A 124,662-nucleotide genomic window follows, 5' to 3' on the forward strand; every position below is an offset into this window, starting at 1 on the left:
CTTTTGAAAAATATCCTCACTTTTGAAAAATATCCTCACTTTTTGAAAAATATCCTCACTTTTGAAAAATATCCTCACTTTTGAAAAATATCCTCACTTTTGAAAAATATCCTCTTTTTGAAAAATATCCTCACTTTTGAAAAATATCCTCACTTTTGAAAAATATCCTCACTTTTGAAAAAAAAATATCCTCACTTTTGAAAAATATCCTCACTTTTGAAAAATATCCTCACTTTTGAAAAATATCCTCACTTTTGAAAAATATCCTCACTTTTGAAAAATATCCTCACTTTTGAAAAATATCCTCACTTTTGAAAAATATCCTCACTTTTGAAAAATATCCTCACTTTTGAAAAATATCCTCACTTTTGAAAAATATCCTCACTTTTGAAAAATATCCTCACTTTTGAAAAATATCCTCACTTTTGAAAAATATCCTCACTTTTGAAAAATATCCTCACTTTTGAAAAATATCCTCACTTTTGAAAAATATCCTCACTTTTGAAAAATATCCAATTTTGAAAAATACTTTTGAAAAATATCCTCACTTTTTGAAAAATATCCTCACTTTTGAAAAATATCCTCACTTTTGAAAAATATCCTCACTTTTGAAAAATATCCTCACTTTTGAAAAATATCCTCACTTTTGAAAAATATCCTCACTTTTGAAAAATATCCTCACTTTTGAAAAATATCCTCACTTTTGAAAAATATCCTCACTTTTGAAAAATATCCTCACTTTTGAAAAATATCCTCACTTTTGAAAAATATCCTCACTTTTGAAAAATATCCTCACTTTTGAAAAAATATCACTTTTGAAAAATTTGAAAAATATCCTCACTTTTGAAAAATATCCTCACTTTTGAAAAATATCCTCACTTTTGAAAAATATCCTCACTTTTGAAAAATATCCTTTTCACTTTTGAAAAATATCCTCACTTTTGAAAAATATCCTCACTTTTGAAAAATATCCTCACTTTTGAAAAATATCCTCACTTTTGAAAAAATATCCTTTTGAAAAACTTTTGAAAAATATCCTCACTTTTGAAAAATATCACTTTTGAAAAAACTTTTGAAAAATATCCTTTTGAAAAATATCCTCACTTTTGAAAAATATCCTCACTTTTGAAAAATATCCTCACTTTTGAAAAATATCCTCACTTTTGAAAAATATCCTCACTTTTGAAAAATATCCTCACTTTTGAAAAATATCCTCACTTTTGAAAAATATCCTCACTTTTGAAAAATATCCTCACTTTTGAAAAATATCCTCACTTTTGAAAAAATATCCTCACTTTTGAAAAATATCCTCACTTTTGAAAAATATCCTCACTTTTGAAAAATATCCTCACTTTTGAAAAATATCCTCACTTTTGAAAAATATCCTCACTTTTTTGAAAAATATCCTCACTTTTTTGAAAAATATCCTCACTTTTGAAAAATATCCTCACTTTTGAAAAATATCCTCACTTTTGAAAAATATCCTCACTTTTGAAAAATATCCTCACTTTTGAAAAATATCCTCACTTTTGAAAAATATCCTCACTTTTGAAAAATATCCTCACTTTTGAAAAATATATCACTTTTGAAAAATATCCTCACTTTTGAAAAATATCCTCACTTTTGAAAAATATCCTCACTTTTGAAAAAATATCCTCACTTTTGAAAAAATCCTACTTTTGAAAAATATCCTCACTTTTGAAAAATATCCTCACTTTTGAAAAATATCCTCACTTTTTGAAAAATATCCTCACTTTTGAAAAATATCCTCACTTTTGAAAAATATCCTCACTTTTGAAAAATATCTCACTTTTTTGAAAAATATCCTCACTTTTGAAAAATATCCTCACTTTTGAAAAATATCCTCACTTTTTGAAAAATATCCTCACTTTTGAAAAATATCCTCACTTTTTAAAAATATCCTCACTTTTGAAAAATATCCTCACTTTTGAAAAATATCCTCACTTTTGAAAAATATCCTCTTTTTGAAAAATATCCTCACTTTTGAAAAATATCCTCACTTTTTGAAAAAATATCCTCACTTTTGAAAAATATCCTCACTTTTGAAAAATATCCTCACTTTTGAAAAATATCTCAATTTTGAAAAATATATTCACTTTTGAAAAATATCCTCACTTTGGTAAAATATCCTTACTTTTGAAAAATATCTCACTTTTCAAAAAATATCCTCACTTTAAAAATATACAATTTTGAAAAATATCCTCACTTTAAAAAATATTCACTTTGAAAAATATCCTACTTTTTAAAAATATCCTCACTTTTTTGAAAAATATCCTCACTTTTGAAAAATATCCTAAATTTTTAAAAATATCCTCACTTTTGAAAAATATCCTCAAAAAAAAATATCACTTTTCACTACACTTTTTTGAAAAATATCCTCACTTTTGAAAAAAATATCCTCACTTTTTAAAAAATATCCTCACTTTTTGAAAAATATCCTCACTTGAAAAAAATCCTCACTTTTGAAAAATATCCTCACTTTTTGAAAAATATCCTCACTTTTGAAAAATATCACTTTTGAAAAATATACTCTTTTGAAAAATATCCTCACTTTTGAAAAATATCCTCACTTTTGAAAAATATCCTCACTTTTTGAAAAATACCTTACTTTTGAAAAATATCAACTTTTGAAAAAATACCTTACTTTTGAAAAATATCCTAACTTTTGAAAAATATCCTCAATTTTGAAAAATATCCTCACTTTTGAAAAATCCTCACTTTTTTTGAAAAATATCCTCACTTTTGAAAAATATCCTCACTTTTGAAAAATATCCTCACTTTTGAAAAATATCCTCACTTTTGAAAAATATCCTCACTTTTGAAAAATATCCTCACTTTTTGAAAAATATCCTCACTTTTGAAAAATATCCTCACTTTTGAAAAATATCCTCACTTTTGAAAAATATCCTCACTTTTTTGAAAAATATCCTCACTTTTGAAAAACTTTTGAAAAATATCCTCACTTTTGAAAAATATCCTCACTTTTGAAAAATATCCTCACTTTTGAAAAAAATATCCTCACTTTTGAAAAATATCCTCACTTTTGAAAAATATCCTCACTTTTGAAAAAATATATTTTGAAAAATTTTGAAAAATATCCTCACTTTTGAAAAATATCCTCACTTTTGAAAAATATCCTCACTTTTGAAAAATATCCTCACTTTTGAAAAATATCCTCAATTTTGAAAAATATCTTCACTTTTGAAAAATATCCTCACTTTTGAAAAATATCCTCACTTTGTAAAATATCCTTACTTTTGAAAAATATCCTCACTTTTGAAAAATATCCTCACTTTTGAAAAATATCCTCACTTTTGAAAAATATCCTCACTTTTGAAAAATATCCTCACTTTTGAAAAATATCACTTTTTGAAAAATATCCTCACTTTTGAAAAATATCCTCACTTTTGAAAAATATCCTCACTTTTGAAAAATATCCTTACTTTTGAAAAATATCCTCACTTTTGAAAAAAATATCCTTACTTTTGAAAAATATCCTCACTTTTGAAAAATATGAAAAATATCACTTTTGAAAAATATCCTCACTTTTGAAAAATATCCTCACTTTTGAAAAATATCCTCACTTTTGAAAAATATCCTCACTTTTGAAAAATATCCTCACTTTTGAAAAATATCCTCACTTTTGAAAAATATCCTCACTTTTGAAAAATACTTTTGAAAAATATCCTCAACTTTTGAAAAATATCACTTTTGAAAAATATCCTCACTTTTGAAAAATATCCTCACTTTTGAAAAATATCCTCACTTTTGAAAAATATCCTAACTTTTGAAAAATATCCTCACTTTTGAAAAATATCACTTTTGAAAAATATCCTCAACTTTTTAAAATATCTCACTTTTGAAAAATATCCTCAACTTTTGAAAAAAAACTTTTGAAAAATATACTTTTGAAAAATATCCTCACTTTTGAAAAATATCCTCACTTTTGAAAAATATCCTCACTTTTGAAAAATATCCTCGCTTTTGAAAAATATCCTCACTTTTGAAAAATATCCTCACTTTTGAAAAAATATCCTTTTGAAAAATCACTTTTGAAAAATATCCTCACTTTTGAAAAATATCCTCACTTTTGAAAAAATATCTAACTTTTGAAAAATATCCTCAACTTTTGAAAAATATCCTTCACTTTTGAAAAAAATATCCTCACTTTTGAAAAATATCCTCACTTTTGAAAAATATCCTCACTTTTGAAAAATATCCTCACTTTTGAAAAATATCGTAAATTTTGAAAAATATCCTCTTTTGAAAAAAATACCTTACTTTTGAAAAATATCCTCACTTTTGAAAAATATCGTCAATTTTGAAAAATATCACTTTTGAAAAATATCCTCACTTTTGAAAAATATCCTCACTTTTGAAAAATATCCTCACTTTTGAAAAATATCCTCACTTTTTAGTAAAATATTTACAATTTTGAAAAATCTCACTTTTGAAAAATATCACTTTTGAAAAATACTTTTGAAAAATATCCTCACTTTTGAAAAATATCCTTTTCACTTTTGAAAAATATGAAAAATCACTTTTGAAAAATATCCTCAATTTTGAAAAATATCCTCACTTTTGAAAAATATCCTCACTTTTGAAAAATATCCTCACTTTTGAAAAATATCCTAACTTTTGAAAAATATCCTAACTTTTGAAAAATATCCTCACTTTTGAAAAATATCCTAACTTTTGAAAAATATCCTCACTTTTGAAAAATATCCTCACTTTTGAAAAATATCCTCAACTTTTGAAAAATAAACTTTTTTTGAAAAATATCCTCACTTTTGAAAAATATCCTCACTTTTGAAAAATATCCTCACTTTTGAAAAATATCCTCACTTTTGAAAAATATCCTCACTTTTGAAAAATATCCTCACTTTTGAAAAATATCCTCACTTTTGAAAAATATCCTCACTTTTGAAAAATATCCTCACTTTTGAAAAATATCCTCACTTTGTTAAAATACCTTACTTTTGAAAAATATCTTCACTTTTGAAAAATATCGTCAATTTCCAAAAATATCACTTTTGAAAAATATCCTCTTTTGAAAAATATTTGAAAAATATCCTCACTTTTTTGAAAAATATCCTCACTTTTGAAAAATATCCTCACTTTTGAAAAATATCCTCACTTTTGAAAAATATCCTCACTTTTTGAAAAATACCTTACTTTTGAAAAATATCCCAACTTTTGAAAAAAATATCTTCACTTTTGAAAAATATCACTTTTGAAAAAAAACTTTTGAAAAACAACTTTTGAAAAATATCCTCAACTTTTGAAAAATATCCTCACTTTTGAAAAATATCCTCACTTTTGAAAAATATCCTCACTTTTTTGAAAAATATCACTTTTGAAAAATATCCTCACTTTTGAAAAAATATCCAACTTTTGAAAAATATCCTCACTTTTGTAAAATATGCTAACTTTTGAAAAATATCCTCACTTTTGAAAAATATCCTCACTTTTGAAAAATATCTCATCCACACACTTTTGAAAAATATCCTCACTTTAGTAAAATATTTACAATTTTGAAAAATATCCTAACTTTTGAAAAATATCCTCACTTTGTTAAAATACCTTACTTTTGAAAAATATCCTAACTTTTGAAAAATACCTTACTTTTGAAAAATATCCTAACCTTTGAAAATACTTTCATCACTTTTGGATGCATTTACAGCTTTTCTGCTGCAAAAAGACGTTTCAGCCTTAAAATACCCCAAAAGTGTCTTTTCTGACAGGAAACCATACTTTACATGAGTTTCTTCAAGTAAGGGCCTCTGGACTCATAATAACAAGTTTCCTTGTGATTTCATGAAAACATGATACTTTCATCACTTTTGGATGCATTTACAGCTTTTCTGCTGCAAAAAGACGTTTCAGCCTTAAAATACCCCAAAAGTGTCTTTTCTGACAGGAAACCATACTTTTACATGAGTTTCTACAAGTAAGGGCCCCTGGACTCATAATAACAAGTTTCCTTGTGATTTCATGAAAACATGATACTTTCATCACTTTTAGATGCATTTACAGCTTTTCTGCTGCAAAAAGACGTTTCAGCCTTAAAATACCCCAAAAGTGTCTTTTCTGACAGGAAACCATACTTTACATGAGTTTCTACAAGTAAGGGCCCCTGGACTCATAATAACAAGTTTCCTTGTGATTTCATGAAAACATGATACTTTCATCACTTTTGGATGCATTTATAGCTTTTCTGCTGCAAAAAGACATTTCAGCCTTAAAATACCCCAAAAGTGTATTTTCTGACAGGAAACCATACCAAAGTGTATTTTCTGACAGGAAACCATACTTTACATGAGTTTCTACAAGTAAGGGCCCCTGGACTCATAATAACAAGTTTCCTTGTGATTTCAAGAAAACATGATACTTTCATCACTTTTAGATGCTTTAGGAAAGGCTTTTGAGGGGACTTTGTTACTTGTTAAGAGAAATAATACTGACCTAACTTTTCTATAACAATCCATGTGGACCTACTGTGGAGAAGGAGCAAACCATGTGACTGCTTCACTCTGAATGTGGTTCTATGTTGTGCTTAAATCATTAAGTGGTGATATGGAGGCACATTGGAGGCACACTGTTAAACCAAACTTAAATGAATTTGGGAGAAACGTTAGAATGTTAGTTAAATTAGATTTTTTTTGTGCACTGAATTATATAATATCTTCATTCATTTAGTCCTAAAGCACTGATATTTTCTGTAGCACACAAATAATTGTCACTTTGTAGAAGACCCACTTGAGAATGACTGTTTGAGTGTTTGAGTGTCTGTGAAGGGGAAAAATGAAAATAGTAGATGTCATTTGGAGTGCTGCTTGACCAAACTGAACTTTTGTACTAATAGATGGTTTGTGTCTGAATTGTACATTCTATTCTTGGAGTCTATTTAAATAAACAAGTGTGTAAAATATATTTTAATGAGTGTTTAACGGTATCCGCATCAGTATGGAATTCGAGGAAATGACCAGAACATTAGCGCGACTAAAGGTAATGAGGATGTTGGCATTTGATTATCTGTCTGCCTGCTTATTGGTTGACAACTTGAGTGGTGCCATTCGTTTAACGTGCTGCAGTCAGATTAAAGAGAGACGAGAAGTAAATTTGGGGATTGCCGGCAGATGAGGATGTCTCACCATGTTGCATGAGGAAATATGTATGCATGTTGAGCACATACAGGTGTTGCACATTTATACTTTTAATTTGACCTTTTGGGATTTTATCACAGCACAGGATTTTTAAATTGTTAAACTGCTTTCTTATAGTGTCAGTCTTCTTCTGAAACTAAATTATAAGTATAGTTTATAACAAACATACACTTTGCACCTGAGAATGTAATCACCTAAATGTATTTTTTAATACATTACACTTTTGAACACATTAAGATTCAAACATCTTGCCATTTGTCAGTGAGCTTATATGTATATCATACAAGTCAATAAAATATTGTTAGCGTCTCTCAAGCTTGTTAGAAATTCTATCAGCATACATATATATATGTATTCATACAAACTTCATTAAAATACCTTTTTTCAGCTTTGTGCTGAAAACGATAAAAGTTTCAAGGCTTATAGCTCTGGGGTTTTAAATCTGCCAATGAATACAATATCTATCTCTAGTGAATGTTGTGTGAGTTGCCAAAATGATCTAAATAGCACCTCAAGCTTGTGATTAAAAATAAATGGGGGGAAAAAACGATTTTTCATAACAAATAAGTACCCAAAATGCTGCCACACTCTTTTATGAAAGTTTTTGTTGCCTCCTGAGTCTCATTTGGCTTGAGAGGCCAGATTTTGTGTTCCTGCCTTGCATTGGAAGGTTTCTTAAAACAATAAATTGTAATAATAGGCATAAGTTCATATTATGCAGTATCTGCAGAGATTTTGCTAAATGTGCTTTTCAGGCAAAATCCTGAGACGAGGTCAATTCCACCCCCAAAAAAAACTTGAGGAAGAGAGAATGTTACAGCTTTCTCCAATCACATAGTAATTCCCACTGTAATAACCATACACTTCTGTAGTTGTAGTCCATGTTGACGTGGAAAAAATTCGGACAAATTTGAACAAATTATGGAGTTTAATGACAATATTAAAAAAAAGGTTTTGCACATTGATTATTGTGACGCTTCCTTTTTCCATATGACATCTACAAACTGTACCTTGATTATAGGTAATTGCGCTGTAATAGACCTGTAATTTTCTGGAGCTGTCATCATCTATATAATGTGTGAAGAGACAATCAAAACCTGTTCTTTTTAAATCAAAATATCATGAAGAGAAAAATGATGTTAATGACTATGTGTCACTCAGTGGTGGTTTTCAAAGGCCTTCTTATTTTAGCTTAGTGTTATATTCAATCAAGGAATATAATAATAATTATATATTTTCAAGTAAATGGATATAATTTACGGAATCATGATAATTTCAGTGTTAATGTCCTGTCTGTATACACCTTTTTACTTGCAAAAGGCAATGAATTAAAAATCTGCATTTAAGCTGGATGAGCTGGCTTTGCCCTGCGCGCTCAGCAGGCTGCCTTGGCCATGAGGAGATCAACGTGACAGTCGGCAGCGCCTCATGACAACAAACCCACTGCACACACTCCACGCACAGGTACACGTGGTTCTCCCGCCGTGACCGCACCTGTTTATACCGGAGCCCACCTGCCTGCTGCAGGCAACGACCAATAGAATCCACTGCTTTGAGGATCCACCGGTTGTGTATCCTCAATTATTCTTATTATGTTCTGCATGAATAGAGTATAACTTTAAATCAATGAAATGTTGAGTGTAAAACTATATAAAAAAAAAAAAAAAAAAAAAAAAACGATGCATCACAAAGCACCCAGTAATAAATTAATGAAATGCACTGGATGACATAATTATCCTGCAGGACATTAATGGTATACTACTATAGTATTTAAAATGTGTTACTGTATGTTTTTATTGGTAGTGGGCATATACCCACTCGACTCTCGTGCCAAGGCCTGTTGCCATCTGCAAAGCACGTTCCCTGTGCCATGGCGCTCACAGCCTTGTTTCAATACACTTCAGCATGGTGGTACACGAGACGGGCCATGCGCCGCCCTCCGCGCTGACGTCCGCCGCCGTCCGCCCACTGAGGCTCCTTATCGGCAGAAAGTGGGCCGTCCCCCCGCCGAGGATACAGCGCCGTTTAACACGTGAGCCTCATGTGACAGAGGTAGGTCAGGCGGAGCGGAGAGTCAGAGGGTTTATTTAACTCGTCGCTCTGTCCTCCCCCACTTTCCCAAACGCGCCACCAACAGGGTTGCCTTCCTTCTGCGGCAGGACCACGGCGTTGAAAATCGCTGGGACTAACTTGAAACTATTTTCACACGCAAAAAAAATAAGATTCACACCAATACGACTATTTGCCTTATTTGAAAACCTTTCTTGTGGCATTGCATTTAACTAACTGCTTTTTTTTCTTTTTTTTTTTTCTTCAACTTTTTTCATCACGCGTAAATAAATGCGTTTTTATTTGTAACTTGTGGTAAAAAATACTCTGTGATTGGAGTGAAAAGAATGGAGCGAATCCCAAGCGCGCAACCACCTCCCCTGTCCAAACACCAGGCTGATCTGTCGGACGTGCAGGGGTAAGTTATACTTTGAAAAAAAAAGAAAAAATGCTTTCCTCAAACGCACTTAATATTCTATTCATATGCTGTACATTACTCTTAACCAAACCATTACCTCATACTTAACTATCCTCTCTTTGTGTTTCATTAGGATGGATTTCCCAATGTATGTTTATAAACCCAGACGAGGAATGAGGAGAGGAGAGCAAGGTCCGTTATTATTTTGCTTATTGCCAACTTGTTTCGTTATAATGACATCATGTAATTAAAAGCTGGGAACTACAAATAAGGAATTCGTCTAGCAGTAGTCATGTAGTACCATAAATGGTTGACCTAATTTCTGCTATGACATAACTCCTGGAATCCTCCCCATCTGATCATAAAGAGCCATATCTGTGTGTTTTTGGATCAAATGAATTTAACCAACATTGCTGTCTATTCCTGCAGGAAACCTACAAGCTGCCTCACAGACTTATTGAGAAGAAAAGGCGTGACCGGATAAACGAGTGTATCGCTCAGTTGAAAGATTTATTACCAGAGCACCTGAAACTCACGGTAAATTCATGCCGTGGCTGGGAGGGAAATTGGGATTCACTGTGTTGAGTGGCATGCACCATCGAGTGGCTGTTCAGTGGTATTACATCCTCTGTGCTGAGTGCGTCAGCAGTCAGTCAATGACAGCGCACACTAAGAGGACCTGTCTTCTGTCATGTCCCTTTGTTTAAACTGATGATTAAAAAAATGTAATTTAATTCCATAGACAAAAACAAGAACTTGCAATAAAATTAATACTCCAGACTGCATATTATTTATTTAAAAGTGTATGATCCCATATCAAATTGATTATTTCTAATTGATTCTTTTTTTTCCTTTATGGCTGTTGTGATCCTGTGAACATGAGCAGTAAAGTGCAGTTTTTTGTGTGTTACATAAGAGTTGGGGATGTGCTGACTGTGTGTGTCTTTCCCACAGACTCTGGGCCATCTGGAGAAGGCTGTGGTTTTAGAGCTTACACTCAAGCACGTGAAAGCCCTCACCTCTCTTCTGGAGCAGCAGCAGCAGAAGATGCTCGCTCTGCAGAACGGCATGCAAATTGGTGAGCTGCAGATCACTCACACACGCGTGCTGCACACACAAGTATGCACATGCAGCAGGATGGTGTGTTGGACAGCGGGCAAATTAGCAAGATGAATACACAATGAGGGGATTATGCAGATCAAATAAGTGACTTTAAAGTGTATTTCAAACTGCAACATTTCTGACTGTGTGGTTTCTTGTTGTCTTTACAGATCAGCCTGCTGTCAACCAGGAGAAGTCAGAGGAGATGTTTCGCTCTGGCTTCCACATTTGTGCCAAGGAGATGCTTCAGTATCTTGGCAATCATGAAACTAATGGAGATTTCACACCATCCCATATGATCAATCACCTTCACAAGTTAGCCGCAGAGGTGCTGCAAAGTCCGGTCCGACCCCGCACTCCTCTTAGCCCTCAAGCTGAAGAAATCCCTGCCTACCACCAGCACCAACCTCACAAGGAGAAGCCCACCAGCTTACCCCCTAAATCCAGCGAGGGCTACGGGAGGAACTGTGTACCCGTCATCCAGCGTGCGCACGCTCCGACGAGCAGTGAGCAGAGTGGCAGTGATACGGATACAGACAGCGGCTATGGGGGAGAGCTGGAGAAGACTGAATCTGGGGCGCAACAGGGACGTCCAGATTACTACAGTCAGGAGAGCCATCTGAAGCGAGCGCTCGCCGAAAGACAGAGCTCCGGCATCAAACAGGAGGAAGACGAGCCGCGCCACAAACGCCCCCGGGTGGAGTCGTCAGAGGACGAGCTGCTCTCAGGTGGAGAATCATCAACATCGTCGTCCTCATGCGGTTACGCCAGTTACATGAGCGTGTCCCCCAACCATCCAACTCCTCCACACCCCCTCTGCATGCCTTTCTACCTCATTCCACCCTCTGCTGCGGCCTACCTGCCGATGCTGGAGAAATGCTGGTACCCCGGGGCTGTGCCCATGCTCTATCCTGGCATGGGAGGCTCTGCACCCACCATGTCCAGCGAAAGACTGCCTGCACCTCAGCTGGTGTTGTCTCCCAGGGAGGCTCTCCGGCCCCAGTCATATCTCAGACCCCCATGGACTCCCCTGCCCTCCTTCAAGCATTAAAGCAGGTACCACCCCTCAACCAGGAAACCAAAGACTGAGAGAGCAGGGGCGAAGAGGTGATCCCGATCTAGTACCCAGGAGTAGAGACAGTAGTAGAAATGAAAACATGACCCATCCTCATTCCCGTTCTCTGTCCTTTAGCCGGGAGGTCAAACTGCAAACTGGAGGACTTGTAGAAATGATCAAGAGGAGATGGAGAAGAGGGCAACATCCGTCCACACTCTGAGGATGCAAATCTCTGGCTGAATGTTAAATGCTCAGTGGTATTACTCAGTGCAAATGTATAATACAAACCGGACCTGCCCTGCATACACACCAACACATACACCTGGTTGAATGTAAAGAAAGAAACATTTTAGATGCTGCTCTTAATGTTTAAAACGCAGATGACACTGATGCGTCTTGTAGCTGCAATAGAGACACGCCATCTTTGTACTTTAGAAAGTGTTGCACCAAATGTTAGGGGTAATTTTTTCATCCAAAGTTTGTTGCCTACGTCCTTTAGATCCCCATTACGCTCATCACTGAGGATTCCCTTCGAACCAGACACTATGCTGACTGGCACCATAAGATACAAGGGTTTCCTCAAGTGTGTACAGACAACAGTAAAGGTACACCCAATGCACGGATGAAAGAATGGGCCACCACATGACCACACTGAATGAGAAGTCTTGTTTTTCATTGATAAACAGACAGTTCAGATGGATTTCCTGTAATTATTGTTCATAGCCTTCTTGTACATTTCTATTTTTGATACCTGTTCTCACACTCTGTCCATGCGGAGCGATAGAAGCTGCGCAGAGTGCGGACAATTGTACGTTGTGTACTCAGAAAACTGTGTGCATACTGTAGCACTGTGCTGGACCTGGTCTGCATACTAGACATCTGTTTCTGCTCAAGTCAAACCTGGTGTTTGTTCTTGCTGTTGCCTTTTACTTGTGAAAAGCTGATAAATCTCAGATGTTTATTCTCTGTACTACGTATGAATACTGGAGTCAAAGGAGGGAGGAGGAGAGAAGTTGAATGTACAAGTTTTACCAGAAGACTAGTTTTCTACAGAAAGAGGTACTTGAGATTTTATATTTTGGGACCTACATGAAAGATGTTTGATGTACATATTTTGTCTATAAATGTTGGTATACATTATATAAGTGTATTAATAAAGTATTTTTTTTCTGTTGCCTGGCTCTCCTGCTGGTTAACCGTCTGTGCCTACTAATACAACAACAAGTAAATACATGAGTGTAAACAGTTTCAGTTAAGCTCCTGACGCAATAATCAGGATCCATCTGCTTTATGTCAACAGCCTTGACCAGGAGACATTTTCTTTTGTTTTTTTTTAATTGGCTTCATGTTTGAATATGAAATACTATATCCCAGAATTGCGAGATCTCTTTCTCTATTTACTCTATTCACCACACTATAAATGCACAAATTCCAACAAATACTACACACCACAACATGTGTAGTATTGTGCAATCACATTTTTTTAGCTATGTGATTGCACTTACAATCAACAAAGTTTATCTCAAGCTGCAGATTTCTCAATATTTCTACACAGGCCCAATGTATCTATGTCCATGTTCAGCACCACAAACTCTTCAATCTGATATTTTTTTTTCCCACTATCATTTATTTGACATAGGAGTGTTGGTTTGTTCCTACAAACTGAAGTGAAAGCACACTAAATGTCATTTGTTCCTTCTAAAGCTGTAGTAAACACTTTATTTCAGCCAGTTTATATAATTTATTTGCTATAATTTAATAATAATTTTAATACTCATTTCATGCATTAAGATGCATAACCACAACATCTCTGGTTTTGTTTCACGTCATATCTGTCTCCCCTTCTCATTGTTTCCTGTCTGTTTATATTTATGTCAATCATAAAATATAATAATATATCCTACGGTTTGCCAACTTCAGTAATTTATTTTTAGTCATGGGGCTTAGTAAAAACACCCAGACTTATTTAAGTATTACATTTTTTTTTGACAATTATTTACATTTCTTTGGTAAAATATGTGGCAGGTGAATCTGTATTGGTGTCTAAGTTATTCAGGAGATGTTTGTTGACTTGATGTTTTAAAAGAGGCTGAAAGACCAAATACACCAGGTGGTGCTGAAGATGTGTCAACATCTGGATAAGAACTGACAGCTCTTTCCTTTTAACTCCCTCTCCTTGACAGGTTTTGGCATAAACATGCAGTTAGATCATTGAGCCTTTGTTGCCACCTGCTGGCCATTTAAAATACCTCTATTCTGTTAACATAAAACTGATTATTTATCTGTAGAAGATGGAACCAGTGGTCATTTCGTAATATTATTTTCCGCACAGTCCCCTTGGAACATCTGCCACACTCGAGACACTTGAATATAATAACTATTTTTTTTTGTTTGTTTTAATACAAATAAACTTCAACACAGTATTGATTGGTGTTACATTCATAACATAATTGTAAAACATATAGATATATTTAGATTCCAGCCAAACTAAAACATAATTCAAATCTACTACTGAAATATATGGTATGTATGATATTAAACTCCTGATATGAGAATGTAAAAGTATTCATATTTACCTTGATGTTGTAAATTTAAAGCCCCTATGTGGATGATAGAAAATGTCTCACTCCTGCCACTCACCATGATTGTCTCAAGTTTTCTTCAAACAAAATCTGATGTAATCAGAATAATTAAAATGTTACTACTATCACAATATGTTGTGACTGTAATATATAATGTGTAATGAGTTGTTAATTAGGCTCAAGCCCATTTAACACTCAATACCACTGATTTTTATGTTCCCCTGTGCACTCTCCTTTAAATTTGGCCATGCTTTGCCTTCGAGAGCAGAGGAATAACTGATGCCTTGGGACACTGGGGTGAGAGGACAAATTTGGATTACGACAGGCAGTGGTCCCCACCACAATGTTTGGTTGCAAGCTAAGGACCTCCAGGGTAGGAAGGGGACCCCGGAGTGAAGGAAAGACCCGGTTAGGAGTTCTGTGTAGGGGCTCAAAAGCTGTCTGGGGAAAGAAGGATCTGGAGATGTGTGATCCATGGCCTGGGTCGGCCTGAGATTTGCTGTGAGGAGGGCTGAGGGAAAAGGAAAAGCTCCGTGGAACCAGAGTTACTCCGTTGGCACCAAAACTCAAACCCAAACGTTGTGCTTTCCTCTGAGGTTCAGTGTGTACCACCAAAGGTTGTTCACATGCCAGACTGCGACAGGACCTGTTAACACAGGAAGTATTCTTGACATCTGTTTTCCCCTCGGGTTCGCTCTTAGGAGATGTTGATGTCAGCTGTCTCTTTATCTTTCCAGCAGCTAGGTTCTCCTTGCCTGAGTGGCGAAAAGCAGAGACTGCGTTGGACCTCTGACCTGATGGTTTTTGTGATGTTTCAACCTTTTCTGACAACGACTGGTCCAAAGGGGACTGGATGGCGAGAGTTGGGTTAGAAATAACAGTTTGTCTATGAAGTAAAGGTCTGGATCGCCTTATGGGGGCTCCTTCCACCAGCAGGTTCACTCCCACATACTGAGGAACTTCAACTGCAGCCTGGGAGGGTGATAAAGTAAGACACAAATAAGTGCATTTTGTGTAATTACCCTGGAAATAAACACCTATTGCCTCTAGGCATGTTGTGTAAATATATTCCAACCTGTTTGAAGATTAGCTGGAAGCCTCCTGTGTAAGCACTAGGATCAGTCCGTCTGTCCAGCACAACCCTCAGTGTGTCCAGCTGCACAGCAGGGCAGAGGCGAGAGGTCACAGCGGTGGAGCAGGCCATAGTTGGACTGGCGTTGATCTCCAGAAGCCAAGGCCTCAGATCTCTGCCCAGCATAAAGTCAGCTCCGTAGAGCTCAAAGCTGGCCTTGCGGGGCTCGACCAGGTCTTGGGCTGTCTGCAGGGCGCGCACCACTGCCTGCTGCATGCCGGTGACCACCACTGACTCCCACTCCGCCCCACGGCCCTGCCGCTGCAGATAAGCCCTAAACTGAGAGCAGGACCACATATTGTCCTCAGGCACTCCTGGATGTCGCTCACGGGACGGCTGAAAGTGCTTCTGGATGGAGTTGTTGCAAAGATGGACTGAACTGAGGAAAATAACAAAGGAGGTTACACCATGAAGGTACATGTAATTCGAGCTTTGAATGACATGAGTTAAATTTGTCTACTTGAAGTTTATAATCAATCCCTACATGAATCACTTTATTTTTATTTATATCTTTTTTCTGACCCACTGTCTGACCTGTCCAGAGTTTTTGTTGAATATGGCTGAGTGGAGAACCGCAGGTAGCACTCTCTGTAGAACCAGACGGTCAGAGGGTTCCAGTCGGTGACGAGGAACCACTGACGGAGGTCAAACTTGGTGCCATGGACCAACAGAGGACGTTCAAGGTATTTCTGAACCACCCACTTACTCTCTTTAGACAGGGCTCTGTCACTGTCCACAAGTTCCAAAATCTCCTCCAGGCGATTCATACACATAATACCTGCGTGGTTGAGGTGACATGGAAAAGGACAAAGAAACCAAAACTGGCTTTAACAAATGAAAACTGCATTAAACTAAGAGGACATGGTGTTTATGATGACCTTTTCAACAAATAGCAGGCTGAAGGCTATAAGACAAACTGTAGGCATAATCATTTTAGTTTCCTAAATTGAATGTAGAAAAACGAAGCAATAGTGACATTTCTATGTCACAGTTCATGTTGCAATCATAATATTTACAACAGAAATTGTTCTTTTCAATATTGCTTTCAGTATTGTGTGCAGAGAAAGTAAAAGATTGATATATAAGATGATCATGTAACAATTTTTTCTGAAACCTCACCTCGTCCTCTCGACTTTGCACCTGGTTTGATGATCCAGATGTTATTTAGTCCATCGGTATCCAGCTGAGGGCAAGCTTCTTGCAGTCTGATTAAAGTGGCCTGGCAGCGCTCCACAAACACACTGCTACCGCTGATCAATGCACCTTCACTACACACAAACATTAGACTCACAGATTGAGTTTATTAATGTGCAGATTCACTAAATCTTACTATCATGTTTTACTCCAGAAAGTAATTATGTACACATATACACACTGTTTATCACAGTGGAAAAGATAAAAGAAATTACCAAACTTGAATATAAAAAACGCTTAGTTTCTGAGTGGTGTGTTCATGGACATTATTGTCCAGTACAACACACAAGGGAGATGGAGGAGCTACTCACTGTTGGAAATAAATGGCGGACTGTGAAGCAACAAACCCCACCGAGCATTTCAGGAGAAAAGGAATGGCAGCCTTATATTTGATTATTTAGATTAGATTTAAAATAGGCACTAATGCTCTAACGGTGTAGTCAGTTTTCATACGTGTGTATACAGATCTATATCAATTTCCTGTATAAAAACAGTCAAAATAGTGCACTATAAATATTAGCATACCGTATTGTGTTATTTCTATGGTATTTGTATATATAGTGGTGGGGAACTGGAACATACTGTATCATTCCAGTAAAGTAAACTTTAATGGAGACTGTAAACCTAACTGACTCTATATTTAGCCCAACCTGACTCCTAACATGAACTACAGATAGTGTTATATAAAGTCATATACATATGAACTGTATGTATGATAATATATAAACATATCTAAACCTCATCTAATAAGAAATTCTTCAATATACATTTAGGGTGAGTTTTACTTTTTTTTAATTACCTTTTTTCATTTGATAAGCTGACTTTGGCTGTCAGTACTGCAGATACATTTAAAGATAAACCTAAGAAGGATAATTCTAGCTAACCAAAGAAGCACCCAGAAAACATACTCACTGCACAACCATGTAGTAGTCTTGCAGAAACTCTGCCCACTGCTGTTCCTCCACTGAGGGTGGTGTTTTTACAGTAACATCAATGTCACCGTGCTCTAAAACATTGAGAAACTCTTGACACACGTGCAAAGCCATGTCGATCATTCCTGGACCAACAAATCGATACTCCACATTATCCAACTCTGTGGAGAAAAACAAGATTGATGTCATAGAATCATGGCCAGGTCACATCTGTTTTAGGGCTTTTTGTTCCTCACCCTCTGCTCCATCTTTCCTCCATCTACTTGACTCAACCACATGCTGCAGCAGGCTGGTGCATGCTGTCTTCCTGAAATCCTCTTCATTGCCATAGAAAACAGAACGAGATCTCAAGGAAGAGAGAAAGGGCAAGTAGTTTTGTTGATTATGTATCAAGAATAAAACTAAGACAGCTGTTGTGACAAGTCCACTTGTTATTTTGTGCATTATCTTTGCATCTTTGACAGAGTAAAACTTTGGATAAGTATTATAGAGACATAAAGCAGACCTATAAATGCATGCTTTTCATCCTCTGCCCCAAGCCTGTAGCACCTTGGGAAGAAGGTGTCAGGATCTGCTGTATCAAACCACTGAAGGTTACGCAGGTTCACACAGAGCCCCACCTGAAAGAAACCGAAATATGTACATACTGTAGGAGATAGAGAGTACTAGCTGACCTATGGCCGAAGCTAATGCCTGTATTTTTGCCAGTCAATCATTAGAAACTCTTTAGGGTTGAGACCTTGGTAGTAAATGTCCAAGAATTTGCATAGTGGTTGGTCATTTGGTCATTACGTAGGGAGCGACAGTCTATGTAATCCCGACGTGTTGTCCAGTGGAAATATGTTGTTTCATTTCGAACCAGGCGAGACTAGAAAAGTTGGAGAAAGTTAAGTTGACTGAGCTCGAATTCACAGTATGATGAAAATAGACACATAGAAATGAAGTTATGCGATAAAAACAGTAATAGCACATTGGATTGCTTCCAGACTGTGCAAGATGTCAGTGTCTTGTTGATTCATTAAATTGTTATCTTACCATGAGGTCATACATGTCATCAAGGTTCTCCTCTTTCTCGCCTTCGTCCACTCTCTCTGGAAAGAGATAAGGAAAGAGTGTGTGTGTGTGTGTGTGTGTGTGTGTGTGTGTGTGTGTGTGTGTGTGTGTGTGTGTGTGTGTGTGTGTGTGTGTGTGTGTGTGTGTGTGCGTGCACGCAGGCTCACATGTGTAGAGGGGTGTGTTCAGAGGGTAGGGGTCTTTGTTATAGGTTGGTGTCTGTAATGTATCAGGTGCAGGGGTATCCATGTTTCCATGTAAACTAGTGCTCCAATTACATATATATATATATATATATATATATATATATATGCTAGCCCCTTCTGCCCCTTCTGCACTTTTAGCTCTGACTAATTGGAGAGTATATCTGATCTTTTGCACAAAATTTAAATGAATGAGCTGACAAAATATGATTGACTGCACATCCAGTCTTGTCTCAGTATCCCAATCACTTTTAGACAGACATTATCTCTTTGAGACTGGTGAGATTTCAGTAGATTAATTGCATTAACACTGCCTCTTGTTTTCGCATAGATGTCTAATATGGTAGCTGTAATTGACTTTGTCGTCCATTGTCTCACCAGTAACATCAACACTGACATCACCATCATCGCCATCATCCTCCTCGTTGCCATGGCAATGAGTTGCTCTCTGGGCAGGGTGGGGCAAACGACGTTCCACCCACCCTCTGGCCCATAAGGCAGCACGGATCACAGGGTAAGGTCCCTGCACTGAAAACACCTTCCTCAGCTGAGAATGAGTAGAAGAGAGACAGAAAGAGTCACATGAAAATGTGATTCTCTCACAGTGACGTCTAGCTTGTAGATATAATCACCTTGACTGCTTTCGCCACCAGCGTTTTAGCTGTTTTTAGCCTGTCAGGCTTGATCGCTGGCAGGCTTGGCACACAGCGACGTATCCTCCCCTCCACTGGAGCCACTGGAGATTGTAACACTGAGACAAACTGCATGGTCAAATGTCAGAATACATGCATGTATTTAAATAAGCAGATCTCTATTCACTTACCTGGCATTTGCTGCTTGTTACTGTTATATAGATCTCTCTTCAGCTGATCAGCCGACAGTTTTCAGTTCTGACAGATAGAGAGATAGATAGATAGATAGATAGATAGATAGATAGATAGATAGATAGATAGATAGATAGATAGATAGATAGATAGATAGATAGATAGATAGATAGATCTACGAATGTATTCTCCCCATTTACACATAAACCTCTTCACTGTCAGACGTGGTCCCCTGCTGTTGAGGAATAAACAGATAAAACATTATACATAAAACTGTATGCTTTGTTGCACCTACTTTTCCTCTGTGGCTACTGAAGAAGGATGTAAATTGGGTCAAGCAGGCATCTAAATCTGGACAGAGCTGACTGAGGCTGTCATAGCTTATCATTGACATACCCATGCGCAAAACGGCGCGCGCTGTCACAGATTGCGTGCACAACATCTTAAAAAAGCATGTTTAGACCAGGAAACACATCAACAGCAGCTTTAGGTTGCGGACCAGATCTCTGTACGACGTCTATGACAGCTGACAGACATAAACACTCCGCCTAAAATACATATCAAACAAAAGCAGCCTAGATTTGACCCTGAATATATAATATATAATAATATATAATAATATATATAGTATAATCCAAACCTACTGTTGTCAGCTCCCCAGAGACCCGACCACTCGCTCGGCCCTGCTTCCTTCATGCCCCCACAGACCGTTCCCATAACAACCGTGCATGCTCCCACTGAATGTTTATAGTTGCCACAACAACCGTAGCCAGGAGAAACAGGACGCAGGGTGATGGAAAGGTCGACCTACCTTTTACCTTCGAGCGTTTGACATTGTTCTCATATTGTTTTGATCAATAGAGTTCATGCTGAGGCCAATGTGGATGTTTGTTTGCTTCCTTATCAATACAAGCGACAATCAGCAGAGGTTTAAGAAAAAACTATCTGGCCTGCATCTTAAATAATAAGCCGAGATGGATTTATATTTTGCGTAATGCTTTAACTACCCATTAGGTGGCATCCAAGGCTTTCTGGTAGGTTATGTAGTTGTGTGTTATTAGATCAATAATGTCGCTTATCTCTCTTTCATTTTATGTGCTCACAGCTCACTTTGCATTCATTACTATACTGAAAACTATATCCTTATTCCAATATAATAAAATATAATATAATATAATGTAATGTAATGTAATGTAATGTAATGTTATAAAATATAATATAATATAATATAATATAATATAATATAATTCTGATTTAATAGTAACATAAACCTCTGAATTGTTTAATACCCTTATTTAATATAAATTTGAAGTATATATTTGCCGCTTATGTTCCTCTACTTTAAACTTTTAAATCTAGTAAATGTTTGATTGCAAGAATGTTACATGTCATGGAGTATTGTTGGATTGTGGGATTCCCACTTACTCATTTAAAGAATCTAAGCATTTCTTCCAGCACTTCTTCTCAAAAATCAAAAGGATCAAAGTAAAGAAAATAAAAATAGGCCAAAGATAAAGTTTTGTCAGCATGGTTCTAATGATTCTGATAGCGGATGATAGTGACAATGGTCATATCCAGCACATACTAGGAGCTGAACTGTGAGAAGCGGCTAAACTCCTCTATAAGGTATAGTAGTCTTGGTTATATTGTGTTGTAGCAGCGGCGCGTTGCAGCCCGCTGTGCGCCTCTGCGCTCTGATTGGCTGATGCTGCAGCGATGCTCTCTGCATCCTGCTGCCACAGCCAGGACAGGAGGGAGGGGAGCTGGAAGAGCTGCCGGGAAATCATCATAACACGGGGAGGGAAAAATTACGCTTTTCATCGATTTCCTCGTCAGTAAGAGATGTTTACACTCACAATGTCCGCGAAAACAGACGCATCTGCTGTTACCAACTCGTGAGTGCTTCTTCAAAAGGTCCTAAGACAACGCTGAGAGGCCGATCGCCCCCTGAACAAGTCTCACCTGTACACTTCTTGAACACTGAGCAGGTTAACCCAAAGACCATGAGCACGCCCGTCAACGACCCCGAGAGCATCCTGAGCTACCAGGTAAAGTGCCCTTTAAATGTCTAATTCATGGAGCGGTGCTTTGGCACAGACTAGCCTGTACTCAAGCTCCAGCAACGGAAGCCCTCAGTTTGAAATTCTCCAATAGAAATTCAGAATTGTTCATGTTTCAGGAACTATTTAATGACAGAAAGTATCCCATCGGTTGTCTTTGCCACTGTTTTATTTTCCTCATGCATGTCCTAGAATGCGGTGTTTTAAATGTATCAGCGTTTTGCACATTTTATGTACAAACGGACTCACGTTCTCCCAAAGATACTAAGTTGTATCAGGTTTCCTATCCTGCAGAATGATGCTGTGTGAGGAGGATGTTGTTGATTCTGATATTTTGGGATGCTGACACGTGCAGTATATCCGGGGAGCGTATGACATTGCGATGAACTGAGTAATTTTTGACTGTTCCTGAAGCACACATAAATATGTTCCAGCCAGCGCGATTGCAGCAGATTATTGATTAGATACCGATGCAGTTCACATTAAAATGTCAACTGCCCGTCCTGAAGTCGCTTATGTGAGAGGAATAACAGGAACAGGACAGTTTGCTGGATTTTCAGAAGGCTCTTTGCTTAAACGGCGTGTTATTTTCTTAGTTACCCTCAAATGACCTTGACGCCATCCTTACACCGTACAATGCTGCTCATCTTCTAGTTTCAAACATGTGCGTGATCAGCCAATCCTGGCTGCAGGGGGAGGAAAGCCTGTGGTTGAGTGAGGTTTGAAGGTGAACATGGGATCATCTTTAATGTCTTGTTGATGTGTCATCCATTATCACATTTGATGAGTTGTAGGGAAAGGTGAGAGCAGTGGACAAATGAACCAGTGAGCACACCATGCTGTTCATTCTGACATGCAGTATTGTTTGTAGCTTGATTTTAACATGCATGCAGTATCCCAGCTTCATGCCATCATGGTGATTTATAATAACATCCGGTCTGAGGTTAGGAGACAGATGGAGGAGGACCAGAGGTGAGCTGGGAAGTCTCTTATATGATTGGACAGCTGTCAGACAGGGAGGGGAAATTGCCTGGGAAGCTCACTCTTCAAACATAAGGGTTAAGCCAGTTTACTGTCACTACAGGAAACCGGTAAGTTTGCCTCTCCACTACTTCCATGACAGTCTGGTCAGTCAGCATGGACTGGGATATCTGCCATTCTCCCCATCTTAAGACATTTGAATGTTTGCCAAAGCACTGCTGAGGTGTAATGGGAAAGGTAATCCGATCACTCGCTTGAGTAAAAACAGCAATATGAAGATATATAAATACTCAGCCTAGAAGCGAAGGTTCTGTGTTCAAAAATCCACTTAAGGTGCCGATGCAGAAGGGCACTATCCAGATTGTTAAATTATCTATGTGTAGATTTGTAAGCAGCAAGTTGCGGCCTTGATGTTACTGGGGATACAGGTGGCCCTTAGCTTTCGTAAGAACAGGACAACATTAGCGATTCTTCTGAAGATTATATAATTAGATCAATCATTTGCTCTATAAAATGTCAGTAATTACTGACAAATAGCCTACACAAACTCCTAAAGCTGAAGGTGAGTTCTTTAAATTCCTTGTTTTGTCTGACCAACTGTCCAAAATATATTGTTGGTTATTTAAACATGTATTCTAAAGAAGTGCAGTTATAAAACTGCACAAATTGCCATGTGGTCTTATATATGTGCCTCATTCCTTTGATAAAATCGGACATTTTGAGTGCAGAAAAATGTTTTTTACAAGCACAAAGATTATATTTGGTACGAAAATCTATGTTGAGCTCAATATGGTTGTTACAGTGTTTCCTTTATCCACATATGTGTTTATCATTGTGCACTTATGTAGATCACACGTTGTAATGTGACTCAATAAAGTATCAGTACCTCTGCTTTGCTTTTATGTTGTTAAGTAAATACTGTGATTAGTTTTAAACTCTGGTGTTAAGATCTAGATCTGCAGGATAAAGGTTACATGAACATGTCCAAGGTGCAGTGGCTTAGGGTACTTATGACGGGCCCTGGAGCAAGTTAATATGAAAGGCCCAAGTGCATGCTAGTTACTAGTTATGAAGGACACACTGTTGGCTGCCGACTGTTTTCAAAGCAGCAAAGGAATCTCAGTTAGACCTGGCTACCTTTTACTTGAGTTATTTTCTCTCGTCTTTTCTGACTGGCTCTTTAATGTTCCAAAAGCATGACTGCTAGCTTGGCATGAAGATGGACTCAGCTTGTCAGTCTTCACAGATTAAACTAGCCACCATATATTGTATCGTCTATGATTAAATAGAGACTTCATATTGGAAAACATCAGCATACATATTACCCATTAATCATTATTGCAGTGTTTATGTGTGCTTATGACAGTCAACATTACACTTTGGATGTAATTATTCTGTAACTGTTGAACACTGTTCACTGAATCACTGACACCCCTCACTATGTGATTATCTGACTAACACTGTATTTTCTCAAGTACAGGTACACAGTTACATTCAGAACAGCCTCTTCATTTTCAGTTTGAATTGTATTCATGCACCACAGAGGAGCACTGTATTGATAGATGACAACTTCTTCAGAATCACCACTGATTCTCAGTATTTTTATAAGGAGATGCTTCGTAATCAATGAGTAATACAAACAACAAAAGCATGCACAGAGACACAATCACATACCATACTACAATGCTACGACTAAGCAATGCTGTACTATAATGAGCCAAACTAAACCAGTGTTGAGAGCACAGAATCAAAGATGTGAGGCAAAATACTACAGTTTTTCATGGTGTCTCTATCAGCCCTGATACTGTAAGAATGTGACTCTTGTTCCAGTTTTCTAATAATTTATGGCACTCCACATCATAAATTTGTCCCCCCAACACGAGATTGTTTTCAATCCTTTTACAGTAGCTACCTGGCATTCCTCCCAAACTTTAATTTTAATCAGTTTGAAGTCCGTTTTGTGAGATTGATCCATAGTGACCTATCTGATGAATTATTGTGTATTTTAAAGAGCAACAATGTAGTTTTGTACAGAGAGTCCATATAATGTAATCAGTCTGAGATTTCCATCTTTGTCCAAAAAATAAGTAAGTAAAGTTGCAAATTCTTTTTTAGTATTCAATACTCCACATGATGTTTGAAACTGTTAAAGTAATGCGACATATGCCCAAAGCCACCATTTAATGGGCTTTGTTTAGTTTGCTAAGAGTGGAAAATCCACACAAACAGTTCAACTGATATGAGTGAACATCAGTCTTCAAACAGCAGGTCCAGTTGCATTTCACATGAGTATTTTAGGTATCATATGACCAGAGAATCATCCAGACACATGCAGTTCAGATAATTTTATTTTTGATTGAGAATATTCTTTAACAATTTATGGTCTCAATTTGATAACATATTTTGGAAAGTGTAACCCTAAAATCTGTTTTAATTACATTGTACCCACAAAACCCACTAAGGCTGCAGTCTTCTGTCTGTAAAGAAAACAATTAGAGAGCGAGGGCTGTGGAGAGGCAGAACTGTATGTGTGGCATTGAAAAAGGTGTGTATGACTCATGCTACCCGTGGGCTGAAGCAGTCAAAACAACCGCCCCTTTCATCCTATCTCCTGCAGCTCTCTCCTCTCCTGTCTCACTGTTTCACCAGTACCTCTTCCTTTCATCCATTCATGTTAGGCGCCTCTTCTGAGTGAAGCACCGTCACATGTGTCTCTACAGCAGATTAGGTGCAATGCCATGAAGGGGCATCGGTAGCCTGGGGCTTTGACAGCGTCGACGATGCCTCTCAGACGTGAAGCCTAGTCTGGTCTGGAAGTGACAGGCCCAGTTGTCTGAGTCAGGATCTGTGTCCCTGCTGTCAGTTCAGAGTGTTTCTGGGATGGGAGGTGAGAGGGGGGAGTGTCCAAAGAAGGGGGAGGGGGGTAGCCTTAGGACAGAAACAGAAACAAATGTTCAACAAGTGCTTTGTTAGAGGGAAAGAGATAATTGTAACAGTCAGTTGAGTCAGAAGTGACAGACATCTCGATTGACTCTAAAGCCCACACTGTACTGCTGAGTCATGATGAACTTTTATTTCTCTAAAGTACCATTCACTGTCTTAAAGTGCTTAACTGCTGATGTAGTTATTACATTCATACAGAGGGAAAAATCTCCCTTGATAAACATGCTCTGACAACAATGCTATGTGATCACACAAGAACAATTCCTGCTTCTTTCTTGGCCAAACTAAACGATGTCGGTCATGTTTGTTTTCCCGCTGAATTTCAAACGTCTTCATAGCAGCCCTCTGAAGCTCCTCTCACAGCTCCCTCACAGTCCTGATAGAGTGAAAGGACATTTTGGCGCACCACATTGATTGACCCTCTCAGTCCGGAGACTGGGACTCAAATCATTGCTGCTCTATTTGTTCAGGGTGATGACCAGTTCAATTGGTTTCACTGTAATGCACTTTGACATTATCTTCTGATTTTGCCTGAAATTGTCGCCAAAAAAAACACAACTTGTTTTATCTCAGAGATTTTTTTAAATGCAAGAATTACAGAAGAGCTTGAACTGCATACTGACAACACAGTCATGATGGGTTTTCTGGACAGCAGAGTCTCTCAGAGAAGCTATGTTTAATTAAAAAAAATGTTTTGGTCATAAAACAGTAGTCTGAGAATGTATGATGATTTATCTTAACTTACAGTTTACATAGCAAACAAATGAATCCTGTGTGGGTCCACAGTCACTTTCTGCATCAATTGGAGGTTTATCAGCATCAAAAGTAGAACACTGTGTGCGACTGAAGTATCTTATTCTGCTCTGGGAATCTAACGTCTTTCTGGGACAATCTGCCCTGGCAGAAAATTAATCTTGTTTTTGTTCAGTTGTCAAATGTAGGCGAGTGATAGCATCTCTCTATTTTTGGCTTTTACATGACACTAGATTGGGGTGCCTAAAGTCATCGTGCATTCATAGAAGGATTAGTTTGTGTTACATTATCATCAATAACAAAAATATATATATATATATATATATATATATATATATATATATATATATATATATATATATATTATATAAACTATAGACACAACATTTGAAGGATAGGGTCAATGATAGGTAAGTTGAAGAAATAGGTGCCCATATAAACATTTAAGTTGTTTTTGCTTGCTGTAGCCTTATCATTCCTCCTGTTCTTACCAGCCATTAAAGAACCATTCCTAACATGCTTTCAATGGAAGTGACGTGGGACAAAATACTTGTTTTGTGCTATATACATTCCAAAGTGTATCTAAAGCTTTAATGAGGCTTCAGCAGTCTGATTTAGACAAATCAAATGTCAAAGCTTCTTTTAAGCACGAAATTCCCTTGTTTCTCCAATGCAGCTAAAAAGCAAATGCTATCTGTGGAAACACAAAGAGTGATGTCATACTGAAAAGACTTTGGACGATACCAACTTGTTTTGAAGCCAAATATTTTTTTTACACGAAAGGAGCACTATGAATTTTGTCCTCCATCACATACATTAAAAGAGCATAAGAAATTGATATTTTAATGCCCATTCAAACAGGAGGAATTAGTTCAGTAAGGGAAAAACTGTTTCTATACGGGCAACTGACTATTATTTTACGACACTCTTGAAAATTTGAGCCCTATCCTTTAATAACATCACTGTGGAACAATCCACAGAGCCCCCAAACCCAAGGAGCAAACTGAATATTACGTGGCCACGTAATGTGCCACTTTACCAGAACTTAACTGAGGAAAAATATTAAAGAGTTGGAACACAGTGCTCTTAAGCTGTGATGTTTCTTTTTTTCCTTTTGTAAATTCACATGTCAGTATCCTCAGGTCATTTGATTTGGCACTATAATGTGCTTCTTTTCTCATATCAAACCAAAAGGCCGCTCAAGTTTGCATTTCCCATGGGTGGTTACCACTGTAATGCATGTAAAGGACGCAAACTCAAGGACAGGCAGCCATTTTGGGGCTAGAGTTGTGCCTCTATGGTGCAGTGGCAGTAATCTGTGTGGATAATTATTTTTGAGTCATAAACCCTTCCAAGCACTGTGACTGATCCAAAGCTTGGGGACAAGAGTGGAGCAAAAAGGAACGGTTGCCAGGTGCTAGAAACAGGCAGCAAATCACAAATTATGTGCCCTGTCGGTGGATAATCACGCACACGTGCATGCTTTGAGGGTCACAGATGTGCTCACCAACAGAGATAGGGCAAACTTAACTGTGAATGCCATGTGAGCTTTTAATTAGCTGAAGAACATAATGGGACACAAGGGAGGTGAGGTATGAATGACAGGGGAACCATTAACCTGTAGAAAAACACATACCTGCATGCATATGCCATTAAGAAGAAGGTGAACTGTGACTAGGGGCAGTGAGTCGTATTGTGTTATGGAAAGCTTAGTTAGGAGAAGGAACATCATATCCACGGCATTGATATACAGTAGTGTAATCTGATGTCGGGCACAAAAGATGACCTAGAAAAGGTTCTGTTATGTCATTTTCTGGAGAAAAAAATTCCACCCACTCCATAGTTAATGTGTAATTGAATGAGGAGATGATTTTCCTCTTTTTTCTGTTTGTGCGTGTGTGTGTACCATATGGATCCAAACTAATTGATGATCTGATTATCTACATGCTTTCTGGGACAAAGAGCTTTTAGAGTCTCTCTCTCTCTCTCATCCATTCTCTCTTGTTGTGTGTCTGTATGTTTGGTAAAGCTCCGGTTCTAATGGACCCAACTGCCTCCAGCCTGAGCCCAAACCCACTGCATAGCAGCCATAATTTACCAGCCACAGCTGCACTGACTGATAACATTATCTGTGTGTGTGTGTGTGTGTGTGTGTGTGTGTGTGTGTGTGTGTGTGTGTGTGTGTGTGTGTGTGTGTGTGTGTGTGTGTGTGTGTGTGTGTGTGTGTGTGTGTGTGTGAATCAGGATTACGTGTGAGAGAGAGAGAGAGAGAGAGAGAGAGAGAGATTCACCCAATGGCGGTTTGCATGCACAGCATTGGGGTTTTTTTCAAGGAGTTATGATGAATCTTTTTAGAGGCATCCCTTGTGGTGATGAACCTGCAAACAGTCATCCCTTGAATCTGCAGCTCTCTTGACTTTACGGAGCTTTATAGCATGTTTCAGCTCATTGTTTAGCAACTTTACTGGAATGGTTCATACTTATCACTGTCGTTTACGTCCGTAGCAGGCAGCTGTTTTCAGAAGGGAAGTTTTAAAAACCCACTATACACTACCTGCTCTGCACCAAATGACAAACAAGACACGGTAAAGGATTAGATAGTGAACTAGTGGAGCATTTAGCAGCTAAAGAGCCAGATAATGCGCTACAGAGTTCATGGAGACCGAACCAGTTCGTACAGTTTTTTTAAGTTTGTCGTTTTATAAGAATGAAAGAAAAGCAAAAGTACTCAACCCGGCAGAGTGAATGTTGATTATTATTACTTTCAAAGACTAGTGCAATGCTTGGCCCGTGGTGTTGTTGCTACAAGCTACTTTACACTCGACACTGTGCTTCCTGCCATGACATATTTGCATTTGTATATACAAATTCAAAAGCCTTTTTTTCTGTCACCGCATTACCATCCCTTGCATAATCATAATTATAAAACCATGGGTCACATTCAGTGTTTGGCCCAAGCATGACTTCTTAATTAAGTGGCCTTGTTCTTTACAAGGACAGAATTGTCTCTGGATTAAGAAGTGCTCAGTCATGGAAAGAAAAAGAAATCCCACAACATTGATATGGTTAAAAAAGGAGGCAGGAAGGCAGCACCAGGCCACACACATCTGTGAATTAAGTGTATGTCTTGGGATCCCAAAGCTGTTTTAAACTGTTGTGTGAACTATAAGTGACCGTCTGCACTGATATTAAAGCACTTGGTGTAAAACAAATTTAAACGTCAGAGGAAGCTTTTTGCCTCTGAATTCTTGCTTTTAATCAGGTATGACATATATCTGTCTGTACTGCATGTTAATTAGTTTTTCTTATCACAACCTTGTGTTAATATGCTTAGCTGTTCTGTTTTAGAAGCCAGGAGAGGTTAAAATAATGAGACAGAAGATAAAAAAACAGCTTAGGGACTTTAGTGTGCGTGTAAATACAGTCTAAAATCGAACACACACACACACACACACACACACACACACACACACACACACACACACACACACACACACACACACACACACACACACACACACACACACACACACACAGCACCATCCCAATTTATCACATTTCATAACTGCAGGCGGAAACCCACGAGTCAAAAGTGGGATTTTTTTGTCAATAAACTGTGCGTGGTGTTTTATCAGCCAAACCCCAGGAGAAGTAAGAAAAATCACCGCTCTCTCTTGCTCCATATACACACTTACAGTTATACACACACTCATACATACACAGGGTACTTTAGTGCAAATTTAGTTGGATGCCCCGTAAAAAAAATTGAATAAAAAGACCAATCACTCTAGTTAACAGGACATATGGTTTTACATTTCTCATAAGCCAAACCATTATGCTTTTTCACCAGAATAAATGAAGATGCTGCTAGAAACAGACCAATACATTTTCATTTCCACTCCACTAATGCAAGCTCTCCGGTCTCGCCAAAAGCACTTCAGGAAAACAAATTGTAATTATTTTTGCCTCTCTCGCCATCGTGTAGCAGCACGAGATGCTGTGTTTGTCGCTCCCGGATATTGGACTGACCAATTACAGTAAAAGACTCCATGACGAAGACTGTAGATCTGCAGTGTTTGCCCCTCAGTTTTCACCCTGAAAGGGAGACCAATTGCAACGATAGTCAATATTTACACATTTATCTTTCAATGGACACCAAAGCACAGACACATGTATAGTTATAAATGTATATTTTGCATGCACAACTGTGAGCGAACTATGAGTTTCATTTTGAACATTAACAATCGTATGTAGCTACCCCTCTTCTGTGACATTTATCTCTCTCATTCTCTGTCATTATAAATATTTCATTTCCAAATTGATTCTTTTTTTTTTCAAGGACGTCAACACTCTGCATGGTAAATCAATTTTTGAAGAGTGGGTGTCTGTTTTGCCAAATGGCAGATATTTCCATCTTCTGTAACTAATTCTGCCTTCACCGCCCTCACACACTCTTGGAAACACATCCAGTTCATACAGATCATGTGTTCAGAGTGGGCGGAAGCATGTATTATGTAGAGCTGCATTTATATACACAGTGTGCCTCTGTGTGTGTCCCCATCAATCATTTGCATTTATTTATAAATGTTTGCTATTGATTCTAACAACTGAAGCCAGCTTTTACACACTATGCTCACATAATTTATGTATGTATGTCACCCATCCTATCTGTCACAAAGGTTAGGCCAGAAAACAAAGAGTTGGTTGAACAAATTTATACTTTGGTGCAGTGGTACACACTTTCCGTCTTTAACAGCATGTGGGAGGTTACACATATTTTAATTGAAAGGTTTACTCTTTACTATTTCTTGTGCTAGAGGGATGAAGAGAGATCCTGAAAACAGAGATGCTGCAGCCGCACATAACTCCAGAGCCACAGTAGAAGTTCCTACAGCACTCTGCCGTCATTATCATAGGACCGATACATGACCATGGATGACACTCACCACTGCAAACACCACTTTTTTGAAAATGCCTTGTCGCTTGGAAAGTAAATCACAGCGACATCCTGCGGAAGTCTCCCCAGAGCAGCAACCCCGATGGATGTGGCTCTCTGCTAATTTGATTTGATTTGATTTGTTTCCTCCCCGATATTAGAGCCTAGCACATTTTCCAACTGACTCATGCCCTGTTTAACTCTGGCATGTGTGTGTGCCTATTCAGATGCGTGTGTGTGAGCCGCCTGTCTGTCCTTCTCTGGGTGTCTGTGCCAGACGGTCTGAGAATAGACTGTCTGGAATTTGATGCGCATTGTTGAAAAGCTGTTGCCAGTTTGGCCAATAAATGGCTCTGTTACTGTGTGAGTAGTTCTCTTCTCTATATAATGACCTTTTCACAGTCTGAACAATATGGATGCTGGAGACAAAGGCCATTGTAAAGACACTTGTTATCCACACTGAATATCACTAAAAAGTACAGTTACATTATTCCTACATGTGTCTCTGTGTGTCTCCATCAGAGGCAAGATGAGGAGGTGGTGGTGGACCAGGGAGGGACCAGCTCAGTAAAGAACATCCATTATGAGAAGGAGGAACTAGAAGGTGAGTAACATGCAGTTGAAAACAGTGTACACTGTTTTTTCTAACAGTGCACTGTCCATTAAGTGCTCCTTGTGCCCACTGTGTTACCAACAACGTTCACACCTGTAGTGTAGAAAGAAACTTCATAATTACACTGCCGGTCAGTTCAAACTTCAACCATCAATCACATTTTATGAGCTCAATAGATGTTTTTGCATGCAAAACTTTCATGATCATTGCCACAAGAATATGTATTCTGTGTGTGTGCGTGTGTGTGTGTGTGTGTGTGTGTGTGTGTGTGTGTGTGTGTGTGTGTGTGTGTGTGTGTGTGTGTGTGTGTGTGTGTGTGTGTGTGTGTGTGTGAGTGCTTTGTGGTGTGTGTATGTGCGGTTGTGTGCACCTGTCTGTCTGTCTATGACTAATCTGGTATACTGCTGGACCCATCATTCTAAAAAATGTTTGCTCATTTATAACTGTATATCCTCAAGTACCTCTTGTGGTTGCAGTGATTCACAGTTTTTAAAAACATGTTTTATTGACTGTTTTATACTTTCATTCACTGCTGATTTCTCATGTCTCTTAACCGGTGGGTATTTCTTCCCAAACCGTCGTACCAGGAACGATAATGTGTTCACCATGGCTTAGCAAATGACAAATTCAACCAACCACTGACCACAACAGAGCGTGTATTCTCATATCAGCAAGAGGACAGCTAGTTAGCTGCCACTGGGCAGTATTACCAGTTGTTTTTTGGGACCGATTTTTGTCATTTCATTTTGCTAATCTAATGGGTTGCCTCCGCAGAACGCTTGCAGTCCTTACGGGGGGCGAGCAATAGTGGTTTATATTAAAGTAATCAAACATTAAAACAGTTGTCGTTGCAGACACACCTGGGGAGGATCTGCTCTCTACTGAGTGCACTTTTCCAGTTTGTAAGAAGTAGTATTCCACTTTGAAAATGTAGTGGAGCAGTAGTAGGTATCTTAAAAAACATATACATATTAAAGAAATTACCTATATTTCAAAGTGGCTTTCCTTGTAACACCCAGAATTATAATTTTCATGCATTAACAAAAACACACTCCTTGTATCCATTTTATTCATAACAAACCATTTTGATTAACTGTCTGATTATTTCAACAGTCCATTTTTTTTAGTTTAGAATTCTTTGATATTTAAATAAAATGCCATTATAGTCAGTGTCATGTGCATCCTGTCTCTTGTTGCCACAGCATGTTGCATTCAACACTGAAAGCCCTGAGGATAATTACAGATGGCAGAGGTTGAGACTAGAGTCGGACAGGAAGCAGAGTGTTGTTCCCTGATTCTCCCTGTGGGGCTTTGGGCAAACACCTCCCACTCAGTTTAATGGCTTTCACTTTTAGAGAGACCACAGTGCACCTTAATCAACTCTGTTTTCCACCATTAGCAGTTGTAATGTCTCGAATACAGGAAGATGCTAGTTGTTTCCTAGGCTAATTAGGATTTTTATTTTATTTTGTCTCATCAGAAAGCCTCAGATAACTTGCCAATACTTTCATTCTGAGACTTCTTTAAGTAGATTTACATATACACAGTTCAGGAAGACATCAAACAGCTCAAATGTTTACATATTTATGTGACAATAAATCATGACACTAAGTATCTGTGTAAAACTCTTACTCAGTGTTAAGAGTAAAATCACTTCTTGCCTCTTTTTCAGGCCACAGGGCTCTGTTTGTGGGGGTTCGGATGCCCAGGCAGAGTCATCGTCACCACAAGCCTCACGGCTCTCGCCACCGCAAGAGAGACAGAAGGGCAGGAAGCATCGCAACTCAGCAAAGCGAGGAAAGTGAGACGGCTACTTCCAGTCATGGTAAACCACACAAAAACCTCTTTTAAGGCAACTGTTTTTCTTACAGTGTCTTTTATTTTTCAAATCCAATGTTTTTTAGATGCATCCTGTGATTTATCAGTCAGAGAAAGAAAAGGAAAATTACAAACGTATTTTACACACACATATAGCCCCCCAGGCTGAAATTGACAAACCCACTAATTAGCTACCAAAGAGCAGGGACTAGTCAGCATGTTGCGTGTGGGTGTGCATGTGCTTAGTCAGATTTGTGTGTGTTTGTATGTGTATGTGGGTGTGTCTTTGTGTGTGTGTGTGTGTGTGCGTGCTTGTGTGGACCCAGTAGTCATTTAAAAGGCGTGTCATGACAAAGTAAGCAGTGTAGTGTGTGTTTGTGAAAGTCTTTTGGGAACCACTGTTCACCTTTCGTTCCTCCGTCACATCATCTTGCTTCATCAGACACACCATCCCAGCGCGTCCAGTTCATTCTGGGCACAGAGGAGGATGCTGAACATGTGTCCCACGAGCTGTTCACTGAGCTGGATGAGATCTGTGTGAAGGATGGCAAGGATGCTGAGTGGAAGGAAACAGCCAGGTCAGGATTTCCCCTGGGAGCTATTGCAACAATGCTTGGCAATAAAGCTTCTGACAGCCCAGCAGCTCTACAGCTGTATTGTTACGAAGAGAGATGTGAACAAGCGGTAGTTAAATCAAAACTTACTGGATCATTTTTTGGTCCGTTTACTCAAAGTGAAAAGCACCAAAGAGAGAAGCAAAACACTGTTTAGATCTCATTCATGGTGGTCATATGCTTTATCTCCGTTTTACATGCTAATAGCAAACCTTTCCCTCATATTGTGTGGATATTTATGTCAAAAGCATCTTTCCTGGGAGGGAATGGTGAAACCACAATGTAGCATGATGTTTGATCTGGGCCTGTATTGATAAAACCTCTAATAAATACGCTTAAAATACTCTAAAGACCCAACAGTGGAGTAAAATGTTCTTAAAACACATTCATTTGTTTCACTCCTACTCACAGTGAAGTCTAGTAGTAACATTTTAAGAGCAACAAGTTATTAATCATGCATGAGAAGCCAGTGACAAGGATTTGTGCAACTATGTTTCAAAAAGTTAATTCTATTTTTATAAAAAAAAATAGCATTCAAATCTTGCAGACATGGCTTTTGTAAGTACTCCCAGCTGTTAAGCCACCAGTTTGTGGAAACCTCCTGTGACGAGCAATGAGTGCTCGGGCAGATTACACAAAAGCATCCAGGTCACGGGCCAGTCATTATATTGGGCCGAATGAAATGATTGTCCGGGCTTATTACAGTCTAGCGACAGCCACAGATTTGTTCTCTTTTTTCTCAGAGCATTTCTTTAAATGATTGCTGTCAGGATATAAGGAAAATGTCAAAAATGTTTTTGAAGAAGATTGCCAAACCTACCTTTAAGAAACCTCTTGAGCTCTCTTGAATTAAAGAGCATATTTAGGTTGTAAGAAATTTGAAATTGGAAGAAAAACGTAATAACGCATCACATTAACTCCTACTTTTACATTTCTCGACTGTCTTTACTCTGCAGGTGGCTGAAGTTTGAAGAAGATGTGGAGGATGGAGGGGAGAGGTGGAGCAAGCCCTATGTCGCAACTCTTTCCCTCCACAGCCTGTTTGAGCTCCGCAGCTGCATCATCAATGGCAGCGTGTTGCTTGACATGCACGCTGACAGCATCGAAGAGATTGCAGGTGACAATTTTTCTTACTGACTTGCATTCATTTCTCAGTACCAGAGCGCTATCTATTCTAGAGAAAAAGGAAAGCGCTGTCTGAACAATTTTTCATTAGGACATTGCAAGAAAGTTTTTATCAATGGTGTAAGCGACTGGCTCAGCTTCTTCAATCGATGATTTCACAATTTATTTTCCTGTCTTTCTCTTTCCTGCTCTCTAAAGTCACTTCTTGCTCCTGTCCTTGAGCAAATATTACATTCATTGATATAAAACAGGCTCCATGCCTGAGCTAAGATGCTCGCTGGAAGTCTTCTACAAATCGATTTATCCTCCTAACTAAGGGAGGAGACATATCTACAGGCCTGCAGGGAGCTTCATCATCGTGCCAAAGGCCGAAATTAAACGCACAAACAGACACACAGACTCAACTATCAATAATAGAAAAGCCTATATTACTGTCTTGAGATGTACACATAAACAAGCACAACACTGTGTAGCGTCATTCCATACTTGCAGTTCACCAGTGTCTGTAAAGGCTCAGTTAATGTCATTAAGCTGCATGCTTTCTCTGTGGTTGTGCTTTCCTAAATATAGCAACTGAACTTCTGTTGAACCTGATTTGCATTGAAATCTACAGTTACATAAAGCTGCTGTCTGCACAGCTCAAGCTCATTTACATCAAGTATGCAATTAACTACATAACTGTAATTTGCATGCAGTAACAGGATTGGATAGGCACTGTTCATGTAAGTGAATGACCAAAGTTTTAAAAACTGACATTTGAATAAATGAGTCATATACAGATGCGAACATTCACCACACACACACACACACACACACACACACACACACACACACACACACACACACACACACACACACACACACACACACACACACACACACACACACACACACACACAAAACTAAACAAATGCACAAAGGACAAGTGCAAATGGTTTAGCACTCTAAGCTGAAGACTTCTGCAATTCAATTTTATGTTTCACATTATTGTCCATCCGCCAACAGATGCACTTGTACTCTACATGTAAATACACACATACAAAAGATCACATGGTTCAAGGCTCCCCATCAGTCAGTAATATGACCTCATGCTCATATTATGACTGATTTATGACTGATTTACCTTGTTGCCTGCAATCATTCCTCCTCTCCAGCTCTTCAGCGCTCTTTTCACTTCCCTCTCTTGTTCATGTGACTCCTGCCAGCAGCACCTGGACTCAACTAGAGTAGGAGAGATGGTAGACAAGATAGAGACAAAAAAGATACTTATTTCTTTACCTCTTAGATTTTGGAAGTGTAATGAAAGAGCTGGAAAATGTAAAAGAAAAAATGCTTGAAGTTGCATAAAATGCGTATGCCAGGTATTATTGAAAGTATCTCATAATCGTTTGAGTAACTGATGGCCACCGGTTAAGTGATACACCAGGAGGCAGATCTGATGATGGTGTCTTAAATTAGAGGGAAAGTGATCCGTCCAGTGTGCTTGGAGGCTTCGTTAGATGTACCGTTTGTTGTTAATTGATTTAATTTCAGGCGGTTCTCTTGTCACCGTCCTTATTACAATTTCTGATTATACTGGCGCTGAGCGTCACACATTATCGCTGATCATGAAGCGTGCTCAGAATTAATGCTGGCACTGCAGCATGTGTGTGTGTGTCTGTGTCAGGCAGACACTTTGATTGACTGTGGAGGAGGGAAGGAAAGAAGCAAGGAAGGATCCAGAGCTGACTAAGCAAGACAGTATGAAATAGTAAAGACTGGGAGAGGGAGGAGAGCAGAAGGGGTGAGAGGGATAAAGAGATGGTGATTGTTCTCTGCAGGCCCACATGACCTGATATGTTGGCCACTTCCAACATGCTGATCTGATCAGAACTGTGCCTTTAAATGTTGACAGATTATTATATTTTAACGAAAGGAAATTAAAAGGGAAAATGAAAAAAGCCAATATGTCATAGTTCAAGGAAGGCTTCAGACATTCTTAACTAGGTTTATAACAAGGTTTTTATTTTTTATCATAAATGGAGTGAAGTTCTGGTCAAAATAGTACAGTTTGGACCCAGTGATTTGTTTTATTGGGTAACTTTACTAAAACCAAGTTTAGAAATAGCCATGCAATGAACCTCACAGAAATCTTGCTGGCCATTGCTAAAAAATATATTGCTTTAAAATGGATTTCAGATGTCGCCCGCTCAATATGAATGTGGCTCTCTGAAATTTATATTTGTATACCTTTAGAGAAAATTTGTAAGAGTAAAGAGTAAAACATTTTGAAGATATGGCAACACTTTTTGGATTATATTAAAAAATCTCCCATCGCACAAAATTGGTTGTGTCTCTTTTTAATCTTGTATTAGGGATGTGCTTGAATACTTTCTCCTTGGTACGAGATGCTGCCACTGTGTCTCCTAATGCTTTGTTTAGCCATATCATTTATTGTCATTGTGGTTTAATTGATTTGAATATTGAGTTCTTTGTTTGCTGTCTTGTTGACTTTGTACTGTTATTTATCATTTAAAGGCTATGTGCCATGTGTCATTGTGTTTGCCCTTGAAAAAGCGAAATAAAATATTCAAAATAACAAAATAATATAAATATAAATATACTGTACAAATAAAAACTGTCTATTGCCATTTCAATTGAGTCTAGTCTAGAGTCTAGAGTCTGATTTCACTAACGTGTTTCTTTGTTCGTGTGTTGCAGACATGGTGCTGGACCACCAGGAGGCGTCCCATGAACTGGACGACAGTGTGAGATTAAAGGTGCGTGAGGCTCTGCTGAAGAGACACCACCACCAGAGCGACAAGAAGAAGAACCTGATGCCCATGGTGCGCTCCATCGCTGAGGGAACCCGCAAACAGTCAGAAACCCATCTGATAGGTGGGTGACATAAATTTAGTTTTCCCAGATCATTTCTTGGTATGACTCATATGTAGAAATCTGCTTTCATGGATTTAAACAATAATTACATTTGTACATCTAGCTACAGAAACAGAATATTTTGAGTTGACTTATCAAAACTTTAGTCAGAGACAGATCTGCTTGATATAATAGTTACATAAGATTTATTTATCAGAATGATGGATGGAGAAAATTTAGTAGGGAATAAAAGTGGACATAAGGAGACTAAAAGCAACAAGACCAAGTAATAGACAGATACATAGAAAAGCATGATCTCTAAACAGTGACATTTAATGCGTTCAGGGACTGACTGCCAAAACCTGTTCCCGAACAAATGGGCGATATATTGGCAGCTAAGCATTACTGCCCTTCTTTTCACTTTGCATTTGGCAGGCCAATGGATATTTGTACTAACTCTGATTTTCTCTCTCTCTCTCTCTCTCTCTCTCTCTCTCTCTCTCTCTCTCTCTCTCTCTCTCTCTCTCTCTCTCTCTCTCTCTCTCTCAAACACACATGCACACTTGTATGCACATACACACACCCTTACTTTCTAGCAGGGTCAGCCACATCTCCCCTGCCTCCGCCATCTACAGAACCCGCCAAGAATGGTGGCGCACAAGAAGGCACTCAAGTGGACCTCAGCAAAGTAAATAAGCAGGCACTCATTAACATGCTGCAGTTTATTCTGTGCACACAGTTTACAATTATTGGTAGATATATCTATAAGACCACAATAGAACATGAGTAAAGAAAAGATAAACACTTCGGACAACAGCAGTAAATTATGCTTTTGCTTGTATATTAGCTCTATACATGTGTTGTAGCACACTGCTATCTATAGTCAATGTTTGGTGCACTGTGCTGTCAACAACTAGGTCACATAGTGCCCCCTAGTTAACCATAGGATAACTACATCTGTTCAAAGTGCATCCCACAGCAGCAGCCCATCATTGCAAGACTGTTAAGTACAGCCACAAAGGGCAAAGATAAAAGCTTCCACTTAGCCATTCATTTCCACAGGGATTTTAGTGCACACTGTACAGTTTAATACCCCAAGCACTGAAATATAAGCTAGGTTTTCTAGCATTAGGCTGCACCTGTGGTGGGACAGCTTTATGTGCATTGAAGACATTTCTATTTGCATTGTTAGTCCAGAAGTTACAGGATGCAATAGTCTCAATGTACCACTGGTATAAATTATTTTTTGTATTTATAACTGATGTTAACTTCTGATTTGTCTCTCCAGGTGGACATGCACTTTATGAAGAAGATCCCAGAGGGTGCAGAGGCCTCCAATGTATTGGTGGGAGAACTGGACTTCCTGGAGAGGCCCATTGTGGCCTTTGTCCGCCTCTCCCCGGCTGTGCTGCTCACCGGACTCACTGAGGTCCCCATACCTACCAGGTAGACGGCCACAATGATCCAGTCATAGGATCAAATGTCAATTCAGTAATCCGGGAACGCTTGATATACTCTTAATCATCTGCTGACAAATATCAGGTTCCTCTTCATTCTCCTCGGCCAAGATGGAAAGGCTCAGCAATACCACGAAATCGGACGCTCCATGGCGACCATCATGACAGATGAAGTAAGAAAGCTCTGCCAAGTGAAATTTAACTTCAGAAACTCTCACAGAACAAATACAATCCCAACATCTGTATTGCAATGGCAGGAAGTTAAGTTTCCCCTCCCCTCACTTTTGTCTGGACCAGATCTTCCATGATGTTGCCTACAAGGCAAAGGACAGAAGTGACCTGCTGGCTGGGATAGATGAGTTTCTAGACCAGGTGACGGTCCTACCACCAGGAGAGTGGGACCCCTCCATCCGCATTGAGCCCCCAAAGAGTGTCCCCTCCCAGGTACACAGCTATGATGACATAGAGATTTACTCTTCAGGTTTGAATTTTAGCAAAACTTAGATGCAACCAAAAGTGGGTTTATAAATATGTAAATGTTGAGCTATTTTGAATTTGTTCCTGGACTGTGATTGGGTGCCTGCAGGAGAAGAGAAAGATGCCAGGAGTTCCTAATGGCACAGCCTCTCAGGTAGAGGAAGAACTGCATGCTGAGCACCACGGACCAGAGCTACAGAGAACTGGAAGGTGAGCTGGTAACCTGCAGGTTGATTACACAGGCTTGTTGCTTCAGTAATGGCTTGTATAATACAAGGTTAATATATTAGCCAAATTCAGGTTTTAAAAAAAGAAGTTATATCCCCACAAATGGTAAATATCAGGATATGCTGTCTTAAAAACGGTCGTGGAGAACATGGAATAAGCACCTGTTTTGTTTTCTGAAGGGACATGTGTAAGCCTGGGAGTGAGTTAGCACTCTCCACCATGTTTGTCAGTTGCTGTGGCCAACACATCTAAACTTGGAGCTGACGTGTGACAAAAAAGTGACAACCCAAGTGTGATAGCCTAAAAGAAAAAACATGCACCAAAACACTCTTCCTTTAAATCTTAAAGATCCCTGAAAATCTTGTTTTTACACCTTGATGCAGTGATATAGAAGTGTACTCTAGGATACTTGGGTGTGTTGGCTTGATATTATATATCTACATACCTATTTCTTCTTCTGCGCCTCTCTTCTTTTGTTGTGTGCTGTGATCAGGTTGTTTGGTGGTCTGATACTGGACATCAAGAGGAAAGCTCCGTTCTATCTGAGTGACTTTAAGGACGGTCTGAGCCTCCAGTGTGTGGCCTCCTTCCTCTTTCTCTACTGTGCCTGCATGTCTCCTGTCATCACCTTTGGAGGACTGCTGGGGGAGGCAACAGAGGGACGCATCGTAAGGGCACAAACACACTCAGACACAGTAACATACTGCAGTGTGATTGGTAGATTATGAATACAGTATGGACAGTGTACATGTTACTACATATGAATCATACACTCTGTGTGTTGTAGAGTGCCATAGAGTCCTTACTTGGTGCGTCTATGACTGGAGTAGCCTACTCTGTGTTTGCTGGTCAGCCTCTCACCATTCTGGGCAGCACGGGTCCTGTGCTGGTTTTTGAGAAAATCCTCTTCAAGTTCTGCAAGTACGTATTACAACAACCTGTCTGTGACATTTTTATCATCATCACCGCAGTCGTTGGTTAACTGATAATGTATTCCTCTCATCTGTACTCCTTTCACATCAGGGACTACGAGCTGTCCTATCTGTCGCTGAGGACTTGCATCGGCCTGTGGACGGCCGTGCTGTGTTTGATACTGGTTGCCACTGATGCGAGCTCTCTGGTGTGCTACATCACTCGGTTCACAGAGGAGGCCTTTGCCGCCCTAATCTGCCTCATCTTCATCTACGAAGCCTTGGAGAAGCTCTTCCACCTGGGAGAAGTCTACCCCTTCAATGCCAATAGCGATCTAGACAAACTCACACTGGCGTAGTGAGTAACAAAATTTCCACTCTGCTGGCTCATCTGGAAGATTTTTATATTTTTCATTGCTTGTTGTTCTTCTCTAAGAATATGTAGCTGTCGTTCTCTCTACAAGCATCTCTTCACATTGTGGCTTCACCTTTGATGTCTGCACTTTTCTGCTCTCCTCTACAAGCCTTCAGATCACATCTGTTCCCTTCACACATGGCCTAATTTTAGTGATAAAAGGATGCAAGCCTGTTTTTTTCTCCTGTGTTGTGCTGTGTATTCTCTGTAGCTGTAGGTGTTCAGAGCCTGATAACCCCAGTAATAAAACCTTAGAACTGTGGAGTGCGAGAAACATCACAGCAGCTGCTGTGCCCTGGACCAACCTTACTGTCAAGGTAACGTAACTATGAGGGAACACACACACATGATCGCACACACTGCTTTTGCCCCGACGTGTTTACTTTTGTTAACATTCAACTAACCCACTTACCTTCCCACGGGCAGCTAGCCTCTCTTAAGGACCTTTGCAAACACTGACAAGGACATTTAATTGATAAGCCTTTCCCTGCCGTGTGTATAACTGAGAACACCAAGGGCTGGTTTTGTTTCTTCAGTATTGTATTCTTTCAGCTTTTTTCTGTCAGATAATGTAGATAAAACTGCCTTTTTAATCTATTTTTACTTTAGTCAACCAAATCAAATTTGTTCTAATATAATTGATTTGTGAATCTCTACAGGAGTGTATCGGTCTGCAGGGCCACTTTGTTGGGACTGCATGTGGCCAACATGGCCCCTACACTCCAGATGTTCTCTTCTGGTCCACCATCTTGTTTTTCTCGACTTTCTTGATGTCTGCGTTCCTGAAAGAATTCAAGACAAGCCGTTATTTCCCCACCAAGGTAATCAACTTATATGAAAGCCTGATAAGCAAAGGTGTCACCAGGCATCCACAAACCTGACATGCCACATCAGTAACCACCGATCTCTGTGTGTTGTTATCTCTCTTGCCCAGGTGCGATCTATGATCAGTGACTTTGCAGTATTCCTCACTATTGCCATCATGGTTCTGCTTGATTATGTCATTGGAGTGCCCTCCCAGAAGTTGAAGGTGCCCAGCAAATTCCAGGTAAAGAGGAATAAATGATTATAACATGGACCTTGATATAAACGCCATATGTTTATGGTGGAATCATGGCCTCTCTCCTCTCTATTGTGCTCTTCCAGCCTACCAGAGACGACCGAGGTTGGTTGATTAATCCAATAGGACGTAACCCATGGTGGACAGTCCTGGCTGCAACTATTCCTGCTCTTCTCTGCACCATCCTCATCTTCATGGACCAACAGATAACTGCCGTCATCATCAACCGCAAAGAGCACAAATTGGTGGTAAGACAAAATACACCTGCCATGCACTGTCGCTTCAAACTGCTGAGCTGCAGACTGTTATACTTGTACCTATCTGACCTTCTCTCTGGTTTGCAGAAGGGCTGTGGGTACCACCTGGACCTGCTCATGGTCGGGGTGATGCTGGCGGTGTGCTCCATAATGGGCTTGCCGTGGTTCGTAGCAGCCACGGTGCTGTCCATATCTCACGTCAACAGCCTGAAGCTGGAGTCAGAGAGCTCGGCTCCAGGAGAGCAGCCTCGCTTCCTGGGCATCAGAGAGCAGAGGCTCACTGGCCTGGTCATCTTCTTGCTCATGGGCTGTTCTGTCTTCATGACTGGAGCTCTGCAGGTTGGTCACACATGCAATGCAACAATGCTGCTCCCCTCTGGCTGGGATATTTTTGATAATGTTTGTCACCAAAGCTCATTGATGCATGTTTTTTTTTATTTCCAGTTCATTCCTATGCCAGTGCTGTATGGCGTTTTCCTGTACATGGGAGTCTCTTCATTAAAAGGCATACAGGTAACGTGAAATGTTGCACAGGAACATCATCCCTAATGGTAAAGATGATTTACAATATAGCCACTGTAGTACAATTAGAAAATGTTTTGACTTTGGCACCCTCTAACTAAGTGTCAACGAAAGTGTCTATTTTTTAAAGTTCGGAACAATTGTGAATAATTTGCAAGATGCAATAAACAGATTTGTGTTCAACTTTTACTTTATTCATACTTATGCTTTATCCATGAGTCACTCAAATACAAAATGTCCGAGGTTATTCTTCTTCTTTCTCCATCTTATTAATGTGACTGTCTCTGCGATGCCCTTTCCTGATCTAATTAATTACGTTCCAATTCAGTGAGGCCTGAGAGTTAATTGTCACACTAATCCAAATAAATTTGTCACTTATAATCACTTTCTTCCTTTTACCATATTCACCACCTGTCTCCCTTCTCTGCTCTCATTAATTCTTCTTTCTCCTTTTCCCTCACTGTCTTTAACTCCTCCACCACCTGCGGCCACTTCTCAGTTCTTTGACCGTCTTAAGTTGTTCGGCATGCCGGCGAAGCACCAGCCAGACTTCATCTACCTGCGTCACGTCCCCTTGAGGAAGGTGCACCTGTTCACTCTGACACAGCTCACCTGTCTGCTGCTGCTCTGGTTCATTAAGACCTCACCTGCCGCCATCGTCTTCCCAATGATGGTGAGCTGGCAACCACCATCCTCCCCCCTATGTCTCTCTCTCCAAATGTCTTCAATTTAAAAAACAAAAAACAAAACTTTTTTTCCCCCTGTTCCTGAAGGTGCTGGCTCTAGTTTTTGTCCGCAAACTGCTGGACTGGTGTTTCTCCGATCGAGAGCTAAGTTATCTGGATGACTTAATGCCTGAGTGGAAGAAAAAAAACCTTGATGATGCCACCAAATCAATAGAAGAGGTAGTCGGAATGGAATCTTGAAATACGCAGATGAAAATAAATAAACAAGCATGTATTGACTGCACTTTTGTGCAATTGATGTGTCTTGTAGGAATCACAAATTATGCTCAGTACAAAGACGGAAGACACAACTGCTGTTCAGATTCCCATGGAGAGCAGCAAGCCCGTTCACACCCCCAAAGCACATGACCCCAGGTGAGCACACACACATGCACCCCAACATGCACTCAAATGGAAAGGATGGCCATCAGATGATCGGAGTGGTATGATTATGAGAGAAATGCTTCCCATTCCTGTCCATCTATATGCACCCTTGTCTTGTTTGGTGTGGTGATCTGCTTTCAATCGCACCATGTGAATACTAACACACTGAGACCTCTCCCTAACCCCCAACTTACTCCCAACACTCTTCTTTCTGCTCCCACCCTCCTTTTCCTCTCAATGCTCCTCAGGTGTGACCCCTCTGATATTAATATATCTGATGAAATGTCTAAAACCACCGTGTGGAAATCCCTCAACTCCAATCAAAAGGACACTTGTCCTGTAGCTACTAAGAAGGCAAGGCCATACCTCTTTATCCTCAGCCCGTTATCTGGAAATATTCCCGCTGCACATTAATGTCCCTCACTTCTTTTGTGCTTTGCTATTGTTGCAGGGATTTGTAAGGGCAGCCAAATTGTGCTGTGTTAATTCTGGGCTTGTGTGTTTTTCTCTGCAGGTTTGAAGGGATTGCGTTCATAGACGAGTAAAGGATATCTGCAGTATTGACACACTGGTGCTCTGGGCCACAGGACGCTGCGATTTGGCTGCTTTGACCGTCAGCCACTTCAGTGCTTAGAAAAATGAAGGTCTTTCTACCAGCTAACCGCAACACATAATACTGTCCGCAAGCATACAGACAAAAAGAGGGTAGTACACGCACATAGATTGACATACACATTCACTTTTATCTTTGCGAGGACTAGAAATATTTTTTTAAGCGTATTTATCTGAAATAAAAATAAAAAATTTCAACTCTGATCCTTTGGCTATAAACTAGCCGACCCTCGGCAGCATTAATCTTATTTTGACCAATTAACCAGTTAAGAAAACCCTGGACTCAACCATCATCTTCTATTTAAAGCTTCTATTAAACCAGTCAGGGAAGAAAGCCCTTAGTGGCCTGAACACTGCCTTTGGCTTCCCATCTTAGTTGTGAGGTTGAAGAATGATATTGAGGATGGAATTTAAAAGCATTTTCTTCTTGGTAGTTTTACTGAGATACAGGGACATTTTCTGCTTTACACCTGAAAGCCATGCATGTACTCAAAACACAGTTCCATGTAACAAATCTCAAATAGCCTCACAACACAGTTTAGACAGTCAGTAATTCAGTGTCACTGCTCTGTCTCCAAATATTTCGTCCAAAAACGTCTGTATGGTTCGTTTTTAACTCATGAGACACAGCTGATGTTTTTCTATAAATATCAACTTTACACCCCAACATCAGTGAAGTAGCCCACAATTAATTATCTGGTAGGATGGATGTTTCATCTAATACTAGAACTGGCCATAAACTAAACTCTAGCACAGATATTAACCAGGAATATGCCCAGTTGCCATTCGATAAGATATACCTATCTAAAACCAATGCATTGTAATATAGCAGTTCAAAAATAAATCCACCTTAATAAAGGTTCAAATGTGCTGTTTAAAAAAAAGGTGTGATTTTGGATGTAGTTTGTTGAGCTGTTGAATTGTAGTGTGTTATAATGACAGATGTTTCTATTATATTGTCCACACTATTTAAATGAATGAATGGAGAATAACAAGCTGTAAAGCTTCGTAGAGCTAGGGAAACTGCAGAGTTGGATGATCACTTTAAGTGACCCCATTTAAATAGAACTAGTCATGTGATCCACTGTTAATTATTAAAATATCAGAAATTTGGTCCTCAAAAATATTTTTTTTTAAAACACATAACACACATAACAACAGCATAGACCTCTGAACTCCCCTTTTTCCTCTTTCATCAGAAACAACACCCAGGTTTCATAGGCCACTGTACACTTAAAGCTAGGGTGGGCGAAAACAGCCGTTGAGATTCCGTCGCGTGCTCTCTGGCCTCTCCCTGCCACGCTACCTGCTGTAGCTCCTCCCACCGAACGTCAGTTATGCGCGTTCATGTGAATTCAGTTACATTGATAGGAAGACGAAACACGCAGGGACGCACCAACGTCGTTGCCAAGGTGACCGGACAGTCCCACAGCCAATAAGAACGGAGAATCGGAGCCTCGCTCTGATTGGTCAAAGTGTACATGAGCGGTGGCAATTTTTGGGTGCGGCCCACAGAGGCAGGGGAGAGCAAAGTTATGAGCAGATATTCTCAGAGCACTTCACCTACATATAGCTGACTGGCTATTAGGACAGTTTTGCCAAATATTACAGTAAAGAAATTAATTAATTAATACCCACCCTAGCTTTAACTAGACTTCATGATGGAGACAAAATGCTCCTTTAATCAAACCAGGTTATTTTTATTAATCTTAGTACGTTTATCAGTCATCATTCCTTAAATCCTGTGTCTTTTTATTTAACGTGCCATGAGTGTGATCTTTTTGATATATGATGATATGGTTGATTATTTGGTAGATTTTAAAAATACATTGCAGGTTCAGTAAAACATAGACAAATCCGCTTTTGGAGCATAAAACTTTGTGTCAGTTTTGTGTGATGATGTAAACTGAAAACTGTAAATGTTAGAAGACCCACTTCAGTGGAAGCAACGGCATCAATGATGTGTATTTTTAAGATGTAATCTTTTTCCCTTTTTGGACGTTTGTCTTTCAACTAATGGTTGTTCTACTGAATATTTGTCATGTGTAAGTACTGTGTCTTATTTCTTTACCTCAGACTAGTTAATGAATGCTCCTGCAAGGCACTTTGGATGATGTCAGTTCAGGGGAAACCAGAGCAGATAAATGGTGTGTGTGTGTGTGTGTGTGTGTGTGTGTGTGTGTGTGTGTGTGTGTGTGTGTGTGTGTGTGTGTGTGTGTGTGTGTGTGTGTGTGTGTGTGTGTGTGTGTGTGTGTGTGAGAGAGACAGAGAGAGACAGAGAGAGACAGAGAAAGTGTGTGTCCCGTTGAGTATCAGGAAAGGGTGGCTGCAGGACTTTCTTTTAAGCAATAATTTACCCGAAATCCATCCCAAATTGACTTTAGCACTACTCTTTTGAATTAGTTTTTATTTTTTTATTTTTGTGCCAGTGCAACATTTTTTATCGATCCCATATGGAATAGAGGTTTGGGAAAGTTTGATATTTGCAGCCTAGAACACTTTACATGTGCCAAAAAAAATAATCTTACACTCAGTTAAAATTATATACTGTATATGTTTCATTCATTATATTAATCCCCTAGTTAGTTTGGATAAACAAATGTAATGTGCTTCGCCTCATTTTTATTTATTAGAGTCAAAATACCAGAGAGCCAAAGGAAGCAGAGAGACTATGTTGTGAAAGAATGACCTTCACTTATATTTAATCTGTAGTTGCACTTTCTGTAGATAACAAATTTGTGATATATTTATTTTGAAAAAGTTTATTAAGCAATTCAATTATTTTACAATCATGTATTACATTTAATCATTTTTAGATATCAAATTAAAATGTGTTCTCTTTAATTTTTTTATAAACTGTAATAAGAGAGATGAGCTAAGAGAAAGGCTGAATAATGCAGCACATGAATAATATACTATTATTAAAATACCTTCAAAGGTTATTTCAAAGAGAGCAAAGAGCTCTGAAGGGAGACATCAGGAGTTTGTCTATATTGAACCATGAATGTCACATTCTTTCCACGATGGAGGACCTAGAGAGCCTTGAAACTGCTAATAAAACGATTATTGATTGCTTCCCAATTGGAAATGAAAAGGAACGGACTAATAGTTAGTATTATTTTTTTAGTTCAATCATTTTATGCCTTTATTTTTGATAGCAAGATGACAGGAAATGAGGAAGAGAGAGAGGATGACATGTAACAAAGGTCCTGGGCTGGACTCCCCATTCATTTGAAGATGGATCTTTACTATAAGGTTAGAATATAAATTAATTAATATACTTAAAGTAATTAATTTAAAATGTTTGATCCATTATTGATGGATTAACGTATTGATGTTTAAAATAAATAAACTCCTTTACTTACCATCCAGTTAAATACCAATCAATGAGTTGTTTTATTACCATTTTCACAGCTTCGTCATCCATAGTACACATCATTTCTATTCAAGTGACTTAAAAGTGCAGTAATCTGTCTCTGTAACATCACATGCAGTAATACCTACTCCAAGACGCTTATGAAAGTTTTGTACATTGTGTTTGCTGTCATGTACCTCTGCTTTGACTTTTGAATGTGTATACTCTTTGTGTGTCCAAGGACCCATTACTAAACTATCAAATGGCATGACTAAATATTATTCATTGTGTAAATAAATATATTCTAGATCATATGAGTAAGTTCAAACTAATAATGTGTAAATTGAGAAAAGACTGGACCAAATTATGGGAACACTTTTAAACATCCAATTACAGGAAAAGAGATTTCACAAAAGAACTTAATTGTTCAGCCATTGTTAAAATAATTTAATGAGCATCATGTGTCTTAAACTTGATTTTCAAATCATTAATGTATACGTGAATGTATGGTCAACATACAGTTACAGATACTGTAGGTTTCTGCATATATATGTGACCAAGAGAGTCATACATTTCAATGGATGTAAGTATAAATATACGTGCAGTTTGTGTGCGCCTGTCATAACCACTTCCTGTTTTTTACCTTTGATCACCTTACTTTTGACCAAAAAGAGAACTTTAAAAGCCATTAATGAGGCACGGGCTGTTGAGAAAACTTCATCATCACTGTGTCCGATTTTGTATAATTTCTTTGTCGCACAGCAAGAAACTGTTCACTGTTTGAAGCTGTGTACTTCTGATGATATTAGACAAAACTTGTGTCTGTTTAAGGAGAAAGTCAGGGTGACAGAAGAAAAAAAGGATAAAAGAGAGAGCGATGTTAGAAAGCGGGAGGCTTTCGGGAGAAGAGCACCTGTACTGCAGTAACCTTAATCTTATAGTCTTGGAGCCATAAAAGGAGCAATGCCTTGTTTCTTCAACCACTGAATGATCAGTCTTGAGCAAAATAATTCTACATGTTTTATATGTATATGTAATTGAATTTTCATTATGAAAAATGGAAAATAAATAATTACAGTTGAACTTAAAATAACTCTTGTTTTACTTATTGCACCATGTCTTTTTGGGTAATTAATTTGATTAGACAGTACGAGATTTGTTAACATGTTCAAGTTTTAATGTATATTGAATGACTTGGTCCACTAGGTGTCAGCAGAGTCATAATTATTTAAAGTAAATTATAACTATGAGGACCTTGTCCTCCTAACAGGAATTAAAATGCAAGACTATTACATAATTTTCAGAAAGACAAATGCTGGTCCCAGCCCCGGATCCTGGGTGGTACCCACATGAGATGTCTAAACCTCCTTCCTCTCTCTTTTACCTTACTGCCAATCTCCTTGAGCTGTTTCCATTTTCATTGGACTCTCCCCTCCCTCCCTGTGCCCCACCCCTCCCCCGTCATTTATCCTGAGGTGAGAACACAGTGTGCACATCTGGAGGTGATTCTGACTGCAAAGGACTAGCCTGTGGGAAGGGTAGGAGGTTAAAGATGCACTGCACCTTGAATGTATATATCTATGTGTGCATGTGTGCCTTGAGGGTGTCATGTGATCCTGACTCCCAAACGCTCCTGATTACAAACAGCTGGCGGGCTGTGGCCTCGACCAATCAGACGATCTATTGGCTATGACATCAGGTGGAAGGAGGGAGGTGGATAGGATATTTTAGCAGATTTTTACCTCTAAATTGAATCAGCAACAACAGGCTGAGCCATTAAGCTGTGTTAAATCACTCACATAGTATTTGAATGTTACCAGTTGGAAAAGATACACATCATATTTCCAGACTTTGTACTCTCAGCTTGTCTGATTGTGTATTGCATTGATTATTATCATGTGGGTCCAGCATCATTATGGCTCTTGGCCAACACAGGGCCAATCAGATGAAGAGGGACCCTGGCCTTACTGTCTCTGTTCTAAGACTTAAGCATTCAAAAAAATCCTTTGTACTCATGTGAAGGTCCTGTGGTTTTTGTGAAAGAGAGCTGAAGAGCCAACTTGAGCTGGAATGCAGATCGGAATGCATGTTTTTTTCTGCAGGTCTGTCACAAAATGCTTAATGAATAACAGTTATTGGTGGTATGATGGTAAAAAAAGATTTATTTAATGTAGAGTCTGAGCTGATTCAAGACTATGTGCAGCCTGTGCAGTAGGAGTTCTTCAAAGCAGGAAAAGCACAGGTTTGTAAGCAATCATATGAACGATATCCTCTGTTGGGTTTGCCACTGAGCCATGGAGGTGTATGATATGTCATGAAGTTTTTTTTAAATGTCATGGTATAGTATGCCAGAAAAAGCACAGAAAAAGTAAATTAATCGTATGCCCTAAAATGTAACTAAAATGTCAAGATATAGCATTACATAAAAATACCGTAAAAATTCAATAATAAAGTTTGTCATAAAATATCAGAAAAATATCATAATATAGTATGCCATCAAATTGCCAAAATTGTTGTAATGGTATTGTACTTCATAACCGGTTGTAAAAAATGTCATAGTATAGTATGCTATAAAAATGGCTAAAATGTCATCTTAGACATGTAGTAATGTGGAACATTCCAGAAAAATGCCCCAAAAATGTAACAATAAAGAATGTCATAAAATGTTGTAAAAATTTGCATAGTAAAGCATAAAATCTGCCTAAAATCCTGTACAAAATAACTTACAAATAATGATAAATTCAATAGTAAAGTTTGCCATAAAATGCTAGAAAAAATGTAGTAGTAAAATATGATATTAAATTAGCACAAAAAAAGGCCTTGGTTTAGTATGCCATTCAATTTCCCCAAAATTTAAAAGAAATATCACAGTATAGTAGTCCATAACAATAGAATATAATTGTCATAGGATAGTATGCCATACAATTGAGAAAAAATTGCATAATGTAGTATACCATAAAATGTAGAAAACATGTCATGGTAAAGTATACATGCAGTATCCAATCAATTGGGACATATTTCTTTGTCATCACATTGCACCTTGACATTTTACCCTCTTGCTTATATATATCCACTGTACAGAGGATTGTGGTCAGAATATCAGTAAAGGCACGCTGGCTGGCCTACTGCGACCAACATCCTACTATGGGTATTAAAGTTACAACCTCTGGTCTTCTGAGCAGTCCCCTAACTACCTGAGCTACTCGAATATACCTATTATTCACAACTTAAACACACAAAATATTTTTATTATTTCTGACATTTTTTATGGCTATTTTTGGGGGGGGGGGGGGGGGGCAATCTCAAGTATGACATTTTTGATATTTTACATGAAATACTATATTCTGACAATTTCACTTTTTACATGGCATATTATACCATATAATATTAATATAATAATATTTTTATGTAAATTGCTTTTTATGACATTTTATTATTTTGACATTATTTAGGATGTTTTTATGCATTTTTATGACACACCATACTATGATGTTTTTTTAGGCATACTATATTATTAAAGAAATGCCATACTAAACCATGACAATTTATGACAATTTTATGGCATACTATACTATGATATTTCATTACATTTTTTATGCATACTATACAATGTAGTTTTTTTATGTTCATTATTTTTAAATTACATTTAAAAAAAAAAGCTTTTTTTTAATGTTTTATGACATTTTATAACATATTATACTATGACGTTCTTTAGTCATATAATATTTTTTAAAATGCCATCGTATACTAGGACATTTCATGACATTCTTCATGGCATACTATACTATGACATTTCAATGGCTTTGATATCTTGTGACTTTTTAGGGAATACTAAAGTATGACATTTGTATGTAATACCATACTATGACAGTTTTTATTACAAACTATACTATGGAATTGCATGACATTTTTATGGCTATGACTCTTTTAATGACATTTTTCAATACGTTTATTTAGGCCTTTTATTTTTATTTTGTATGGACTTTTTATGCCATTTTGATGCCATACTATACTATGACATTATATACGCATAATATATTATGAAAAATGGCCATACTACATTATGCAAGGTTTTGATAATTGTTATGACATACAATACTATTACATTTTATAGTTATTGTTAGGATTTTTTTAATGACATTTTTTGATTTACTCATGCAATTCTTTTTACGTTTTTATGATATTTGTATACAATTGTATACTATGACATACTACACTAGGACTTTTGAAGGACATTTCCATAGCATATAATACTATGAGAGCTATTAAGTTTTTATGGAATCCAAATTGTATTATATTTTATGATCTTTTTTCCATGCAATACTGTAATTTTTTCATGGAAAAATTTCTAATTACAACTTTTTGGCATACTGTACTATGGCTTTTTTTTTAAGGCATACTATATTATAAAACACTTTGACATACCATACTATAATATTATAATGCCAAAGAATTCGTAAGTGACTTTATGCAATACTATAGTATTTTATATAATCATATTTTTACGACATTTTATTACTTTTTTTTGGCATACTATACTATGACTGTATTTCAATCAATTTATTTAGCCATTTCTTAAGACATTTTATATGAAGTTTGTATGACATTTTTATGATATACTATACTATGAAATATTTTATGCATACTATGTTATACTATGTTAAAAGTGCCAAACTATGACATTTTTTTAATTAATTACTATACTATGTTGGGATAGAGGCTTCTGTGATGTAAATAGTTTTTGATCTATGTTGTCTACAGTGTTTATATTGTTCCCCTGATCACAAAGGCTTAAAAGAACACATTTTAAAAGCCGAAAATCTTGTTCCCTATTGTGTTATGTGTGGTTTCAATAATTACTGATATCCATTTTTTTCTTTTGTATTTATGGTGATTCAACCATTTATACATCCATGTGAAAATACTGTAGCATCCATATTATGATAGCCCAATTTGTCATTGAAAAAGGAAAATAACAGGATTGTGCGTTACATTTCTGAGGTTATACATGCATTATTACAAAAGGAGACAAGGCAGACCAAAAATAGTAAAAAAATAGCTTAGACCTCAAAGGGTTTTAAAACCAACATGAAATGTCTATGTATGGTGTCAGTCTTGCCTGTGATATAAATAGAGGGATGGAAGTTCAAATGGTACTTGTATCTCGTTAAATTTGTCATTTTTCTTATAAATTGTAATCATTACATAGAGAATGAATGGAGAGTATGTAAATGAGGTAACTTAAGAACTTAAAAGAATTTCAAAAATCTGTTTAAAAATATTTTACAAGCCTAAACAGTAGTAATAAAAACAGTTTCTTTTTACATTCTTTGTTTTGTATTAACAAAATTAATCATTTTATTTCTTACTTTACACATTTCTTTTAAAAAGGTGTCTGACTATGTGAAACTGACTATAAAGAGATGTGTTGTTAAAATGTTTACCAACACATTTGCTTTTTCTACTATGACCAATCAAAATGTCTTCTGTGGAAAAAGGCCTATTCCTTTTGGCATGCCTTAAAGAGTCTTTTGAAGCTATGACTTAAGAATGCTTTAACTGTAACATTTAACATATGGAGTCAACAAGGAATAAAACGATAAACAATAATTTCGGGAGTTAAGTGTTACAAGAATATAATATATTATATATGACAGTGTATGCCTCTTACAAACTCAAATACAAAATTGTTGGTCATGTGTAAGATCCAACCAAAACAATCCTGTTTTTCTTCTTTTCCTTTTCTCTGTTTCTATTTTACTTACTGAGCTGTTGTCCTCTTTTCTCACTGAACAGGGGTGACTCTCTGCTCGTCCCTCCCCTCCATCAATCTCTGTCATAAATCTGTCAAGCGGAGAGAAAGGGAACTGCTGAATACAGATTTGTCAGCAATTAATCTAACCTCTATTACTAGACTTGGATATTGTGTTCTCTATACCAGAGAACAATAAGCCACTCTAACATGGCTGCATCTGTGTGTGGTGTGCAATCCTGTGTGTGTGTGTGTGTGTGTGTGTGTGTGTGTGTGTGTGTGTGTGTGTGTGTGTGTGTGTGTGTGTGTGTGTGTGTGTGTGTGTGTGTGTGTGTGTGTGTGTGTGTGTGTGTGTGTAAGTGTGCATGCATGCAGTTAGCTTCCTTGGTTGGTGTTTCAACTGTTTTGTTAACTAAATATAACACAATGTGGCTACAAATCCTCTTTGTTCACATTTCTTTATGCTTTATTGTCATTTTTAAAGAAAATTACCCAACAATGTGTTTGTGTTGTGTGTGTGTGTGTGTGTGTGTGTGTGTGTGTGTGTGTGTGTGTGTGTGTGTGTGTGTGTGTGTGCGTGTGTGCGTGTGTGTGTGTGTGTGTGTGTGTGTGTATGTACCAATGTGCTTTTCAGCTCTGTCTTATTGATTTTCTTAAGGATGGGGATTAGAGTCAATATCATGTTTCTTGGACAAGGCAACAACAAAAACATCAGCATAACTAACAATAGTAGCATAATGTCTGTATACCTGTATCCACCTCTGTGCATGTGCAGTGATTTCTCCAGTTTCTTATAAACAGCACATGCATGAACCTTGTGAAAATAATTAAATTAACAATTCATTAATCTGTCCCTCATTATTTTGACCTTCCTACCCTGTGTGTTTTTAATAGTTTTTGAGCAACATTGGAGTTCTACGGCACAGAGGAATAACACACAGGCAATGATTGTTCAATCAATCAGGATCAATTCATTGTTAGTTTTGGTGAAATTTGTTGACCATCAGACAAATAAACAATAACATCAGATATTATCTATTATATAAGTACACGCCCAGTACTTTGCTGACAGTGCCATTGCCTGTGGGAGACAATACATACATTTCCTGTTCTTTTTCCAAAGATTTCCTCTTCCTGTTTTGCCCTCTCTCTCCCTCTCCCTCTCTCACCCTCTCTCTCCCTCTCCATGTTACTCTCTCTGACTCATAATTCACCACTCACATGATTTGGCATATGGGAATGAACATTTTCATCCAGCTATTAACTCATCAGCTATAACAGCAGTTTGGTTTTGAATCCCATTTCCTCTTCCTATACACCCAAGTACACAAACACAAAAACACACACACACACACACACTCACACAATTATCATTACTGGGACAGTTCAGTGGAGCAGTGGGTCTGTGCTCAGCTGTTTGAGACGGAATTAGAGTGGCAAACAGCTGAGCTTCTCTGGGGTGCTATCATGTGACCTATCCCACCCAAAGGGCCAAAGGGACCCACGTTTAGATTTACCATGTCCAGTTTCCAGCATAGCCGTTATGTGTATGTGTGAAAATTGCTCTCCCTGCGTGTGATATCTGTTCCAGTAGTTGAGTTGTAAGGGGAATGTCTCTCCTCTGTCTCTGCCAGTAAACTTGCTCTCCAACCTGCTGATATATTCTGTTCGCCTGTCATTAGCACACGCTCTGCCCTTTGTCCCTCTGCTTGTCTCAGTGACCTGCTTAGGGCCACATGGCTAGATGGGGAGGTGTTCCTGACGTAACAAGAGACCACATCTGGGGGCTTCACCTCTGCAGTGAATTTGTATCAAACAGCCTACCTTATCTACGATGAAAAGAAAAGCCCCCGCAGCACATTTTGGATTGTTTAGATGTATTGTTTTCTGGCCTGCAGAAAAACAGCGTGGCTTTTTTTTCAGTGTCCGTCAGCAAAGCAGGTAAGGGAGAAAGAGCTGAGCGCTGCACTAGCCATTACTCCTCACCTGATGAAAGGTCTTGTAACAAACCTCAACCTCTGATGCTTTATTGGCAAAAATGTAACTGATGGTATTCTCAGATGATAGTCTACTTATGACTTTTTCTCCATAAATCAGAAAGACTGCAAACACCAACTACTGTAAGGTTCGTGTGACAACGAGGGTGATGTTCATTAAAAGCATACATTTTTGTTAAAGCTCACTTTGTTATCATAGTCATGCAATTATGTCCAATTAAATGAAAGGAAAGTTACAGTTTGAGCTGCGTAAGACCACCTTCTGAAACACGGCTCACACATGTCAAACATGTGCCTGTGTGTGTGTGTGTGTGTGTGTGTGTGTGTGTGTGTGTGTGTGTGTGTGTGTGTGTGTGTGTGTGTGTGTGTGTGTGTGTGTGTGTGTGTGTGTGTGTGTGTGTGTGTGTGTGTAGGGCCCTCAGCAGAAGGAGTGTGTCCTTCAGGGCCTTGAGTGTTTACAGCAGAGTAACATGAGGAGTGGTCCAGCTTGTCCCGCCTACTCCATAACTCTAAATGCAGAACCACAGCTGTGTTTCTATATGTATGAGGGCCCGGGGAGCGAAATAGGGACTGAAGTCAAAGATTTAAATGAGCCCATGGAAGGAAAATGATATAAAAGCAGCGTAGAATGTCAGATATTGATAAATGTGAAGAAGGTGAAGAAATGTACCTACTTCTTAGTCAAAGGGTTGAGGCCAATGTGGAGGTCATTTACTGATGCCCATGCATATGTGCATGCTTGTGTGTGTGTGTGTGTGTAAGGGGGGATGGGGTACCACAAGAATTAGGTAATATTGACATGGTTGTTTCAACTCCACCCTCCCAACACCACTAAGATCAATGTACCAGATCAATAGAAGTCATTGACAATAACTGAACTTCTCATGTGACCAGTGAAGGAGAAAATTCACTATTTTTCAGTAGCGTGTGTCCAACATGCTCATTCATCACACTGAAGGTCTACAACATTGATGAAGCATACACACTTGCAAATGAGATCATACACAAAATGCACACATGCAGAAATGCATGCACACATACACACACACACACAGCAGGGGGGAAACAGGCTCGGCTCTGACACTGCATGATTGGTCACTTTTTCCCTCTCTCTCCCTTCCTGCTGAAATAGTTTTAACAAAAGACAGGGAGAAGGAGGAGGGGGAGGGGTGGCGTGGTTGGGGGAGGGGATGTATGTGCTGCTCTGTTGTCACTGGGCGAGGGAGAGCATGAGGGGGGGAGGGAGAAGGGAGCTGGAGGGCGAGCGAGGGAGTGTAGGAGAGAAGGATAGGGTCCCAGAAGAGAGTACAAGCCTCACACACACACACACACATACACACATATGACTCACACATACACATTTTAGCTGGCTCCCCTGTTGTACTTTAAGGAATAGTGGATTACTTCCCAAATTGAACCACTCATCAAGCAAATCCAGGCATGACCAGGTCAGTAAAAATGTACTCACTTGCTGTAAAAGATTTTGCTTTTAACTCCTTTCAGCAGTAATGACAATGTCTCTGCGGCTTCTTGCACATTCCTGTCATTCTAAATGCTTTCTATTCTCTTTTTATGTGTGATATGCCCTCTTTTATGTGCTGCTTACTCATGCAGTAGTTTGTACTTTTAATGTCAAACCAGGTTACATGTCTATGCACTATTCAATACTACAGTCATTCTTCAGTTTTTAATGTATTCTATGTTGGACATGATAGCTTTCCTTGCTCTGCAGAGAGTACAAAGTTCCTCTTCCTGTTGTGGTTTGTAGTGTTTGTGTTGAAACATGGGTGGCTTCAAAGAATTAGAAACTTGTCTCCGCTGGACGTGCGGTTTTGTGGTTGGAGGGTAAAAGCCCCCTCTCTCTGATGGGGCATTTAGCTTCAAACTCTGTCTTGATCGGTAGCTCAAACACGTGCGTGCACATAAACAGACAGAAATACTGAGGAAAGCAAAAGTGAACACATGAGAAACTCAATATCTGTTGCTTTCTGCAAGTACTTCCCAAAGTTCTTTTTACAATGAAGTCTTTTTAACAGGGATATTGCAAGCAAAACTGGGCTTTTTTATTGTTTGTACTTTATACATTTATAATTCTCTCAAAATGTCCCTATAATTGGGCTTTCAATGACTGCTACTGACATAAACATGCTCTTCTACGCTCACTGTGTCTGGTGGCTCTGACATTTGCATGTGTGTGCTCTTCAGTTGGCAGCGTGTCGGAGCTGTGTTGAACTGTGAAATGAACCATGGAGGGGTCCAAGAGGCCAGTCACTAGCCGAGCCAACCGCCGCACAACCATTAGCAGCAGGGGAAGCAGTAGTCCGGGGAGGACCCGCAGCATGCAGCTGGGCCCTCACTAGCACCAAGTGGACCTGGTCCTCTCCTCTTCACCTGGGGCCGGGGCTGCAGAATGCTCAGTCCTGTCACCCCATACAGTAAGACTAAACTACTTTTTCCTTTTTATTCTTTAATGCTTGGACTCATATGTTGTATGGCCATGTCCGATGATGGATGTGATTGGTTTGAGTATGTTTTTCTGTACAACTTCTTCTTTTGGCTCCTTTTTTTGTCCAGGACTCATCTCCTGTGTCTTAGTAGAGGGAAGCGAGGGGCTGGGGGGTCTTTGAGAAGTCATTTTGAGAAGGCAGATATGCTAATGGCTTTAACAGCTGAGTCTGCAGGCTTTGTACGGAGGAATTTCACAGAAAGTGTTCAGTCGCTGTTTTTTCAGCCCCTCCATGTAAATATAGTATAGTAACAAATGACTAAAGCGCCACTGTCTGTCAAAGAGCAGCATGAACCTAGTGAAGGAATGCAGTGCAGCAGTTTACCGTAGTCAGAGCTTTTCTTTAAGAATGAATACTACATAAAATGTTGGTTATACATATTTCTAAACCATAATAGCACTATCTGTCCTTGATATTCTGGGGACGACCTTACTGTTTCTTTATCTGGAAAATGTTTTCAATGTGTGCAACATTAGTGTGCAAAAGCAGATTAATCTCTGTGACACATCACAGTATAGGCCTCGCTTGTATATGTGCTTATCATGTGCGGTTGCTATCCAGGCTGATGAATATGCTTATATTGATTGCCTGGGCTATTGATTAGGTGAAGCTTTAACAGGATTACGACGCTAACCTGATTGGAATAATGCAACAGGAATTTACTTATAGGTTGTACTATTCTTAAAAGCTACACATACACAGAGACAAACACTGGAAAACGGAAAACTTCTCGGGAGGAGGGAGTTTTCTGAGTGGAAAGAGCTTTTAGTAACGTTCATCTGTCACATTCCTCCGGCAAAAAGACTCACAGCGTCACGTTAAATTTCTTCCCACAGAAACTTTAAATACACACAATCCTATGAGGCATTTATTTTTACAACCTCAACTACTCAAATGAAAGCTCACTGCGCACACACACACACATGCCCACACACTCTCAAACTAGTAAACATAAAATCACAATCACCCACACCCCATTATGGTCTCTGTCCATAATGATGATTAGCAGTTTTAGCCCTTTTTAGCTGCCAGTTACCAGGGTGAAACGATTCTGTGAATGAACAGATCGTTAGTAACCTGGTGTCAGCAGCTACTCATTAGTCCTGTATAGAGGGACAAATAAACATCACCCTCCATTCACACACACACGCACGCACGCACGCACGCACGCACGCACGCACACACACACACACACACACACACACACACACACACACAGACATTAGTCCTCCATAGTAATCATGACAGCTTGTTAAGCAAATTGTAGCACACCTTAGATTCTCATTAGGTGTTATAGTAAAGACCTGTACTGCTGCTGGTGGTAAAATGGAGAGAAAGAGCAAAGTGAAGGGCAGATGGAGGGGACGTAAAGAGGGACTGGTCAGCTGCAGCCTGATATATGAGTGGACACAATAAGCAAAGAGGGGCCAGGCCACCCTCTGCCACATGTGTGTGTGAGCTAAATGAGTGGGGGAAGGGAAAACTGACCACACAGGCTCGGACACACGGTCCTGTCTTTCCTACAGCACAGAGAGAAAGAGAGAGGCTCAAGAAAGGAAGACGATAGGGGGGAAAATCAGAGTAAAAGAAAAGTAAAAAAAAAATATATATATATGAGAGTAAAAGGATCATCAAAATTATTACAAGTAAATTAGTTTCACAGTAGTGCTTTGAGGTAAATATGTGTGAAGTGTCTGTTTGAGCGTCAAAAGCAGCACTCTGACTTTAATTGTTTTGTGATTTGTATTTAGAAATGTCTTGTAAGTTAGAGATGTAAAACTTGATTCAGATGTGGTACAGTAGTTGATTGGTTGATAGCCTGGTGGACCGTGCAGGCCTGGAGAAAAGGGGGAAGGGGAAGGAGGGGGGGGTTTCTCCTCAGCAGAGCCTCCTTCACACTGGCTTCAGCGTTTAGACTATGGTCACTGCTTACATAACAATCTAACCCTCATTTACTCTGTAAACAAGCAAGACGCAGAGATCTGTGTGTGTGTGTGTGTGTGTGTCATATGTGGGTGTGTAAAGTCCATTGTCCATTTCCACAGGAATCTTGACATACACCACATTCATATTCCATTTCTCATCTGATGTGATCTGTATTGATCTTACAAGCAGTGGTGTGAATTAACTCTAACTAATACAAATCGTCAATAATGTGCAAACAGCTGATAGGGTCGTTTATCAGCACTGTAAGTAAGCATGTTCTCTCCCTCCCTTCCATTAGCCTGAGAGTGGACAGTGCGTGTTGAGCGTATGGAGAGGATATGTGCTTTGTAAATAGATCTCAGGTTAGATTCCTGGCATTCCAGCAGCCTGACTCAACCGATAGATGACCAAGAGCTCCTCTGCCTGTTGGCCAGCTGGAGCTAAACACTGCACAAAAAGCACAACATAGATGTTTCCACGAGCCTGCGTGTGCATCTTATAGTGTGCATTTCCGAGTGTCTGTCCATCTTCAGGAAATGTAAGTCTTTGTTTATTGTGAGTGGAGTAAAAAGCTCTAACAGAGGACCGTTCAGCTCCAGAAGGGGGATTTTATATTTCCACTCCCCAACTAGCCAACCAGCCGGTCAGCTCACAACCCCCAAATCCCCATTCCTGTCAGCCCCTTCCCCCACACGTACTTTCATCTAATTAACCCCTAATTACTCATACTGACCATGCAGTGGACCACGAGTTAAGCTAGCCTCCACTGACACACAGTAAAAAACATCCATGACTTGCATAATTATGTTTACTTGATAGAGAAAACCATTTGATGAATTTGTTACACATCCTATCAATGACAACAAGAAGGAAATTACAAAAAGTAGAAATGGCTAGGGCACTGAGACTGGTTTTAGTGGAGGTTGTTGACAGCTCAACAGAGAGCTGGGAGAGTAAAACTCAGTCCATCTCATTATTGTGTGCATCAGGCTCCTGCTTACAAGCACTCTACTGCCTGCTTTAAATACTGGTGCACCGATGCACACATACTGCATATTTTGCTGTTTGGTGAAACCTGAAGCCATGAAGCAACTATGTCTAGGTCTTGATTAGGAGAGAGGAGGAAGAGTTTACCATGACGCTGTAGTTTTACCTCACTCCCAGCTCTGGGTAGATTAAAGGAGACTTACTTGATGGTATTGGGACGATTAATTACACACACACTTTGTGAAGGTACCTGGCAGCTACCCTGCAGCTTACATACGCCTCTGACCACATTTTTATTAAACTACATGTAGTGTCTGCAGGATTGGTCTGCTTCGGATGTTAGTATTTCCCTCTAACATTGTTATGCTTGATCCCCTCATGCCTCAACACGTTCAGTGCTCTCACCGGCCATCTCCTCTTCTGATGTAATCCTGCTCTTGTCAATAATGCTACACAAACTGGTTAATTTTCATCCAGCGGAGTCAATTTGAAATGTAAACATTCTCTTCACTATACATCTTACTGGTGTACGTGAGGAAATGAATGCGAGAGTACGTAAATATAACTACGTTTGTTTGTAGAAAAAATGCATTATTGCAAAAGTTCCTTCTGTGATACTTGTTATTCAAGCTTTGCTCATAACATAATGTACAGTATCTGTATATTTGGGGTATTGAACAGACACTTGAGACTGATTTATACATTTACATCAAAGTGGCACTTCACCTAGACTTCTGGTGTCTAAGGCGTGTGCATTGGTAAAATGATTATGCATTCTCATTCATTTGAATGAGAGAAAGATGCTCTCTCATTGCTTGTCTGAGCATAGGCCATTATACATGCAGTGTAACGCTAATATGACATAATGTTTCAATAGGTTGGAAACACAGCAGAGAACATAAATGTTTTTTGTTTCTTTACCACTGTGCCAAAATGTCAACCGTACATCATACACAGATCAATATTACAGTGACATTTGACTAAGTGGTGTCTTTAAATTCATTGTGCAAGATCACTTAACAATAGAAGTGGAACCATTTCACCAGCTCTGTAGAGCAATGAACAGTAAGAGTTTATGCAGAACAACAAAATACTTGAAGTGATGATGACACACTTTGGAACATATATAAACCGAACTGAACTGGTTTTCTGTTTCTATGGTTTTCTCATCCCTGTGAGCTTCCCCTTCCTCTTATCCAGTACCCAAATTACTGCAGGACAAAGAGGAAACACTGGTGTTGGTCAACAGTATGATAATCACAATGATTAAGGGAAGCTGTCATAGTACCAAGCCGGCTTAGTACTCATCTTTGTCTCTTGGTAAGCCAAGCATGGCCGAGAATGAAGGGGTGTTTCCAAGCCAACATGATGTGCTAGATTAGGGCTAGGAGTTCCCTCACTCATCCCTCCTAATACCTAAACCCTGCTCCCCCATATCCGTACTTTAACATAATGTCTGAAGCTACAGCACTGGTTAACAGTAAGAGGTTTTAATCTGACACAGAAATTCACATTTCCTGGTAAACCTCACCGTGTTTAAATGTTTTTAAAAAAACTTAAGAAGCAGTCTAGGTCTCAGAACTAAGACTATGTATAAAGAGTGAGTATCTGTTATAAGGAATATAATGTGAACATAACTAGCTGAATGCATAATATAAGCAGCTGATACTGAGAGCAGTTACAGTAGAATACTTGTAAATATTATTAAGTAGAGCTACTGTATGTACTTGTATCCGGAGTTGCCTATATGTAAGAAACAAACATATTTTGTCACTCCTGCTTCTGAACAGTCATATTTTGTAGCCATATTGATTTGTAACTGCGTAACTGCCTATAAATATTTCAAAAGAATTTAAACAATAAAGTAAAACAATAGTTTTGTTGCTTCGCCTTGGAATAAAGCCTTCATCGAAATTACAAGTTTACAGCCAACATAGGAGTAAGCTCACCTGTGGTGATGTTTCTTTAAGTCTTGTCCACAATTGTCACAGAGCCCTGACACTCCAATAAGCCTCGTGTGCTCTAATCCTTCATTAGTCTGGTTTACTCGGTCTGGTTCTTAACCAGTCCAGACCATCCAGTTCAGTATTCCATCATCTGATCTCAGAGTGATCCACAGTTTTCACATTCCTCCGCTGCATTTTGATGAGGATTCCAGGCACTTTAGATTACTGAACTCTAATATGTCTCGGATAGATAAACCATCGGGTGAAGACGGGGTGAGAGGAGTAGATTGAAGGCAAAGCTACAAACATTCTCCTCATGCCTGCAATCAGCATGCAGTGAGTATCAGTCAGATGACCCTGTATGTGTGTCTCTCCGCATGAATGATGCCAGGATTCGGATGTGTGTGTAAATATTGCAACAAGGCCACAGGACGGAATTCAGATCGTAGATTAATGTTTTGTAGGTCTGTAAAACGATTGTAATTATTAAAGCATTTCTAACTAAATTAATCTAATGTATTTAGCATTTAGCTAAGTTACCAAATAGTTGCAGGCTGATTTTCAGATAGCGAACAATCTTTTCAAATTACAGGGAGAAAAATATACATTTGCACTGTTCACTCGTAAAAGATTGAAATAAACAAACTAAGCTTACTTCTTGGACTTTGACAAAAAAGAGCTAATGAACATACTTTTTTTGCTATTTCCATAGATTGAATTCAGGTGCTTGGTATATCTTTATTGACATTCAAGTCAATTTTATTCATATAGACCTAGATCACAACTTTGCAATCGGTTCAACATACAACAGCCTCTATCCTAACAGAACACAGATTCGGGGAAGAAGGAAAATCTTCTCAAAAAGCTTAAAGGTGCAAGATACTGGATTAGGAGCATAATGATTCCCTTTTAACGTCTCTCAACATGTTGACAGCGAGCTAAAGGCTACCAGCTAACGGTGCAAACAGAGCTAACAGTGCAAACAACGGCAAAAGTGCAGTCAGAGCCAACAGGGGGGTTGCTACGATTCCACAGTCAGTCGGGTCGGCATTATCAGCTGTAACCGCTTAATGTGAGCATTTCAGAGCAGCTCGCACACTTGCGAGAACATGCCCTAAAAGCACTCAAGGCTGCTCAACTATGTCTAACAAAGGAAAAGGAAAAACCCAGATTACAACACACAGAGGGAGAGTAACTTCATTCACTGCCCAGGTAGACATTACACAACTATATATTTACATAGCAAAGAGTTTGCTGCTATATTAATGTCACTGCAAGGAACAAGGGACTGGTAGAGCAGCAAGGTGAAGTTCTGGGGAAGGAGACACCGCTGACTGGCTCTGTCTGTAATGACAAATCTTCATAACAGTAAACCCACTAAGTAAAGAGCCCATGATCTGTAGATTACTGTGAAATACAAGGAACCAGCACCCTCTGGTCAGGGTAATATATTTTCCTGGGCCATATGTGCACTCATCTTTATTTTAACCTTAGATTTCCTTTCATACTCCTTCCTGTTGAGCCAATTTGCTGTGTTTTGGTGTGAATATTAGCCTTTTTTCAACCCGGTGCCAATAATGTTTTTGTGTCGGGGATGAGCACCATCTTCAGTCAGAATTCCAGGAGCATAGGGTGGAGCTTGTGTGCGGGTCGAGAGCGCTGCGATCTCTGGATTGGATGAGTGGGATTATTGGGTTGAAGGATCATTTAATTTAGGGATCAACATGTGGACTGTTTAAGGCCCATCTGGTGGTCCGAGTGGACATATGACACAACCTGCTATAATCAACATGTAAACAGTTTCAGAGCGGACATGTGAGTGAGTAGATGTAAACACCATTATTTCCTGCTTTTTTGTTGCATTTTCCTTCAAAAACAAGCCTGACCCATTACGTAAAACATCTTGAACAGTGACAAGAAAACTATTTATCAGTTATTCTAAAGAAATACCCTAGTCTTAAATCAAAGCTTAACTCACAAGACAACCAAAACACTTTCCTGAGACAGCAAGACAATCATCTATGGTACATGCTGTTCCTTGAAAGGGGACGATTATTTTCAAAAGGAATATTGGAATAATATACCTACTTTAATCAAAAGTCATTTTGATTAAAGTAATTGTGTAAAAACTACAGAGTCTGATCCAAATAAGGCAAAAGGCCAGAAATCAGAACTGCTACCAAAGACACATTTATCTCCAAGTATCACAAAAGAATAAATCAAAATATTGGTGCCAATTTACTGAAACACATTTTTAAAAAAAAGCATACTGACAGGCATTATTTATCCATCCCTGTTTGTGAAACTGAGGCAGTAACTTTTTCCTCTGTGCGTTGCTGTTACAGGGAAACCCCTTTTGCTCAGGCCTGGGGTTAGGACAGTTTAATAATACTCTGCAATGCCTGGAATGTCAGCCCTAATGCCAGTTCAAAAAGAAAAGGCCTGAAAAAGCCAATCAAAGCCCACAGCCACTCCACCAGTGGATTACTTGTTTGTGTAAATGCTCATGGCACATGAAACAATCTGACTTTTTTGACTGCTCAATCAGTGAGTGCACTTGTAATATTGTCCATTGTATAGTGGTCCAGTCTCTCTGTGAAGTATAATGAAAAACTACTCTGATCACCCCCCAACCACCCACCCACCCGCCCAACCTCCTATTCCCCCTGTTCAGCAGACCCCTGAGGTTTGGGCCGAATTAGATCACACGCTCGGTGGGGGTGGCTTTGTGGACTAAGAGAGTCACAGAGAGACAACAATGGCCCTAATGTGAGTGAGGCAAAGGCAGAGGGCAGCTCGTGGGCTGATAGAGGCTTATCGTCGTGGAGACCAGGCTGGGGGCTATGTTGCCGGCTTCACATAAAGATTAGAGCAGTTGTCCCCTGCCTGGATTGGACTGTGTGGAAGAGCACAGGCTAAGCATTGACATGATTCTGGAAAAGGATCAGCTAGCCTTTGTGATTATGAGGGCAGATATTCATGACGCCGGACTCTTCATTTGCCTGTGAGTTTCAGAAGAAAGAGGAGGCAAAATACCTCAAATATGTGGTCCAGACAAAATGCTGCATATACTGCATGTCTTTAAAACATGTGAAACCTCATTTCACAACTGTGTGGACTAATTCAGCTTTGGTTCTTGTTCCTGTCAGGTCAGTTGAAGATGCACTGGTCCCCGGAGCACACCGCCCCCTTATCTCAGTGGCCTGAGCAGCACCTAGATGTCACCTCTACCACTTCACCGCCGTCTGCCCACAAACACGACCCCTACGCAGCTGGTCGCCGAGGCTATGCCCCTGCAGGTTACCCATGGGCCAGTGATGACATATCAGCCCTAACTGCTTCTTCTCTGCTCAAACGCTACGCTGAGAAGTACTCAGGATTGGAGCTGTCCTATGAACGCCCTCCTACAGGGGCCTACTCAGAGCCTGGCACTTTCCTGAAAACTGAATCTGAGCCATGGGCTCTGGGCCAGGGCATGGAGTGCTACCCTGGACTGGAGGCATTAACCGCCACTAAGTTAGGCTCTGCATCTGTGGGCATCCCGGCCACAGGAAGTGTGACAGTAGTGAGCGGTAACTTGGCGTCTGAGCCAGGCTACAGTGGTGCTGGCCACTGCAATGCCCCGTCATCTCAGGAATACCCTCCTGCCTACAACAGCACCTACCTGTCTTCAGGATACTGCCCTCAGCCCAGCGCAGCACTTCCTCCTGCCCCTCTACACTCATTGCAGGCCCCGCCCACTCTAGTGCCCAGCTACAGTGCCAGCACTCCTATCTACAACTACCCTCCAGGGTGCTACCCTCAAACCAGTCTGTCCTCTGGATACAGCCACCCCAGTGCCTCCTACCTGCCCCCTGGGATTAGTGCCCCCACTCCTCTGGCCCCTAGGCCCACCATGGTGGGGGCCGGTTACAGCTACCCATCTCATAGCCTTGGAGGGAGCTCTGAGGGAGGCGTACCACTGAAACGCAAGGCCTTTGAGATGGCAGAGGATGGACAGGAGGGAGCAGAGGTGGAGGGATCCCGCTACAGAAAGTATGGCAATGGCCATGGCAACAGTCATAGCAAAGGGCACGGCAACGGCCACGGCAATGGCTACGATATGAGCGGCTCGCCCTCAGACCCACAGGCCTACAAATCTGGAAAGCCCATGATGTCCCCCCCTTATGGCGGAGCAGGGGATTACAGCCCCCCATCAAGCCTTGCAGGAGAGAGCGTGTCAGGGGAGCACAACTTCACTCAGCAACAAAGAATGTCTATGAAGATACCTTCATCACACACACGATCTGAGGATCCCACTGCAGGGCGCTGACAGCACTGGTCGTCATTTGAGAGAAGGCGGATTTGGGGGAACAAAATAGGAATGTCAATGAAAGGTTTAATTTCACTTTTCAACAACAAGAGTGCACAAGACTGGTATTTCTTGTGCATTAACATTTACATTATTCATGTTTTTCCAAAGATTCACAGGGGCATTTTGCCCTCTGAGGTTGAGGTAAGTCTTAGGGACGAGGTTAAGGCATTCTCTACATAGATAGCGTTAAGACAGTCTAAATGTATGAGTGTCTGTTTCTCTCAGGATCCTATTTATTTCCTTTGGCTACTGCGGCGGCAGCACTGCATCTGCAATGTTGCAGTTGTAAAAGTTGGTGTAATTATTTGTGGCCGTTATGTATGAAAAGGGCCTTTGACTGCAATAGTTCTACCACACCACAAAAATCATTACCGACCAAAAAGTAAGGAAAGCAATAACTGAAATGGTGAGAACGCCATACTACTTCAGCACAATCACTGCTACTTTACACAGCTGACTCCAGGGCCCGCTGGGTCACCTGGCCCCGAGAAATGAATGTGTCCCTGCTCATCCCTCGTTTTCCCCTTACCTTTACTCATTCTTGAATTTTTTTCAGTTTCCTTAACCCCGTCTTTTAATGTTCTTTATCTTATTCTATCTTGGTGTCCTGCTTTTTGTTCTCAACCTTTTTCATTGCTGAACAACTTTTGTTTTTGTCTAGTTTATACATAACAAGCTGCTTATCAAATGATAACATAGTAAACATGAAGCCGCCCTTTAAAAAATGTTTTAATGTAAAGAAAGAGTGGGTGAATAATCTAAGATTTTATGTTCATTTAAAAATGTATTAAGCATTCATACCATGGCAGCATTACAGTATATTCAGATCATCTTCAAAGTGTGTTGTTTACTTGTAAATGTTTGCTGATCCTTAAACTAAGGGGAAAGACTCGGTGAATAATGGTGCAGCTCACACGTTTAAGTTTCCAACGATTACAAGAAATAATGACTACACAAATCTACAGAACAACCAAAAACAGAAAACTATGCTTAAGTCTGCATTCTGCTAAAATTCATTCAGAGTGAACTGTATGTTGCTTCTGTTTGGATGCACAGCCCAGACTGAAAGGCTCACAATTTTAAAATTACATTCTTTATGAAGATCTACCTGCTTGTCTGCTACGGGATTTACTTTTTTTTAAGATATGCATTCTCTTTACTTTTGCCTCTGAAAAGGATGATTTATAGTCGTGTTATTGAATACTCAGGAAGAATATTGTTACCTCAGAATGATGAAATAAGAATGTATGTTATTACCTTAGGGTGTTTGTAGGGATCTTTATGGAGCAAGATGAAAACAGAGCCATGGCTTTTATTAAGAGAAAAACATACTCTGAACACTTCAGGGAAACAATGAACTTACAAGGCCTTGATACTAACAGTAGAAAACACGCACAAACACAAGCATGCACACACACGCACGCACACGCGCACACACACACACACACACACACACACACACACACACACACACACACACACACACACACACACACACACACACACACACACACACACACACACACACACACACACACACACACACACACACACACACACACACTGCTTTTTAGCTCTGGGAAAATAAAACTTGAGGTTTTTGTACCAAGGCCTGAAATGTTGAATGTAATTCAGATATTTTTTTTAAAAGGACAATACATGCCATAATGTACATCAATGATGTTTTTAGATATATGAAACATATTTTCTTCATGTATAGATTTAATTCTCTTATAGGTTTTGGTGGAAAAATGAATGACATGTTAAGTGTTAGTGTAGTTAGCAGTGGGGAAACAGTGTTTGTGGACAACCTGTCAAAATAAAGCACTCCTGATTAACAACTTTCGACATATCAAGACATACACATATGTATATGCTCTATAGTAGGTATGTTTATTAAATGTCTTAAATAAGTCCATTTTTCTATATCAGTATCTTAAAACCGCTTGACACAGTGCTACCGATCAATCAGCATGATTGGAGCTGAAACATGAATTGACACCATGAAAAAGGGAGAGGTTAACAATGTATGTGCACTGTCAGAAAATATTTACAGTTACTATATATTACTAACTATAAATATTTTTTTCAGAGTTGTAGCTTTGTTGCTACACAATGCCATCCCTACATAAATTATGCCCAAACAAATATTTCTTTTGCAAAATTATACAAAACAGAACTCTTAAATAAAAGCATGCCCAGAGAGGGGATCCCCCTTAATAGAAAAATATTTAGGGTGTAATGCAGCTTCAGATTTAGTGTGAAAAAGTATTTTAATTTGGAAATTGAATTTACTGAAAAAAACTGCATCACACAAAGATTTAGCTTCAAATTATGCTGGAGAAAAAATACAGATTAAGAAAAAGGTGTTAGACAAATAATAATGTACTCTTACCCCCAGATTTTAAAAGTATTTAAGCGCTTAGCTACAACAATTAGATGCTCTTCAATGTCACACAAAGAATGTGATCTACATTAACTTACACACTGCAACAACAGTATTTGCTGTTTCTTGGCGTTACTCTGATTCATTGAAGAAAGTGGTTGAATTTGTCCAACTGATGGAAAATGGCAATTCAGTGTTATCTTTGTAATCCAGTTGTACTTTTGTTGTATCTTGTACATTCTCTGTAACCATTTCTACCTCATTTTGAAGACATTGTACATGGAAATATTTATTTCATGTAATTTCACATGCCAGTTTAAGGAGCAATGTTTCTAATTCTTGACCTGTTATAGTCTACCTCACTAAAGACTGTTGTGTCATGGAAATGAAGATATCACAACAACAAAAACATTTTTTTTTTGTCTTTTTGTCTGTGAATGTTTGAGGTTTGAGTGACGTTATCATTCACTAAAATATAACAAGAGCATAACATTTGTTCTAAAAGGATTTCTCATTATAAATATACTGACCATGTCCAACTTCCTATTACAACATGAAGGTAACATACACAATACCTTTAGCCAAATTTTCTGTCAAGAGAGGTATTATTTTTGTTTTTAGGTGGACTCTATTCCACTATTTGTATTTTCAATCAGTGATAATCCTGAAGTACCATTTTGATGGCTAATTTCAATTCTTGGTAATGCTTTTTTTTCTTACTGGTCAATATATTTAGACTATTTACAAATAATTTCCTCTGAGGTTTCCCGGAAAAAGCCATGTCATTTGGCACTAATTATGTTAAAACGGTACAATTAATTCCAACTAATTATCCTTGAGTCTTTTACTCAGTAGACAGCAGATCAGCTAAATATAATTCAACATATAAGAGGTGAAGCGTTTCCTATAATACATTCACCATTATACATTTTTACTTGAATATAAATGGAAGAGTTCTTTCAAGAAAATTAATATCAAAAGCAACAGCTGGTTTTGAAATCATCTAGTTAAACAAATGTAATTACCATTCTCAGGACATTGTCCCCTTTTCCATATAAACTGTTCCAATTTTAGATTTTAAATTATAAAGAAATAATGGACCTATAAAATCTAGTGTCACCCCAATTTTTTATTTTCTTGCAAGGAATTTTGTTGAATTAACATTTTTAGCCTACGTTTTAAAACTGGTGAGGAATAAGAGGGCAATCCATGTATTGTAAAGACCCCATTATAAGCTCAAGAGAGCATAGAATAAAAGGACAGGAAGAGTGGATGCTGACCCTCTTCCCCTGGACACCACCCCCTATCCACAGCTTTATTGTCTGGAAGGCGGAGGGCATGCGCTCGCGTGTGGCAGATGTCCCAAACTTTTGTCCTTTCATCCACAGTGAATCCAGCCCTGCTGCAACGTCCAAGTATTTCACAAAACTTTCATAAAAAAAACATTAACTATAATGATGATTAGCAACAACCGCCTAAAGTCCATGCATCTTAAACAAATCTCAAACCACATTCCTGGCCCTTGCTGCATCCATTAAACCAGCAATCCTTATTAAAACCTTTTGCTAAGCCTCTATTCCCATCTACTAACCTAAGCAGCCGCCGAGAGCCAGACTCACTTCTCATTCTGGGCAATCAGCTCAGAAAACCATCAAAAAATAACTGTGTTAAATGGCAAAGTTTAACTTTAAATGTAATTTATTCAACCCCTGAAATTCAATTATGGTCCCTCTGCCAACCACAGCGTCACTGCCAGTTTAATAATTACATTAATTTCTTCTCCAACTCACACAAACAATAGCAGCAGCAGCAGCTGCACAAGTGCCAGATAACAAGAATAACAGTGACACCTACAGGGATTTATTAAGAAGTGCCCCATTGTATTAAGTTACTGTGAAAATAATCGAGATCTTTGATAGACAACTAATGGAAACAGTGTTGCAAACTCATTCACAAAATATAGTGAAGATAAAATAAATGTGATCAGATAAGCCTAAAATAAAGGACCTATTGATAAAGTATGAATGCATTTTACAAACAATCGGCACAGACATTGGTTAAACACAATATGTTTAATAAATGAAACAGGACTTACTGCTTTTAGGCTTCCAGACGCTGTTTGTTTCTTTACTTTTCAATTTCAAGAGACCATCTATGGTGCCTCTACTCTGTTTTCACTTCTAGGCTGGGTTTAGGTCCACTTTTAAAATTGTGATGTCTTTCCAAATAGCTGTGTTAAGAAGCATAACACAATTGGTATCTTCTTAAAACACTGTGGACTATGCACTATAATATATGACCAGGTTCATTCACTATGCCAACACTGTCACCCTGATGTTTCAGGATCTTACCCAGTGGTGATACCGTACTGATCTGCAGAACTTTTTCTTCAGGCGGAGGGGAAACATCAGATTGTTCTGCACTGGGGTTGATGTTACTGCAAAGTCTGTAAAACGCAGTAGCATTTGTTTCCATGTGTTCGTGAGTCAAATAAGGAGATACTTTGGCGTCAGAGAGGCAGCGGTGGAAGAAGCATTCAGATCCTTTAGTAAGTCAAATATTAAAACAAAATATGCTGAAAGAATACTCCATTAAAATGATCATCAGCGAAATAAATTTGAAGCATCAAAAGTAAAAGTGGTCTTTAAGCAAGGATATGGCTGTTATACTTTTATTTTCACATTATTGGGGTATCATGACTCATGCATTCACATGAATGCAAAATGATATTGTTGTAGTTGGTACAGAGGGTTGCAAATTTAATCTACATTTAAAGAAATTAACTTTAGTTGTCCACCTGCAAATGTGGCTGGTGGATTCCAAAATTTACCAGCCACTGATTTTTTTTTTACCAGCCACTTTCTTCTTCTAACCGGCAGTGTGAAACATGACAAATAATAAAACAAGATCTACAATATTCAAGCAATAGGCTATTTTATTTCATAAGGTAAAAATCAATGACATTCGCTCTCTCTCACACATACACACACACACACACGCATGCAAAGTTAACTTCTCTCTCCACCTGCAATGTTCAAATTTTACCATCAACCTAATAGATACCGTTGTTTTTTGGCTGGTGGGTGGAACAAATTTAGAAACCACTAGCATATTTTCCCAGCATACTACTAGCATACACAGATACTAATGGTTGGAATTGAATGCCCCTTATGGAAATGCTTGAGTATACATACCTCAAAACACTTAAGTACAAGTAAAGTGGGCTACAAGCACTTGAGCACTTTGTGCTCCACTTTTGTTGAAAGCAATCAATATCAAGATAAGGATGACCTCATCCTTCTTTACATTTGTTGGCCATGCTATTTAGAAACATCTTTACAGCAGCACTTTTTGCAATTGGTTTCAGTTAAAGACATAAACTCACATACAGTCAAATTTGAATTAGTTAAAATGTTCCTCTTGACTGGACTAGACCACGGGTACATTTAAACAATGCCTCTCTGTATTTAACCAGTACTTTTCCCCACTACTCCCAGTAAATCATAGAGAAGAGAAATCATCCTGTTGAGAGGAGAACTGTGGATGTTAGCTGAATCTAACACCAGAGGCAAACCAGAGGCTCCGTGGTCTAAAGTGGAAGGATCTGTCTCAATAACAACATTTAGGTCAATAATTCGCTTTGTTAACTTTACCGGCTATATTTTGACAACATAAAGTCGTTACCAGTTGGCGTAGTCATTTTAAACCACTTCTGGCCAGTGATGATGAAGGTTACATCGAGTACTTGAGGACAGGAAGGCGGCATTGGCCCGCGGATGTGGATCAGAAACCGACCAGCCGGTGACCTGTGATATTAAAGTAATGAAATTCGATTTATGTCCATTCACAGGTAGCATATTTGTATTATTAAATATTTCTAATTATATCTAACAAATATTTTCACTGAAAGCCCAATAGGAAGCCATTACCAATTCAAATTTTGAATAGAGCTGACTACTTTAAGAGAGGTTTGACACCCCACATTTGTTTAACAGGCTAACCACTATAGGTTAATTGTATATAGAATGAATTGTGTAAGGCTAAGCTAAAAATATACTGCTTTTAACCTCTGTCATTATAATTTCAAACAAACAACAAATTACTACAGGTAAACTAAAGCTAAATGTACCCTGATTTCTTCAAGGAAGCTTTACTTGCTCGGGATTGACCATTTGATTGGGCATCCATGTTGAAGTTTGAAAAATATTAATAATAATGAAAAAGTTGGATTTTTTTGTCTGTTATAGGCCCCATTTGCTGACATACTGCTGTCTTGCTGGGATATCTCCGATCACAGGATTAACATACAGTTTATATTCACCATACAACCACCACCAAACCAATAAGGAACTCACTACCTTGTGTTGACAAATAAGAACTAACCCTTAAAGCTGTGAAGTTGGCTTGAGTTATTTCCTTCAAGTCCCACTAGAGGGTGTTAGATAGCTGTAAGAAGTATTATGAGGCACCTCACTAATGTCTGAGGGGTTACATTAATAAATATAGTAGATAAAGGCTGTGATCTCTGCAGACACGTTCAGGGGCAGGGATGAATAACCCAAATCCCAACCCTACAGGGGCAGAGAGGGCTGTGCTCTATGATGGATGGGGCAGAGGTGGCAAAGAGTGACAAACCAGGGATACATCAGCATACATTTATCACATCTTTTTCTTCCAGTTTGGCTAAATGGAATTCATTTAAATTCCTTTCTCAGCTAGGTAATATAGAAACTGAGAACTGTTGAGCTCAAGACAATGATCTTGCTCATTCCCTCATGCACCTCCTCTTTACACAGCGAGTGAAACTGGGTCTACGTGTGTATTTATATATTTGATCTATGCACCTCTGTTGTTCCTCTCATCTTGTGCATGGCGGAGCGGACCTGACACAGGAATAGAAAAACTATGTGGGAACAACCACAACTTCACACAGATGCTTGATCACAATAATACTGCAGGTTACATGTTTTGATTCCTTAAAGACTTACTCCCTCTCTCTGTATCCGTTACACACACTCCCTTCCCTCTGTCTGTCTCCCTCCCTCCCTCCCTCACACAAACTTGCTCAGACAGCCAGGCAGATCACACCAACGTCCTACTTAATCCACGTACCACTACTGCAACCAAAGACCTGCATGTGCATACTGCAGACATTTTGATGGTGTCTTTTGAGGAGAGCAACACATTCAGAAATATAGATTATAAAGAAATCAACAATTCCTACACATAAATAAAATTAAAATAATGGTTTAATGTTTTAAAATCATCTAGAATTCCCCTTAGAGCACTAGTAATAGACAGTTGCATTTATCAATATTCTAGACTGCTATGATATAAACAGTGTAAGATACAGCATCAAACCGCACAAAATAATGTGATGCAATCCAAAGCATGCAGCATTGCAGGTAGGAGGTGAAGGATAAATCCAGACCAACACAATAGCTTTCTACTGTGTGTGCCTGTGTTCATTGTTCTCATTTACTTTTCATCTTCCTGCTGTAGCTCGCTCTCCCTCTGCTTGCCGTGGTTAAGGAGGGTGCTATACAGTGCACTGTACAGTCTGAGCCTATTGGGAACATGCTGCTGACTCAGCCCCGGCCACTGCATTCATCTATCTGCACTGCAGTGCTGTCTCTACTTACTCCCCCCTCCCTTCACTGCTCCTTCCCTCATTCAGTACACACACACACACACACACACACACACACACACACACACACACACACACACACACACACACACACACACACACACACACACACACACACACACACACACACACACACACACACACACACACACACACACACACACACACACACACAGAGGAGGGGGGAAGAAAGGAAATAACACACATGCATATACACACGTATACTTTCACACACACATACACACCCGTCTGCTTTAATAGTCATTTGAGTGTTGTTGCACCATGACACACCCAACCACATCAACTGAAACAAAAATCGTATTCAAACACGAATAGAGACAATATTATTTAGGCATTTCTGAAGTGTATTGTGTTATTGTTGCCAAACCTTTTGCTGCTCTGTCTCTGTCCCTCCCTGTCCTGTGTAGCTTTCAGACATTTTCTCTGCCATGTTTGCAATCTGAACAAGCAATTCTAGTGATTATTGGCAATAAAGGCAAACAAAATATTTTTTTTAGAGCATCAATGTGTACAATATCTCCTCAAAATCAGAAACATTTAAATTCCCAGTTATCACAAGAAAGGGGGTAGTTTAACATCAACAAAAACATTACTTGCCAGACATGGTGGAACATATTCTGCATAGTAAAGTGACATATGTATTAATACAAAAACGACACCAGCCAGAGGTGTAACTGGAAGGCTGCTTTATTGTTTGGAAATAGATTCGTGCTCAAATGAAGATATTCTTTCACTGATTCTCATTTAATCTTCCCATGTGGTTGTGCAACACACGTCCTCTCTCTGACTGTATTAGTGGCAAGAGTTAATGACAGTCAAAAGATTTTTTTTTTATTTTTTTTTTCAGTTGGCCTATTTTCAGGAAAGAAAAGAAATTTATCTCAGTCATGCTACAAAAGAATGGCCTCATATACCGATTGGTAAACCAACATTTGAAAAGTGAACAGAATGTAAAACAGAAGGCAAGCTGTTCCCTTTACTAGCCCAAGAGCCAGTAAACAGAACACACAGAGAGAGCACTTGTACTACATGACTCTACAAGATGTTAGTCCAGACAGTCTAATCTAGGTGGTGAGTTTTCAGTTTACAAGTTAATTTTGAACTCAATACATCGCTTCTATCGTGCTCCGTTTTGATTCACTCCCATGGGTTTTAAGATCCTCGAGCTGATTTTATTGACAGACTAAATAGGAAGCTAAAAAGGCACGTGCCGTTAAGAGATATTGCACCATAAACAAACACACAGACAGTTTAGACAACTAACCCTTAAATCATTAGATATACCTTATTGAAAGTGACAGCAAAAATAAAGATCAACTCCAAACTGCAGCAGTGTGTTTAGGGGGAAACATGGAAGAGGGTTAGAGCTGAAACAAGCAAACAATTGTCACACAAAATGAGCTGTGGCTCATACTGGGGCACACTGGTTAACCAGCGGTTGCCTGTTAAAGGCTATGAGAGTGTGTGTGTGTGTTTGTGTAAGAGTGGGTGAGTCTGTCCGTGTTTGTATTATCTTTGTATGTACAATATAGGAAACTAGGGGGCAAGACATCTTCACACATGTACAAAAGGGTATGCTGGTAGTGCAATCCTCTCACCAAAGGCAGGCTCCACAATTCTCAGCAAGCAGCCAGTACAACACCATGCATTGTACGCTGGTACCCAGTATGCAGAAGTCCTGGGCAGGCCAGAGTTTTGGTTATTCTCTGAACATACCACACAAAGAAAGAAGCATGATCAGTTACACTCTGTGGTTCTGGTATCATCTCAATGCAAGGAGTGGACAGGAGAGTATATATACTATATATATATGGTTGAATATATATATAATATATATATATAATATATAGCTCTATATATGTATGTATTGATTTATACAGTTTTAAATACAATTCTGCTTTTTAATATAGATTCTTTTAGCTTACTCCCATCTTTTTTTGTGAAAAGTGACTCAAAAAAATCTACTCCATCTAACAAATGTGTCACAGCCTAACATGTGTGACAAGGGGTGTCAGCTGGAAGCCATTCTATTTACGGTTATTAATATTTAGTGTTAGATTAATAGCTGTAGTTTTTTAAGTAATCCTGTATTTACAAAAAACTACACATGCCGTTAAAATAAAATAATATATTACATTATTTATAGTTTCTTAGAAAGTCCATTCTTCGCTTTTGCAGTTTGTGCCGTATATAACATAGCCTGAACTGTAATTCTTTTTTTTTCCCGAATGGATGTATGTGTGTCTAGGTTTCTTTCTGTAATACGCATCTGTATATCCATGGTGATCTAGGAGAAAATGGACGGCGGTTGCTTTTATGCTTATCATTCAGAGTTTTATTTGGTTCAAGGTAACACCCACACTGATTTTGGAGATCTCATGCAGCAACTGGACCATAGAACTTGAAAACGGATGAGGGAGTTATTCATAAACAGGAAGTGACATCACTGCACAACAGGAAGTGCAAAAGCTGTGGTGTGGTGCTTAGGCTCACAGTACCATTAGAATGCATCCAGTGCTCTGTTGGTTATTTGGTATTTGTTATGCATTAGAGCAATATGACGAAAAAATGGCAAATGAGAGGCTCAGAGCACTTGTTGTTGTCCAATACTGAAATCTGGGGCCTATCCTCTGAGCATGCCACTTCTGCTTCAAACCAACATATCCCAATTCACTCTCATGACATCTCCTCACAGTGTTTCCTATATCTGTGTTTGCTATCGGGGGTGAACATTATAATTTTGTTTATCGAAATAAATTGAGACCAGACTACAGTCCATAATGACTTAACCACATATGTAATCTGCTATCAATATAAACGCTGCCATTACAAGCGAGCGAAATGTTGCTTTTTCACTGAGATGCTTCTAGCCCTATAATTCTAAGCGTCATAAGCAGGAAGCGCCAAACTGGCCCCTGACCGGGAGGCTGCCAGGTTGAGGCAGCCGGCCGAGATCATTGTCCATCAACATGGCATAAAACGCAAAAGAGTAAAACATGATTTCATAAATACTCCCATCACATTCACTTGCATTTTGTTGCAGAGCTCATAATAGTACATCTATAATATCTCCTGAGAAAAAGGGATGAATTTTTCAAGCATTGCATACATTTCTAGGGTCTCTCTGTCTAATAATGACAGTGAAAAAAACTGAATGGGCAGGGCACACTTCACCCAATTCCACTCCATGGACAAAGGGCAACAAGGGATAACAAGGCAGATCTCTTTGGCTTCTCCACACACTATGTTAACATCAACCATTCATCATTCTCCATTTCTCATTAAAGTAGGATACTACTAACGCCCAACAAATGTTCCAGCCCGATCAAGACCGATTCCCTCGACATCATCTTGGATGTGGGTTATAAAGGTGTGCAAAGTAAGACTCATTAACCACCAAACCATGAAAATTAAGTCAGAGAATAAAAAAAACCACATACATGTAAATGGGCTACATGACATTAAATAATATAATAATCAAAACTCTTCTCAGCCCTTCCAGAAAGGTCTAACCACCAATAGAGAAACATCAGAAATAGAAAGGAGTTTGCCATACCTGTGAAATCCCCACCAACCACTTATAACCAACAGTAGAACTTCCAAAATGCCCGCTCACACAAAACTAAAGGCAGATGGTATGAAACATTACATAGGTGCATACAAATTATAAATATAAGCATTTTAGTTTCAAAGTGTTGCGCCCTTGAAAACATTTCAATCCAAATTAACAAACATTTCCGTCCCGTGAAACACAGACATCCGTTTTCCACATCTTACACACTCAAAATCTCCAGAGCAGCAAATAAATTGTTTGGATTTCACCCACTGATCCACTATAGCGGCATTATTCACCAGCATATTATTCCATTCTTCTGTCTATAGAGGCTACAATTTTTAACATTTGAAATGTGTCGAGTAATGAGACAAAAAGTCTGATCCATTTTAGATTATCAACCCCATTATCACTTATCTTTGTTTAACAAATTCCTCTGAACTCTGAGCTTTCAATTTTTGACAATGTCTCAATCTTACAGTCGAGCCACTGTTTTGGTCTGAGTATTAGTGTCTTGTGGACTATGATAATTCATGCAAGATTTCTGATCAAAACATGCCATCATGCAAGTCATTTCTATGCATTGAACAAGCACAATTATTTATGTATTTGTTTGGAAATCTTTCTGAGTAAATGTAAGCCCTTGGCCCGAGTTGGCCCCATAATAAACAGACCCTTAACCAATTGGTGTGAAAGCCCATGTAAAAAAAGCATTTTGATGTGGGTATAACAAAAAAAATGAGTAGAATAGTTAAGTGACATGGGCAAAATGTTGAATATTGTTCTTTTTTTTGTCTGTTTGCATTTTTGCTGCTCAAATGAACAATTTTCTAGCTTTAATAAAACGGAAAAGTTCTTCCAACGCTCTCTGTCATTTGTGTCTTTCATTTACCAGTCATTCTTCTGTTTGCTCTTATAGAGTGAGTGTGTCATTTTGCTCCGCAATACATTTCAGTACTAAATGACACAGAAGCACTCACTGGCTGCTTTAAGAGGACAATTCTTCAGCATCAAGCGGCATCCTTGTTTTTCCTTCACAACACTGTCTTCCATAGGAATCCATTACTCGCGTCCAGGCGCTGAATTCCTTTAGTGTTTTTTCATTCTACCTCTTGATGTAGAGTTACTTGTCTTATCTGTAGACCAGTGGTAAGGTGAGCAATCTGCCTTTCAGCAGACAAAGACATTTCCTTGTCTGTTTTTCATTCCCTTTTGTCAAGATCAGTAGTCTAGATACAACAGTGTCACACAGTATGCTGATTATGTTTGGTTTGATTGAAGTTCAAGAGTCTTCAAGCTGTAACATACCAAGCTGCTTCCCTCTGCATCAATATAAGAATGAAGTCTGTAAACAAAATTATTGAGTATTATTTTTTTCTGACTTGCAAATGAAATAATCTGTACATCTGTGTGGGTGAGTTTCCTCTCGCTTTGCTTGAAGTTACATTATTATAATTTTGTTGTTATTACTGTGATTATTATTCCAACTTTCTAACATTTAGATTCCCTGATGTCTTTTTGGTTTCTTCCTTTCTCTTTCCTCCCTCCCTTGCCCTCATTGTTGTCATCCTCTTTCTCCTTGTCAGGTTTGGTTACACTGTCATAAGAGGGCAGGGAGGCAGTTGAGGGAGTGCCCTCCTTCTTTTCTTGTTCCTGATTGTTCCCGCCATTCTCCACTTTGTTATTGGCCGGTTTGCGCTTACAAACAAAACCCCGCCTAGCCAGGTAGGAACGGTAGGCCCGTTGAATGATTCTGACGGACACATCCTCCTGCTTGCGCCTCAGAGTGGTGGTGATTGGCTCATAAGAGACCTTGGAGGGATTGGCTGCCACAAAACGCTCCTCCATTTGTTGCCTCAACATGTCCAACTCGCCACTGTCACCCAGCACACGCTTGGTGAAGGCAAACAGGATGTCCAGGCAGTGGATGCGGTCGCCACTCACCATGGGCATGTCCATGGCAATCAGTTCAATGGTGTTGGGCTTGGGGACTCGGAGTGGATGTTCAAGTGCATCAGCAAAGTCAGAAAGCTTGGAATAGGTGATGAACTGGGACGCATCAGGGTCAAACTTTTCCCAAATCTCATAAAAGGTCTCAAAGTCGTCCTCACTGAGTGGATCGGCACTCTCCTCTGTGGCCACACTGAAGTTCTCCAGGATGATGGCGATGTACATGTTGACCACAATAAGGAATGAAATGATGATGTACATTACAAAGAAGAAGATTCCCACAGAAGGGTTCCCACAGTCTCCTGTGGCAGGTGTGCCAGCATTCTCCAGGTTGGGGTCGCAGTCTGGAGGGTAGTTAAGAATGGGCAGTAGCAGGCCGTCCCAGCCAGCTGACGTGGTGATCATAAACAGGATGATCATACTGTTGCCGAAGGTCTCAAAGTTGTACATGTCATCAATTCCAGCCCCGTGTCTCACATAGCCAAAGTTGGACATGCCAAAGATGGAGAAAATGAACATAACCAGGAAAAGTAGTAGGCCAATGTTGAACAATGCAGGAAGTGACATCATGAGGGCAAACAGTAGAGTTCTTATTCCTTTGGCTCCCTTGATGAGACGCAGGATTCTGCCAATACGAGCCAGACGAATCACCCTGAAGAGTGTTGGTGACACAAAGTACTTCTCAATCAGGTCAGCCAGAAACATTCCTGAAGTTGAAAGGGAGCAAAAAGAGACACAGCATACATTTGGTTAAAATATAGGAGATTTTATTACCGAATCACTCACTGCTTCACTTAATAAACACTGCACTACTATCCCTACAAGCAAAACAGCACACTCATAGTTTTGTGCAAATTGTGAAACAAATCAGGAGAACGAGAAGATGTTTACATAGGGGATCGTTATTCTGTTGGAAGTCTGTAGATTATCCAGAATAATGGAGCGCATTGTTTCTGGATAAACAAGTTGCTGGTCATTGAGCCCCAAAATTGTCAAAAAGCTTGATTTTTCTTTTTGAGCTCTGTAGTTGTTGATATTGTAAAGGGGGATCAGTGGGAACTACCAGACAGATATTACAGAACTAAAATTAACTGCATAGCTTCATACAACTCGAGGACAGTGACAAAATATATTTTTTTATTTATGGGGAATAGACCTTAAAAACTATGTGTGTGTGCTGTACTCTTAAAGCCCATTAGTATGGGTTTAACATGAGCTTATTCCCACGAAGCAGCCTGACACTTCTTTGCCTTTGATAAACAACTGTTTTTAAATACTTGCCCACGATTGAAAGGATGACCACAACCACATCGAAGATGTTCCAGCCGTTGGTGAAGTAGTAGTGACGCAGTGCAAAGAGCTTCAATACAAACTCGCAAGTGAAGACCACAATGAAGATGAAGTTGACCCAGTAAAGCACCACCTCTGTGTCTGGGGTCTGATCGTCTGTCTCCACCATCATAGTAACCATGTTGAGGCAGATGAGGATCATGATGGAGATGTCAAACACCTGCTGCGTCACAAAGTCAAACACCATGCCCTGGAAGTTGTTCTGAGGAGAAAATAAGGAAACAGAAGGAGGGATATTTGAAGTCATTCTCTTAATCTTTTGAAATATACAAACACACACCTGTCTGGAAGTTAAGATGAAGAGTTCAAAACAATATTTACCTGAGGCCTGGGTATTGGTTTTTGTGGCTTCTTTGACCCCAGTTTCTTCATGGCATTGTAGTATTTCTTCTGCTCCTCCGTCATGAAGATGTCCTGACCTCCAAAGTGAAAGGACAAAAACAATTTGGTTACAATTTGCAAGGGTTTAAACCTATCATTCAAATACTAATTCAGATAAAGTTAAAAGTTTGATGTGAATGTATTTGGAGAAGAGCATTACAAAAATGCTTATGTATTTGATTACAATGTTATGATTCTAAGCCAATAGTAATAATTCAACATTTTGGGGAAAAATAATCTGACACACTTTATTGCTCATAGACCATACACCACTCTCAGAACAGTAAATGCTACAACAAGGGGCCAGGTTGCTTAGCTTATCACAGACTGGAAACAGGGAAATAGCCAGCTACTGTTTCCAGTCTTTATGCTAAGCTACCTGGCAGAGCTTTCCATGTACAGAAATGAAAGTGGTATTGATCTTCTAATACGACATCTAGAAAGTGAATAAGCATATTTTCCAAAACTACGTTTTATAAATAATCTACAAAGCAGCTTGTTCTCCTAAAGTGAAAGTGTGGAAAATAAATCTTATCTTTTTCTTTTGTTGGTTGAAGTTGTCAATGATGACACCTATGAAGAGGTTTAAGGTGAAGAAGGAGCCAAAGATGATGAAGATGACAAAGTAGATGTACATGTACAAGTTGTCCTCGTAGATAGGCTGGTCCTCCACCTGTAAAGTGGCAAAAGAGAACATTTTGTACAAACTGCACTTCTACATGTTGATATGAAAGTCTGACTTTAAAACTTCAGAAAGCGTACCTTTCTAGAATCTATTGCTGCGTACATAATGTCCATCCAGCCTTTAAATGTTGCCTGTTAAGTGGGCAGACATTTCATGAGAAAACAGGTTAAACACACGGCGGAGAGAAACAAATGGGAAGTGACAGAAAAGTTTCTCACCACTTGCAGGAGTGCCAGGTATCCTGCACCCACATTGTCAAAATTGATCTTGACGTTTTTCCATCTGACTTCGGAATAGTTTGCATTAATGAATGCATAACACTCAGTTTTGTTGTTGACGACATCAGGGAGGAAGTTCTCCTCAGCTGTCTCATTGTAACAGTAGTAATACTTTCCAGCAAACAGATTGACACCCATGATGCTGAAGATGAGCCAGAAGATGAGACACACCAGCAGCACATTCATGATGGAGGGAATTGCACCCACCAAGGCGTTCACCACAACCTGAAGAGAACAGCAAGAAAACAGAGCCGCTGTAACTTGGCTATCATAAAACCTCAGTAGAGAGTTATTCACACATAAGAACATCAACAGATACAACCATAGAAATGCACATTATTTCCCTCCACTGGAGGCTGTAGGTGTTTTATTTGATTTCATGGTTTGATGCACTTATGATATTATTAATAAGTTGGAGTGAAAACACAATGTGTCCAACTGTTTTTTCAATAAGTCGTTCATTAAGCATTGTTTCCTTATCAGTTTTTGAGCAAAATGTGAATAATAGAATCGATAAAAAGATCTTTAACTACGCGAAATAAAACATAAAATAAAAATGTCTAGTTACCAATGTGCTCATGCAGATAAAGAGTGCATGTGTGACACTTACTGCGAACCCTAGCATTAATTTATGACTAATAATTGTAGTACATTTTCAACTCCACATACCTTTTATATATCCATTTTTGTATCACAATGTATTTAGCCACAATATATTGTTACATTCCTATAAAAGTCATTCTTTACCTACAAATATTGTGTGTGTATATATATAAAGAAATATATATATATATATATATATATATATATATATGTTCCAGCATTTCAACAACTAACTGTAGACAAGGAAAATGTGTATGTAGTTAGATCTGAAAAGCTAACATGACTAATAATGCAATAATGCAATATTTGTGATTAAGGTAAAGAAAACATGTATTGCTGAATATCCCAGAACCATGACTGTGTAACTGCTGCAGGGTAACAAATATTGCCAATTGAGCAAATGATTACAACTTTTACAAACTATTCTGCACTGAAGCAGTGTGTGTATGTTGGAGGAGATAAAGGAGCTTAAGGAGGACACCATATGAATGTGCATTTCCAAACACAGAGGTGCAATGGTGACAAAATGGCAAATAAACCAAATCTATATAGGCAAACATCAAATTTCAAAACTGCCTAGGTTTTATTTTCTATTACAGATGTCTGCCTAATAAGAAGGACAAAGCATTGATATGATCAGTCAATATAGCTACTGCAAAATGGTGATCATGAAAATCATGGTAATGACATTCAGTGAGGAGTGGTGAGCAAGGATGGCGAGGAGGGGTATGCAACCAGAAGTTTGTTGATCTTCCAGTGTGACAATGCCAAAGCCAAACTGTGATAAGATCAGAAAACAGGACACTTGAGGCAGAGCAGCAGTCAGAGGGTGCTAAGCTAAGCATTTGTTTTTCTGCCCAGCAACAACCAGAGGCTGATCCAACCAATCACCCATTAAAATAATGATCAAAATTCCAACTATCATAGTAGAAAGAAGTCTTTCTCAGGCAAAGCTCAGTACAGAGATTGTCTAGGGGTCGCATGGTATCAAAATAGTTGACTTGGAAACTTAACAAGCAGTAAAGGATTAATCAAATGTGTGCATACTGTAAAACTATAAAATAAACACGCACGCACAGTTTAATTGACCATATGCACACATCTGCATATCAAACTGTTTGTCTATCACATGACAACTGGGCTCTGTGGCTCAGAAACACTTTAACAGGCTTGCTCAGATTGGATAACATCAGTCTTCATTAACTATGTCCAGCGACTCGGTTTTGTGTGATGGTTCATACCAACCTCTGGTTGTTCTCTCAGCTGGTACTGAACACTTCAGAGCTGAGTAATTATCAGAACGTGTTGCATCATTCAGGTCATAATCCCTGTTATGGTCTAGTGTTTCATAAGGCATGGGACAGATTTTTAAGGTGCTTTATCAATATTTTCAATGGATAAATCACTGCAAATTGTCATAACATAGTGCTAATTTAATAAAATATGAAATGAAATATGATAAATCAAATCAGATGTATTATGACCATCAGAGATGATCTGCATCCATGCAAAAAGCTTCTAATTAATAAAAGCTTTAACCTAAAAAATTTCCATTTTGCGACATTTTTGAAAAATTTCTGTTTCATGCCATCTCAAGCATGCGTTGATGCTTTTATCTAATCGGCATGCAGAAGGACCAGCTGTCTGGTATCTTAGGTCTTACCCTCATCCCTTCAAAACGTGACAGGGCCCTGAGGGGTCTCAAGGCCCTCAGTGTCCTGAGTGATTTAATCGGGCCTAGATCGGAGTAGCCCAACGCATTAGCTATAAGGCTGACTATAGACACCTACACAGATAGGGACAGAAGGAGAGGGAGAGACAAAGGGAAAGGAAGAGAGGACCCACATAGTTAGAGGGGATATAGAGAGAAAGGTGGGCCCTATATATACTGTAAGGATGGCTGAATGGTTATATACAGATAAATATAAGTACATATATAATTGTTATATGTGTAAGTATATGTATCTACATAACATAAGGTTAAACAGGGGTTACTACAATAGACAAAGGTCAATAAAGTGTACATGACCCAAGTTTTCTTTTTTTATGTGTTTGTTTGCTTATGTTGGTGTTTGGTTTAGTTTGGCAAGCCAGTCTAGCTTGATAACCAGCTTTACAGCACAGTAAGCACACCTGGAAAGAAACTTGTGGTTGACACAGTGAAAGGGAGAGAAGATAAAGAGTCAAACAAAGGGAAAAATTAGAGGAGAGATGTATTCACAAACACTAAATCAATGTGACACAATAATATACGCACAGTACACAGTACAAAACAGTACAGTTTCCACACCAGAGATTATCTTACTTAAAGAGGGGGAGAGAAAACGCAGAAGGTTGAGGACAACTTTCAGGGTTAGAAGAGAGAGGGTAACCTGTGAAAGTACAAGTCCCAACACAGCACACAAACCTTACCCTGGACCCTCAAACACCGAACCCAGTCCCTCTCGACAGCTGCACAATGTCTCTCTTAACTTAAAGAGAGACACAGTTATAGGCACCTGCTGTGAGAGAGAGGACAGGTCAACATTAGGGTAGAGATGGAAAGTCAGGATATGATATCTGCACAACACACGGGACAATTAACTGTTGAGTATTTTGAGATTTCTGCATATTTGAGGTTTTCTTTTGGAGAATGAGAAAGGGGTTTGACCAGAACTGGATACAACCAGATAACCTGGATAACTTGATTCGTTCTCCTCAATCACAAGCTATATATCTATAAATTAGGCTTCTTACAATAAATGGGAGAAATAAAATGCTGTTGTCACTATTTCAGCAGAGAGAAGCCATCTCACACAGGTTCGAGGCTTAGTAACTCCATATCCTTATATTTCTCTTTTATATATATATATATATATATATACACACACATATTTACAGCCCAGATTACTTTTGATCCTTTATTTTTTCTAATGTTATATATATTATTTTTTTTCTCATATATTTGTGAAGGTGGTCCTCAGAAACATTTTAACAATCAGGCCTTAAGAACAAAATATTAAATTATTTACATTGTAAAAATAAATATTAATTTGGCCATCATCCCTTATCAATATTTTTTTGAGAAATAAAAAATGTTATCAGACATAAACCATTCACAATAATATATATCTTCTATGAATAGTGGACCTACTTGCTTAAAGATAACTTGGTTTATTATATTTTTTAATTGCACTATTCCTCTCAGTCCTGTGTCATCTGACTGTCAAGTAACCATAATATTGTATGGTTAATCCTAACTATTTATTCATCATATGGAAATGACATAAAAACACACATCTGAACTTGATTGAGCCATGTATTAGTGAAAGCCACAGGATGTCTTCATTCATCAAGCGTGTCCCAGTGAGCTAAACTCCCTCACGCTTGTGGGCTTAACGGGAACTGTGGGAGTCACAGGAAACACATCACACAAGTAGGCACTTGGCAACTCCCAAATACCGCAAATGTGGGTATTGATATCGACCCAAAGACAAATTCAGAAAACCATCAGAACATACATTAGTGCATCCTTATCATGTGACAAAGGATGTTAATATTCAATCAAGGACAGACTGGCGTCTCACAGTCAAGAACAATGTAAATTTGGTGGTCCATGGATAATGGATGACTTACCAACAGATGACTTAGCACAACATAAACCATATCATCAAATGCATTTAAAAGGATTAGTGCAACAAGAAAAAATACGAGATCCCAGATTAAATTCAATATTATAAGGAAAGAATATGAATTATAAGAAGAAAAGTCAGAAGCTGTTTTTGAAATTGTTCACTCGTTTTCTAAACTGTAGGGAAATTGTCTGTCAAAAAACAATTTGGACATTGTTTAGGTCATGCACAATACACGGAGGCAACCATCAGGTATTCACTACTCTTTACGTTTTGCATGGTGGCATAATTCGAGTCCACTATGTAATACCACACAAATTATTTCCACATGAGAATTGAGACTACTCTACAAAATGGCAGACAAAAGTCAATCATTTTTGACTCTTATCCAAATTCTGACCTTTTTTCAGTATTCTCAGATAAGTCTCTGGACTTAAATCATTTTCACATGTGCCTAGTCTTCTTCTGCCCAAGGCAATACCCCAACATTTAAAGACACCATAAAATAATGCCTTTAAATGGGACCTTAAAAGTGTGACTTTCTAGTATATTTCAAGGTGACGTCATCATGCACTGGTAAGTATGAACATAGAATCCTGCCCTGGTGCTCAACAACTGTTTTTCTAATCTTTACTGATATCACCTTGGCTTGCTTTTACAATTAACTTGTGCTGTTTATGTCCCACCTTAACTTCCTGTTTCAACAGGAAATGCATCACATTAAGGGTACAGTCAGACAGAATATGGTGAAGCTGGCAGGCATGACGAACACCTTCCACAATCTGTTGCTTGTGGAGATATCAATCATGCTGTCAATCCAAATGCAGTTCAGTACCTGCTACTGTTGTTGTTACAGCTTAGTTTCACAAATGACACAAATCAGTACAGAAGCTAATCTAAAGTGAGCGTTATGTCGAAAGCTGTATTTGATGAGCATCACACTTGATTGGTTACTGTGCCATGATTTTCTATAATTTGCTTAGCTTGCCACGGTCGATCTGGCTGTAATTTAAGAAATGAAGGACCCCATTTCATGTGGCCTTAAAGCATACCATCCCATGTGTATTTTCCTTCTTCAAATATAAACAAAGGAAGAAATTGGAGGTAGAGACTCATTACACAGAAATGACAGAAAAAAGACAAACAATATGTGCTTAATAGTAAAACTTCAGTTAGGAAAAAACTGAAAAGCTACCAGGGTCTATAGATATATACTGTGTCAAGGCTGCTGTTGTGCTGCTTTCATGGGGTCCACAATTTCAAGTGGAACCCTGGTAATGGTAGGCTATAATAACTGACACAGAACGCTATGCAGAAGACATAGCCCTCTTATCAATCACCAGTAATATCACATGTTTCCACTTTTTCTGTAAGCACTGATGTTTCTACAGCATACTGACTCCTTACCAATGCCCCCCATTTTCAAAAGAAACATTTCAAGTTGAACCAATAGCTACACTGTTTTGTTACACTATTAGTTTACTACAACAAACTGGTTTCCAAGTATACTTACATCCACAATGAAGAAGTCCAACCAACACCAGGCATTGGTGAAGTACTTGACAAAGCCGTAGGCCACCCATTTCAGCAACATCTCCAGGATGAAGATATAGGTGAAAACCCGGTCAGCATACTCCAGAATGATCTTGACTGTCTTCCTCTGCTCAATGTACACATCTTCAAAGGCCTAAGGAGCAGCACTCAGTCATCACATGGACAATAGCTTTTTCAGCAGTTACACATTGATACATTATGTTGATGTTGTGAAGTAGTAAACTCTGTGGTAAGCCACACCTAACAGTGTTTTGTTTGATATTTAATTTCTACTAAACTGATAACTAAAACTGATGGCATGAAATCTTTATCAACCAATACTATTATCTAAACAGGTTTTTTAAATTTCACTGAAGAATCGCAGAATTGGCTTTTTATTGTTCTAAAACATCTTTACTTGTGTTATATTTTGTAAAACACCATTTAAACTGTTTACCTCTTTATAGAAAATGTTGATAATAAAGTAAAGGAAAACTAGTTGATAAAGGAAATGTTCATCAGCTCTTTCATTCTCCATTGTCTGTAGCTATTCTTCACCACATAAGTGTTTTGATTTGGCCACAGGCCTTCCCCCCTCCAGAAAGCTGCAAACCTAAGCTAGATTCTGCAGGTTGAAAGGTTGGTACATTAGAGCACTTTGCTGTCCATTAGCAACAATCATATCATGAGCAGTTGCAGAAGAAAAGCAGGAGATAATCTTGCTTGGGCACATCCATAGGATGTTCACTTTCTCTAAATGAATGCCACACTCTTGTTTTATTTATTCTGGGGATTTTTCTTCTTTGTTCAACATGTTATCTCCCACATTTATCCTACTTCTGTAAAGTACTGGGTAACTGTATTTTGATATGCGCTTCATAATAATAATTAGAAGCACTTGTAGTGGAATTAGTTTGATGTTTGTGGTTGTATACAAATTAGAAACACCCGTGTGCATTTGTGCTCCTACCAGGGCTCCACTGCTGAGCAGGATCATGAAGATGATGAGGGTTTCAAACCAGTTGTGCTCTACAATCAGGTAGCAGGTCTTCCTCAAGAACCACCAGTGTTTCCCCCAACCGTGAGTGATGGGAACATCGCAGCACTTGTATTTGGCAATACACTCTGTAAGACAGATAAAAACACAACAGCTGATATAAACAGAAGAGGCGGATGCATTATACTACCAAGGACGAAATGCATAATGTATCAGAGTGGCATTTATATAGTATGTACAATGTTAATAACAACTCTTGTCTGTTCATTGTTATTATATACCACAAAGTCAGATAATAAACACCACCTACCATCTGTCCAGCAGGCTTCTGGGTCAACATACTCCTCCACTACCTCCACCACGGCAACCTCCTCCACATCAGGCTTGATGTCTATTGTGCTGCCTTCAGACGAGCTGGTGTCATCGAGCTAGCACAAACAGAGGACCAAGGAGATCAGTTCAACCTCTGATTTTCTCTCTGAACATTACGGGCTCAGCAGTGAGATGCTGAAAGCATATGGACACGGCCCAGTGCCAGTACAGCCATAACATTAATGCCCCTTTGGGTTTATATGCATGACATGATTTATTGCTAGAGGTATACGTGTTGTAGCCATGTAGTGTAGCTAGGGCTCCATCTGCCACCGCATATTCTGCAGTTATTAACAGATTCACAAGGAAGTTATTAAACTTGACCAGTGATTGATTGCGCTGGTAATGATGGTCATTGTTATGCATGCATAGAGATTCTTCGATGATGAAGGATTCATTGATTTGTGATGAAATAATTAAACAAATGTTTGCATGAGTCAAACAAAAGTTAGTTAGTCTGTTAAGTACACAAAAAGGAAATCTGTTGTGATGAAAAATACAAATAGTATGTGCAATTTATACCAAGTAGATCTTTGGATGCGTGTCAGTGTTTTACTAAGGCGTTCAAACAAGGATGTCTCTGAATACGAATTACAGAGTTGTAAGGTATAGTGAAGAGGAATATGAAATTCTCATTTTTAGACAATAAAATAATGGCTTGATGAAGTTCACCTGTACCAATAAATCATGTCATACTGTATCTTAAGGACAAGTCAAGGTGAGGTAGGGCACACTAGTGAAGCAGCATAAAATCAGACTTATTGCAATAAAGTAAACACAAACACATGCAGACACTCAGTCAATTCAATTCACGAGAGAATGATACTGCACTTTATAATCTTAAGTGGTCAGCAAAGGACCACACTCTCTTCTGCTCCCTCTCTCTTCTGTTTCTCTCTACCAAACAGCCAGATGGATCACTGCTTTTCTTATTGGCTGTGAGCAGTGCCGTCTGTGTCTACTCCCTGCAGTGCACCCCGTGGCTGGCTGTGGTGCAGGGAAGATTGTTGTGTGGCTGGTTGAGGGAGCCCTGTGGAATATGGACCTGGTGCAGGTACAGTAGTGATGCTGCTGCATTATCTCCTCTCTGCCTACTACAAACCAGGTCAAGGTCACTCAGTCAGCAGACTTCTGTATGCTTTAGGTCTAGCTTAACATTCTCTGACATTCATATTATACAGTAGACAGTACGTTTCTCTGTCTGTTGTCTCGTCAGGACTTTGTCTCTGTCTGTCTGTAGGGTCAGCACTCAGACTCAGTGTTACAGCTCTTATGTCTAAATGGATGTTCTGAAATGTCAAGTAAACTAAATGATTTCAGTGTGGCAGCTCAGCCCAGTTCTGCTTAATGGATCAAAAGACGCCACGTGGGCACAAACCTAAACAAACACACACATTTTCCTCTGACTTATTACATCACTTTATATTACATGATTAAGTCATCTTTTTGGTAAACATAACTATATTGTAGTATTTGTTTAGACAACGATAAGACCAAAATTCCAAAGCTAAATTTCTAAACTTGTAAATAACTTATTAAATACAAGGAATATCACAGCTGTGGTATATCTCTCTCCTTCCTTCAAGCCATTATTTACACAAACAATCATCAAACTCTTAAGCATAGACATCACCACTGCCATCTCTCTGCTACCGTCCTACTTACATCTTTACTGTTCTCCACATCCGATTCACTGCTGAAGTCTTCCGTGTTGAGGTTTTCAAAGTCTGACTCGCCAACAGCAATAGGAACACAGACAGTGAGGTTGGGGTTGTGGATAAAGGACATGTAGTCTTCATCAATCATATACTTTCCCACACTGCTCCCAATGCCGCTGGTGGTCCCATTGCCATTTTTAGCATAGTCAAGCTCACGGTTGATGTCTACTGTGTGATTTGCAATGCAGTTGAGCTTCTTCTCGTACATTTCATCCAGAGGCTTCTGTTCATCCTCTTCAGGCTGAGAGAGAAAATAGAACAAACCAAAAAGGTTACTAGGAAACAAGAATACCATCATAGAAATTTGACTATAACATCAGATATAGTTTAAGTTACAAAACAACAAATAATTGGTCATGCATATAGATGTTTAGTTAGATGGTACCTTCTTGACCACTGTTGCCACAAAGATCCGCATGTTAGCCTTGAACCAGGCAATCCCTATCTTAATGCGGGCAACCGCAAGCTGGAGGTTGTTGGGTTCACCATCATCATCTGTGGCAGCGAGGTTGTCTGCACTGAATGAGCTCAGTAGCAAAGCCAGGAACAGGTTCAGCACCTCAGAAACAAACACCACAAAAGATGGAACCAATACACTCACAGTAAATGGTTGAAAATACAGCGGGCTACTATTATCCAATATTAGCTACACTAAGTTATCTTTGTCATTGCTTACCACAAGGTTTCCGATGACCATGACCATCATGAAGACGGTGAGGCACATGGTTTGTCCAGCCACCTCCATACAGTCCCACATGGTCTCAATCCATTCCCCACACAACACTCTGAAGACGATCAGGAAGGAGTGGAAGAAGTCATGCATGTGCCAGCGAGGCAGTTCACAGGTCACGGCGATCTTACAAACACAGTCCTTGTAGCTTTTGCCAAACAGCTGCATTCCCACCACGGCAAAGATGAAGACGATGATGGCCAGCACCAGGGTCAGATTACCCAGCGCTCCCACTGAGTTACCAATGATCTTGATCAGCATGTTGAGAGTGGGCCACGATTTGGCTAGTTTGAACACTCTTAACTACAAGAGGGAACAGGACACAAGATTTTTCCACAGTTAATAAAAAAACACAGACAGGTGTTTCATTTTGAAAGATCATGTGAACCAAATGTATCGACTGACAACACGTTTATGCCATTTGGTCCGGCACAAGATATAGACAATAACAGGGTTTACAGTTTTACACAACGCAATGATGGTTTACTAGTTTTAGAAGTTTGGAGCATTAAAGAGAGATATTTGATGATAATAAAGAGAAATCAGCATTATGTTGAAGTGTGACAGGTACAATATGCATATTTTAAAAAACTTTTCAGGCTGTACATGAAGGCCATAAGAAGTAAACAAATGGTTTCATCCCTGTCTCTACTTTCTTTCACTCACCAATCGGAATGACCTGAGCACTGACAGACCTTCCACATCAGCCAGTCCCAGCTCAACTAAACTCAGAGTCACAATGAAGCCATCAAAGCAGTTCCAGCCTTCCTGGAAGTAGTAATACGGATCCATGGCAACCAGCTTGGCGAACATCTCCCCAGCAAAGATGCCTGTGAAAACCTGTGAACCCACACAAAACATCACATAAAGATTATGCTTTTGATGCACATCACGGCCGTCTATAAATTTGAGATTGCATCTACAATTTTAACACAGAATCTAATTTAAGTTGGTAACATGAAATTTTGGTATTGTATTTTATGGTGAAACTGGATGATACGGGTGCCCACAGTTATCGATGAATCTTAAGTGCTAACAAATGGAATTTCAGAGGGATTAATGAGTGGACTTTTTAGCTACACCTGCTAGTGCAGCATATTGTTACGATTAAATACACTGTTTCCAGAAAGTAACAGTAGCGGTAAGTAGTATCAGATGAGGCGGTTTTGTTGATTTAGACTGCTTTGAATTTTACATAAATTCTTAAATCTTCCATATTTCTGTAAAAAGTCCAAACAATAATGTCATAAATTCAAATCCTTTCCTTGTTCTAGAAGAAAATTCAGTGCAAAATGAAAAAAATGTCTTTCTTACTTTTACTTGATGTACTGCTGATTAAAAATGTATTGGGATTTGCTTAGAGTGAGGACTCCTCTGACAGGGCGAGGACATAGCATAGTGGCACCATGTTCCAGTAGAACTTGTATGGAGCTGTAGTATTTTAGCCTGTCACTAATCGTCCACCCAACAGCATGTGCCCAATCAGTGGTGCAGAGAACACCAAATGATTCATACTGCACCATGATCCATCACACGGATTCCTCTGACCTCAGTTCCTGTTTCTCTCCTGACACCATGCCAATACCTATGACCTAATTTCCTGTCTTAGTACTGACACTGTGCCAACTCTGCTGCCCGCAGACAGCTGTGCTACGGTGATACTTGACAGCAAGGGCAGAGCACAAACAAATCAAAATGTCTGCTGTACATCTGGTTAATATGTACACTGCCAAACCAGTCCTGCACAGATCAGTGGCAAGCCTTATTACTAGTCTGTGTGTGGGTGTGTGTGTGTGTGTGCGTGCGTGCGTGCGTGCGTGCGTGCGTGCGTGCGTGCGTGCGTGCGTGCGTGCGTGTAAAAGAGAGAAAGAGAGAGAGAGAGAGTTAGACAGAGTTCAGTAGAGTTGAGGCAAGCGGGATGAAGGAGAGCGACCTGAGTGTGCGTGATGAGAGTTCGGGGGGAGCAGGCTGGCTGGCTACATTAAAATGGAAATAAATCTTTAATGAGGGCCCATCAGAGTCCTATATAGTCTATGCGTGTGTGTATTCTTAAGTGCACATACCAAATGATGCATTGATGTATTGGTTTGAGGTTAGGTCAGGTAGGTGGGGCAAACCTGCTATGATTTTGTAACTCCTTAGAGGGATAATGAGGTTCATGCAAGCATAAACAGTTACAAAGGCAAATGCAAGTGGTACAAGGAGGGACAAAAGAAGAACTGCAGTTTCTCACCAGGTTGCCAACGGCCAGAACCCCCTCAAACTGTTCAGTCATGGGGTAGTGCTCCATAGCCATGAAGAGGGTGTTGAGGACAATACAGATGGTGATGGCCAGGTCAACAAATGGGTCCATGACAATCAAGTAGACTATGTGCTTGATCTTCAGCCACATGGGAAAGCACTCCCAGATGAGGAAGGTGTTGGCAAACTTGTACCAACAGGGAGGACACTTCCTCTGAGACTCCTCCAATTCTGCAGTAAGAGATGGAGAAGAAAGAAACCAAAACTGGTGAGAAAAACCAACCAGTTCGGAGTAAGCCCCTTGAGTCACAAAAGAAAACTATTTTGGTTTCTTTCTTCCATTTTATTGTGTCTACCACAAACTTCCTGGTGAGTAACAAACACCATCTGTATCTGGATGCCTTGTCTGAGGTGTTATTACAAACAGTATCTAGTTTAACAGCTAGGCCACAGGTGGATTGAATTATGATCAAATCTCAGTCAGGAAAAATGAAATCAGACTCATACAACTTAGACAACTAGAATCTGTCCACAAACTGCAGACTACAGCTGACGTCAGTTTGTTAACATCAGATTGCCTTCCTACGTGCCATTTCCATATCCAGATCTTATGTGGACAGCATGGGTATGTATAACAAGATCACATATTTATTTACAGGCGTAAATGCAAGGCTCATTGGATGTATTGTCTCAATATTACAGATCATTTTTTGATTAAAGGTCTAAATTAAAAAAGGCAAAAGGAAACATGTGCATTGTTTGTACCCTCTAAGAGTGTGTTGGTGGCTACGCTCATCTGACTATTGGCTCGGTCTTTTCCTTTGAAGGAGGAGTTGAGTTGATCCACAGATACCATGAGAGAGCCTGAGTGCTTCTTCTTTATCTCCACGTCGGTAGTCTGTACTCAGAGAAGGACACAATGTCAGTCAGAGATGGTACTCGCATGAATGCATGCCCACAAATATCACACATACAAACTCGTGCTTTAAAGCTATCTAAATGATGAATGATGCCATTGGTCCGCTCAGAAAATGAAATACCTAATATGAAGAATGCAGCTTTTCACATCAGCTCATTTAATATTTTCCTACAATGTATTATTCACCCAAAATAACTAATTTGTGAAATTTAAGCATTTCCTGCAACACATCAATTACACTTCAAAATCATACTGTCAATTCTCAAATAATGACCTTAGTTTAACACAACAGAGGAGAGAACCAGGACCTTGTTGAATTAACTATTATTTGAGAAATGTTTATTTATATTTTATTTTGATAAGCAGCCATTATTGAAGTACTGGCTATCATTTGAGAATTACTGTAGAGTTTCTGAACCCTTCATCTTTTACCTTGCATAACATATCTACAACCCCTATGTAAAGAACATTAAACTGCATGCAATGACATGCATGTCAAGAACAGAGGGGAATTCAAGACATCATTTGCTGCTACACCATGCTATATTTTAAGAAAGGTAAAAAAGTAAAAGCAGGTAGTGGTTGAGAATAAAAGAGGGGTCTACCATGCTAGCTAGAATGAGGAGAAATACTGTTTTAGAAAAAAGTTTCAGATTTGTTCTTGCACCATCCAGTGGCTCAGGAGCGGAGGATAAATGATGACCAGAAGGAAAGAGAGGGAGACAGAAAGATGAAAGAAAAAAGACAGAAAAATAAAGAGGCGTCGATAAAAGCTGGGATGAAAAAAGAACTAAATAGTATGGGCCTGGATGTTGAAAGCCCCTCCAATAGAAGAAGGAAAAGTAGGGGACCTTTTTTTTTACCTGTAAAATGTTTTGATAGTGTTATGTTTTTTAAATGATACTTAATGTGTATGGGTAAGCTGTTGATAGAATATTGCATTATTGTTAGTTATTAATCAATGAAATGATCGTCATGATGCTGGTAAGGCAGAGAGTTCAAGGATACTGTTTCAGTTGGTTAGAGTTGGCTAAAGCTGTTAAAAAAAAGGAACAGTGAAAAAGGCCATTATATCAGGGTGGAAGTGTAAATGTCAGTGTAAGATGAAATAATAAAGAACAGAATCGTAGTTATTCAGGGGGGGGGGGGGGGGGATCTACTTAGAGCCAAGGGGAAGAGGTTGTGAAGCTGCAGAGACCGGGGCCACCACCATCATGCCTAAACTGTATAGGTGTCCCATGGACGTCCTTACACTGTCATCAGTGGCTGCCTTATCTATTTTCACCTCAGGCAGAAGCCGTCTGCCGGGCCCAGGGCCGATGAGAGACACCACGCCATTGCAGTCCACTGTGCTGTTCCTCTTCCCTCCAGAGTGGGGTGCCAGTGGGTGGATGCGAGATGAGCCTTGGCTGTAGCCACTGTAGCTGTTGCGGCGGTAAGGGATGAACAGCGAGCCCCGACGGTCTTCGCTCTCCTCTACTGTGCTGTGCTCGTCATCTGCAAACTCGTTCTCTGAGCCCATGTCCTTGGAACGGCCTTTGAAGCTGAAGATGCTGCTGCGGCTGTTGTGGCGCGACATAAAGGGAGAGCCTGGGATGCTGAGTAGTGACTGAAGAGGGAGAAACAGATGCAGAGAGGGAGGGTTAAGGAGCTATTAAAAACAGCAGGAGTTAGGCAATGTGTAGGTAAAAAGGACAGACAAGGTGAAGAGGGCAAGTGGGGCAAAGACTTACCAAGAATTAAAGGACAGAGAAAAAAAAAGAATAAAGGGACACCAAACAGATGACTGGCTTTAGTGTTACATACAGGTACTAAGGCTAAAGGGAGTGCCCTTGTACCCAACCACATGATTGGTAACTGAGAAACTGAGACAATGAGATGCATCATTAATAAGAAGAAAGAAGAGCTTTTGTTGTCACTGTTTAAACAATCAATCATGAGAACTGCATCATTGCAATATACTGTAAAACAGTAATGAAATTATACAAAATTTGTTAGGTATTGTAAATGTAGTAAATGTATTGTGTTTTCCTTGTCATTTATGCAATTTCCCTGTAATGAAGACCACAAGAATCCCGTAATGAATCCATTGCTAATGGGAACGTTACTCAATTTAAGCAATAAACGCACCATGATATATGTCGTTTAAGTTTAGTATTCTAACATATTGTTAACTCATAAATGAAACAAAATGAAAGAAATATTGAGTAGGATGGGGAACTGCTCAATGAGTGTGGGCAAGGCAGTTGGAGAAAAAGATGCTGCCAAATCTCAATCCAGAATGTTCAAAATGTTTGGCATTGAGTGAGTCGGCCAAGATGAGATTCAAACCATCCAGTCCAGATCTCTGGCACTGAAGAAAGACAAGGTTGATGCACTTCACCATTGCAAGCACCATAATTGCAACCATCACAGAGTAGTGAAGTAAGGTGTTTGACATCCCCCTGAGGGAACCAACATCCATCTCACCAATCTGCTTCAAAGCATAGGGCCAGCTGAAATTGATTAACTGTTCAACGCATGTCCGAACCAACATGGAACTGTGTTTAATACCGGGGCGACAACTGGTGTGCAAAGTGCCTCAACCATTGAATCCCCGGAGAGCCACCTCGAAGTCTGGGCAGCATAGCACTATATGGGCACAGCAACAATCTGTAGCTACCACACGGATCGCTAAAGGAGGAATTCAAGCTGGAAAGGACCAGAGAACTGCTGCAGTGCTGGGAGTCAACAGAGCCAAAGGTGACCAAAGCTGATGTTGAGGTGAAGACTGGAAGAAATTGGCAAGCAGAGGAGGTGGTCCAGCAAAGAGCGTCAAGGCTGGTAAGAGTTCTTACCCCAAGCAGAGCCAGACTTGGATCCTTCCCAACATCCAGTGTCGCCAACAGTTGGGGAGGGCAGCAGTGGAGGAAGAGAGAACCTGCAGAGTGGTGGCAATAAAACATCTGGGGGCCTGCTCAAGATGGAATGATGCTTTGGAGTGAAAGGTGACCGGGGCAGACCTGTACCGGATCAAGTTTTATGTCCAGTCAGTATATGATGTGATTCCCAGTCAATCAACCATCCATACAAAGGGGCAAAGCAGAGTCACCATCATGTCACTGTGCCCATGCACAGTGGACATGATGGTGACTCGGAAAGGGGAAACCTGGAACACATCTTGAGCTGTCACTCCAAAGCTCTGGCAGATGGGAGATGCCGCTGGCATCATGACCATCATGACCAGGTCTTGAAGGTCATTGCCTAGGCCATAATCAGAGCCGGGGAACGGCCAAATTTATATCAGAATCCTGGCCTGCCCTAATGCCTTGGGCAAGTAAAACTCCACACACCAATCTAGCAACTGACTTGGCTGAAAAAAATAATGAAACACATTGTTTTTAGCAGAGCTGATGATGGAAGTAGCTAAGGAGTGAGCCATCTTGCTTCCTTCTCATCTCTGAGGTTTGCACAAGCCCATTAAAGATTGATCTCTCGCAAGAAAATGGTGGCCGGTAATTACAATGTTTTTGAGCTGAAGCACAAGCGAGCATTTCAATTATCCTAAAAATAGGAATTAAACATGACACTTAAGTTTTCTCTAAATAGAAAAAAATAAAAAATAAACATTATTGTTGAACCTGACTGGAAGTTGTTTGCAGACCTTGAGAGGAAGCTGAAGTTCCAACAGCATATTGTGACCACTCTGAAACCAGATATTGTTTTTTCGTCAGACCAATCAGACAAATCATCTTGCTGGAGCAGACAGTCCCTTGGGAAGATGCTTGGACAAGGCCTTTAAGAGGAAACTCGCAAAGTGCGCGGAACTGGTCAGCAAGTGCAGGCAAGGCGGTAGGAGAGCAAGGTCTGACCTATGAAGATGGATGCAGGTGCTTTTCAGCCCAATATCTGCCCAGACATCCCAACATACTACACATCAAGAAAGCAAAGAAAAGCCATCAGCAATACCACCGAAGCAGCAGAGAGAGCCTCAACATGGTTGTGGCTCAAGAGAGGAGAGCCATGTGGAGGACGTAGCTAACTTTCCTTCTAGGCACAACCTGAGGCCTGATCTACCTGAGCTGGGTCACGTGGGGACGGTATGGTTGGAAGACCTGAACCCAAGTCCTGTAACATCGCAAATAATGTGTTTAAAAACATCAGTAGGTGTATCTGCACATGCTAAGTTAAACTGCAGTCTGCATTTACTGTATTGTTTTTCTTGCCAACTTTACCTGGTTCATAATGGATGTCTTCCTCCCCAGCCGGCTTCCTGGGAAACGAATGGTGCTTTTCCTGCTGCCATCGTCTGACTCAGACTTGACAACCTTCTCGCTGTCTCCCTTCTCTTTCTCCTGCTCTTTCTGGCGCGATTTCTTCTTGCGATTGCGACGCTCCTTGGCACTCTTGGAGCTAAGTTTGGAGACCTCCGAGGAGCTTCGGGACAAGTGCCCTCCTCCTTCATCCTCCAACGCAGCCTCCGACACCGTGCCTGCAGATGTTGCCATGGCAGCAGCCTGAGAGAAGATAAAGACACATGAGAACCCTAACCTATGAAACGGGTAAAGGTGTATGGGTGTGAGAGAGGGTGAAACCAACCTGTGTTTCTTCTTGCTGCCTCTTGAGCTGCTCCAGCATGGCCTTGAATTCAGCCTCTTTCTGCTCCGCCTCTTCAATAGTGGCCTGGTTCTGCTCCTCATAAGCCATGGCCACCACAGCCAAGATGAGATTCACCAGGTAGAAGGAGCCCACAAAGATGACCAGAACAAAGAAGATCATGTAGGTCTTCCCTGCAGCTCGCAGAGTCTGAAAGACAATCACAAACAGATGAGTGAGATTTAGAGTGATTTAACACAGAAAATCATGTTATTAAACAAACATGTTGTCTTATTTGTAAGATATAAATGGAATGTATGTTACTGAAACAGTTGTTTTATGTCCATGAGTTTTTATTGCAGGGCTTTCTTATTCTTAGTCCACCTTGCTGGTGCTTCTATATATCCTGGAAAGAAGCCGGAATTCCCCGTTTTAAACACACGAAAAAATCAATGACTAGCTGATCTTCCAAAAGAAGTGAATATATTATGGCTGCGGGGGTGCTGGTCTGGAGGAGGAGGAAAGAAATGCTAAAACAATGTCATGGTAGAGCAGTTTTACCTTACAGATATCTGAGCGCATGTTGTATATTTTGTACATGCATGTGTATCCCAAAGAGCAACAGAAAGTGAGAGGACTGCAGAAGGCAGAGATGTAATACTGGTTTAGTGATCTCTTAAAAAATACATTTGGCAGAGATAATGACTGTTGTAAAGGTCATTCAACAAAAAAATAATTTCGTTTTGTTCATTGCTTCATAACAAATGCAAATTATGATATTATTTTCTTCCTGCATGAAAGACAAACACAAGTCAAGTGGCTAGTCACACTCTCCTAGCCACAGTATTGCTGATCAGCTGTCCCTCCTTCCCTTTTATCCAGAGGACAAATTAACGCATGGGGGAGAGCTGCTGAGAGGCACCTTTGCTGATTCATTAAGTTATTTGGATGATGATGATGTATATTTTTTTGTGTGGAGGTGAGGACAAAATTATTAGTACTGCTTAGGTGGTGTTTTACTGCTCTGAGTAGGACTAGAGAGGTTTTAATATAGGTCTCTAAAACAGCTGCAAGATGGGGCCAAAACTTCATCCAGAGGCCACCTGCCACCTGCCAAATACGGGATAAATGCTGGCTGTGGTAGGTAAAAGGTAACCTGCCACCATGACAGAGAATAAAACATATTATTTGTTAAAAAGCAATTCCTAAATGAAAAATAGTCAGTGATTAAGGTTACATGATATATTATATAATTCTACTGTCTGGTAGGACTGAACGGAAGACTTTAGTGTTCCACATATACATCATACCAACTTGTGACGAAGGAGAAGAGAGAAGAATTTAGAAAGCACTCCTTTACCAGCATGTATAGATTCTCCCAGAAGTCTTGGGTCATGAGTCGAAATAGGGTGAGGAAGGCCCATCCAAAGCTGTCAAAGCTGGTGTAACCATAGTTGGGGTTCCTTCCAGCTTTCATGCATGTGAAGCCCTCCGGACATCGTCTGAAAGGAACACACAGGAAAACAAAAATTGTATATCAACAAGGGACGGAAATGTGACACTTAAGCATCAACACAGTTTGGATTACAGATACAGGCACCACTGGCAGTCTAAGATACAACAGGACCATGACAATGGGACTGAAAAAAAGTGTTGATAAGTGTGTTTTGTTGTTGTTGTTGTTTGCTTGTGCATGCTTACATATACACCGTTAGGAGTAGGATATAGATATGATCTACCTTACTATTTCATGACCCAAGAAAGTGTGGCTCATGAATTATGAATACACGTTTGAATGCTTAGTCTAAATCAAGGCTGCCCAAACTTTTTCCCTCGGGAGGCCGAAACTGAAACTTAATGATGGGCCACGGGCCAAAACCAAACGTCAACTGTATTGTATTGTATTGTCAGAATGCAAAATGGTGCTGGGATCCCAAGTTCCATTCCTTGAAACGCATTTTGTCTGTGTTCCACTGTGTGTGCCTCTCCATTTTTGTCTTACCTAACTAGTTGCAAACTGACTTCCTGCGCAAAGTGTCACTCTGCCCGCCATGCTCAGATTTAATTATAAAAAAATAATAACTATTAGGGTATTTGTACTCATTTTATTCATTTTGTAAGTTGTGAAAGTATTTTGTTCCTAAATAGTGGCCCCCATAATACAATTAGCTTTTGTTAGTATCAATAACCCCAATTTCTTGGTTAAATGCTATTACATTTTTTTTCTGTGTGCTGTAAAGTTTGCAAAAGCCAATGTGGCCTCAAGATCCATCAGGCCAAAAAGAGATGCGCGAATGCCTGATTACATCACTGATGATGTGTCCAAGAACAACACAAGATGTGCAAAAGAACAACAGAATAATGGGAGACACTTGCCGGAAACATTCAAGTATTAAATACGGAGGCATGTTCTTAGTAGTGACGCACGCACTAACTTACCCTGAGTCACTACTGTTTCCACATAGTAGAGCATCAAGCTGATTAGGGAGGATGTAGAAATTACCTATAAAAAGAAAACATACTTGTGTTATTCTTAAATAATGCAATATTTCTAAAATTAAAACGTTACAAAGAGAAAATAATCCCTAGAATGCACACACTTTTTGTCTATTCCCATTTATGTAATCATGTGCACCTAGTCTAATCAAGTATCAAGGTAATCACTCACTGTCATTCATGATGTATTCTTTCCAGTCAAAGATCCTGCTGCCATTAACTGGGTACTGCTCAGTCATGTTGATTGGCCAGATTACACACTTCTGCCGCAGGTTCCCCATAAAGAGCTGCAGTCCAATCAGAGCAAAGACGCTGAGACAGAAGACGGTCAGGATCATCACATCCGACAGCTTCTTCACAGACTGGATCAGAGCACCCACAATGGTCTTCAGGCCTGTCAATTAATATACAATAAACACACACACACACACACATACATACACACAGACAAATGTGCATGTATGCACATACATGAAAACAGACTCACATACACACGCACACCAGCATACAAATTCAAACGCACACAGACACACAAAAACACACAGACACACAAAATAAAAAGAATTGTAACTTTTGGCACTACAAGAGTGCATAAGATGGTTTTATAGCTGCAGTTCAGAGCCGACTCAAGTCAAGCATGGAAAAAGTTAAGTTAGGTAACGTATATCTAATCCTGTATTGTTATATAAATCTAAACTTGGCATGTATAAGAATAAATTCTCAAGCATGTACGCCTACGCTGCCAATCCTTAACACCAGAAATTGACTCAGTGTGTTTAAGAGAATAAAACAGACAGAGCTTGTTGTTGTTGTTCTTGTCATTCCTGCCTAGATTGAAATTTGCACTTTTTAAAATTAATTAATCATTTTTTCTCTCTGAATTAATTAATCAAATGAATAGATAGTTGCTGGCCATGTTGTTGTTGTGGGTATTCATTTACTTGATTTATTAATTAAGTATATCCAAAGACTGTAATTTTAACACCTCCAATTGTGAAGATCACATTTGGCAAACAGGGGCTAAATTAAAGTGGGTACTAACAGATATTGTAATATTTGCTGATATGCAAAAGAATAATAGTAACCACATGTATGTGAGTATGTGTGGAGCATGTTGAGATAAATTAACTGTATTGTTCAACTGTTAAACAGAAGTCAAGCTATACAAGGAGTTTAAATCATGCATAAATCATGTCTTTATTTTTGTATGTATAATTCTGTATGGGTTACTTGTTTGTGCTATGTATATACCTACTGCGAAAAATTATTTCTTCCTTTAGGATTAATAATAAACTATCCAATAAGTATTTCATATTAGCATATAAGGTAATTGCTATAACGGTTTTAACTGCTACATAATGTGCTACCGCACAGTAACAGAAAAGCATTCAGCAGGGAGTTCAGAGAAGAAAGTGGAGAACACACTTAAAGTGTGAAAGATATTTAGAGCAGAAATAGGAATTCAGTGATATCCAAACATAAATAACGTACGCACAGTGCAGTAAGTGCACAGGTATTCCCTTAAGGTAATAAAATGAATGTAGCTCCACTCATTGTCTGCTGACAGAACTCTGCAGCTCAAAGACAGAAGAACATGTTGTCCTGCATCTCCACATCTCATGGTAGGAGAAACTCTGTCTCCATTCCTGCTCTAGTTTTCTCACTTTTTTTTCCTTGCTCATTTGAATAGGCTTCGGGCCGCCATTATGTATCATGAGCACTACTTATTTTAGATAAAGAAAATAATCCCATAAGCAGTGTGATATTATTTAAGAAATGTGGCTCTATGTTTGTGGCATTAGAAAGTAATGAATCTCCCTGTGAATAAAAATAAAGTTTTTGAATTTATTAAAAAAGACAAAGAAGAAATGTTGATTCTTAGTAGCTTCTATAACCTACAAAATTACACCCACTTTTATACTCTCGTCTATCAGTCAGTTGTCAACACAGTCAGTTTTTGTAGACCTAGTGCCTAGTTAGTCATTAGAATATACCGCCATCTCAGTAATTTTCTTGTTTTTTGAAAATGTAAACATGTTTTAGGAGAAATCCCAAATACCTGTGGGAACTTGAAAATTAGCATGATATATCGTTTAATTTGATTATCACTTATTTAGTGATGATTATTTAATGTTATAGAGAAATAGTTAGGGAATGCCAAGATCACAGAAGCTTTTGGAAATACAAAACACTTGTGCCTACAATACCGTACAGTATGTCCAAGCTAAAAACATCTGAGCATTGTATTTTAGAAGAATCATATTCGATAAAAAAAGTCTACAATAAAAAGTAGCTGGGGTAAATGCTGTGCATGGATTCTACATTAACACTCACTACAGAACGTCATCCAAACTATAACTAGCGGCAGATGTCTGATCATGTCAAATTTAGACAGTGGTGGATTTATGTCTTTAAAGCAGATTTCTAGCTATATGGTTATCGAAAAGAGATAATTCTAGACCCATTCAATGATATTAAAGATATGATTATCTAGTATGTAATAGCAGCACACTGACTTGACTATGATAGAGCATTTGAGCGGAACCACAGATTTAGAATTCACATTCAGGTTTGTTTTTTCTCCATAAAACACATAACACAACAAACACTACAGCTGTATAGGATGTTTCCATCAGAAAGACACACTTTCATTTCATATGTTTTCAGTACATACTTCATGTAAGAAAATGTTCTATATAAAAGCTGTTCTACTAAAGAAAAATAGACAGCACTACACTCATAGAAATAAAGGTCATAACTAGAACCATAAAGGGTTTTTTGGCTTGTCCTCATAGGAAAACCCTTTTCTATGAGTGGGGTTCTACCTTGAACCGAACATAAAGGGTTATACATAGAATAATCAGTGCAAGGTTCCCCCCAGAAACCCTATGAAAAGTTCTACAGAAAACCCTTCAGTTGTGTAATACTTCCACCCAGACCCCTCTCTGGAGGGTCTATCGAGAAACTTTCTACCTTCTAAGGGCGCTAACAAGAACACACCCAGGGGGTTCTACCGAGAACCCTTATATACAATTCCCTGTTATATCTCATGAATCTTGTATTTTTTTAGGGGTCTGGACTGAGAGGATATTTTAATACCCATGCTTTTAACAGTCTTTGGAGAACTCTTACATCCCAAAAGGGTTCTTAATTGAATCCTTTATCTTACAAAAAAAAAAACATGGTTCTTCATAAGTAAATGGTTCAGGTAGAACTCAAGCCTTTCAGGAAGAACTCTTTGGAAGCTTTATTTCTAAGAGTGCAACTGGATTTAGAATCCACGTGGAGAAGAGAAATTGTACCATAGGATTACTTTTTCCCTTCACTCCTTGTGTCCATCTATGAGAACATTCCTGACCAGCTGCAGTTAATTATTATTCTGCATCCAACAAATCAACTTAACACAGCAGCACCACAAACAGCGCACAGAACCAGGCTCAGTCAAGGAAGCAGGAAGTGAAGAGGAGAAAGAAAGGACAGGCGAGGAAGAGTTGGTGGCTGGGGAGGGGGGGAAAGGGAGAGGCAATGAGAGGTGGCATGCAGGTCATTTAAACGCCAAGGCTGAAGGAACTGACTCGGTGTCAGCATCACCTGTCTGTAAACTGTGATGGTGACTTGCTTTAACCGAAGAACCGTTCCCATCCCGGGCACCTCTTTCTCCCACTCTTGCCGTGCTGGGCGAGCCCTCAGGCTGGTGTAGCCCAGAGCACAACAGAGCGCTATATGCTGGAGGCTGAGCTTATTGTGCTGTACTGACTGTGTTTTTGTGTGTGCGTGAGTGTGTGAGTGTGTTTGCATATACGGTGTATGGTCTTATGTGTATATCTGCCGAGATACAGTAACTTCATAGTGTCATATTGATTTTGATTGGATATCATGTACAAGCAAATGTAAACTTGTGGTAGTATGTGTTCCCTAGGAAAAAAATGGTGTGGAATCTGACACATATATACAGAATTTTGCTTATGTATGTATTTATTTATTATTTATGTTTCCCTTTAAGTCCCAGGATGGACAAAGATCTTCCGAAAAAAAGATAAAAAAACAGAAACCTGAATCAAATAAGTCTTTTAATTAAAAGATAAAATCCTGAAGAAAAGCCCCTTAAAGCCAAACTCGTAAAAGCATGTGTCTCAAAGCTTCATGCAGCGTTGATGTGTTGTCAAATTAGGCTTGGCAGTCTTAGGGAATCAAATAGTCTTTGGAAACAAGAAGGCAGTGTCATAGACTATGAGAATTTGGATCAATGTATGAAATTAAACTGTAAACAAACCAGATTAAAAGACTGACAGATTTCAACTACTCATGATCATGTTTTTTCCTTAAACAGTTAGTTTATCTAACCCCTCATAATAACACCCTGAAAATCATTCTTAGAAATAACATGTTAACTCTACCCCTATATTATCACATTGTTTTGGACATTCTTTTCTATTTTACTTGGGGTAGAAATGAACACACAGATAGCTCTTGCATATCCTGATGTGCTGCATAAACTCGGCTGTCCATATGGGACATGTGAGCCCATAAGACTGCCAGTAGACTGCTAAGCCTATCAAAAATGTATTGCTACCATTTTTGATTGCCATAAAAACAAAAGTAAAACAAAAAAATGAAGAAATTCTAAAACATCCTCTTCTTAAAAAGAACAAAAAAAGGTAATAGAAATAAAGACAGGTTGGAGATAAAGTAGGCTCAGCCTTAGTGTTTAAATGGGAGTCTCACCTGGAATGACAGAAATTGTTTTCAATGCTCGGAGAACCCTGAACGTTCTCAGCGCCGAGACATTCCCAAGGTCCACAAACTCTGTTATATATCTGTAACAAGGTAGGATGACACACAGAACAGAACCCCATGACACACAACACACACGATAACAACACACACGCACGCATGTACGCGCAAGAGCACGACACCAGCACCACCATCGAAGACCAGGAGGGGACACCACGGTGAGAGAGAGAACGCCTGTCCAACCAGTGGGAAGAGAACGAAGGAGGAATAGGAGAGGAGAGGGACTGAAACAAAACCACACCTAACATCAACCCCGTGACTCGCCCACCCGCAAACACAAACACCTGGACTGTCTTACCTGGGATAACTGAAATTGTTTTCAAAGCCCTCAGAACCCTGAACGTACGCAGAGCTGACACATTGCCTAGGTTTACAAACTCTGTTATATACCTGCAAGGTGGATCAGATAAAATTATTCAGCAGCCATCCCAAACAGAGGAAAAGATAAGAGATTGTTACATTATATTTTAATAAGCATTATCAACCTTGTATGATGGAAAAATATGGATTGAAGCTGCTGTGGGCAATTGTCTTTAGAATGTATTTGGATCATTTAGTCAAATTCACCTTATATCCTATCACAAATCATTCAAAAAACACACACATCAAAATGTCTGATAATTTTTTGCTGGAATAAATTTGGAAAAGGAATATGATATGTTTGGTGAGACCCAAACTCAGAGTAAGTTTTGGGTAACTACAGCTTTGCAACTGTGGTGGTTAATCTCTATGTATCATTAGTCTATGATGAGTATATCGAAAGTATGTCAACTGTAAAGGGTGCTAACAAAATGGTGTTTAGCCTCTACTTTGGCAGAAAGCTGTACATCATAGTGTGTGATTTTTCTTTTTTTTCGGGTTTTGCTAATCACTTCATCCTTGTCTTTCCAAAGTGGCACACAGCAACTTTTGGATAGAAGAGCCCTGTCTTTGTCCATCTTTGAACAAAAATATATTGTTCATTTTAAAAAGAATTCCAGCAGACTGCAAAAAACAGCAGTTTGTTGAGATTAAAAACTTGTTATGATACCTACATAATAATAGAATATATTATATATAGAGTTAATGATCAAATTCTAATGAGTACCAAAATGTTTATCTAAATGTTTTGCACCAAAATTTAAACGACTGACAGATCAAAACTAATTTTCTGACAGAAAATATTTCATTTAATTGAGTAAAAGCACAGGTGTCACCAATAACTAAGCTAAATAATGATTGCTTCCACTGGTATGTCTTATAAGCCATACCAGTGAGCCATCATGCAAACTGGTATGGCTTATAAGACAAAAGCAGTCTTTATTCTATGTGATCAGTTTCACTTGTGTTTTTTAATTAGCAGGACTGTCTGCCGTGAGAAAGTTCTGTTGCCATTTGGGGTTAACCTGCTTTTTTGTAGTAGTAGTATCTCTTATAAAGTCTAACGTCTAACAGCTTTATTCTATCGTAATGCAAAAATGTGATATTTTTATTTGTCATGTTGAAATCTCCTTTTTGCCGCTTTTTGCCTTTTGCCGTGCGTTTTCATGTTTCTAGCCTTCAACTACTGCATATTCTTTTTTTAAGGCTTTTATGGTTACCAATTATTGAGTTCAAATACTTACGCCATAGAGATGACCATGAAATCCAGCCAGTTCCATGGGTCTCTGAGAAAGGTGAACCCATCTATAGCGAAGCCTCGGGCAACAATTTTTGTGAGTGACTCAAACGTATAGATACCTGTGAAGGTATACCTTGAAAACAAAGAGAGAAGAGAGTAAAACGCTGACAGGCACATGAATCGAGGATATGATTGCTGAGGAAAAGTATGAACGTGTACTTACTCTACTTGTTTGGACCACTCTGGAGGGTCACTAAATGTCATGAATATACAGTTGGTCAAAATCGTACACATGATGATCATGCTGAATAACGTGAGAGGACAGAAGTTAAGGAAAGTTTGAACAGCGTTACCCATATCACCCCACATACGTTAATACACCAACAACTGAAATCAAACGTTAGTATTGAGGTAAAGCTTAAGGAAGAGGGCAGAGCAGAGAGAAGACAGTGATTCAGAGCTCACAGTGCATTAGCTTTGCATAACTTTTTTACCAACGACTTGTGACATAAGCAGAAACATGTTTAAAATACTGTTTTCATTCACTTCAAAGCACAGAAAATAATCACGTGAAAGGATATGAATGTATCAAAATCTTAATGGCTATTCGCCTAAGTAGATTAAAAGGGCTTAAGATGTACATGGAGGGCGCTGCACTGAAGCGGAAGAGTGTTTTCCCTTTGTTGATGACTATAAATGTCTGTGGAGAGAGAGAGAGAGAGAGAGAAAGATAACATGACAGTTAGAACATCTCCAGAACTATTTATGTATCACACACTTTTCCATACATGGTTTGAAAACCTTTGCATTACTACTATTTATTTATTTTTATTTATTAAAAAACAAATGATGCCTATAGCTTGACCGAGTAGCAAATGGGAGTCCTTAGCTTACTTCTGAGTCATATGGCACTCTTAACTACAGGGCTCATTCTAACAATGCAGGTGATACTGTCATCAATTTCAACATAGTCATTTGATGAAAGTGCTCACTGTGTTGTCCCATTAGCCATTTTGAAATCTTTACCCTTTAAGCAGTGAGACAACAGCGAGCAAAGTATCTGAGGTTGTGATATCCTTACACTAAAAGGTATAGAAAAGGGGACATAGTCAGGAGGACAAGGACACAAGGCTGTGTTTTACTCTGCTGACATCACTTCCTCTGTGGCCAGTCACCCGAGAGCCAGGAACACAGTTATCACCTCTGCTCTGGTTGCATCAGACAGATTCTCTGTCCTGGCAAGCTTTTCACCATGACAGTAGCTCTTTGAGCAGCAGACAGGTGAATGGGAAGCCCTCCCCTCTTTGTGGCCAAATGCTTCTCTTCGGCCCGAGTTTAAAGCTCTTACTGGAAGAGAACCGCAAATGCTGTCATCGATCAGGGGCAAATCTGCTGACTCTAGGCTCTCAACAACCACTCCCCACCCATAAACAGCACTGGGCCACGTGGGGCTTTGCACTGGGGTGAGGCAGCAGTGTGTGCTTCAGCATTGTGTCTTTGTTTGTGTGTATCTGTGTGTGGTTTGTGGATGTTTGTGCCCAATTTTTGGAAAAAGACAATGTGGGGTCTGAGTGAAATGTATGAGTATTATTTACAAACAAATGGACTACTGGGATTCTCAACTCACAGATTCTTATCCAGACCACACATTTGTTATGAATGCCTACACTGCTAGGGTGTTTTTCCTTCTTTACCACATCCCCTCATGTGTATTTATGACACCACTGATAATGCTGCCTTGATTCTTGCATATGAGCCTTTACAGGTTACATACAGACATACCACGGTCCTGTATGTAACCACTGTTGAGGAACAACGAAGATATCAAATAATATCAGAAACTTTAAGAATTGCTAAACGATCCAAGATGTGAATGTCCTTCACATTAATCATTAAATGAAAAACAAGTTGTATCATTTTTCTTAAACTATGAATTCAGTTAACAGCTTCTGTGCACTGGAGACATTTTATAACATTTTAAAGAATTCAGGGTTATCAGGGTTATCCATTAGAAAAACAAAATGTTGCCACAGTACTGTTCACCAGATCCTAAAACCAACTCTACATTGCTTTCCGATACGTTCAGGTATAATGATCACTGCATTCACAATGATAATGATAATATGATGATAACCCACTGGTGGAGAGCATGCATGTATAACAGAAGCATTCAGTCTTTATTTTCTAATGGCACCAGCGACTAGCAAAATACACACACCATTTTGGTTCACACCATGGGAAACACTAGAAAGAAATGGGGATGCGACGACAAGTGTCCTGAGACAAGTGGTGTCCTGAAATCTAATTAAATTAAAAATAGCGTCTGCAGTCTGGGGAAAGACAAAATGTATTCTCTGCATCAGAGGACTCCTCTCTCTCTCTCTCTCTCTCACTTCACCTCTCCTATTCTTTTTTGCCTATAGAGCATCTGCAATACTTAGAATATTCTCACACTATTTGTCCCTGCCACATGCAGAAAGAATGATCTATACCTAATCAACACAATAAATACAGGAACACACAGGATCTACAGCCATTTCCAAAGGGTAAATCTTCCTCTTAGAGGTCAAGTGTTTTGCTGACCGAGCACATACAGTATGTGGACGGAATAAGAGGTTGTAAAATGAGCGAGATCTCATTAGTGCTTTACAGATGCCCAGCATGCATAACTATGTTCCATATGTTAATCAATGTGACGGATAATGCCATGGATAAAGACTTTGTATTTGTAGAGGGTTAGTTTTTTTTAATAATCTTCTCATTTGAGGACACAAACATGTTATAGACAGCTTACAGAAAACATGTCTGCTTTGTCCTTACTGAGTCTGAGTTTCAAAGCTTCATCCTCAACAGCATATGGGCATTTACAAAAATGTCCTAGAAATTCACAATTCATCTATGAAGAGGCTTCATTTACTGAATGTTCTGTGTCTATTTCGCGACATAAAAATCTGCTGTTGATGCACAGTTGGCAACCTGGCACAATTACAACAAGGGATGCAAATTTGAGGCAATTTCCTTAATTAATTGTGCCACATTAATCGATAACTGATCAATCATTAGAGTTTGTAAAATACTGGATCTTTGATTTTCTTAATGAAAGCTTCATTGTGATGAGCTGTTCTCACAGCACAATTTAAACCATAAATGAAATAAAGACAAGTTAATTATATCAATAATTGATGGTCTAAATGTCTAATGCCTAATGTCAAAATGTATTTGAATGAACAGAATAACTTAATAATGTTTACTAGATGTAATGAAGAGGATGAGACTACAAAGTAAATACTGAACGATTCTTGTGTCAGTAACAAAGGGCTGTAACCTACCAAGACCTTTTAAAAGTACAAAAATAAAATGAGAATATGAGCAAAACTATGCTGTCAGAGATGAATCGTGTAAGCCGTCTTAACTGGAAATCACTGGTTATAGAAAAAGTCATTTCTTTGAGGCAAACTTCTGGCCAAGAGGAACGATAGAAGACGAAGAAGCTTCAGTGAAGGGATAAATGAAAATATATAACATTCGATATTATATCCATATTGTACAGTTTCTACTGTATGGAAGACCACTCTGTGCACACATCATGGGCTCTGATCAGGGTTAACTGTGGTACAAATGGCCCAACTATCCTTCCTGTACAGACATGTAGTCCAGCTACTGAAAAGAATACAGACACCATACTGTTGGATGATATATTCTTGATTGTTATCAATCACTTATTTCCTTAGTTTAATTCATTTTAAAGACACACTCTGTATAGTAGGATACCAGGCAGTGAATGTGAGACCTTGAAATGTGCCTGTATTAAAGGTTTTGCCTTCGACAGCGAATTTAACTGGGATCAACATATCAACCATGGAGTGCACTAGTAACCTTAGGAAGCTGAGGATGAATTGCATCTATTCAAATGGATAAACAAAGAGTGACTATGGTAGTGGATGGGTACCATGGATCACATACCAATATGTAACACAATGCTTGTTGAAGTCCCACAAACACACACACATGCGTATCACGTAACACTGATTTGCCTTCAAAATTACATTGTAAAATATACAAACATACATACTTGGGCATACACACATTCATAAATACACAACTCAGCAGAGCAAGCTCCAATGTAAGGAAGACGTATTTGCTGCAAAGCTGGGGAAATGTTCCTAATTCTCCATAGAGCCTTAAAGAAAAAGGCTCATATGCAAGAATCAGGAGGCAGAATGCTTCAGTGTGTGTGTGTGTGTGTGTGTGTGTGCGCGCGTGTGCGTGCGTGCGTGCGTGCGTGTGTGTGCGCGTGCGTGTGTGTGTGTGTGAGGAGGAGGAATAGTGGAGCAGGGATATGGAGAGGGGCTTGCAGGGGTATGGGACAGCAGCAACGAAAGCCGAAGAGAGAGAGAGAGAGAGATGAGGGGGTGGAGGGGGAGTGATGCAGAACAGAAAGCCAGAGAGCTGCAGAGGGGAGAGAGCCAAACCTGAGATGGATGGGTAGACGGAGGGAGGAGGAGGACTGGGTAGGCATGCAGCAGAGAGAGAAGCTGAGAATGGTCTATTACTTCACAAAACTGACTCATAAGAGATGGCAATAAACTTGCGACAAAATTATAAATAAGAACAATTAATTGATTAGATTAGATGAATCTGTAATGACCAAAGATTTTCATCATTGAATGAACGAGAAAAAAAGCCCAAACATTTGGTTTTACAAGGTTCTTGTTTGTGGATTTGCTTCATTTCCATCCTTAATATATATGATGGCAAATCAAGTACCTTAGGGCTTCTTCATTTCAAAATATCATCTTGGTTGCTATATGATACTCCATGCACTAAACCATTTGTTAATTGATTGCAAAAATAATAAAAAACAATTGTTAGTTGGAGCCCTAAAATGACCTTTATAAACACACTGAAAATCAGAACTTAAAAGATTTTTTAAGAACATATCTGGTTTCACAACCCTTTTTGCAGATTGGAAAAAGGAAACATGACACACATCCATTATTAGCTGGATGTTAGCCCATTCTGTAAGGAGCACCTGATATTGAATAAGTGCATCTTGATTCAATTTTAACACGATGCGAAAATATCAACAGCTTCCACAATGTTTAAAGTGGAACTTTGATGCTTTGTGACAAAACAGCACAGATCTCGTGAGGAACTTTAATTGAATATTTTTAGCATTATTCCCTGAAACATAACTCATCTACTACTGACTTAGCTCACTGCAGTGAAGACCCGGTCAGTGATGTCTCACCAAAATATGTATGACTGCAATCTAATTTCCCAGAATATTATACCATATCAAAAAAATGCGTCATCCCACTTCTTTACCTGTATGCTGTGCTACAAAACCCCACTATCCCATCTTTACCCCACCCTCCTTCTTAACACCAACCTGGCTAGCAGTAGAAGCACACTCAACCCCCTCCTCCCCCACCCCATCCCCCCTTCCTCACTCAACCCGGTACAGGAGGATGCTGTGTCATCAGAGACTGAGGACTCAGACAGAGCACTAAAGCCTGGCCCTCCCTTTAATTTACTACACCCAGAAAAGAAAAAAAAGAACGCCAGAGAGGAGGCATGGGATGGAAGAGGAAAAAAGGAGAGTAATGGACAGAGACAGAGATGGTGGGACAGGAACATAATGTAATGGTGTGTACAGTGCTACATGCTGAGATTCAGAGGCTGCTGCTGCTGCTGCTGCTTGAGCCGTGAGCTCCCTTTGTGCACTCACTAGGAGCTGCGGCCCTGCAGTAGTCTGAGCAGAAATGACTGGTCTGCTGCACACTCCTGTAATAAGACAGTCGCCAAAAAGCCACATTCAGGAGGAGAATAAAGCCTCTGCATCAACAAAACCTGAAAGCTGTTCAAACTGATTTTTGTCCATCGCAGCCAATTCAAGCAGAATCATCTTTACTGTATTTCCCAACACAAATTAAGCACAAATGTTTCCACGTGCTTAGTGCAGCTAAAACACTAGTATGCCCTCCATCCATCCCGTCCTGCTCCTCCTGTATGACCACAGCAACCTTAGCATTGCCTAATCACATCAGACATTTGAAAAGCCCAGGCAGTCCTCTCCCCATCACAGGGGAAAACAAGAACTGCAACGCTGCATTTCTCCTCCTCACCACTGCCCCCTCTTCCTCTCTTTGATGCATGAGTGCTGTGATCAGGTTTCCAGCAGCTGACACACTCATTGACATACAGTGCAATGGTGAGGATGGTAGGATGGCTGTCGGTCGAGTAGAGGAGACGAGCAGACTGGAAAGATGAGGGCAGTAGAGGAAGAATATGGACGCTAAACATGAATATACTTAGAGGCATTTCCTTAGGTTTGACGAAGGACGAATACATTAGTGGATTAGGAAACTAATTGATATGAATGACAGTAAGATGGAGAGGGGTGATGGGGTCCTAAACTGTGAGTCTTATTGAAATTGCTGACACAACACATGGAGGGTTATGATGAGATTAGCAGATCTCGACCAAGCAGAATGAATGAAAAGTCAGAATCTGTATTGATACTCATATGTGATAGGCAGTAGTCTAATTATATAAACTAACTAGCTGGCAGGCAAAAAGCCCATTTCCCCATCGCTCCCTTTTGAAATTCCTTAAAAGTGTACCCTTAAGCAAGGCACCGCAGCCATGACTAAACTAGTGGAGCTGCTAAGAAGCTAGAAAATAAAGGGATGTGGCTGTAAAGGGTGTATACTGCAAATACCCTCCCAGGTAATGGATTTATTTCTTTAAGATTAACAAAACATTTTTTAATATTGGGTAAACTGTCTAAAATCCACTTTTATACCAATGAATCTCATCTTAACACTTATTATAAAGGCATGATGGCACAACATCCCTGCTTGTTCCTGCAGCAATTATCAATTATCACCCAATTATTGCGTTGGATTTTCAACCAGGAGTATTCACTAATCCTTCAAATGGCAAACAATTCTCACCAAAAACTCAAATAACATCATTGTGTAGAGTGCAGTGTAATGAAGGTGTTATCACATTTCACACCTCTTAGCAGACTATTTGAGGAAAAGATGAAATAGGAGTCTATATGCCATGTGTTTTTCGAGATTCTGGCCTGCTATGGCATATTGATGTATATATATGACCGACTTTATTATTAAATTAATATTTGATAATAAAGTCGGTCATATATATAAAATCAAACCATATATAAGAACCACCGTAAATGAGAAATGGATGCACACTGATGATGTCTAGGGGGAAGATTTATCCTCATTTACGGTGTTCATGTCTCATTTATGTTCATCGCATTGTTTCTTAAACAAACTATAAGAAACAGTGCTTTTTGCACAAAGGCTAACTTTGTAAAGTAATATACTGTACTTAAGAGTTAGAAAAATGTGAGACTTTTCACCATTGTTTACTGTGTTTACTCTCAATGTATTTTTTTTGTGTACACACACCATCACACATATGGCTGAGACAAAAAGGTCTCCTGGAACAGTAACGGAGGCCTGTGAGTGGAGGCCATGATAAACAACTCCACAGCAACTTTCATGTCATCACCAAAGAGAGACACCACAGAGGAAAGTAAGGAGAGGTAAGAAGTATGCACTGGGCCATGAGCAAAATGGGGGAAGATAATCAGACAAGAATGCAGCCCTTCCTGTGGCCACCACTGTGGATCAATAGATCACAAAAGGCACATACACTTGATAGTTTCCGCCCTGCTGCTGGCTGAGATTGCCAGTCCAGCTGACTGGGCTTATTGCTGCTATACAGGCTGCAGATTCTTTTACACAATATCACTGCCACCACACAGGAGATTGGCTACTCCTCACGTTTACATAGCTGAAGGCACTACAGCATACTCCTGCCCTTTTCTCTCCACTTCCTGTACTCTCCTGCCATCTTCTGCCTTCATCATTCCTATGTGCTAGTGCAGATATACAGTAAGAGCACAGCCAAGCTGGTTTGATTGGTGTGGGACAGAAGTCTAAAATGCCTGGAGTTATTGTCTCTGATTAATAAAAAAATTCATAATTTGGAGAGAAAATAGGGACATTTTTCAACATGCACATGGGAATGTTGCACTCGTTAGCTTAGCTGTGATTTAAAGGTTTAGGATGGGTTTAAAACTGTGTTGTCTTGGTCAAAATCACATGATCACCTCAGAGGCTGCAGTTCAAACTGCTTCTGTGGTTTTGTCTGAACCCTATTTTTGTATCTGAGGTTTAACTTAAACTTAAAACCTGCAAAACTAATACAATTGTGATACAAATGAAAAGGTGTCAACTCTTCCTCAGTCATTTTTGATACCAGAGACAGGGATAGTGATCAACTAACCAACATAACAGCTACTAATAAGCTCACCACCACAAATTGGGAGCTTCAACAGCTTGGACATGTGGTCAGATTCAGTCGCAGAAGCTAATGATAATAAATGATATAAATATATTTGTCACATAATAAGAGAGACACAGCTTCTCAGTTATTATAATTTCAAACTAAAATTGGTCCAAGATGAAAATCTAAATAATTGTGCATAAAGTCACTTGCTGTCTAATCGCATTTACTCGTATTAATTATTTGTACAACAATTTGGAAATGTGAACAACAATGAAAACATTGCAAAACATTATGTAGATCAACAGTGCAGCAATATAGATAAAATAATGATAATTACAATTCCACTGTCCCAGTGCATGCTGGGAAGCCATAAGACACGCCTACTTTTGGACAGAGCACTTGTCATCTGTGTGTGTTTTTATTTAGAATTGAATTAGCTATAGTATTGATGGCACATTAACATAAATATCACATCATCTTTACCATGCATTAACAAGGATAATTAATCAACACTGCAGAAACCTTTATGAGAATTACCACTGCCCGAGAACTGCATTCCACAGAAACCCTGCAGTGTTGCAGGAGCAGAGCTACTACGTCCCTCTGAATCTGCTCTTTGATTGTACAAGTGTACTAAAAAAACTCAAAGGCCTTATATGATCTAATAATGCACTGACTGTCTCTAAGCTTCTGTAGCAGTGACTCAAAAGTACTCAAAAGCTCTTAAACGTCTCAAGGTCATCTTTGCAATATTATCCCTAATATTATATCCCTATCTCTGTAGTGAATAAAATAGCATAACAATCACTTTTAAATAAATGATATAAAACCTGAATCTGTTATGACAGTGAATTTCATATTACCTATATTTATGGTGTGGTTAGTTTACAATGCTGGCAAATCACATGTGAAATAGGTAAAGACTAAGAACATTTGATGGCTCAGCATAGCAGCTGAATAATACATCTGTAAAAGTTCTCAACATCGATAAACCTCTCAACTACATTAAGAAAAAAGCCTCTTCACTAGAGCGTTTAGGGGGGAAACTGGGTGGTGCACTAGGGCTTTGTGACAACTCACTTTCGTATTCAGATAGTATGGATCCAAATCCTGCAGCGGTACGCCCGACATTCCCTTAGGAACATCGCCGTAGATGAACGGCAGGCTCCTCCCGGCCTCCAGGTCACTGTTGGGCTTCGCTTCATTCTCGTCTGACGTGTCCCGGTGACTACTGTCCGATCTGGGCTTGGGTGGCTTCTTGTTCTTCTCTTCATTGATGCGCTTCTCGATGTTAGCGAGCGACTCCGGGGTGAATTTCTTGAAGCTGTCAGGGCCTGGTGGTGCCATAAGGGGTGCGGCCATGTTTTCATCCTGCAGCTATTTCCTCTTTATTTGTTTTCCATCCCAGACATCCAGCTCTGAGTGGATAAGAGGAACACAGAGTGAGAAAGTGTGAGAATATGGTACTGATCAAGAAATAAGAAAAATAAATCATCCTTCAAAATAATGTCATCTAGTTATTTAAATTGGCAGTCCTTGTTTTAATAACACTGAATAGTCAACAAAGGGTTTCCAATTAAATTGATTTACATATTTCTATGTTAGACCAGTTGCTTTGCATCCCTTTGCAGTTTCAGCGTTGCTACAAAGCCACACAGATGGAATTTTCTAGTTCTGGCAGGGATTGCAAACAAAGCAAAATAATGCTGAAAAAGTGCAAACATTTGGAACATGGGCCAGTAGGCACTATTTCTGCTCTCTCCATCAACCTTAATGACTAAAGCACTGATCCTGTATCCCCAAAAGCTGAACTCAAGTAGCAAGCCAGCACATACAGAAGACCACTTTGAATTCCTTTTTTGCTCTCAAGGAGACATGTCGAGTTTATTCCTCTTGTGTTAATGCTCACAAAGGATGGAATCTTCATCCCACAACGAACTCATCTGTCTGACTCTATCCTTCACAAGATTCTTTATCAGGACTTTCCTCTGTATCGAACATGCCAAAATGCAGCATTTAGAGTTATGTTTTATCTATTAGCTTCTAAGGTATTGTTACTAGCCCTGCTGGTCTAATTGAGAATAGACATCCAAATCTGTTGCTCTATACAGCTAAGCTCAGTGTTTTAGCATGGAAGTCTCTCTGGTTTAGTCTAAATAGCTCTCACTGACAATAGATATAAAATAAGTAAGAAAGTGACTCCCAGCACTCAGGCTATTAAATGCTATCAGTCCTGAGCGAAATGACAAGGTGCCACACAATCTTAGGCTAAACATGTGAAACGGACAGATATGTATAAGTAAGCAAAACGTCTAGTGCTACATGTTCACCATAAGAACCTAATGAGATGATGTTGTATCAAGGCTCACTGCTTGAATTTGTTTTGGAGGTGACTTAAGCCATCTACTTATCATACCCAATGATCTAAATTACAGATTATATATGTACAGAGTATACAGAGTATATACATCAATGTCACTGGGATTTATGGTAAATAAAAGTGGGTGGGGAGGGTTCATTGCCTAACAATATGCAAAATAGTTTTTGTTGTTCTATGACCAACCCATCCACCTGCTCCTTTTGTTTTTGGCTGGAGAAAAATTTAAACCTAATAAAACAGATGTCACCCAGCCCATGTTAACCATATATGACGGCACACCCGACACAGGGCACACAGCGTGCATTTTGGTGTCTTACATCCTACTGTACTTGACTTATTGATAACTAAGCATTCTAAACTGTGGATCGAAAGATAGTCCACAAATGAAGACTGGAAATGATTCAACCTCTGGGGCTCTGACTCATGTTCAAACAGTAGTTATAAAAGGATCAACTGCATCTGTTTAGGCTCCTACAACAGAGTCATTTCTCAATTGGCTGATGGCCATGCTGTTTGATACAACATATTTGACAGTCCAAGTCAAAACATATTTGCCAGTGTGTGAAACATACATGGAGACAATGACAAGGGTACAGACCTGGAGAAATATCAAAAAGAAATCAGAAGAAATCCACAAGCAGATATAGATCCAACAGCCCAGTATCTTCGAGAAAAAAGCACAGCCAACCAGAAGAGGGACGATGTCCGAATCAAGTAACCCAACCTCGGCACAACCTCCAAGTCTCCTTCCACCAACGCTACATCAATTGATCTACCGTCAAGGTGATTCAAACGAGGATGTAATAGCATGCCCTGCAGTGCATGTCGCCTACACTTTACACATAACGCTGGGACAATCCTAAAAAAAAAAACAGGCAGCAAAACCAGAAGGAAATAACTGCTTCAAAATGTTTCCGATGTTGATCAATGCTTTCGGTGTCCACTAACTCACTATGTCATAAGAGGAACACGGCATCAAAATGCAACCATCTGACAAACACCTTTCAATTTATAGAGACTAACAAACATTTGGCAACAACAAAATCCGTTACTGCACATAGTCGGCACCAAAAATGCGCACAGCCCCGTTATCCGCTCTCGATTCTGTGAAATCCCGTTACGGATCAAGGGAGTCCGGAAATGAACACTGATTGATGACCGTGAAAACCAACAACTCCGGAAGCCTCATTTGCCTCCCGGTGAAAAAAAAAAAAACACAGACCAGATTGTCGCCGTCCCGTTCAGCAGCGTTTGGCTAAAAAAGGTTCCTATGACGCGTCCTCTGTGCGGAGGAAAGACATCCAAACGCACCACGGCTTCCGTCCCGTCACCTGGGGGAAAAAAAAAAAAACCTCCACCGTGCTCTATTCGCTGTGGGAATGATAACCTGACAGCTGACGGAGCTAAGCGGACACCGCGGCGAGGAGGATGTGACCACTCGCATCTGAGTCACATGGGTCGGCAGAGAACCTGCACATCCCTCATTTCCTGCAGTGATGTTTTAATGCTGCCTGTCACTACATGTCATCTGAGCATATAGGTGCAGGCCCAAGTCCCCGGAATTACTGAGAGAATAACTTGGCAGTCAATATATTAAGGAGGCCTTTCATGTCACATGCGGGTGGGTGCAAGTTTATGAGGGGAATTTCAATGAGAAATGATAATTCAGTTTAAAACGTGTTTTTTTTTTTTTTTTTTTTTTTTTTTTTTTTTACCTCAAAAGGGGCTCAGGGTGAAAGGTGGGAATGATAAACCATGGGACATCAGGCCCCTGTAGAGATAAACATCCATAAAGATAACCTCCTCCTATTTCTCGTTGAACTTTCTCCTCATGCAGGATTAAGACCACCCGCTCCCCTTTACATACTGTGTTTTATCATGCCAGTGCCATTCATGTCCTGAGAGTAATCTGTTCCCCCATGTCGTCCCCGGGACCGTCCGCTGTTTAATACCGAGGCGCGCCGTTGTCCTATAGGGCCAAAGCCTAAAATACTGCAGTGTGGTTTATTGCTGCTATATGCTCTAACTAACAAACTCACAGCGGGTCAGTTGAATGCACAGCCCATGTCCCGACAACACATCCCTGGCCTCAACTCGAAGCAGCCCATACATAGCACATCAGCTCATCCCAATTTCACACCTTAAAAGGGGAAATTATTTACAGCAACAACAAAAAAAACAAAAAAAATACTAAACGGCCTTAAGGCTATACCACACCCGTATAGATAGTCTGGGCGACAGAGAGCCAGAGTCTCCTGTAGTGCAGGTTTAAAGAGTAATAACGGGATGGGGGAAATGTTTTTTTTGTTTGTTTTTTTTAATGGCCAGGATTGCATTGAAATACCCGGGGAAAAAAAAAAAAAGGTGCCGCGGCCCCCTTTGAGGACTGCCAAACTAAAGACGCACCTACCGCCTCACGCAATACAGTCTCTCAACGAGATCGCAAGAGGGAGGGGGCGCAGAGGAGGAGGGTGGGGGTGCGGGGGGAGGAGGTGGTGGTAAAACTATCCTAGTTATAAAATAATGGCTGCGAGGAAATTGCTCCTTGACATGTTTTGCAAGCGACGCATTGTTCGTGCACTTGGGGGGGGGGGGCATGCAGGCTAGTTGTCGCCACTCAAAGGAAGTTTGACGTGGTCTCACTTCTGTATCCCGTTATGCGTATGTTTCACATTCTGACACAGTGAAATGTCATCCATCCAGCGGCAGGCCAACACCCCAAATAACCTGCTGTCTCCCTGGTTTTCTACCGCGTCGCATCACACATCCGTGTTTTGTCCTCTTCGAAAAGAACACATTCCCTTCTTCTACCTGGACCATCGCATACACATATTTGTCCATGTAGCCCACTGGCAAGCAGCCCCTCCACGGACGCTAGAAAAAGATGCTGAGAGAGGGACCGCTCTGCGGCACTGGGATGCAGTCAGTCGACAAAGTAGGGATGCGATCCATCCCGCGACACGAAAAACCAGACAAAGCAGAAAACAGATTGTCTACTTACTTTTTCTCGCATTAACAGAAATCCGGACAGCTGTCAATGAACTGCAGATGTAGAAAAGAGTCGAGAGTAACTGCGGCTGTCGCCATATTGTTGCTGCTATCTTCCTTCCCAGTGCGTGCGGCTACCCTGCATAATTGATGACTCTCAGCAAATTGTTAGGGAGTGTCGGTAAATGCCTTTAGTTTCAGGAACGGACAAGAGACCGCA

At 39.4% G+C, this 124,662-nt stretch overlaps 5 protein-coding genes across 8 annotated transcripts; 3 read left to right on the top strand and 2 right to left on the bottom strand.

The window, feature by feature from the left end:
- Positions 1-9,230: 9,230 nt before the first annotated feature.
- On the top strand, positions 9,231-12,937 carry LOC129105937 (class E basic helix-loop-helix protein 40-like). The gene is given in 6 exon segments (XM_054617214.1): positions 9,231-9,654; positions 9,788-9,881; positions 10,084-10,191; positions 10,609-10,732; positions 10,926-11,704; positions 11,707-12,937. Coding segments are annotated over 6 exon segments (1,314 nt in total). The 5' UTR covers positions 9,231-9,583; the 3' UTR covers positions 11,845-12,937.
- Positions 12,938-14,589: 1,652 nt separating this feature from the next.
- Positions 14,590-19,675, bottom strand: LOC129106240 (tubulin monoglycylase TTLL3-like). Its single transcript, XM_054617608.1, has 11 exons — positions 19,541-19,675; positions 19,287-19,455; positions 18,688-18,743; positions 18,392-18,520; positions 18,158-18,272; positions 17,889-17,969; positions 17,633-17,813; positions 16,646-16,794; positions 16,061-16,304; positions 15,470-15,905; positions 14,590-15,366 (listed from the first exon to the last, which is right to left on the bottom strand). Exons 1-11 carry the CDS (start codon positions 19,673-19,675, stop codon positions 14,590-14,592), a joined length of 2,472 nt encoding a protein of 823 aa, XP_054473583.1.
- A 1,828-nt stretch (positions 19,676-21,503) lies between these two features.
- Positions 21,504-45,708, top strand: slc4a8 (solute carrier family 4 member 8). Its single transcript, XM_054617029.1, is given in 24 exon segments — positions 21,504-21,780; positions 31,928-32,009; positions 33,691-33,843; positions 34,279-34,414; positions 35,407-35,567; positions 38,276-38,452; positions 39,028-39,119; positions 39,720-39,877; positions 39,974-40,061; positions 40,186-40,332; positions 40,475-40,575; positions 41,087-41,261; positions 41,381-41,514; positions 41,617-41,862; positions 42,131-42,236; positions 42,579-42,812; positions 42,854-42,967; positions 43,066-43,227; positions 43,324-43,575; positions 43,681-43,749; positions 44,258-44,431; positions 44,532-44,663; positions 44,755-44,858; positions 45,382-45,708. Coding segments are annotated over 24 exon segments (3,273 nt in total). The 5' UTR covers positions 21,504-21,735; the 3' UTR covers positions 45,413-45,708.
- Positions 45,709-57,925: 12,217 nt separating this feature from the next.
- On the top strand, positions 57,926-71,081 carry si:dkey-195m11.8 (fidgetin-like protein 2). The gene is made up of 3 exons (XM_054617267.1): positions 57,926-58,031; positions 58,789-59,018; positions 67,099-71,081. Exons 2-3 carry the CDS (start codon positions 58,994-58,996, stop codon positions 68,259-68,261), a joined length of 1,188 nt encoding a protein of 395 aa, XP_054473242.1. The 5' UTR covers positions 57,926-58,031; positions 58,789-58,993; the 3' UTR covers positions 68,262-71,081.
- A 5,966-nt stretch (positions 71,082-77,047) lies between these two features.
- On the bottom strand, positions 77,048-120,436 carry scn8ab (sodium channel, voltage gated, type VIII, alpha subunit b). Of its 4 annotated transcripts, none has more exons than XM_054617139.1 (27): positions 120,155-120,436; positions 111,328-111,446; positions 110,970-111,059; positions 110,751-110,879; positions 109,078-109,169; positions 104,525-104,746; positions 104,296-104,359; positions 103,217-103,358; positions 101,860-102,066; positions 101,496-101,777; positions 98,567-98,890; positions 97,128-97,260; positions 96,355-96,593; positions 94,788-94,961; positions 94,068-94,424; positions 93,777-93,950; positions 93,339-93,632; positions 91,612-91,729; positions 91,275-91,429; positions 90,285-90,458; positions 86,824-86,946; positions 84,498-84,782; positions 84,357-84,410; positions 84,130-84,267; positions 83,535-83,639; positions 83,145-83,415; positions 77,048-82,570 (listed from the first exon to the last, which is right to left on the bottom strand). In XM_054617139.1, the coding sequence occupies exons 1-27, from the start codon at positions 120,434-120,436 to the stop codon at positions 81,405-81,407; spliced, it is 5,913 nt and encodes a 1,970-aa protein (XP_054473114.1). In that variant the 3' UTR covers positions 77,048-81,404. The 4 variants fall into 4 exon arrangements, with proteins under 4 accessions (XP_054473114.1, XP_054473116.1, XP_054473115.1 ...); XM_054617141.1 differs by having other exon boundaries at positions 93,339-93,614; positions 98,534-98,890; positions 101,496-101,752; positions 101,856-102,066; XM_054617140.1 differs by lacking the exon at positions 109,078-109,169 and adding an exon at positions 109,445-109,536.
- Between the last annotated feature and the right edge of the window lie 4,226 nt (positions 120,437-124,662).

This window comes from Anoplopoma fimbria, chromosome 17 (genome assembly GCF_027596085.1).
Source record: "Anoplopoma fimbria isolate UVic2021 breed Golden Eagle Sablefish chromosome 17, Afim_UVic_2022, whole genome shotgun sequence".
Taxonomy (NCBI): Eukaryota; Metazoa; Chordata; class Actinopteri; order Perciformes; family Anoplopomatidae; genus Anoplopoma; species Anoplopoma fimbria.

Excerpts from the sequence above, each read along its gene's own strand:
- LOC129106240 (XM_054617608.1), bottom strand. The coding sequence starts at position 19,675 with ATGCAGTTTGTCTCAGTGTTACAATCTCCAGTGGCTCCAGTGGAGGGG. Across the intron at positions 17,970-18,157 it reads TGAAAAGCATGCATTTATAG|AGGATTTCAGGAAGACAGCA; the intron begins GTCTGCTTTATG and ends ATGGCAATGAAG. Across the intron at positions 15,367-15,469 it reads TCCAGCTAATCTTCAAACAG|GCTGCAGTTGAAGTTCCTCA; the intron begins GTTGGAATATAT and ends TCACCCTCCCAG.
- si:dkey-195m11.8 (XM_054617267.1), top strand. The coding sequence starts at position 58,994 with ATGCTCAGTCCTGTCACCCCATACA. Across the intron at positions 59,019-67,098 it reads CAGTCCTGTCACCCCATACA|GTCAGTTGAAGATGCACTGG; the intron begins GTAAGACTAAAC and ends TGTTCCTGTCAG.
- scn8ab (XM_054617139.1), bottom strand. The coding sequence starts at position 120,436 with ATGGCCGCACCCCTTATGGCACCACCAGGCCCTGACAGCTTCAAGAAA. Across the intron at positions 101,778-101,859 it reads GGCAGCAAGAAGAAACACAG|GCTGCTGCCATGGCAACATC; the intron begins GTTGGTTTCACC and ends ATCTTCTCTCAG. Across the intron at positions 84,411-84,497 it reads ACCTGGCACTCCTGCAAGTG|GCAACATTTAAAGGCTGGAT; the intron begins GTGAGAAACTTT and ends CCCACTTAACAG.